At 39.6% G+C, this 144,179-nt stretch overlaps 1 protein-coding gene across 6 annotated transcripts; it reads left to right on the top strand.

Annotated features, from left to right (window-relative positions):
- Window positions 1-40,983: 40,983 nt before the first annotated feature.
- TRPC6 (transient receptor potential cation channel subfamily C member 6) lies at window positions 40,984-114,524 on the top strand. Of its 6 annotated transcripts, none has more exons than XM_026675605.2 (12): window positions 40,984-41,692; window positions 78,873-79,644; window positions 83,807-83,986; window positions 84,835-84,999; window positions 93,267-93,483; window positions 99,783-100,013; window positions 100,897-101,161; window positions 104,548-104,743; window positions 107,216-107,419; window positions 109,190-109,273; window positions 111,152-111,227; window positions 113,753-114,524. In XM_026675605.2, exons 1-12 carry the CDS (start codon window positions 41,550-41,552, stop codon window positions 113,902-113,904), a joined length of 2,685 nt encoding a protein of 894 aa, XP_026531390.1. In that variant the 5' UTR covers window positions 40,984-41,549; the 3' UTR covers window positions 113,905-114,524. The 6 variants fall into 6 exon arrangements, with proteins under 6 accessions (XP_026531390.1, XP_026531389.1, XP_087822307.1 ...); XM_026675604.2 differs by having other exon boundaries at window positions 41,085-41,692; window positions 78,870-79,644; XM_087966181.1 differs by having other exon boundaries at window positions 41,241-41,692; window positions 99,783-99,866.
- Window positions 114,525-144,179: the final 29,655 nt, after the last annotated feature.

Raw genomic sequence — 144,179 nt, 5'->3', positions numbered from 1 at the left:
CATCTGCGCTGCTTTATTATTAGTAATACAAAGTCAACTGAAGATATTATTTTCCAGATTAGATACAAAAGTTCCTTCTTTTTGTATGAAGCACTTTTCTTTGCAGCAACCAACTTTGGGCTAATAAATAGAACACGTTGATTGGAAATGTTCATTGGCCAGAATGCATAAATCAAGCTTATTTTTAAACAGGAAGTCATATAGATTAAGTTGATGGATAGATTGAGTTAATCCTCAATTTACAAACACAAATGGGGTTGGAATTTCTGTGGTAAATCAATGTGGTCATAACATGAATAATCAGGTTACTGAAATTGATTTTACAACAATTTTCACTGCGGTCATTTAGTGAATCATCTTTTTGTTAAGCAAATTTAGCTGGGAAAGTCACAAATCATGATTCTGTGACCATAAAACACTACAACCGTCATAAATGCAACCTATTTTGCCAAGCACCTGAATTGCAATCACATGACTTCAGGGGTGGCGTGACAGCCATAACTTCAAGGACAGGTCACCAGTCATTTTTTTCTGAAGCCATTGTGACTTCCAACCATCATTCGATGAATGGGCATAAGTTTATTTATTTATTTATTTATTTATTTATTTATTTGATTTGCCAATTGTTTACAAGATAATAAGTATAAGTGTATACATAGTTGTGAATACATGAAATGGGTACATATAAGAAAAATAAAAGAAGAATAAGAGAAACAATAGGACAGGGACGGTAGGCACGTTGGTGCGCTTATGCACGCCCCCTACAGACCTCTTAGGAAAGGGGTGAGGTCAATAGTAGACAGTCTATTGATTGTTGAGGACTATTAGTAGTTCAATAGTTAGAGTTGAGCTGGTAAGTAAGTAAACCTGTTGCAAAATGGTAGGACTTTGCCAAGAGAAATAAGAAAATTTAATTTGAATACTAAGGAGTTTTGGTTGAATAGATATATAAATGGAGGAAATCAAAAGCAGGAGACAGGACCATCAGGGATATTAGGATGAATAAAAGTAGGAGTGAGGCATCTAATGGTTACATGAGTTAATTCTACTTTATTTAAAGGTTAAAAGCAGTGTATGTGCTTCCATTCAGACTTCAGAGGATAATTAGAACAGCAGAAAAAAACATTACTACCAATCTGCCTTCCATTGAGGATTTGTATACTGCACGAGTCAAAAAGAGGGCTGTGAAAATATTTACAGACCCATCACATCCTGGACATAAACTGTTTCAACTCCTACCCTCAAAATGACGCTATAGAGCACTGCACACAAGAACAACTAGACACAAGGACAGTTTTTTCACCGAATGCCATCACTCTGCTAAACAAATAATTCCCTCAACACGGTCAAACTATTTACTAAGTCTGCATTACTATTACTATTAATCTTCTCATCTTTCCTATCACCCATCTCCTCCCACATAAGACTGTATGACTGTAATTTTGTTGCTTGTATCCTTACAATTTATATCGATTGTTTCTTTGTATGATTTGATTGCTTATTTGTACCCTATGATTATGAAACTCAAATATTTTGGCCACCTAATGAGAAGGAAGGACTCACTGGAGACGAGCCCAATACTGGGAAAGATTGAGGGCAATAGAAGAACAGGATGACAGAGAATGAGGTGGCTGGATGGAGTCACTGAAGCAGTCGGTGTGAGCTTAAATAGACTCCAGAAGATGGTAGAGGACAGGAAGGCCTGGAGAAACGTTATCCATGGGATCATGATGGGTCAGACACAACTTTGCAATGAACAACAACAACCTATGACTATCATTAAGTGTTGTACTTTATGTTTTTTGATAAATGTATCTTTTATTTTTATGTACATTGAGAGCATATGCACCAAGACAAATTCCTTGTGTTTCCAATCACGCTTGACCAATAAAGAATTCTATTCAATCTTGTTTGGCTTTTGGAGACTGCCTGGGTGAGTCCATTCACTTTTCCCAGCAAAGAGTGTTTAGAAGTGACTTGCCATCGCTTCCTTCCTAAAGCTGAGAGAGAGAACGACTAGCCCAAGGTGACTAGAGAGTGAGTGACTAACCCAAGGTGACTGAGAGAGAGTGACTAGTCCAAGGCAGGAGTAGAACTCACAATCTCCCAGTTTCTACCTGGTGCCTTAACTCCTATATTAAACTAGCTCTCATGTCTGAAGTATGATTGACATAAAAATGAACTAAATAATAAAACTATTGAATTAACAGCTGCATATAACAATAAAAAGTACCATAAATAATGGTGGAATAATTAAGCATCATTGGAAACAAAACTGAAAAGTTCAGTTTTGAATCTTCTGATTGCTATCAAAGAATGGGTTGGCCTGATCTCCAACTCCCTTTCCCCTTCCAGAAATTTAAACCCATTTCTTCCCAAAGAAATATAAGGAATTTCTTTGCTAATGTGCTAGTATATAGGAGCTGATATAGATTGGAGAAAGCAAGTCTTCAGGTACCAACCAATGAAGGGCTTTATAGGTTCAAGATGGCACTTTAAATTGTACATGGAACTGAACTGGTAATGAGGGAGGACTTGTAATAGTAGTTACAAGTATCGCATGTTTCTAGCATCTGTAGCTAGATATGTTCTGAACCAGTTCGGGAAGGCTGGAAATGGGCCTCTCTGGGCTCGTTTCCGGCTTCCAGAGAGCCTCTGGAGCCCTGGGAGGCTGTTTTCGCCTTCCTGGAGGTTCGAGGAAAGCCTCCGGAACCCGGGGAGGGCAAAAACACCCCCACCCACCCGCACCATGGTGCAGGAGGCCGACTAGCCCACACCCACCATGGCCATACCCACCCAGCAACTGGGCAGGGAACCCATTGCTAAAATTTTTGAAGCTCACCCCTGATTAAATTCCTTGCCTATAGGCAAACAACAATAAAGAAAATACGCTGAGTAACTCCTCATGTCATTCTTAGTTCCTTGTGCCTGATATCACAACTCTGTTGGTCTTCCAGAAGATGCATAAAACATGGTTTTCCCAACAAGCTATGACAGGATGGAGCCTGTTAGATGACTGTATAAGCCTGTTAGATGGCTGTATAAGCCCACCCCTGACAGTAACCATTAAATACATGCCAGTTGCCAAGCGTCCACATTTTGATCACATAACCATGGAGATTCAGCGGTTTTGTAACTTTGAACAGTGACTAAATGAATGGTTATAAGTCAAAGGACTACCTGTAGTCTATCCAGGTGATAATAAAGGCATAAGTAATTCTAGCCAGGTCCTCTTGCAGAAGATAAGGCCATATTTGATGCCCCTAGCAAAACTGGCATAGTTTTCACCTGTTTCACCCCTACATCTGAACAGGGATCACGAATCCAGAAGGACTCCCAAATCACGAACCTGCTTTTTCCAGATGATGTCTATTCATCCAAATTTGGTTTCCATAGAGAACCCCAGAATACCAGAAGCAGCACTGCTTGTAAAATTAACATTTATTGGAAAACCAGCTTACAGGGAAAAAAAAGTTTACATCCAAAAATCGTTATTCATAACTTTTGTACAATCAGTTTGAGAATAAGAACACATCCTGTATACATTTTTTGTTCTGTAGCTCTTTTGTTATAGAGTTTTTCTTTTTTAAAAAAAAAAAAGCAAAGGGAATAACCATGTTTTAGTGTAATTTCCTCAAAATTTGTTTCCCTCTATTATATCATTAGACTAGGAAACAACCCTTTGGAAATATAAGCTGAAGCACAGGTAGGGATGATTAAATAGAAAATACTGCTGTTAAATGGTTCCACAGGTGCTAAGGAATTGCTTAATTCACTGAATTCAATTAAATTCATTGCTCCATTATGTGCGCCAAAAATATGGTCTCTGACATTTGTAGTCCTTGTCTTCTTTTTGTTTCTTGATGAATTACATCTGTAAAATGACAGGATAGTCATTTTAAAAGATAAGTTCCAAACAGATCACAAGCTGAGCTTAAGATTTAATGTTCCGCTGTTACTCGAATCCTCATAAATTTGCCTTTTTTGTGCTTTAACACCAAAAGCACCCTTTTATTGAACAGATTTTCAAATGAGTTGCTTTGCTGCTCCTGTTACTCCTTTTGCTTTGAGAAGCAAAATGTGCCCTTCCAGCACTTCAATCAACAAATAGAAGGGGGAAAATATATCTTAACTCCATTAATCCAATACAAACACTGATTTATAAAATGGTGTGGCTAACAGTGCAAAAAAGAGAAAAGTAAATGGAATTTTAGGTAGCACCTAAAGTTTGTTCAAAAATGGATGGGGAAAGTAGCCAGATTCAGGTAACTCGTTTTTTGAGAGAAGGATCAGGTGAAGATATTTTGCTAACTCAAGATAGGACCAGAAGATGTGCCAAAAACAAAATAAAGTTATCAGTAAAATCTTCGCATTGCCCAAACCGAGAAACAAACTGTCTCACACATCATAGCACAGGAACATTTTGGCTCTCTCTGCATTCCAGGCTGTCAGTCTGCCAATGTGTGTATGGGAGCTCAGAAATACTGGGACACAGTTTAGTGAATATGGCTTAATAAAATGTGGGTATTTAGCAAAGTTGTGTAAAAATAAAAACAAAAGAATGCACAAAGTCAACAGGATGAAGTTGGAGCTAATTTCTCATTCTCCCAGCTCAAGGCAGGAAACAAGGACATGCCACTTCTGACAAACAGCCCCCCCCAAAAAAAACCTGCAGGGACTTGTCCAGGGAGTCACCAAGAGTCAAGATTGACTCAAAGGCACAAATATAAGGTAAAGGTAAAGGTTCCCCTAGCACAAACATGCTAGTCGTTTCCGGCTCTAGGGGGCAGTGCTCATCTCCGTTACAAAGCCGAAGAGCCAGAGCTGTCCGAAGATGTCTCTATGGTCATGTGGACGGAATGATTAAATGCCAAAGGTGCAGGGAACGCTGTTACCTTCCCACCAAAGTGGTCCCTATTTTTCTACTTGCATTTTTACATGCTTTCGAACTGCTAGGTTGGCAGAAGCTGGGACAAGTAATAGGAGCTTACTCCATTATGCGGTGCTAGGGATTCGAACTACCAAACTGCCGACCTTTCTGATTGACAAGCTCAGCATCTTAGCCACTGAGCCACTGCATTCTGCGGCACAAATATACTACATACTAAATAAAAAGTAAATCAGGATGAGGTCATTCAACAGCAAAACATAACTTGGGTCTGTAACAGAGACCTGACTGGAAGAGGGTAGGGATTAGATTGAGACTTCTGTAAATTTGCTACTTGCCCACTTTCTGATGGATTTCCTGATTGAGATCTGGTCTCGGATTGGTGTGCAATAGAGACCCATTGGGAGATTTCACTATCCATTTTAGATCTGGCTTGTCTAGAAGGACTCATGAGTTTGTAGCAGACATAAAAACTACAGTCCAATTCCAGTTGATCACAGAGTCAATGCAAGATGCAGGTCACATCTTGATTTGGCATTTATTCAGAGCAAGGAGATGTTCCATGGTTGAGGTCATCCTAAATTTACCTGCTGGCATTAGAAGCGTGGAAGTTAAGTTTGGATTGGGATGTCTGAAGTGATAATGCATTTAGGATGATATCCATTCTAAAAGGTTGAACGATTAATTAAAGTTCTTGTTGGATCTAGTTGGATTCCAATACAACTTGAAAATATTTAAGGTTAGAACTGCAAGTGATTTTTCTGATGCTCTGGCGGACCCCTACAATAGCTAGCACAGGGGTCTCCAAACTTGTCAACTTTAAGATTTGTGGACTTCAACCCCCATAATTCCTCAGCTAGTCATGCTGACTGGGCAATTCTGGGAGTTGAAGTCCACAAGTCTTAAAGTTGCCAAGTTTGGAGACTCCTGAGCTAGCACATCTTTCTAAGTGGCTTCTCAAACCTGCTTTAAAGATAGTCTAAGGGTGAATTAAATATGGTAGCTGAACGGGCAAAGTAGATGACTAGAATCCAGGTAGAAGAATCCTGATAAGGCACAGTATATAATCCATTTGAAGGCCAATGCTATCTCAGTAACTGCAGCAAAGAAAACATTTGTGATTGTTGATGGTTTAGGAGGGCTTTGTGGGGTTTTCTCCTTTTCTGCATTTATAGCATTAGTCAAGTCATAGTTGGCTGAGTTGTTTTCAGTTGTGAAGGGGCAGTTTTCTCTCATTTTTGCTACAGAGCCCCCAGAGGCTTGTTATCACACCTTGAATTAGGTTTTTTTGCAAGTGAAATCTTTCATATTCAAGTTGATCTGGGTGTCAACTTTGAAGAAGAGTCAATTATGGGTTGTATTTAATAACTCTTCTTATATAACTAGACTGGAAAAATTCAATTTGTGACACTCAAGAATATGAACAAGGTGCTTGGAGTAGTGTATTATATCAATTGTCTCCTAGATCCTTGATTAACTTGGACTATAACTTCTAGATGGGGGGCTATTAAAGATGCCTTGGATAACATCTGTCATTATATTTTTCCATATATATCTCCATCTCCATCTTTCTCTCTCCCCATCTATCTGCGGTATCTTTCACTCTCTCCCTCCTTCCCTCTCTCTCCCTCCCTCCTTCCCTCTCCCTCTCTCTCTCAATACATACATACACATATATGTATATATGCATGTATTTTTAAATAGGTCTTACTGTTTTTTGTCAAATAAATTTCCAACTGTGAAAAAAAATGTGAATTTTGAAATATGAATATGTGGGGGGCGGGGGGGGGGGGATGGTAATTTTTCTACATGAAATGATCCCATCTTACAGCCCTAATTCAGCCCTGCCTGAAATGCTTTAATGGCTGAAAATCCATTATGCCTCTGTTTAAATGCCTCTGTATGGACTCATGTTCTGAGTCTGCTACCATAGTGGCCAGTGTTGCAACTGCTAAATAACTGTGGTCTCTGTACTTGTGTTATTGACTTCTCAATGGTAGAAGAGGGCCACATCAATGCAAAGAATCAGTTACAGTTTTGGTGTAAAATATTTAGATTCAAGTCTACTTGAGATATTTAGATTAAATTCTATTTCAGACTAGAAGTTTACTGATGGATTAATCACAACCTTAGCTCTCATAGGATTTTTGTAATGGGTGAAACATTAAAGCAACCATTGCGTACAGTGTTCCTATTGAGTTTCTAGAGATGGAGCAAAACCTACCTACCTACCTACCTATGTACTTACCTACCTACCTACCTACCTAACTAACTGAGAGCCAGTTTGGTGTTGTAATTAAGTGATCAGGCTAGAAACCAGGAGGCCGTTGAGTTCTAATCCTGCCTTGGGCACAATGCCAGTTGTTTGACCTTGGGCTGTTACTTTCTCTCATTCTTGGGAAGGAGGCAATGGCAACCATCTTACCAAGAAAATGGCAAGAATTTATCCAAACAGTCTCTGACACTTGGACACTGTTGAAGTATTTCCCGTTAGCAGAATGAGTGCACTCAGGGAAACGTAGTGAGAGTGGTGTTGAATAACACACAACCAGCATACAGATACACTGAATAGTAAAATGTAGGTTTTACTTTCAGTAAATGGGTAAACAAAGTCCAACAAACAGTCCAAATCATACACGGTTAAAGCAGGTAGTATTCAATACAATCATCCAGGGATAATCCAAAAATGAAGTCCAGTAACATAAACAAAGTTCAGTAAACAGAGTTTGCTAACAGTTGCAAGACTCACAGCAATCCTAGCAGAATGACGATCAGACAAAAGGCAATAGGGCAATGCAAAGAGAAAACAAACCAGATTTCTGGCGCCATCTTATGACTGTTGGAGGAACCTCAGCCAATCACAATTACAGCATTCTCTTAAAGATACAACAGTATTAAATAACTTTCCTGGTTTATATATTGCCAACCCAACTGTTAGGTGACTATCATTCCTAATAGACACAACTGAATAGAAGAATGAATGAATGAATGAATGAATGAATGAATGAATGAATGAATGAATGAAATCAAATCAATATATGTGTGGCTGCTGTGCCATATTTCCTAATTAGTGAAGCCAAAGACCATCACATCTGGAGATAACAAGAGTACATTTGGGAAAACTGATTTGTACTGTACAAACCTGTCTAAGTTTGTGGTCAGCTCATCTAACCTGTGTTTCACTCTCTTCACACACACACACACACACACACTTTAATGAAAATCTTTTCAGTTATAAGTTCAGTGACCAGTGTATCACCCATAGGCAATAATAACTTATATTTTACAGTATTTGTTACAGATGAGAGCCATCTATTCCCCCCTTCCTGCTTTATTCACTTCTTTTCCTGACATAGTAAATAAAGGTCAAGAAATTAAATTACACATATGAGCAGTCAGGACAAAAAAAAAACCCATAAGCTAAGAAAGCAAAACACCAGATTGCCAGAGATTGCCAAATGCAATAAATACATGTTATACAAACATGAAGTGCAGTTGTGGGAAATTGTAATATGATTACATAACTTGATCACTTGTATAATAGCATCATTATGCAACTATGATGTTCATGTCATTGTGCTTTTTAAAGGATAGCATGGATAGTGATATAGAATGGGTTTATGGCACATGCTTCAAAACTTTATTAAAAAGAATCAATCTTGCCCTTTCATAGAATTTATTATTTGTTTACAGTCCAATTCTCAATTTATTAATTCCTAAACAAGTCTACCAGCAATCAGTAAGCTTTACCCCTTAATCAGTGGACTTAGAGCTACAATCTTCAGTTGTTCAAAAGAAACAATTTATCAAGAAAAATACACTACTGTAAAAAAAGATTTTTTTGAAAAAAATTATTTGATTTTCTGACTACTCCCAATTAAATAATACACAATGCAAAGGATTGAAATGAAGAGTAATTTGTCTTCTATTCCCAGCTTTGATTACATTAGATTTCCACTTAAAAGAAGCTTCAACCAAATTATGCGGAAGTCTATTGTTGTGTCTATTATGAGGTTTTAATGGTGTAATCATAAAAGTAGCGCAGGCAACAGTAAAATCATAGTTTTTCCTTCCTCTTGAATGGAATGGAACAATCTCATTACATTGTTTTCATGAACAGTGTCTGACATTGAATATTAAAGAGTGGATAGATGATCCAGGCTATACTTTAGGAACACATGTATATATATAAAAAGGAGGTGAAGGTTTTCCAATAATAGTCAATAGGGCTATTTTTCTGGGTTGATGACCTTCTCCCCAATGACTAATATTTCCTAGCAAATAGAGATGGAAGACAAAGGAAGATTAGGTGGCTTAACTGGCTCTAATAGCAACTCATCAGCTTTAATTAGGAAGAGGACCTAATTAGCCAAAGAGAGAAGTCAATTAGTGATTTTAGGCCTCTCTCCAGCTTTCTGTATCTGTTGTTCATCAGTACAGAAATCAGGAACTGCATCAACTTTCACAACAGGATTTCATTATGGAAATAAGATTTCTCATTTCTTCTTTCCTAGGAATCTCCACTTAAAGTTTTAGAGCAGGGGTGTCCAACCTTGGCCACTTTAAGACTTGCTGAGATTAGTCTCTTTTCCTGATTTCTTGTCCTATAATCCAATGTTTCCCCTACACACAACCATTTTGTTCTTATGAGCAATGAAAAGAAGGTGACCATTATATTGATATTATTTGAATTTCTATATATATTATTGAGAAAGTCCAGAAATATTTCACAAGAAGAGTTCTCCACTCCTCTACTCGTTGTAGAATACCTTATGCCACCAGACTTGAAATTCTAGAACTAGAAAACCTTGAATTACGCCGTCTTCGGTCTGATTTAAGCATGGTATATAAAATCATACATTGCAATGTCCTACCTGTCAATGAATACTTCAGCTTCAACCATAACAACACAAGAGCACACAATAGATACAAACTCAAAGTAAACCGCACCAAACTTGATTGCAGGAAATACGACTTCAGCAATAGAGTGGTCAATGTCTGGAATACTCTACCCGACTCTGTAGTTTCTTCCCCAAACCCCAAAAACTTTAACCTTAGACTGTCTACTATTGACCTCACCCCTTTCCTAAGAGGTCTGTAGGGGGCGTGCATAAGCGCACCAACGTGCCTACCATCCCTGTCCTATTGTTTCTCTTATTCTTCTTTTATTTTTCTTATATGTATCCATTTCATGTATTCACAACTATGTATACACTTATACTTATTATCTTGTAAACAATTGGCAAATCAAATAAATAAATAAAATAAATAAATATTATTCTTCCCACATGGCAATCTACACAAAGATTTGTATTCATACAATCCCCACAAAAAACACTCTGTAAACTGGAAGGGGAGAAATGTCTCGGTGAAAGATGCTGAGTTTGTCAGCTGGAAAGTGGACAGCCAGATTAAAGACCCAATAGATGTGTGAAGGGGTGAGTTCCCGTTACTTGCCCCAGCTCTTGCCCATCTAGCAGATCAAAAACATGCAAATGGAAGTAGATAAAACAGGTACCACTTGGGTGGGAAGGTAACAGCATTCCGTGGCAGTCATACTGGCCACATGACCACAGAAGTGTCTTTGGACAATGATGGCTCCCTCAAGCTAAGAAACAGAGAGAGCACCAACCCCTACAGTTGGACACAACTGGACAGGTGAAACTTTTACCTTTACCTTTAAACTAGAGTGGGCTCAGAGATCATGACAGTTCCAAAATTATTAATTGAGCTTCATGGCAAAGTCTTTTACCTGAGTCTTCTCCTGCTGCAGTCCAACATATTAACCATTACACCAAATTGAATTGTGACTCTACAGTAGATTTAATTCCCCCTAGCAAGATGCTTTGGGCAATTTGGATCAAAATATGGGTTTATCATTTGAGGGATAGTTAAGGGACAGCATGCCCCTTTGAAACCAACATGGGGATTCCAGGAGATGTTGGCCAAACATATTTGGAAGATACTAGATTGGGGAAAGCTGCTGTATACTGTGACATTCGTTATGTGCTAGAATCACTGTAAGTTAGCAATTGCATACTTTTGTGTATTCCAGTATCTTGGTATTTATTTCTCAGAAGCCAATTCTGATCTGTTTTTCATTCCTGTGCTGTAGATATTTCCACCCCACTTTACAGCTAACCTGAAAAAAAAATATGACAAGTACTTAACTCACTAGGTTTAGTGTGCTTATACAGAAATTCTCCTAATAAATGACAACGTAAGTCCCCAGGCTGAATATGAGTTATTTTATGGGTGACTGTAGAAGGTGGTTGGTGTGTTGTTCCTCCATCCACTTCCCATATCCTACAATAATTTTGCAGGCCTTGCTTTTGAAAAGATGAAATTTACACGCTCTTAAGCATATATAAGGTGAAGAGACTAATCAGTGCAAAACAAGAAGGTAAGTTTAGAATACTGGGATGATTATGATTATCATGATCAAAGAACATCACCAGAGGTAGGGGGTTTCCTTCCAAATATAGCCAGTCATGTATTGGTAGCTGTGTAATTGGAAGCAAATATTACTCAGTGTTCGTGTTGGCTACACGTTTTTTTTAAAAGGGGGCTTTAATGTTAGTGATGGTTAACCTTTTCGGCACCGAGTGCCAAAACTGGAGCGCATGAGTGTACTGGAGTGCTGGAACTTGGAAGAGAGCAGCTGGCCGGTGTGCATGTGTGAGGTGGCCAGCTGCTCTTCTGGGTTTGTTATGCACATGCACAGTGGCCAACTGGTCCAGACACATGCGATCCAGCCAGCTGCTCTGTTCCGGGTTCTGGCACATGCATGCGCGCCGGTCAGCTGGTCTTCGAAGACAGGCTAGCTGGCACGCATGCATGCACCAGAACCCAGAAGAGAGCAGCTGTCCAGTGTGCATGTGCATGACAGAACCTGGAAAAGCAGCTGGCAATGATGCACATGCCCACAGAGAGAGCTGTGCATGCCACCTCTGGCACACGTGCCATAGGTTTGCCATCGTGGATCTAAGTGAACTCTGTTTGAGTAGTTTATTGTGCAATACATTGTATGTTAATTGTTGTATTCTGGAGGATGGGCGTAATAACGGAGACGAGACATCGAATAGTGACTCCAACTCTTTATTAGTGACTTCAGAACAGAGCGAAATAAGCCTGGCAGCAGCTGCTCCTTTTATAGAGCTGGCTGCTGTCAAAGCGTCCAATGACAATGATTTAAGCTTGCCGCGCTTAGAGCGTCCAATCGCGGCAGCACATTAACTAGCCAATCGGATCAGCCCGGAACGACCAATCACAACCCGCTGTTTACGGACCAATCAAGTATGCAGGATTACGAGCCTGCTGTGGATGGACCAATCAGGTTTGCAGGCTTACAAGCCTGCTAGTTCGGAACACCCCTCCCCTCTAGGTTCCGTCTCAGGGGTGGGGTGGGCTTTTGTTTGTGGTGCTGTTTGGTGTAATATACTGGAGGAGGAGCATCCTGGTGACTTTGTCGTGGATGTTTCCTTGTTCCATTTTGTGTAAAGTTTTTTTGATGAACTGAACCATTCGTTCAGCCCTGCCATTGGCCGCCGGGTGAGCAGGTGATGTCAAGGCGTGGCGTATTCCCCGGTCTGCTAGGTATTGTTCAAAATTGCGGGCCATTGTCGGAAACCAAGACATCTGGTAACCCGTGCATTGCAAACAGTCTGTTCAATTTTTTGATGACTGCTTCTGTGGTGGTAGTCTTCATCTTGTTAACCTCGAGTCAGTTCGAGTAGGCGTCTACTGTTATCAGGAAAGTATGTCCTTTTGTAGGTCCCGCAAAATTGATGTGGATGCGGGACCATGGACCCCTGGGCGTTTCCCATTCCGTTGGTGGTGCTTTTGGTGGGGCCGAACGTGTTTCTTGGCACTTGCTACAGGTGGCAACCCAGGCTTCAATTTATCTGTCCATACCTGGCCACCAGGCGTAGCTCCTTGCCAGTGCTTTCATTCGTACGATGCCCGGGTGTCCATCATGTAGCAATTTTAGGACTTTCTTTTGTAGTTTTTCTGGAATGACTACTCGGTCTCCCCACAACACGCACCCTTTTTGGAAGAAAAGTTCTGTTTGTCTGTTCTTGAAGGGTTTAAAAGTGTCGTTGGGTTCGATTTCTGGCCATCCCCTCTCCACCCAGCTGAGGACCCGTGCCAAACAAGAGTCCTTTTTTGTTTCCAATGCGATATCTTGTGCAGTTAGTGGAGGTGAGGGAAGCATCTCGATTTGTAGTGTGGATAGTGTGGGAGCCGGGCCATCTAGGAACTCAGGTAGTGGAGAACGGCTTAAAGCGTCAGCATGGGGAATGGTTTTCCCTGGTCGATGTCTCAACTGGTAGTCGTAGGTGGCTAAGAACTCCGACCATCGTGTCATCCTTGGAGATAGAATGTGGGGAGTTGGTTTGTCCCCTGCCAAAATGCCAAGCAATGGCTTGTGATCTGTGATTATGGAAAAGGATCTTCCATACACATATTCGTGGAACCTTTTAATCGCAGATACAATAGCGAGGGCTTCTTTATCTAAGTGACTATAGTTTCTCTCAGTTTTAGACAAAGTTCTTGAAAAGAATGCAATAGGCGCCTCTGTACCGTTTGGTAGGACGTGGCTCAGGATGGCTCCTACCCCAAAAGGTGAGGTGTCACAAGTCACAGTCAATGGTAGTGTCTCGTTATATTGGATTAACACTGCATCTGATGTTAAAAGGTCTTTTACTTGTTGGAAAGCCTGCTCCTCTCGACGTCCCCAAAACCAGGAAGCCTTCTTGTCGAGGAGCCTATGCAGGGGTTCAGCAACAGTCGCCTTCTGGGGTAGGAAGATGTTATAAAAGTTAATGAGTCCCAGGAAGGCTTGGAGGTCTGTTTTGTTCTTTGGTCTTGGGGCATTTTTAATGGCAGCCAATTTCTTTTCAGTAGGGTGAATTCCCTGTTTGTCAAGAAGGTAACCAAGAAATTCAACCCTCTCAGTGCATAACTGGCACTTTTCCTTCTTAACCTTGAGGCCTGCGTCTTTGAACCTTTGTAGGACAGTTCTCAGGCGTTTTTCTAACTGACTTCTTGTAGGGGCGGCTATCAATACATCATCGAAGTAGGGCACAACCCCTTTTATGCCCTGCAGCAACCTTTCCATCAAGCTTTGAAAAATGCCAGGTGCTATGCTTACTCCGAATTGGAGTCTATTACATTTGAACGCACCCCTGTGCGTGACTATAGTTTTAATTAATACAATACAATAAGCATAATGAATTAATCCAGCCTAGAAAAGATTACCATTTATCTGGTCATTTAAAAGATTAAATGACCAGATAGCTGTCATTTGCATTCTTTTAGAGGTTCATTTTCTGCAAGGAATATAAATCCTTCCATTCCCCACCATCCAGTCAAAGCTGAAGAAGCTTCTTGGATGAGAAGTGAAACGTCTTAAAAAAAAAAAAGAACCCAGAAAGTCCAGTTGCCTCTTGAAAAAGCACTTTTGGGGCAGCAACCTTGTGAGATTTCAGTAATTTTTAACTAGAAAAACTGATTTTGGGGTTCCACAGATGTCGTTGGACAAGAAGTACCCCACTGCCAACATGAACATGAATGAATAAATAGGTGGACTTTACACATTTTAAATCTGAATATATGCTGTATAAGAATCAATCACAGTATTTTAGCCGGATTAGGTAGTCATGTGTACTGCTCTAAATAAGAGCACTGATATTAAGTAGTGTGATAACAGTACTTATAAAACTATAAATTAAATTCAACTGTCTGACTGTTGCAAAAGCGCTGGCAACAATCTGACCATATGGCTTATTTTACAGAAGACAGTCCTCTACCTGAAAGCATTTTTTAAAATTTAAGCACTGTTTAATTTCATGATATGGGAACTGTTCTATGAATGTAGGAAAGTTTGAACAGAGTATGCGAACTATCGTACAATATCCTTCACATGCTAGCAAAATGGTAATCCAACGTAGATGAGAGCCATACATGGAAAAAGAAATGCCAGATATTTAAGCTAGCTTTAGAAAAGGCCGAGAAAGATAAGACTTTATCGCTGATTCATGCTGCAAAAATCCAAAGAATACAAAAAAGAAGTCAGCAGGATTTCAATTGTGTCAATCATGTCAGGTTGTAGAACAAGCTTAGAGAAATGGCAATCCCACAATATCTCATTGTCTCAGGGAAAACCACAAATTAGAAAGCCACAATATGAACAGAACATGGAGAAATTGACTGTTTGCAACAATGCTAGTCTTTTTCTCTTGTTTTTTTTTTTTCCGGTAAGAAAACTACTTTATTTTGCATTTCTTCTTTCATTTTCATATATGTCTTTTCAATAAAGGTTTAGGGTTAGCTTAAAGCAGGGGTGTCAAACTCCCATCATCACGGCATTATCATATGATGTATCATGACTTTTTCCCCCTTTGCTAAACCAGGCATCATGTGATATATCTGGCCCACAGAACTGGTTGTTAAAATTTTTGAATCCCACCCCTGGATGGAAGGATGGAGAAGAAAGAGCCAATACGGATGGATTCCAGGGATGGATGCTACTAGTTTGGCTCAGTTCTATAGAACCAGTAGCTCTGAAGAGCAGCAGACACTGAACTGGTTCGCTGCAACAAACTTTTGTTCATCTGTTTGGCCTACCTGCCTGCCCTGGGCTCTTTGCTGTCCTTTATTTCCTGCTTTTTCAACCTCAGCTGCTTTGCGCGGCACAGCTGAGGTTGAAAAAGCAGGAAAGAAGAGGCTTTTCAAATGCTGTACACCTGCACGCAGTGCTTGTCAGCTGTCCGGGTAGCACAGCTGAGGTTTTTTGGAAATGCTGTGCACACACGTACAAATCGCACTCTCACCGGACTGGTAGTAACACCGGTTGAATCCCACCCCTGATGGATGGACTCAGTCAGTTAAGTGAAGATGTGCACCACACTGGAATATCTGAAGGACCATGTTAGGGATAGTTGATGATGATGATGAAGAAGAAAATCTATGTATGCTGTTGTTAAGAATCAACATCAGCTTGAGAGCATACAGTCAGACAGCTCATACTTGTCTTTTAGCAGCATAACAGAAAATAGATATGAATGACTTTTATATCCTAAAATTTTGTCATGGTCCAGTTCAGAGGTGGTATTCAGCAGGTTCTGGAGAACCGGTAGCAGAAATTTTGAGTTAAGAGAAACAGCAATACCACCTCTGACTGGCCCTGCCCCCATCTATTATCTGCCTCCCGAGTCCCAGCTGATTGGCTGCGTCTCCTTTTGTTGCCCTGCACAGGAGAATGGAGCTGGAAAGCAGGTTAGTGGGGTGGGGAGGGAATGGGGATTTTATAGTAACCTTCCCCCATGAGTGGGGAGGGAATGGGATTTTGCAGTATCCTTCCCCTGCCATGCCCACAGAACCGGTAGTAAAAAAAATTGAATCCCACCACTGGTCCAGTTCTAAATGTATAAATGAAAAAAAAAAAGACTTTTTTCATTATGTATTTTCCCTAGGATATGTATTATGGTACTTGTGTGTTTTTATGACCATTTAATCAAAAGACAAGGTCTACTTTTTTCCCCAAAATACAGCAAAAGGATTTTAGCAGCATTATCACATTTTGCAAAAAGCTTGTTGGAATTGATTTTTTTTCTTCCTTTTCTTTTTCTTTCTTGTTTATTTATTAGGGCAAGTTGTGTAAAGGTAGCTCAAGGCAAGCCAAAACACCACAGGTTTTTGGGTCGATGTAGAAAACAGTATATTAAGATACATATTATAAAACACAGGTAACAAAACAGCTGAATTCTAAGTGAAAATTGTGAAATTTGTCCTGCTCAGAGCCTGTAGCAACTGCATAAAATCTGATCTTCGTTTAACAGTTTATGTGATAAGATGGGCACTTCAGAGAGAAAGTAAGAAAAAAAAAATGCAAGTGGTACAATAAAAAAGTGGTAATAAAAAGGGTGGTTTTTTTTTTTTAAAAAAAAAAACATTAGAGAGTGAGATGCCAAGAACTCCAATGATTCCAGATTATATATCAGTGGCTCAAAAGAAGTCAGATGTTAGATATTTTGTTCATTATATAATGATTTAGAGAAATATCTAAGGACACCATTTTCCAATTTATAGAAATTGGCATATCATACGCACTAAGTGAAGCACGTTTATACATAATTCCAACTTTCACCCATTTCAATAATAGCCTAGTGTGATTTTTGAAAGGGAAATGGAAGCATATTTTTTTAGAGCAATTGGGAGTCACCTTCTGGAAGCACTCATGCAAAGTGGCTTGGAAGAAGGCGATACATGTATGAATGGAGTGAGGAGAATGTTTCTTTACAGAGGGAGTTGAAAAAAATTCTTTGAAAAAATTCTCAGGCTGTTGTTTGCTTAAGAGTAACATCAAAATCATCAGCACCATTATCACTATTACCTGGTATTACCATTATCTAATGTCTTGTCATGCAGAAGAATTCTGTAAATCACCTAAGCCTAGACTGGCAAATCTTTCATGGAAAGCTGAGTGACTTTTCTTCTTATGGTTCCATATTCTAAGATAATGTTTTTCAATGTTGGCGACTTAAAATGGATGAACTTAAAATGGATGGACTTCAACTCCAGAATTCCCCAGCCAGCATGGCTGGCTGAGGAATTCATGGAGTTGAAGTCCACCCATCTTAGATTTGCTAATGTTAAGAAACTTTGCACTAAGTTAAACTTTTCCAACCTGGTGCCTTTCCAAATGACTTACACCAGGGATGTCAAACTCATAGCCTGTGGGCCGTACGCATCATGTGCTGGCCACACCCATGCCTGATTTAGCAAAGGGGGGAAAAGTCACGATACGTCATGTGATGCTGCTGTGACGATGTGAGTTTGACACCCCTGAGTTACATTCCTGGAATTATTAGCAATGGCCCTGCTGAAGAGGGACTTCTGAGAATTAAACTCAAAGTCATGATCTGTGAGAATAACTTTGGGAAAGCAGAGGAAGGAACACGGGCCAGACAATTGTATGCTCAGTGCATAGAAGAAAGTCAATGTTGGAAGCATCTTAGAAGGGACCTCCCTTAGTTTTTTGGGAAATTAGACAGGGAACAAATAGCAATAGCAGACTTATATAGCAGTCTTATACTTAGACTTATATTCTGCTTCACAATGCTTTACAGCCCTATCTAAGTGGTTTACAGTGTTAGCATATTGCCCCCAACAATCTGGGTCCTCGTTTTACCCACCTCGGAAGGATGGAAGGTTGAGTCAACCTTGAGCCTGGGTGAGATTTGAACAGACAAATTACAGGCAGCCGGCCATTAGCAGAAATAGCCCTGCAGTACTACATTCTGACTGCTGCGCCACCATGGCTCAGAAATGCTTTCAGTTGTGCAACATTCTGTTACTGTAACTTTATAATAAGGCTAGTATTAGTACTTATGGTTTTTGGGATTTTCATGATCTGCCTTGAAGAGCTGACAGGAAGGAATTCAAGTTATGAAAAACTATTCTAAGGAATAATTTGTTAATTGGGCTGAAAACTAAAATGGGTGGGACTACTTATTCCCTCTTTTTTTACATCCTTGATCCCTATTTGAAAATTGCTTTCTCTCTCCCTCCCTTTTTGCTGAATTAATTGTCACACCTCATGTAACAGGTAAGCTCAAATACTTCAAGGAGGTCTCTTTAAAGCTAGTCAACATATAAGCTTAAACTGTGGAAAAGTAAATTTCCAGGCAGATTTAGAGCAAGTCAATTAAGGCTTAGAAGTGTCCCCTTCCCGAAGCCCCCCAATTCTCTGTTGGGTTGGTTCTTCTCAGACCCACTGGATTCTCCCTCTGTCTGGTTTCCACAGTCCCTCACATCAGTAGAGGTGGAACTGACCAATGGAGGTAAAGAAGTAGATAAAAGGAGACAAGAAGAGTAAGCTGATCCAAGCTTCCTGCTTGTCCCATCAGAAGGATGGCCAACAGAACATTTGGGAGGGGAGAAATGGATGACATCATTATCAGCTTTTCCCTAAAATTCTGAGTAGAGATCTGAGTTTTCTTGCTCTGCATCCAAAGCAGTGTTTTTCACCTTTTACAGGTGTAAGTAGGGCAGTCTGGATTGCCAGCTATACTTCAGTCTGTGTTCTACAAACATGCATTGCAATTTACTGTTATGAGGTCTGACAGATATACCACCCAACCAATCCCTCTCCCTGCAGTTGATGGCTATTTCAAATGGACATGCCTGCCATGAGATATTGGATATATTATTTTTTAAAAGGTACAGTAGTGGTATAGTAGTGGATTGCTGAAATGCTATCCATAGATTTTTATTATTAGTTTATTATTTTTTAAAAACTGGGTAGAAATCTACAAGAGTTCTGCCCAATATCCTATTCCAGTTCAGGTGGTAGGAGGAATTGTAAAACTTAGTTGCCGTGATGCGATTTTTATATCTATGAAAATCAGAATTGTGCAGAGGATTTGGTATTCCTTATGGCATTCTATGGAAGTAAAAATTGGACTTTAAAGAAGCAGGATAGTAGGAATATTGATGCAATCTTTGGCAATCTGCAAGGCCCCCATCCACCACAGTTGTCACAACCCCACCACCTCCCCAATATTACAATTTCTACCCAATTTGAGCCAATTTCCAGGCAGGCAATAAAGAAAATTGCTAGTACATACATGCTAACAAAACATTCCTAATGTAGTTAAAAGGCCTAAAAGGAAAAATAATCTTCATTCATTCATTCATTCATTCATTCACATATTCTCTCTCTCTCTCTCTCTCTCTCTCTCTCTCTCTCTCTCTCTCTCTCTCTCTCCCAGTAAATTAGAGGAAATTCTACTCTTGGTCATTGTGTGACCAAACCCCACCCATTGCTATCTTTGTTGATGCTTCATTTAAAATAAATTTGTATATCAGTGATTGTATGACCTCGTAGATGCCATATGCTAAATAAATAAATAATAATAAGCCATTTCCATCTTTACTTAATTGACTTTGGCTGTCCGCCTTCTCCAGAATATTAAATGTTGCTCACAGCCAACAAAAGTTTAATTACCTCTGTATAAGAACCTCTTTAGATGGCCTTGTGATAAAAGTATGACTCTTCCTTTTTCTCCTTGACTGCTTTCAAAGGGGACTTGATAATACATAAATAAATATAATGTACTGTAAGGTATTGAATATAACATTTAAACTTTTTTTAAAAAAAAGAATACTTTTGGCTTTCATAGAAATGGCAGTATTTCCCCCCCTTATGAAACTCTGTTTTATTCATATCTTTCATTGATAATTCCTCATGCATGAAATGAAAATTAATCTTCTTTCAGTCGATAGTTCACAAAGGTTTGAACTGATTCTCCCCTCCACCATTTTAAAACATCTGCCCTAAATATTGAATCTTGAGAGAACGAGGCAAGATTAAACATCTATCAGAACTTATCTTACTGATATTTACAAAGTACCAGTTGTATATCATTTTGCACTATAACATAATTTAGGGACATAGAAAAGGAGATATGGTACCCTATGCGGGGTAGTTCCTTCCAGATGAAATCCTTACATTTAACTATATGAAGTTAAAAGCCTTTGTTGATTCTCTCTTGGGCAGTGTTCAGTGTTATTAGGGCAGGCCTCTCACATAATATAATTTGGATTTGTTGTGATGTCTGATCCCAGCTGTAATTAAAGTATGGTGTTTTGTAGGATGTCTAATCATAGCCATAGATAAAATGTATCATGGTTTGGTCTTTGTACACTTCAATTATTTCCCCAATAATTTCCCCATTGTCTCCCTTGCCTTGTTAATACTAGGTTAATGGCAAATAAGAAGCATGTCTGAAAGACCTTCAGATTATCCCTCCAGGTTTCTGTGATCTGGAACAAAGACATGAGTGAGCTGGGAAAGAAAGTGGTCTCAAAGGCTTTATTTATTCCCTTTTCCCAAACTCAAGGAGTGATCAGTGTGTATTTCACATGAATTGGTTGAGTAGAACAAGTTGGGGATCTTAAAGGTGTACAATAGCAATAGCACTTAGACTTATATACCACTTTAGAGTGCTTTACAGCCCTCTCTAAGCAGTTTACAGAGTCAGCATATTGCCACCAACAATCTGGGTCTTCATTTTACCTATCCTGGAAGGATGAAAGGATGAATTAACCTTGAGCCTGGTGCGATTCGATCTGCCAAATTTCAGGCAGCTGGCAGAAGTAGCCTGCAGTACTCCACTCTAACCACTGTGCCACCATGGCATTTACTACCAAACAATATCCTTACCTGAAGTGTAAAGTTGGAGCTGCATTTAATATCGAGAGTTCCTAGGCTGTAAGTCTTGAGGTATTTCAACGGTCATTGATAAGGCCTGATTATCAGTAATGGCTCAGGAATTCACGGCTTTCATAATTTCCACAGGTCAGTTGTGGTTTCCCCATTCATCAGCAGGTCACACCCTGGACTAACACTGAGGATGGTGTTCCATTGATGGGGGAATCAGAGATCACTCTTTAGTTAAAGATGGATTGCTATCAAGCTAGTGTTGCCTCTCTCTCTCTCAGAAGAATCTGGGGTGTTTGGAGGTCCCTATTTCTAAAATTGCCTCTGGATTTATTGGAGCTTAGTTTGCCACAATACTCTAACCTTAATCCTTCAGGCAAAATCTTGGTGAAGGGTTGGAATGACCTGCTGTTTAGCATTTAAGCATTCTCTGACTGCCTCCTGAGATTGTAGAAGTCTCTAGATTTTGGGGGAGACGCAGACAATTCAGTGGACAGGCAGACAGAGTGCAGGTGATGGTAACTCACAAATGAATATGAATGAGCCTCTTAACTGTCAGTGACATATAAGTGGCAAAACAAACAAACAAAAATAAACTTAGAGTGCATTGAAATGACAGGAAGTCTATGGGGGAAGAAAAAGTCTTTTTTCTCCATAGTACAGAATATTACTTAATGCAGCTTTCTGGGTAGGTATTAAATGCTGATAAAGGTTGCAAATGTTGTAGCTTTCCTTGTAACTTTGCTGGTATACCGTGAGGTGTATTAATTAATTCTATTATATATTTCTGAACTGAATTGGTTCATAATCGTGGGGAGATTGAAGTAAAGATAAGAGGAAAGAGGCCAATGCTTCTGTTTGTCCAACTTTATTGGATCAATTTATGCTTAATTAACTTGAACACGTAGATTTTTTATTTTTTTATAATTTTTTTTGTCAATTGCTTACAAGATAATAGGTATAAGTAAAAACATAGTTATGAATACATGGATACATATAAGAAAAATAAAAAAATAAATAAACAATAGGACAGGGACGGTAGGCACGTTGGTGCGCTTATGCACGCCCCCTACAAATCTCTTAGGAAAGGGGTGAGGTCAATAGTAGACAGTCTAAGGTTAAAGTTTTTGGGATGCTTAGATGAGCCCAAGATGGACTCAGTCTTCCACCCTTTGGAAGTCAGTAAAATGAGGACCTAAATTGTTGGGGGCAATATGGTGATCTGTAAAACCATTTAGAGAGGGCTGTAAAAGCACTGTGAAGTGGTATATAAATCTAAGTGCTATTGCTATTTGTTAGAACCTGTTTTGGTTAGTACTGTGCAGAGAGAGATTTGCTGAAGAAGATATTAAATTTTATTAGTAATATCTCTCCTAAATGGAGAATGATGCAGTCTCCTTGAAGAACCATGCTACACGCCCCCATTGAAAAAAAAATATCTTTAGATTCCTGCCTCTCTGTTGAGAACTACAGACTAGTCTCTACTTCAAAGGACTGTGAGAACATAGTCTAATAATATCCTGCAGGTTCTCAGATTCAGAGGAAATTGGGTTGTTCTGAGTTGCCCTATACAAGAGCATGCTTTAAGATGCTTTAGTTCTTATTGTTTCTTTTAATCCCAAATCTTCATACCAAGCAATTACACACACACACACACACACACACACACATAGCATCATCTTTGCTGACCCTCTAAAAGATATGCTGCAGAAGAACTCAAAAAATATATTGAGGAATCTGAATAACAATTTTAATGACCAAACGAGCAATAGTAACTATTAATTTATAAAAAGCAGCAAATAGTTTTCTCAAACAGAAGGAATACCAAATCTACACGGTGGAAATAAAGAATGAGGAAAGAAAAGGAGCTTTTCTTTAACAATTTACAGTGGAAAAACCTAAATTAAAAGTACCTTAGAGAACTTAGTGCAATGCAGAATGATATTTGATTATGTCAGTGTAGAAATGAGAGAGAGAAATAAGATAGATGATATAGAGACAGATGATAGATGTGTGTGAGAGAGATTGAGATGATAGATATAGAGACAGGTATGTGTGTGTGTGTGAGAGAGAGAGAGAGAGAGAGAGAGGGGAGATAGATAAATATAGAGAGAGATAAGAGATTGAGAGATGATAGACCTAGAGATAGATGATATAGATGATAAATTTATATCTATCTATCTATCTATCTATCTATCTATCTATCTATCATATATCTATATCATTCAATTATATTTAAAGAGTAAACAGCAAAGTAAATTAAGAGAGGATATAGAAATCTGTTGCTCTCTGGTCATTTCAAAAAGCATTTTCCCTCTCCCCCAAAAAACTTCTGCTTCATCTATTCCATAATTTCTCTCTCTCTCTCTCTCTCTGTATGTGTGTGTGTGTATGTGTGTATATATATATATATATATATATATATATATATATATATATATATATATATATATATATATATATATATATATATATATATATATATATATATAATTCTGTCTCACCTGTAGCCACAGGTGAGAGTCCAAATGTCCCAAAAATAAACATGAACAGACAATATCAGGAACAACAGAGTTAACTTTCCTCTGTAGTCGTCGTTGGCAGCTTTCCCAGAAGCTGTCTACAAACTCAGATAACGAGCCACACGATAAATCAGAGCCGAAAGGCAAACAGAAGGCTTCTTCCAAACTGCGAACGTAATTAACGAAGTTTGACCCGAACAAGGATCGTTAGCTAACACGCCTCCTTATATTCCTTGAAGGGGCGTGTCAGTCTTTCTAATTAGTCTCTGATTTGACGTTTCCTTTCAATTTGTGCTTGACGTCTCAGCCTACGTCTAGTCCTTGCATCAACCCAACATTCGTCGGTTTGATCATCACTCAAAGACTCTGGCACGTTCTGTGGATCAGCTGCTGACACCTGAGGCATAATTGATGTGGAAGGTTCTGGAGAGGATGATGATTCCGACACTTCCTCATCCTCCTGGCTCACGTCTGCATCTCCCATTAAAGCAGGCTCAAATTCCAATGCCAAACCCTCCTCATCACTTGAACCTGTGTCTTCTGACACATCAGACTCAAAGCTCACAGCAGGCTCAAGCCTCCCAGTCACAACATATATATGTATATGTATATGTATATGTATATGTATATGTATATGTATATGTATATTTATATATTTATTTATTTATTTATTTATTTATTTGATTTGCCAATTGTTTACAAGATAATAAGTATAAGTGTATACATAGTTGTGAATACATGAAATGGGTACATATAAGAAAAATAAAAAAAAGAATAAGAGAAACAATAGGACAGGGACGGTAGGCACGTTGGTGCGCTTATGCACGCCCCCTACAGACCTCTTTAGGAAAGGGGTGAGGTCAATAGTAGACAGTCTAAGGTTAAAGTTTTTGGGGTTTGGGGAAGAAAACTACAGAGTCGGGTAGAGTATTCCAGACATTGACCACTCTATTGCTGAAGTTGTATTTCCTGCAATCAAGTTTGGTGCGGTTTACTTTGAGTTTGTATCTATTGTGTGCTCTTGTGTTGTTATGGTTGAAGCTGAAGTATTCATTGACAGGTAGGACATTGCAATGTATGATTTTATATACCATGCTTAAATCAGACCGAAGACGGCGTAATTCAAGGTTTTCTAGTTCTAGAATTTCAAGTCTGGTGGCATAAGGTATTCTACAACGAGTAGAGGAGTGGAGAACTCTTCTTGTGAAATATTTCTGGACTTTCTCAATTGTGGTAATATCAGATATGTAATGTGGGTTCCAGACTGATGAACTGTATTCGAGTATTGGTCTAGCAAATGTTTTGTATGCTCTGGTTAGTAGTGTGATATTACCAGAGAAAAAGCTACGTAGGATTAGGTTGACAACTCTTAATGCCTTTTTGGCTATGTAGTTGCAGTGGGCAGAAAACCCGAATAACCAAAGATCCATAGATATATACATATACATATACATATACATATACGTATACGTATACGTATACGTATAAGTATACGTATATGTATATGTATATATCTATGGATCTTTGGTTATTCGGGTTTTCTCCCGCGTAAAATTGGAGGTATCTAGGCAACGTTTCAATGAAGTCTCATTCATCATCTTCAGGCTTGTGTCTTCGGCTCTGTGCTTCTCAGAGTAATGTGAGCTTGCAGCTGCTTCTTCCTTTTAACTGCTAGTGGGGGTGTGACTTGATTGGGTGGGGGCTTGGCTGTGTTCTGATTGGGTGGGGGTGTGTTCTCATTGGTTGGGGGCTTGGCTGTTCTCTGATTGGCTGGGGGCATTCTGCACAAACAGAAAAATATCCACCATCCTAAGAAACCCTAAAGACAAAAACGAGTTAGAAAACCAAGGAGTATACAAAATCCCTTGCACAGCCTGCCCCACCACATACATTGGACAAACTAACAGAAGAATAAGTGCACGCGTTGAAGAACATAAGAACGCAATCAAAAAAGAAGAACCAACCTCTTCCCTGGTCCAACACCTCAAAGCCACAGGACATGAGATTGACTTTAAAAATACCAGAACTATCGCCAAAACCGAACACTTCAACAACACAATAATCCGAGAAGCCATAGAGATAGAAAACGCCCACACAGCATGAATAAAAGAGATGACACCTCCCGCCTACCAGCCATTTGAAAACCTGCCCTCATGAACAGACGAGTACCTAACATGAAGAATGACACCAGACCCACAAATTCTTAACGATCCATCTGGTTTAATGGGTGTTACAATTGGGGTTTCCCAACAGGCGTGGTCGGTTGGTTCTAAAACGCCCTGGGCTATTAATTTATCGAGTTGCTCGTCAATCTTTGGTTTAAGTGCAAAAGGCACCCAACGAGGCTTAAGGCGGATGTGGAGCTACTTCAGGATTGAGGTTAAACGATATTGGGGTCCCCTTGTACTTGCCTAGCTCGTCTGAGAAAACGTCCTGGGATTCTTGGACGATAGACTCTTCCCAGTCGTTGCTCTCAGCTCGGTGGGACGCCGGCTACCTCGATCCCGAGTGGGGCGAACCATTGTAGGCCCTAATAAGCTAGGCCGATCACGGCGACAGTCAGCGGTAGTGATGCAATATGATTCTTGAAGGAGACTTGGACTTGGCTGGAACCGACGACCGGGATTCTGTTGCCCTGGTAATCCTTGAGTATGATCCTTTGGGGACTGAGGTCCTGACGACAGATGGCCGAATTAGTTGTTTGAAGGTCTTCCAGGAAACCATTGAGAGAGACGAATTCCCGAGTCGACTTCCATCACGCAAGGTTGGTTCTCGATGGCGACCTTCACTCGGATCTTTCTTGCATCTAAGGATGTAGCGTGGCCGATGGTAATGGTTTGGTGTGCCTCTTCTCGTCTCGTTGAAGAGACAGGTGTTTTGTTTCTGTAGGAGTGGTTGTTCCATTGGTGGTTCTGGTGGTTTCGATTCGCAGGAGTGAATCCCGAAGACTGGCTGCAGTTATTCTCCCTGCGCTTTGGACTGGACCTCGCTTGCTTCTGCAGACCTTTGCAATGTGGCCTCTTTTTCCACAGGAACGGCAGCGTGCGTCAAGGAATTTGCAATTGGATCGTGGGTGGTTTGCCCCACAACCCGCGCATTGTCATGCGGGAATCGTTGGTTTTGTTGGACTCGTTTGGACCGGAGTCGGTTGACCTCTTCCTCATCACTTTCTGATGGGGATTCCAGGTCTTCATGGTGCGCCGTTGTTGAGTGCCTCTCGGGGCGAGGCGAGGTGTCATTCGCGAAGTTGACGGAGCGGTGCGTTGGTGTGGCGCATTCGAGCAGCCGACTTACTGGTTGCTTCTGCTGCGGTAGCGTCTGCGATAGCATCGGCAAGATCGATGTCCCCTTTGGCCATGATCTTGCTCTGCACCGTCTGGTCATCTAATCCCAGAACTATGCGGTCTCGCAAAGCTTCTTCGAGGTTAGAGAACCCACAGAGGCCTTCCAAGTTCCGGAGGTCAGCGATGTAGTCTGCAAGACTCTCGCTTTTCCGTTGGTCCCTCTGGTAAAATTCGTGCCTTCGGACAAGTGTTGGCACTGCGGGTGCATAGTGGGCCTGTAGGAGGGGAGCGAGGGCGTCCCAGTCCATTGATTTCACCTCAGCCGGTTTTGCAAGTGATTTCGCCATCTTAAATACGGCCGGCCCGCAATGGGTCAGGAATATTGCTCGTTTCTTGCCAGTTGTAGCATCCTTTAAGTTATTGGTCTCCAGAAACATCTGGAACCGATCCATATCTGAGTCCCAGTCTTCGTTTGCCGGGTCAAATGGAGCGGGTGGTATAGCACCGCTGGCCATGTTGCCGTCGTTGGTGTGTGTGTTCAGCCACGTGCTCTGTTTGGCGCTCTTTAGTGTTCAGTCAGCTCTATCGTCTCCGCATCCCATCCTCGTTGCCAGTGTTATATTCTGGGCATGGGTGCAAGGAACGGAGATGAGTCAGAGAATTAGTGAACTTCAACTCTTTATTAAGGATTAGGAACAGAGCGTAAAAAACCTTGGGCAGCAGCAGCTCTTTTATAGAGCTGGCTACTGACCCGTTAACCAATGACCTGTGTCCAAATGCTTAACTTTTGCCCAATGGGAGATGTTCAACTAATAGCCAATCAGGCTGCTCTGTACGGGCCAATCCCTGTTCGCTATCCATGGGCCAATCAAAGGTGCAGGATTACAAGCCTGCTTATCATGCGGTTGATAAGTTTTATTAATTAGTTTTTATTAGTTCATAACAGGTGAGGTCAATAGTAGACAGTCTAAGGTTAAAGTTTTTGGGATGCTTAGATGAGCCCAAGATGGACTCAGTCTTCCATCCTTTGGAAGTCAGTAAAATGAGGACCTAAATTGTTGGGGGCAATATGGTGATCTGTAAAACCATTTAGAGAGGCTGTAAAAGCACTGTGAAGTGGTATATAAATCTAAGTGCTATTGCTATTTGTTAGAACCTGTTTTGGTTAGTACTGTGCAGAGAGAGATTTGCTGAAGAAGATATTAAGTTTTATTAGTAATATCTCTCCTAAATGGAGAATGATGCAGTCTCCTTGAAGAACCATGCTACACCCCCAATTGAAAAAAAATATCTTTAGATTCCTGCCTCTCTGTTGAGAACTACAGACTAGTCTCTACTTCAAAGGACTGTGAGAACATAGTCTAATAATATCCTGCAGGTTCTCAGATTCAGAGGAAATTGGCCTGTTCTGAGTTGCCCTATACAAGAGCATGCTTTAAGATGCTTTAGTTCTTATTGTTTCTTTTAATCTTCATACCAAGCAATTACACACACACACACACACACACACACACACACACACACACAGCATCATCTTTGCGGACCCTCTAAAAGACATGCTGCAGAAGAACTCAAAAAATATATTGAGGAATCTGAATAACAATTTTAATGACCAAACGAGCAATAGTAACTATTAATTTATAAAAAGCAGGAAATTGTTTTCTCAAACAGAAGGAATACCAAATCTACAAGGTGGAAATAAAGAATGAGGAAAGAAAAGGAGCTTTTCTTTAACAATTTACAGTGGAAAAAACCTAAATTAAAAGTACCTTAGAGAACTTAGTGCAATGCAGAATGATATTTGATTATGTCAGTGTAGAAAGGATAGATGATATAGAGATAGATGATAGATGTGTGTGAGAGAGATTGAGATGATAGATATAGAGACAGGTATGTGTGTGAGAGAGAGGGAGAGAGAGAGAGAAAGAGAGAAAGAGAGAGGAGATAGATAAATATAGAGACAGATAAGAAATTGAGAGATTGAGAGAAATTGAGAGACCTAGAGATAGATGATATAGATGATAAATTTATATCTATCTATCTATCTATCTATCTATCTATCTATCTATCTATCAACTATCTATCTATCTATCATATATCTATATCATTGAATTATATTTAAAGAGTAAACAGCAAAGTAAACTAAGAGAGGATATAGAAATCTGTTGCTCTCTGGTCATTTCAAAAAGCATTTTCCCTCTCCCCCAAAATACATGAAGCGAACTGACCCCCACCATGAAGATGCAGCACGACCACGAACTCGAAGCCAAACAGCAAGATCACAGCTCACCAGCTCAAATCCCCCAGTAACTAAGACCAACCTGAGCACAACCAAGCCCCCACCTGAACAGAACACACCTCCAGCCAAGCAGAACATGGCCAACCCCCAACCAATCAGAACACAGCCAAACCCCCAACCAATGAGAACACACCCCCACCCAATCAGAACACAGCCAAGCCCCCACCCAATCAAGTCACACCCCCACTAGCAGTTAAAAGGAAGAAGCAGCTGCAAGCTCACATCACTCTGAGAAGCACAGAGCTGAAGACAGAAGCCTGAAGATGATGAATGAGACTTCATCGAAACGTTGCCTAGATACTTCCAATCTTGCGCGGGAGAAAACCCGAATAACCAAAGATCCACATACAAATACCATGAGAACCTCAGAAAATATATATATATATATATATATATATATATATATATATATATATATATATATATATATATATATATATATATATATATATATATGGTGTTCGGCTTGGTTCGGTATTTTCCCACGTCATTGTAGTTCTTTTAAAGTTGTAGCAACGTTTCAGCAGAATGTCATCTGCCATCATCAGGCTTCTGTATTGTGTCCGTCTGTGGGTCAGACTTTTACAGTGGTTTCAGATTTAAATTTGGGGCAGCCTATTGCTGTGCCAGAATGGTTTTTCTTCATCCTGATTGGTTGGGAGTCTTGGTCTGTGTTTATTGGTCTCGGAGTTTGCTGTGTTCTGCTTGATGGGTGTTTCTGATATCTTCTGTCTGTTTTTGGCTCTTTTTGTATCTTGATTGGCTGGCAGCATTGTGTTACTTTAATGGAGGTCTTTAGTGCAGCTTGGCTTCGGGTAAATGGACGGCTATCATTAGTTAGGAAGCTGGGTTTCATCTGGGTGCCTGGTTGGGGTGTGTTTGAGCTGGAGGTATCAGGGGGATCTGTTTGTGCCCAGGTGTTTGCCTGGCTTGTGGTGTGGAGATTTTTTTGTTTGTGAGTGCAGGCTTCCAAATGATTGACAGCCTGGTGGAATCATCTCTTCTGTTCATGCTTTCTGGTCTTTTTCAATCTCTATGGCTTCTCTGATGACTCTGTGGCTAGGGTTTTCCATAGTGGCCAGGGTTTTGGTGCCATTGAAGTTGATGCTATGACCTGTAGCTTCCATGTGTTGGACTAGTGAGGAAGTGTGTTCCAGCTTTTTGACTGCATTTTTGTGTTCATCCAGGCGGGTACTTATTCTTCTATTGGTCTGTCCAATGTATGTGGCCGGGCATGATGCACAGGGGACTTCGTATATGCCTTGGTTTTCCAGGTCAATTTTATCTTTGGGGTTGCTAAGGATGGCTGCTATTTTTCTGTCTGTTTTGAAGGCAGTCCTGATGTGATGTCTGTGTAGTACCTTACTAATTTTGTCTGTAGTACCTCTTATGTAGGGCAGGACAGCTGTTCCATAGGTCTGTTGTCCTGCCCTACATAAGAGGTACTACAGCTGTCCTGCCCTACATAAGAGGTACTACAGACAAAATTAGTAAGGTACTACACAGACATCAAGTGTTCTGATCCAGCTCCCCAGACATGACAAACCCTTTGACGTGAACTCAAAATATTCCTTTATTAGGAATTGGGGCGGCCCTGGCAAAAAGTTTCTCTCGCAGGCTAACAAGTCCGTCTGGCTGGAAGATGAATAACTGCCACACCTATTCATTTCTGCCCCCTGCCTTTGATCCCCAGAGCTAGGGTGGGGCCTTGCTAGCAGCAGTGGCTCTTCCTTCCCTAGGATCGGCCCATAGATTTCCACTGCTCTCCTCTCCTCTGCCTTCTGTGCATCCGGGTGTCAGGCACTGGACCCAGCTGTTCCTCCTCTTCCTCATCAGCCACCTCCAGACCTGGGGGCTGTTAACTCTCCATCTGAGGGCTGATGGATGTCTCAGGCTCTGCCTCTGTCTGTCTGTCTCTCTCTCTCTGCCAGCTCCATTCCCTCTTCCCCTAGGAGCTCCCAGGTTGCCCTGATGATGATTGTGACTCCCACACCTTCTCCTCAGTGGTAGTATTCAGCAGGTTCTGACCAGTTCTGGAGAACCGGTAGCAGAAATTTTGAGTAGTTCAGAGAACTGGCAAATTGTTAATAACGTTTAATGGATCTAGCCAAAATTAACTTTTAAAAATGTTTATGGTCAGAGTAATTCTTTTATTGTAGAAGTGTAAACTTACATTATATCTATGTTCTCTCTTAGGTACATCATTCTTCCAGTGGGGAGATGAGAGAGAGAGAGCAAAACCAAAAAATAAGAACTTTTTATACCTGGTGGGAGGGGAATGTGCAGTGATGCATCATGGAACTTGTATGCTTAACATGAGGGACGGCAATATCAACGTTTTCTTATGTAATAAAGCAGTTTGACATTTTACCTTAACACAAATACCCCCTCTGACTGGAGATTTTATAGTATCCTTCCCCTGCCACGGCCACCAAGCCATGCCCACAGAACCAGTAGTAAAAAAAATTGAATCCCACCACTGTTTCTCCTCCTCCTCTGATTTGCCCGCTGGAGGGGCCAGTGGCTGGCAGGCCACGACAACAAGCTTAAGATATATTTATAAAAAGGGTTATAAAATGTTAATCTTCAGTAGAAGGTCATGTTGACAAAAGGAACTTTTCTGAAGAAGATTCTGGAGGACTTGGAGAAACTATTTCCCACATTATTCTGTTGCTAATCTACTTAGTCATCTTCTCCATCTCTCTCTTCACAGATTCTGTTGTCACCAGCCTTGACTTTCATCTTCTTTACCACAACAACCCACTCTAAGCTAATTGTGCCAGTCAGGCAAAAAAGATTTTATATTACAATTAAATCACTTTTCTATGACTAAATTTTACCTCTAGGTTACAGCTTTTAATTCAGCCTTCACATTTAGCTTCCATGTTTGTATGTAGGTGCATGGAAAAAACCTACAGGACACTTGCTATATTTATGCATCTTATCTTGAATTTTCTTCCTTCTCCCATGAATCAAACTGAGTAGATTTTTCTCCTGGGGAGAATCTCAATATAATATGCTTCTGTAAGTCTTTTTTCTGTATGTATATACTGTATAAGCCATTGATTGAAGTTGTTTTTACTTTTTTTACTCAAGGTGAGGTTATAATGACATGGAATTGAACATTTTATATGTAATCTCTAGGCTGAAGTAGTTAAATAAAAATCTATTGAATTATCTTTGATGAATCAATTTGGTATGCATATTATAAACAGTGAATGAAATAAGGAATTTGTGATCCCCAATTTTTTTAAACAATAGAAAACTATCTTAATGTTTCTTATAAAAAACTTAAATAGTTCTTAAACTACAGCTTATTCAATGAAAAATAACACTTGTAACATTGGAACTCATTGCATTTATACAGAAAGGGAATGAATAAATTATTTTGTTATTGGAGATGAAGTGGGAAGAAATCTTCATTAAAACTCATGTGATGTCTTATGTTTGCACATATTAATTTGATTTTGAAACCAGTTTTAGTATTTTCAGATATCTATATTATTTTAAACTACTGTATATATCTATCACATGGAAACTGATGGCTGGAGAATGAAAATTGATTCTCTGTGAGCTTCATATTTTTACCAAACATCGAACATTGGAAAGATAAATTTATAGCTCAAAATACTAAATTAAAGGAAGATCTTATGTTACTAGTGATTTAAGAATGCTTGTAAAAATAGATTATATAACAGCAATAGCAATAGATTTATATACCACTTTATAATGCTTTACAGCCCTCTCTAAGCAGTTTACAGAGTCAGCATATTGCCCCCAACAATTTGGGTCCTCATTTTACCGACCTCAGAAGGATGGAAGGCTGAGTCAACCTTGAGCCTGGTGGGATTTGAACTGCCAAATTGCAGCTGGCTGCAGCAGAAGTAGCCTGCAGTACTGCACTCTAACCACTGTGCCAAGGACTATTGCAATATTTATTCATTTGTCATATTTAAGAACTGCCCATCTCCCTCACAGACAATGGTCATTCTCTATTAAAAATATTATGTAAAACTATATTTACATCTTTAACAATCTTTTTCTATCTTTATCTCTATATCCATATCTATATTTAACATATAGCATGTGTGTATGTGTTGTGACTTTGTGTCTACTTTTTCCTGTTCTTTTTTTTCTTCCATTTCTTTTTTTCTGTTTTGCTCAATTAATAAGAGAAAAATTACTAATTAAAAAAGCAGTTAACTGAGGATCTTATTTCTCAGCTATTGTCATGTAATGCTAGAACAATAGTAGTAATAGTGGTAGTAGTAGTGGTACTACTACTACTACTACTACTAATAATAATAATAATAATAATAATAGTAAAGTACATAAAGACTTTTTCTCCAAAGTCAAAGAAAACTTCACTTCAATTAGGTATTGTCCCTGTGCAAAGAGGGCATCTTGCATCTATAAGGCTTAATACTGAACATTTGATTTAGAACATTTGAACTTTTCAATTTAGTAAAGCTCTATTATACATTTGCCCATTATACAATTTACGCATAATTTGTACAGAGGATAATTAATGAAAATTCATGTTCATAGTCAAATTACAGTAAAACCTGTATCTAAATACCTCAATTTTCTTGCAATGTGTAGAAGATTTGATAGTGCCTTGAAAAGTCAACAAATACCATATTGGGGATATTTCCACATTTTCACTGTAAAAAACATCACAATGTTTTATTTAGGGGGGCTTGGAACAAGATTCCATTTTCATCAGCACAACTTAGGCTGAATGAGTTTGCCATTTTCACTACAGCCCTTCTAATACTATTGCAATTTTATTCTAAATGTTTGTATATTAATTGTAGTTTGCAACCTTCCAAATTATAATTTTTTGTCATTGCAAATAAAAGTAGTTATAAGGTAGAGAAAAATCAGTGTTTAAATTGCAATTAAGTATAAGATCCTTTCAGATTTAGTCCTATTTTTGAATACAGATTACACATGTACATACACTCCAACATATACCACGAGGAAATATTGAATATTATTCAGCAAAAACTAGTAAGTGGAATTTGTTGATAGATATGATCCTTCTGAACTTTCCATACTAACAGAGCCTCAGCTTTTACTTGGTAACTATTTTTGGTTCTCATGCCAGCAAAATGTTGTAATAGTTTATTAACAATCTTCCCATTTTCCTCAGAATACAGAATAATTTCTCATAATGACCAAATATTTATAAGTTATGATGATGAACACTGATTACATTCCAAAAGTCTAACATGCAAAAAAGCTTGTAAGCAATAATGTTCAAGTGTGTTTATACATATCTAAGTCTAATCATAACTGTAACCTATCATTTTAATAAACCAAGATCCTTCCAAGCCAATGTTATAAATAGTCTTTACCTTATTAGATCTTAATCCCAAGGTTCTGAGTAATGAACCCAACCAATCCAGCAACTCGACTTTTAGCTTTATTTGAGTATATCACATCAGCACAGTTGAAAAACAAAATCAGCTCTGGCTATTTCCCACGCTTTCAAAAATTAAATTAACTAAAGAATAGACACCTCCCTCCCTCCTTGTCACAAATCACATTGTCCAATTAACTTGGCATCTCCTTGGTAACCTCTTCCAGTCTGTGGCCAGCACCTGTTGGGATGATCTTAGTTCCCAGTAAGTTGTTGATGTTTGGTCTGACATTCCAAGCTCCAAAGTATGTCAAGCTGAGAAACTGAGAAAATGGCTGTGATAGGCCCAATCCGTTTAGAATAGGGGTGTCAAACTCAAGGCCTGGGGTCCAGATCCAGCCCCGTGGAGTGCATCTGATACCTGTACAATCAGCACAGCCCCCCCCACAAAGCTGTGTGCTTTCTCCACTTCTCTTCTCCCTATATACCAATGACTGAATCTCAAACGATCCATCTGTTAAAATACTGAAGTTTGCTGATGACACAACAGTGATTGGTCTTATTCTATGCCGAATCTGCATACAGACAGGAGGTTATACAACTTGCCTCGTGGTGTAACCGGAACAATCTGGAACTGAACACACTCAAAACCGTAGAAATGGTGGTAAACTTTAGAAGAAACCCTCCCATACTACCAGCTCTTACAATACTAAACAACACCGTATCAACAGTAGAGACCTTCAAATTTCTAGGTTCTGTTATATCACATCACCTAAAATGGACACCTAACATCAAAAACTTCATCAGAAAAGCACAACAAAGAATGTTCTTTCTGCGCCAACTCAGAAAGCTCAAACTGCCCAAGGAGCTGCTGATACAGTTCCACAGAGGAATTATTGAGTCTGTCATCTGCACCTCTATCTGCAACCCAACAGGACAGACACAGACTTCAGAGAGTAATTAGGATTGCAGGGGGAAAAAATTACTACCAACTTACCTTCCATTGAGGACCTGTATACTGCACAAGTCAAAAAGAGGGCTGTGAACATATTTACAGATCCTTCACATCCCGGACATAAACTGTTTCAATTCCTTCCCTCAAAACGATGCTATAGAGCACTGCACACCAGAACAACTAGACACAAGAACAGTTTTTTCCCAAAAGCCATCACTCTGCTGAACAAATAATTCCCACAGCACTGTTCAACTATTACAAAGTCTGCACTACTATTACTGTTAATCTTCTCATCTCTCCTTATCACCCATCCCCTCCCACTTGTGATTGTAGGACTGTAACTTTGTCGCTTGTATCCTTATGATTTATATTGACAGTTTCCTAGTATGATTTGATTGCTGATTGTACCCTATGACTATCACTAAGTGTTGTACGTTATGATTCTTGATTCTTAATGAATGTATCTTTTCTTTTATGGACACTGAGAGTATTTACACCAAGACAAATTCCTTGTGTGTCCAATCACACTTGGCCAATAAAGTATTCTATTCTGTTCTGTTCTGTTCTGTTCTGCTCTGCTCTGCTCTGCTCTACTCTACCCTACCCTACCCTACCCTACCCTACCCTACCCTACTCTACTCTACTCTGTTCTTAGATCTGGCCCATGGGCCACCCTGGAAACAGCAAAGGACTAGCCTGCAGTGCCTCTGCCAGCGAAAATGGAGTTCAGGAGGGCTCCATTTTTGCTGGCAGAGAGTAGCAGGAGGCCGTCGCAGCTGAAACTGAGCTTGGGAACCCGTTTCCACTGGCAGAGCGCTTGGGCCTCCACAGGTGCTCTTGACATGAGTGGCGTCAAGCTGGCCATGCCTACCCTGGCCCCCCAAGATCAGACACAACCCTGATGCAGCCATGAATGAAATTGAGTTTGACATCCCTGGTTTAGAAGTTGACACCTACATTATGAATCTCAAGGGAAAATTCAGCATTCCATTCAAGAAATCAGATTTCACTAAACATACTAGCTTCTACCTTTCCCTCTTTAAAGCTGTACTTCATTTCCATTTTCTCCCAGTGCAGCCATATTATGCCAATTATTTTTGCTGCCTTATGAACAGCAACATTTGAATACGAAGAAATTGAACCTGGAACTAGCTCTTTGCCAATGGCTCAAACCTGGAACTAACTCTTTGCCAATGGCTCAAATCTTGGTTAGGATCCAAGTACTGGATCTCAAAATAGTCCTACCTGGGTATCAAAACCTCCTTGCTCTCCACAACTTTTTTCCAATTGTACAAGGAGAGAGAGAAAAAATGAAAATGAGACAGTTAATTGAAGAGATAAGAAAGAGAATAAAAGTTTGATATTGACAAAATATAGTAATAATGGATACATATAATGGATATTGGTTGTTACAATAATGGATTGGTAGTTGACTGCAAACTGAGTATGCATTAGAAGGGTGATGTTGCAACAAGAAAGGCATATGCAGTTTTAGGTTGTATCCATAGTATAGTTCTTTTTTTAAGAAATATTTTTATTATACATTTTTCCTTAATATACATAACAGTTCCAATTATACAACATCATTGTGTACTGGTTATATCAAATCCCTTTAAAAAAAATCATGTTATACATCCCAGTTAAAACTATCATACAGTATTTTGTCTTTTGACTACATAGTGTTATGCATTAGGATTATAACTATTATTTACTTATTTCTACCATAATACGCTATTAAAATTCTCATTTTGTGCATTTCATACTATATTCGCCTACAATCCAATAATAATATTTCTTGCATTGTTTATTATTACATATTTCCAGAGGTGGTATTCAGCAGGTTCTGACCAGTTCTGGAGAACCGGTAGCAGAAATTTTGAGTAGTTCACAGAACTGGCAAATACCACCTCTGAATGGCCCCGCCTTCATCTATTCTCCATCTCCTGAGTCCCAGATGATCATCTGGGTCTTCTTTTGTTGCCCTGCACAGGAGAATGGAGCTGGAAAGCAGGTTAATGGGGTGTGGAGGGAATGGAGATTTTGCAGTATCCTTCCCCTGCCACGCCCACCAAGCCATGCCCACAGAACCGGTAGTGAAATTTGTTGAACCCCACCACTGCATATTTCCATATCTCTGTATTTATTTTTATTTTGCTAGTCTTCTTTCATTGTTCCAATATTCATCTCTGCATCCATAGTATAGTTCTGAGCACTACACTTTAAGAAGAATCCCAAGAAACTAGAATAGGTTTAGCAAAGTGTGACCTGGGAAGAAAAAAAAATCAAGTCCTATAAATGGAGAACATTCTAACAATAACAGCAGAGTGAACCCAATACTGAAAAAAAATAATTGGACTTGAAAGAAAATAACTGGATATGGTGAAATGGAGGTTAGAAAATCCTCTGTCTGGGATGCTATAACTTGGATTCTTGCATTGAACTTGGTGGCCTAGATCAGGGGTCTCCAACCTTGGCAACTTTAAGACTTGTGGACTTCAAATCCCAGAGTTCCTCAGCCAGCAAAGGGTTGAGGAACTCTGGGAGTTGAAGTCCACAAGTCTTAAAGTTGTCAAGGTTGGAGACCCCTGGCCTAGATGGTTTATCCTAACTCTACAAGTCTGGTTATTATCTTGTCATTTTTCTTGTAATTGTGATAATCGTTCTTCCAATTGCATGGCTATCATTTTCTGAACAACTGGTCTCACAATGTTTCAAGTGAACAGGTGTAGAAAGTTTGAGAAGTCTGCCTTAGAGAACACCCAGCTCAGTTTTGCTGTGTTGGCAAATAAGGAGATAATAGAAGTCAGCTGTGGCAATGGAACTACATTTTCATGGGGAAAAGCATGCAGTGGGGTACCTCAAGGTTTTGTTTTGGGCCAGAGCTCTTCAATAGCTTCATAAATGATCTAGATGAGAAGACAGAAGGAGAGCTCATCAAATTTGGGGGACTTTCTAATACTTTGGAGAATAAACTCAAGATTCAGACTCTAGCAGGATGTACAACAACTAGGGAGACATTTACAACTTTATTCTGAACTGTGGGGAAATTAAAAAGCAACATCACACAAATACACAATACAGATAGTCATTGACTTATGACCACAATTGAGCCCAACATTTTTTTGTTGCCAAGTGGGACATTTGTTAAGTGAGTTTTTACAACCTTTCTTGCTACAGTTTTTAAGTGAATCACTGCAGCTGTTAAGTTTGCAACACAGTTGTTAAGTGAACCTGGCTTCCTCATTGACTTTGCTTGGCAGAAGGTCACAAAAGATGATCACATGATCTGGGAGACTGCAACCTGTCAACTCATAAAATATTTCTATGGTCTTTTTAGAGTTGCCAACAGAAAGGGATGGGGGAGCAGTGCAGCAGCTTGCAAACCGAAACTGCATTCCATAAATGTTTTCAAAGATAGTAACTAGGTGACTGAAGTTTCTGCCACGCAAAATTCTAACTGGAGAGCATGATTGATGACTCTTGGCTATGAATGTATCCCATTGGAGAATATGAATTACGATATACCCAGGGGGTGGGAGGAAATCAGGGTCAAGGGTGACAATGAATTAAGTGCCTCAGAGTCGGCTACACTCAGGCAGTGCCAGACAGTTTAACTCCCAATAAATCCTTTTTAAGTTTTGGAAATTTGGCTCAAGACTCATGATTTAAATGGGGGTAACTGCCGGAATCCTGACACAACCGTCATTAATATGAGTCAGCTGCCAAGCACCTGAATTTTGATCACATGATCATGGGGATGCTACAATGGTTATAAGTGTGAAAAATGGTCATCAGTCACTTTTTTCAGTGTTATTGCAACTTTAGTCACTAAACAAACTTTGTAAGTCGAGGACTATCTATACATTACAGCACCTAGGGCTTCTATTAATTCTGCAAATACAATCAGTCACAATAATTCAAGGTAAAAATAACAATATTTTATTTGAAAATTTAAATCGTTTCTTTTTCTTGCATCAATATCACAGCATACAGTGCCTTGAAATGTAACTACATTTTATACCGGTATAGAAGTTCTAAATCTTTATTATAATACCCCAGTCAAAAGAATAGAAAATCCATTTAACATTTTAAGAAAAGATCTAACAAAATAATGGAATATGAGAATAAGGAATGTGTGAAAATCTTTCTAAAAATCATTGATTTGGAACAGATCTGAGATGGAGTCATTTTAAATTTTTTTGGTGTGAATTGCAGAAACCTTTAACCGAGAGCTGTACTGAAAAAGAAGCAGAAATCATTATTTTTCTAGCCTCATCTAACAGCATCGAGTGAAACAGTTGACAGCTGGTCTCTTACAATAATATTTTTCTTCCATCGTATGCACATTTAGGATGTCCTGACCTTCTACAAACTTTCCAGAAAAGCTGTTGCAAGCCTTTAAAAATAATAATGGAACCAAGTATGTTTGCAAGTAAAAGAATATCCGTGGATGAGAAGAATTGCCAGAATAGACAATCACCAGATGCTAATTGCAGAACACAAGCAACCCAATTCTAAAGAGTGTTGTATCCAGTCAAATACCAGTGGTGGGATTAAATTTTTTTTACTACTGGTTCTGTGGGTGTGGCTCGATGGCCGTGGTAGGGGAAGGATACTGTAAAATCTCCAGTCAGAGGTGGTAATTGCTGGTTCTCTGAACTACTCAAAATTTCCACTACCGGATCTCCAGAACTGGTCAGAACCTGCTGAATACCACCTCTGTCAAATACCATTTCTAATTTATCCATTTTCATGAGATGGTAATACATTTTCATTATCGAAGTTGTCCATTCTGTTCACAGTAACCAATCCCTGTTGCATCCCTGATTCTCCCTTTTCTTTTCAGACAGGCAACATTAAGATCTCCTTAACTGTTGAATGCCAACGAAGCAGATGTGCCAGATGTATTGATTGCATAACTAGGTACCCAGCCCTGAGAGAACATGCAGTCAGAGCAAACGAACGGAGAGAGGCAGACAAGGTGGTTTCTCTGATTTCTCCAGCCTTAAGATCGTGGCAGCGCCAAACTGCGCTGACTTTACGAGGCTGGTGATGGCAAGAGCTTCCATTCAATGAAAAACCGAGCCAAAAAAGCAGCACGGGACTTCGCCGACGAAGTTATACCTATTGAGGATCTTCGTCAAACAAGCGGTAGTAGGAAGACTTCGGAATCCCTTCATTCACGTGATCGCCCAAGATGATCCGAAGGGACAGATGAAAAACGTGGGAAGGGCCGGCGGTTATTATGCTGAGGCTGGTTTTTTTCCGGCGTTTTGCCATTGGATCTGTGGCCCTCCGCGCCCACGCGTTGCTTCTGGCCGGCGGCGGTCGCGTAAACTTTTTAAAGCCCCTCTTCCCCGCCTTTCCTTTCCTTTCCCTTTTTTTCTTCCGTTGCGGCTTTGCAAAAGCTGGTTGAGCCACTCCGGGCACGGATGGCTTTCAGAGAGAGGGTGGGGGGAAATAGGGCTGGTTGACATAGTAACTCCGTCCTTTTTATTTTTTTCACCCCCCCACCCCTCCTCTCTTTCCTTCGGTGGCTATCCGGAGGCTCGGAGCGGCGGACAAAGCCGCCTGCTTGGACTGAGGGGCTGTGGGGGGGCTGGAAGCGACCCCGGCGAGGGAGAGATCCGCGAGGTGCGCTGGGGGCTCGCCCTTTGGTCTGCCCCACCTCCGCCACGCAGAAACGACCTTCTCCAGCCCTTTTAAAATGTGGACGCTGCGCCACAGGTAGCCGGGGGAACAGAAGGCGAGCGCTTCTGCCATTTTTTTTTTTTTTTAAACCCAAACATTACTAATTTGCTTTTAAACAACGCCGGCCAGGCGCGCGCGCACGTGTATCTCCCCCCCCCTCAGGCGGCGCGCGCGCGCCTGTGTGTGTTGTGTGTTTTTGCAGGAGAGAGGGAGGGGGGGTTCCCCGAGAGTGCCCCTTTTGGGGGCCGGGAGCCTCCTGAAGAAGAGGGGCCTTTTTTGTTTTCGGGACCCCACCACGTCTCCCCAGAGGAAGCGCCATGAGTCACAACCAGCTCTACGCGCCGCGGGGGAACGGCTCGCCGGTCGGCGGAACCCCCAGGAACGACAGCCAGGACTATTTGCTGATGGATTCCGAAGCGTGTGAGGAGAACTGCCTGGCACCTTACGCTTACTACCCCGTGTGAGTGGGTTTCCCGCTTTAAAAAAAAAAAAGAGAGAGAGAGGCTCGCGGGGCAGACGGTGGGGGGGCGTCGGCTGAGCTGGGTCAGGTTAAAGGGACGGTTCAGGTTCAGGCTGTGTTGGCGCCACGTGCTTAACCTGGTTACTAAATTATCCCGTTTTCTACATTTGCCGAATACTTTTCCCATGGCTCCTTGAAACGGCCTGGATTCACACTGCACACTCAGCCCTGCCAACCGAGCACTAAACAAGCCTGTTGCACGAATGCAGCGGCTAGAGACCAAAGCTGCCTGTGGGAAACGCAGTTACAATCACATATGCGTGTTGGCAAGCCCACCCCACACTGGTAAAGCGTCACGGGAAAGAAAGTGGTTTAACCGAGGTGTACGTGTGTGGGGGGGTGGGTGGAGGGAGCGCTGAGTGGGGTGCAGTATAGGACCAGACTTGCTTTTCTTCCGCTCCTCAAAATGGGTCTGACAGCTGCACGGTGTGAAGAAGTGGCCGGTGAGGCTCATTTCCGAGAGGCACCTGTTGCCTTTCCACCCCCTTTTCTTTCTTTCTTTTTAAAACGACTTTGTCAGCAGTTGGGGAAATTGTAGAAAACTTCCAGGCGAGGAGGAGCGTTTGCTGCAAAGAAACACGAGGAATGCAAAAGGATGGGTTTACCATGGCTAACTGAATGCATGGCAAGAAAATGTGTGGGTGATAGAAAGGAGTTTGTGTATGTGTGTTTGTGAATGTATATGTGTGCTTTTCGAGCCTTTCTAAAGAGACTTGAAGGGCCCTGGTGGGATGCAGAATGCTCACTGGGCACCCCTTTAGTTTTCTTCTCCCTCCATCCTATCTCTGTATTTTCCCCTCTTGTTATTGTTGTCCATTAAAGTCAATGGTGCAGGAAATAGGAGCATATGGGAAAACCCGGAGACATACCGAAATAACTCTTGTAATTATGTTTGGACTGGTTAGTTTTACTGCCTACCGAGGCATAAGAGTCTGAGGCATATTATGGACCGTCCTTCGATGACAATCCCTCAGCAGCAGGCCCTGCATAATGAGGCAGAAAAGTGGTCCTCTCCATAAAAATGTTTATTTGTGATAAGGATTGGTGGTGAGGGTGGCCTTTGTTAGGTTGTGGTGAAGAAGGGGCCCTTTGCACAACTCTCTAGGAGTGTGGAGAGAGTGGGCTCATCGTAGAATAAAAATTGCCAATCTGTCGTATTCATCACATAATGCCTACCTCCCCATGGCAAGGAGGAAATTAGAGCTGGACTTGGGGGCAAATAGAAGACCAGCGTGAAGTCCTGCAATTGCTGATGCCATCTGATATAGCATTTTTCTCCTTAAGGCCCACTGTGCTTATTCTCAGCTAAGACATATCATCAACTAAATGCCACTGCAAATAAGAACATTAAATCTTGGCTCCAAAAGTATTGTAGCAAAAGACCAAATGATTTTGAAAGTAAATACAGGGGTTGATTAGCCCACTTCTATTGTTGTATTGATGGCAAAGCCATCCCACAATGCTGGAAGTTTGTTTCATTATTATACTAATGTGGTTGATGTACCCGTTTCTGCCCCGCTTGCCATACCTGCAGTTTGAGTGAATCTGTTGTAAGATGCTTTATCTGGGATAAACAGTATTTGTTTGTGTGTTAGTGGAACAACAAGATGTGAAGTAGAAAAGTAGATAATTTCTGTGCCTTAACTGTTGATCATATTAAAGGTGAATGACCCGTGGGACAAAACCAGTGTTTATGGGCCTGCTGACAAAACAGCAGCAGGTTGTTGAAAGAGAATGAGTGCAATGAAGGGGACAAATACAAGACAAGAGATAGTATTTGACAGGGAATGACAGCCAAGGAAGCTGCAAGTTTGATCTGCATAATATAGTACAAAATCTCTGAACTTTTCCATCCTAAAAACAGTGGCATGGGTATTATATATGCAGTAGTTTACTTCTTAATGCACATAGTTAAAGTAGAAAGGAATCTGTCTGTCTGTCTGTCTGTCTATCTATCTATCTATCTATCTATCTATCTATCTATCTATCTATCTATATCTATATCTATATCTATATCTATATCTATATCTATATCTATCTATCTATCTATCTATCTATCTATCTATCTATCTATCTATCTATCTATCTATCTATCTATCTATCATCTATCTATCTATCTATCTATCTTATCTATTCATAAGGACAGTTTTCCCCCCATGCCATCACTCTACTAGACAGTTAATTCCCACAACACTGTTTAGTAAAGCTGTATTATGGTTATTCTTCTCATCTTTCCTGTTACCTATCTCCTTTTCTACTTATGACTATAACAGTTGTTTGTATCTTTATGATTTATATTGTTTTATTTAGTTTCCTAGTATGACTTATGTTGATTGCTTATTTAGTATCCGATGACTGTCATTAAGTGTTGTTTCTTATGATTTGTGATGAATGTATTTTTAGACTATGATAATAATTTATCACTTATAGCTTTTACGGTACGTACACTGAGAGCTTGTGCACCGAAGATAGATTCCTTGTGTGTCCAATCAACTTGGTCAATAAAGAATTCTATTCTATTCTATTCTATTCTATTCTATTCTATTCTATTCTATTCTATTCTATTCTATTCTATTCTATTCCATTCCATTCCATTCCATTCCATTCCATTCCATTCCATTCCATTCCATTCCAGAGTATACTCTACTCTACTCGACTCTACTCTACTCTAAATTTGGACACCACTGATCACCCTGTCCAACCTGGAAGATTTGGGGCAAGACCTGGAGGTGTGCTTTAGGATATGGCACAGGACTTTCTTTCTGCTAACTTAATGCTGAAAAACCATTCTAGTTATGCTACTAGAAGCATGCCTCCTTTTTGACTGAAGACATCATGTGACAGAGAATTTGGATCAGCATTGTTCTGATCCAAACTGATTCAAATCAAATGCCCTTTTCATATCTTACAATGTCTTTCATCCAATACAACATCACAACATTTGCTGATCAGGATACAGAGATTCCTTTTTTTAGGTCAATACTAATGGCACTATTCACTTAGTCTTTCATTACTCTATTTAGAGGTCCTCATTTCGTGTCCACAATTAGGACTGGCAACTCAGTCATTAAGCAAAGCAGTTGCTTAGTGAAACCATGATTGCTTATAATCTTACTTCAGCTTCCCTTCCCTTTATAGATTTGCAGAGGTTGTAAATGTAAGGATTGGTTTTAAAGTTATTTTTTTTCATCACCTTTGTAACTGCGAATGGTGGCTAAACAGGGCAGCCACTAAACAAGGACTACACGTACTTGCTACATTTCTGTTTCCCAAATTATCCAAGATGAGGAAAAGGAAAATGGGGATGTGGAAGAAGAAGAAAGGATACTTCTTGATAACATAAGGATTGTCTAAGTCCAGAAGCTAAACAGGTTTGATGCTGGTTGGTAGAGAATACGAGGGCTACAATGTGGAGTTTAAAAAAAAACGCCACCACCCCAGAAGGTAATAGCAAACCATTTCTATATTACTGCCAAGAACATTGCGAAGGGCATATTTATGAAATCACTACAAGTCAAGTTTGATTTGAAGTAATTACTTTTTCAGATGGGAAGTGAACATATTTCTGCATTCAAAATGATTCTCTGTAGATATATTGAAATTCAGAAGTTTTGACAAGTACCTCTTTGATATACTCCTTTCCTTTGTGGAAGGAACTACCTTGTCTACCTCTCAGAAAAACAAACTCCAACACCAAAACTCCGAGACAGGCATTTTCTCAAGGCCCCATTTTATTAGAATTGTCATACTGGCACATCTGGGAAAACCTAAATCTGAGAGTTCTGGGTTTTCCCTCCGTAACTAAAATTCAAAGACTCATCCCCTGCACCCATCAGTCCATCATATTGCCCAATTACCATCTTTCTCAACAGGAGACAATCCTCTAATCATTCCTCAACCAGGTGCAGGATGACATGACCTTGACTGAAAAGAAGAATGCTATTATGTCTAACTACATACCCCCTATGAAATCCCCCCTCCCAATTTCCTAGGCTCAGGAATGTGGCAGTGTGGAAGCTGCTGGTTCTAATATGGCTTCCAAAGCTGACACTACCATTATAAAGATGGCAGATATTGTAACAAAGTGATAATCCTTAATCTATATACTACTGGACTAAAATTCTTGTCAGGTTCCTTAACTGGGTGTAATGGTGCAGCACAGGGCAATATTTTTTGAACCAAAGTATCTCAAATGGGCTTCCTTGCACAATGTATCTAAAATCCGGGACATGACTCCTGACAGAATGAAATTTGGGAAACCTGTAGCTGCTTCAGTGCTATCGGCTGCTGTTGCACTGCTGGGCTGCTCTTGTGGTTTACATGATCTTTATTTTGCAATGTTCTGTGACAATTTCTCAGCCAGTCTCGCAATCCCTCATTCTCCACTCAGCAGCAGCCCGAAGGGAAAGAGAAGGGAGATTTCTGATGCCCCCTACCAGATTTCCACAAGTAAACTTAACGCTGTTGCTTCCACTGCTTTTTTGCCTGCCCTTGGTCATTCTGTTTTTCTGTTTAAGGAAATATATCTCAAACTATGATCCAATGGGGCACGGGTTACTAGTACATCTTTAAAATTACTGAAAACCCAGGTTCGGTCAGAAGTATTATAACTTATAAAACTACTTATAATAATAGTTCACAATGAAGAACACTGAGTCAGAAGAAGAAGAAAAAGATTAACATAAACATTCAACAAAAATGTAGACTGGGAAAGTAGGAGGAAAATCTGGAAAATATATTTCTGGGAAGGGATAACGAATGTGCATTGGAGGTAGCACCCTGTTGCTTGACTCCTTCTAATTATGGTTTGTGGGATGAGAAAGATGACATTTATAGCGTTAGTGAATCCATATTTTGTTATATTAATCACATATCTGGTTTACTGCATATATTCAGTGTAAAAATAGTTATATACATATTTGAACATTAAAAAAAACAGCTAATAACGCTCAGTTGTTGTGAATTAACATTGCTTTCTTCAATGTTTCAATCAGAAATATAGGAAAGGAAGACATCCATACAGAAACAGGTTAAGATCTGTTTGCTCTTGTTAAGTAAAGGAAAGATTGTTGGTAAAATTAGAATCTGGGAATTTTAGGATTAAAAGGGATCATCCTAGTGAAAAAATACAAATTAAAGCATTCCTGTGAGACAGGTATCTCATTATTATTCATTACTTATAAAGTATTCGTGACAGGTATTCATTACTTATAAAGGAGAATATTCTCCTTTATATTGAACACTAGCTCTTTATATTGAACACTGTACTTTGCTACAAACTATGTAATCGAGCTTAGTTTTTGGGAAGGAAAATAAGGGAAAAAAATTGTGCCTCGCCTACCAGCATCCATTGGTATTCATTTGGCTAGCGTCCTGTCAGTGTGTGAGAGGTTTAGGACTACTTGGAAACTGAAACAGTATTTGCTGTGTGAGCAAGAAGGAGACAGCAAGGAGCCTGGGCGTGGCTTAGCTCAACTGTTCTGTACTAAAGCTGCTCTGAAACTGAAACGCCTCTCCTCCGCTTGTGTTTTGCCTTTGGAAGAGATTTCTTTTCAGGTGGGGCTGGGGAGTAGAACTCCTTAGCATCAGAGCATGTTAATAATAACATATGAAATGTTAATGCTCTGATGGTCATTTCAAAAAATCCTTTCTTAGTGAGCACCTAGAAGCCAAGAGGAACATACGTGCCAAATTTCAAGTTTGTAGGCTTTACGGTTCTGGAGATTTTGTGATGATGCGTGAGTGGTATTTCACTTTTATATACTGTATATAGATTATACTGACAGGGCAAGCCACTAGAATATAAATTTACAACAAACCACACTCCTTACTACACTGATGATGTTACTTAGTTTGGGTAATGAAACATCTGCAAGAAAACAAGCAAGCTCAGAGAGCATCAAGAACTCCTTATTCATTACTTGATTACATTTAGTATGGAACACCCATCACTACCTACCCTGTTTCTCCAACAATATGGCCTCCCCCAATAGGAAGTCCCAGCATGTTTTATAGGCATGAAATGAAATTAAGCGCCTCCCCCCAAATTAAGGCCTATATTAAAACATGCAAAATGGGGGGGAATGGTGGGGGGGCTTGCCGTTAGGAAGTACTTTTGTTGCACACCCGGATATGGTGCTGCCTGCGTTGACCCCAATATGAAGTGCCCCACCAACGCCGAGGTCAACATCCAAGCCATCGCTGCCCGCCTGCCCGAAGATAGAAGGGGGGGGGGAATTAAGTCACTCCCTAAAAGACGGCCTAGCCATTTTTTCGGGGCTCAAAAAAAAAATAAGACCCGGCCTTATTATATGAGAAACACGGTAGGTCATTGGTTGTTTTGTTTGGGCTGGAATCTGGCTTCTTGTCCTATATTCTAGAATCATAGAGAACAAGTCTGAACCTTCTGAATAGCTAGGTGTATACTATACACACTATAATATATTTAAAGAATATTGTCATATTCCCGTCTTCTTGTTCTATACTCTACTCACAGGCTAAATGTACCCAACTCCATCAATATTTGTTTATACTTTTAGTCCCCTAATTATCCTCAGTGCCCTTCTCCAAATCCAGTTTATCTGATTCCTTTTTAGAGTGTAGTGCCCCAGACTGAATATAATTCTTTAACAGGAGTCTGACCAAGAGAGGATAAAGGGCAATAATTATTCCTTGGGAATTGCAAACTATGCAGCCCAAAAATGCATATGTCTTTTTTAAAATAGCCACATCACATGTTGAACCAAACTGAGATTGCAGTCATATTTCTGTAAGAGTTAAATCTGCAATATGCTGATGCATAAATGTACGCAATGCAATTGTAATGATTTCATCTTGGCTGTTCTTAACACAATCTCCAATTCAAGTGTAAAGATTTAACAGAAATAAAATACAGATGGTTTTAATTGTCTTACCATGGTAAAGTAAAACATAGTTTTGGCATTTTCACTTACTGTATATACTCGAGTATAAGCCTAGTTTTTCAGCCCATTTTTTGTGCTGAAAAAATCCCCCTCGGCTTATACGAGTCAGATTCCCCTCTGAAAAAAAAAATGGTGTGGAGTCGCGGCCTCCGGCGGCAGCGACTCCCAACAGCCCCAGCCGGGAAGGGAAAGGCAAAAGCGCTTTGCCTTTCCTTCCCGAGGCGGCGGGACTGGGGCGCCGGCGGTAGTGACTCCTGACTCAGGGGCCTCCGAGGGAGGGGAAGAGAGTGACTCCTGCCTCCGCTGTCATCATCATCATCTTCTTTTGGGTTAGTGAATCAATTAAACCTTTCATGATAGTGAGATCGTTTCCCAAATTAATTATTTTTATTTTTGAAATTTACCAGTAGCTGCTGCATTTCCCACCCTCGGTTTATACTCGAGTCAATAAGTTTTCCCAGTTTTTGTGTAAAATTAGGTGCCTCGGCTTATATTCGGGTCGACTTATACTCGAGTATATACGGTAATAAACTTTTACTCAGTGTCTAGCTTCCACTGTCTGCAAAACAAGGTGAGAAATGTTGACGCTTAGTTTGGGATGTAGGTCACCATCATCTCAGTACTTTTCATGTTGTTGTAATGACGAGGCAGTCGAGTTGTTTGATCATGAACAACTGAATCATGATGATCTTTATTGGAGTCTAGTCTTGCATTTATACACATTTTTAATTATCCTCCATCATTGGTTAACTTTGGTTACTGCTTAACTTTCGTTACTGTTTAGCACAGTAATTAATTATCTCTAGTTAAAGTCTAACATATGTTTACTTCCTCTCTCTAATCCTCCTTTAGATTAGTGACTTTGTTTACCTGAGTTGTATTTGCTTGGAAACATTCTTTATGTTGCCACCCGAGATTGGAACATTCCTGCAATTACAACTCTACATCATGTAAAAACAAAATCTTGACACAATATCTCACTTTCCTCTCTATTTCACTGCTGAACTAGGTCTCTTCTGGGTTCTGAAGTATTCCTCAATAAATACATTTTCTTCTACTGGAACAGTACACTTAGATTTAATCTTTTACCAGTTCTGTTTGGGACTATTTTAAATGGGATTCCTAGCTTGAATTATTTTTAAACTAGGTAACCCAGAACAACAATTCTTCAAAAAATATGAATTTTAGGAATAAAAATTGATTTAAAAAGATTTTAGGATTTAGATAAATTTCATGAAAGGATATAAAACTTTTTTTTAAGCTGAGAGTGCTCCTGGTTATGCTTAAGAACTAGTTTACAAAGTTGGTAGAACTAGTCAAGAAAAGGTGATACCAATTCAAAAGCTAATATTTAAATATATTAAATTGGTCAAATAAATTAATATAATAGTCTCATATAGTTATTAATTCTTCCCTACAATCACATAAAAAACTAAATGCCAATTTGGAAGTTCACATGTGGATTTAAGCTTTGATTGTACACACTTTTGATTTCTATGGACTTTCAATAAAACCAGAATAAACATCCATGGCTTGCAATTTATCTTAATTTAATCACAACATCTTACATACAATAATCTTACCTAGAGATCAAGAAATAATTATATTAGAAAGCATGACAAGAATCTAGAATATTCAGAGATGGCTGTAGGAAACATGTTTTCTATTTCACTAATAGTCTAACTTTGTATTTTAACTTCTTAACGTGAGTCATTTTGTTATTCACCTCCTCTGAGTTATACAAGTTGAACTTGCCAGAATATATTAATATAACCTGGCACAGTTTTGGAGTGCTGGTATGAAGAGGAAGCTGATGAAGATGAAGTTTTAAGGTTATAAGAATAGATACCCAGAATAACAGCATTGGAAAAGGCCATTGAATCTAATCCCCTGTTTAGTAGAGGATTCCAGATCTATCATCACATAAACATAGGTATGTCTGGCTTCCATCTATACACATCTCAGGATAACACAGCCCTTCTCACCTTCCAAAGAAATAACAAACAGTTGTTTAATTCAGTTAAATATGCAAATGTTGACATGTTATATGCAAGGCTCTCAGTTTGAGACCATCTGAAGAATAATTACCAATACCTACGGCTTTAAGAACATTGAAGAAATGATAATTTTACTGGTTCAGTTCATTTGAAAATTCATTAGGTGGACCTTGGAAAAGGTGGGAATAAATCTAGAGAGGTTGGAATCAGATAGGAGACAGGATGAATGTCACTATGGTTGACTACCAACTTTCTCAGTTTGGGCTCAGTCTTGATGCATTGGATTGCAATCTAACCACATGTCAGATGTTAGCTGGAAGTGATGAGAATTGTAACAGCTATCATAGTATACTGGGAGAAGAAATGGAGAAGGTTCTTTTGAAATTGCTTTCTGCTTTTAGAATATTCTATGTAGAAAGCTTACTTGGTGATTGAAAAGCTTTGGAAATCCTAGGAAACCTTTTCTATTTTTGCATGTGTTTATGTTAGATGACCTAGATGACTAGATGGATTTAGTTTATGCTTTATTTTGTTTGTATGAGTATAAATAGATGATAGATGAATAGATAGATAGATAGATAGATAGATAGATAGATAGATGATAGATAGATAGATAGATAGAAATTAATAAAGTGTCCTCTGACTTAAACTTGAGTCTTACAGATTTGTTCGTTTGTTTTGCAATAATATGGAAGTTGTTTGCCATTGACTCTTCTGTTTTTTCCAATTTTCCAGCATAATTTGTAATTTTGGGATTCTTTATACCAGAACAAACCGGGTTCAACTCTTCCCTGCATGTTGGGGTCAGCCACATGTGGCAGGGTAGTCACACTTCATGTCAAACGTTGTTTCATATTTGCTCAAAAGCTCATTTGATATCTTTGCATAGAAAAACCAGTGGAAGGATTGTAGCACAGTTATATAGCAGGCACTTCGGATATTTAGAATTTAGTGCATCGTACTAAATTACTTAAACATGGTTTGAGGCATAATCTGCTGTTGGTGGGGTTCACACGACGTAACAATAAGTCCAAACAAAAACATGATTTTTATATGAAGTGTCAAATTAATCTTTTTTGACTTTTCTATCTTTTCTCTGGTAACAATAATAAAACAATTGTGAAAGTCAATCAGTGTGAAAAAGGCAGTAATATGAACATGTAAAAATCACTGCTGCTCCACTGCTAATCATCATCATCATCGACAATAGCACATATTTTCTTTGATGGATAAGACCTTTTTAGATGTAAATTCAGGTTCCTTGGTCCAAAGCCAACATTATAGTCCTAAATCACACAGATAAAGCATCTGGACTATAAAAATAAGCCAATATGCTAGCATGTCTTTTTGGTTATGTGCTCTAAATCCACTGATTTCTGTCTGACCATGATGAAAGAATGCAGAGAAAACATTTTCCTTGACCAATGTAACACACCCTGTATTATACCCTACATGTTTTTGAAGAACTTCCAGAAGCTTCAGAATACAATGACATGGACAGTTATGGGCATACCTGCAGGATTGGAGTGCTCTTGGTTTATTCTCTGTTGCTTCATCTGCCTTCTACAATGAGGTTCCCTCTGAGAACTGGGAGGTTCCATCCTTCTGGTGTTAGAATAGGACAACTGGATGCAGCCAACTTGCCTTGGCCAGCTAACCATGGCCAACTTGCTATGGCCAATTTGCCACAGCCAGCTCAGCCCAGGACAATTCAACAATTCAATTTCATTATTTAAAATAAAATTTAAATTTTATTTTAATTTTTGTCATTCACATTTCTCTTTGTTCCTCCTTTTGCATCCTTTAATGATTCTATTGGATTATTTCTTCAATATTAGTGTAAACCTTGTCCCGTGGCTAGTTGTCCTGCAGTGAGTTGGCCGTGGCAAGTTGGCCATCCTAAGTGGTTGGACACTTGGCTCTTTGTTCACATATTGGGTTAGGATATGTATAATCTCCAATCAGGAACTCCAAAGTAAAATCTGGGATATTTTTGACAAAGAAATAAGCAAGGCATTAGGACCCTACAAAGTTCTGTACTAGAAATTTAGAAGAAAATGATAATGCTAAGGACAGAAACAGGATAGCAAAAGTGTGTGAAAGAGTGGGGAAGTTTGAAATGGAGGAGGACATACAATTAGTGCAGGTAAAATTATGAAATGGAGAAAAACTAAAAAAGTGAGACAAAGTGGGATGGAAAGAAAATAGATATGCTAGAGGTGAAAAAAACTTACATAGAATCAGCGCAATGCACTAAATAAATCTAAGGAGGAGGAGGAGGAGGGATGATTCTAGCATTAAGCTAGAACAGAATATTTGAACACAATATTCCAGTACTCTGTAGACCTGCAAGTAGGAATGTGAGAAAACAGAACACAATATTTCCCCCCCTCAATAGATTTCCTGGTTGATAGATATCTAAACTGACTATCAATCTTATTGAGAAACTGGTTACTGGTTGTTTACCATGTTTATTATGAGATGTTTCTTTAATAGCTGAAAATCATGGTTTAGCTTTAGTAAGGAGTGGCTTAAATATCTTCTTAAACAAATATCTGTACCCACTGGGGAAATTGGTAAATAAGTTATTATAGTAAATGATTGATTTTTAAATACCTTGAATGCATTGTTCTACTAGTTATGTTACTTACTGAGATGATGATGTTGAATTTAATAACAGACCTACATACTCCTTTTCTGTACATTTAATGGAACAAATGCCTTGAAATGAAATAATTATCATAATTTTCCAGGTAACCATTATCTATAATGTTAGTTTGTTTGTGTGTTATTTACAAAGAAAAATATACACGGTTCTTTTTTGTATCTTTACTAATGACCATTATAGTAACAGTAATCAGTGTTTCAAATACTTACAAATTAAATTACGACTGTATAAATCACTCATCAATTCTCCCCAGCATTTATGAAACTGTTATGAAGGTTTCTCAATCTTGTAATCCCATCTGTGGCATGCCTGAAACAAGCAAAGGCCCATCCATGGGATGCAGGCAGCATGTGAAACCACGCCTCCTCCAGTCCACAGAAAAACCTCTCCACTGATCCAGTCCATGGTGTCCGAAAGGTTCTAAAGCAGGGGTGTCCAACCTTGGCAACTTTAAGACTTGTGGACTTCAACTCCCAGAATTCCTCAGCCAGCTTTGCTGGGAATTCTGGGAGTTGAAGTCCACAAGTCTTAAAGTTGCCAAGGTTGGACACCCCTGTTCTAAAGTGCTATACAGTTTCATTGTCATAACAAGTTCTTTTAAATTATTATATTTACAATTTAAAATTACCTTGCTGTACTTTTTGGGATTTGTTGGAAACACGTGTCTAATCCACCATAGCTATTTTATACAACAAACGGGGCTAACCCTTTGCACTGCTTATTCCTTTTGCTTTAGTATTAAACGATGGGCCACACAGTTTATGGATCGTAATTTTAATATAGTTGGACCATGTATAACCGACAGACTGGATTTTATCATAGATTTTACCTGTTATTTATTATTTTATACTATAATTTTTAATTGTATATTTTCTGAGTGTTTTTATTTGTTCTTGTCTCTGATCTATGACTGTAACGAATTGAATTGAATTGAATCCAATAGATATATCCAGGGAAAAATGGTGTAGCAGTCTTTCCATTTCTCCAAGATTCTTAACTACCATGAATTATTGTGTTCTGTCATTAGTAATACTATTATGGTTACACAGGGCTAATAGAAGTGGATATCATTTAGTATAGAGATCATTAATAAGAAATGAAGGCATTTGAATATATTAAGTTATTCATTTTACTCTTTTGTAAAGAGTCATTTCATTCCTCAACATGGGGATTAAGTTGAAATCTTCATATATAATCCCAAGAGAAGGGACTGTTCGTAACTATACACTAAAACAAATCTCAGTTATAAATTCCAGCATAAGAAAATCAGTAGTAAGTGAAAAGTGCTGCTATGCTTGACTTTTGCAATTAACATGGCTAATTTGTACTTCTCCTCTCTAAATAATACACTTATAACTCTGAAGCCTTAATGGATAAATGGTTTCCAACAGAATTTGAGAAATGTGTTTGTAGCAAAGTATGACCACATTTTTCCACTGCTGATTTTTATTTCTTCATAAATGTTTAAATAATGAATCAACTTTGGACAGAAAAAGCAATTTGTTTATTTAGAAAATATATTCAATAATCTTTTCTGATGGTACAGAGTGAATGGCTTATATCTTCTGCCCAATTATTATTATTATTATTATTATTATTATTATTATTATTATTATTATTATTATTATTATTATTATTATACACTTCAATCCCAGGCTATAATAATGCACAATTCCTATTCATTTCAAAGTGGCTTGGGCAACAGATGTAAGATCTGCAAAGTTATATCTGTTTTATTATCATGAAGCAATCAATCAAAATCAGTCGCTTCTTCCCTCTAAAGACGTAATTTAGCAAAGAATTTTGGAAGCATAGGTGATGTTTTAGAAGGAAACATTTAGAAGTACCAAATTTTTACAGTTTTACTAAGCTCATTCTTCTCTTTTACTTTCCAGAATCACAAATTTCCATGCCTCTTCACCAATCCAAAGAAATTTAATATATTGTTCAATTTCATTATAAGCTTGTATTATTTACCTAGAAAATAATGTCTTCCTTATTTTCCATCACCCAATAATCTAGGGTTTTTCAGGAAATATACATTTGAATAGTGTCTGAATAATTTACAATAAGAATTATGCAAAGCATAAACAGGTATTCTATATTACAGTCTTCACATTTTTTTGTAATTGTCTAGGATGGCCCAGACCAAAAATCTGCTCATAGGAGACAAGATAGGAGTCTTCCTTTTCTATTTAGTTGAGCATGAGGCATTTAGAATTATACCATAGTTACCATGGTTTTAATCATTATGCAGATCAGAAAATTTTGGCAGGTGAAGTTTCTCAAGCTGTGCTGGGTGAAATTTGACACAACTATTAAAGGCGTTAATATGAGTTTTATTGTTATGTTGCAACTATATTTTTCCTCTTATCATACAAATACCGTGTTTCTCATATAATAAGGCTGGGTCTTATTTTTTTGAGCCCCAAAAAGGCTAGGTCATCTTTTCGGGTGACTTAATTCCCCCCTTGCATCTTCGGGTGGGCGGCGACAGCTTGGATGTTGACCTCGGCGTTGGTGGGGCACTTCGTATCGGGGTCAACGCAGGCAGCACCATATCTGGGTGTGCAACAAAAGTACTTCCTAACAGCAAGCCCCCCCACCATTCCCCCCCATTTCGCATGTTTTAATATAGGCCTTAATTTGGGGGGAGGGGCTTAATTTCATTTCATGACTATACAACATGCTGGGACTTCCTATTGGGGGAGGCCATATTGTTGGAGAAACAGGGTAGTTTTTATAAACTATATTACCCAGTAATCAATTTACATTTTCTCTTTCTGAAATGGGCTACACTGTGCTTTCACTATCAATTTCCACTAAAAAGACAGACAACTGTTAGTGCTAAGCACTGTTCCTTTGCTACATTTTTTAAAGTATTGGCTCTAATGTCATTGTGTTATTCTGGAGTGGACTGTTAAATAAAGTCTTAAATATTTTTCCTAGTATGTAGTTCTTGGGTCTTGTGTATCAGTTTCAATAAAACACTTCTTAATTTTTCTTTTCTTTTGGAAAGCATGATGAATGACTTTAGGTAAAATGTATTTGTAGCATAATCCATTTCTGGAGCCTTTAATTGAACAGTTTCCTAGAGACCATTTCAGGAAACATTTGAAGCATTGTGGAAACTAATAGGGTTAGTTCTGTGAAAAAATACAAAACAAATTGTGTCTAGAGAAAAATTCCAAAGGTACAATAATAACAACAAAAAGAGAATTGAGTATTTTTGCTAATTGCAGGGCATGCTAATTTGCAATGATCTGAGCAAATGTAAGACCTGAATGGAAAAACTCCTAAAATTGCTTTGGGTGCAAATATGGTAGAAAATATGTACAGCCATTTTATAGTACTTCCATATCAACATTATAGACTTCTGAAAAGATAACTACTGTCCTCTAATTATTAGAAGAGATGCTATTAGTATGTCTTGGTATGTATTTCTCAATCTTATCACTGTATTGCAAATCTAATATGCAATGAGAACACATTTACAGAGTAGAAATGTAAAAACAAACTTATTGTAATCTTTTATTGTGAAACTAATATTTATCCTATTAAATTAGTTTTTATGGTACTTGTAGAAACTTTTGCTTGGGTAGTTTTGAAAATTAGGCCCATATTTTAATACAACATGTGCATTAGATCCATATTACTTAACCTAATAATGTTCATTTTTGCTCCACATTTGTAAACTTCTGGGTTTTTTAAAATGCATTAACTACATTTGCCTGGCGACAGGAAAACAAGACAAAGTAGTTAATGAACTCCATTTGTTTCCCATCATGGACAAAAGTAAATGTAATAGAATTGTAGAAGAAGATACTTGGTACACTGAGTTGGATTGCTGTTCAGTGCATGGATTCAAAATAAAGTTTGCCTAATATTTGCCTATCTAAATATCGATCCCAAGTCGTCATCTTCTCCTTCTTCTCCTTCTTCCCCTTCTTCTCCTGCTCCTGTTTCTTCTGCTCCTGCTGCTGCTGTTCTTCTGCTGTTTCTGCTTCTTCCCCCTCCTCCCCTCCCCCCTCCTCCTAGAGTATTCCTGTAGGTGCAGGGTCCTCTTTTTGGATCATTGAATGCCACTTTGCACAGTCAGCAGACTCAAGGCTTGCATATCTTTGTTGTTGGTGTCTTGCCATTTCTATTTTGGATGCCCGCGAGGTCAGTGGCCATTGATTTTTAGTTGGTAGGTAGTCTTGGCCACAGTGGAAAGTGCTGGTCTCTGGATATATCCATACCAGCAGAGTCGACCTTCTCTCATCTTCTCTATAATTGGTGCCACGCCACTGCTTTGACCCCAATGCCCTGAATTCTCAGACACCATGATTATTAGTCACATCAATAGTAATTAAAATCACGCAGGCTAGAAATTCTAAAATTCACTAAAACAAACAACATGTTGGGGAAGGGTGATGAATTACTTCAGAAACCTTTCTATTAATTTCTTTTATAAATTAATTAATTTATAAGGGTAAAAAGTCATATTGTTGTGGATGGTCTGATTTTTCTTTAATGCAAACAACATGAAACAAATAGAAAAGGGAACATGATACAGTATATTGAGTGAATTTGGAAAAATAGGCAAATGTTGGGAAGTGTCAGTATCTACAAAAATCAAAATAATGCAGGCAATGTTTCCGTGTGATATTTTATAGAAATGAAAGTTGAGCTTTGAAGGAGAATGATGGAAAAAGTATTGACATTTTGGAAATTCAATGTTGAAGAAGACTCCTAAGCATACCAAAGGTAGCCAAGCAAGCATACAATTGGACCATGCAATTAATCAGTGCAGAGTTGAGGCAGAAATGATGTGGCTGAAATGATCCTACTTTGTACATTATACAGACATTCAATTCCACTAAGAAGTCCATAATTTCAGGAAGGTGGGAGGAAAGAGAAGGGAATAACTAGTAGAAAGGTGGGCAGAGTCAGTTAAGTGGCAATAGGTGCACCATTGGAAGAGTAAATTTTGGACAGACCGTCTGGGAGAAAATCTACCTGTGTTCTGGTGATGATGACATAATCAATGAATCTTGAGTTCATGATGACTTAGTATCTTTTGGGCATTACTAGTGTCCTTTGTGTCTTTGTGAAAGTGGTGTCACAAGTGAAAACAGTTCAACAAAGTCATTATGGAAATCATCTCTTCCCAGAGGAAAATATTTTATTTAAGTTTGTTGCATGAAGAGAAGTAGATTTCTGAAATTATGGGTAGCAGTTCTCCCATGTTGGTCATACTTCAAGTCATGTTTCCAGTCCTGGATATTCTTTATTAATAATCCAGGCAATCTGGAGGAGTTTCTGACAAGAACAAGGAAGATGATTAGAAGACTAGAGAAAATTAAATTCTGTGAAGAAAAGTAACAAGAACCGAGAACGTTTAGTTCTGAGAAGCGAAAACTGGATGGTGGATTTGATAATCTGACAAAATTGTTCCAACAAGCATGTCATAGAATAATGGATTTATGCTACAGAAGGCAGAGTCTCTTTCTCTCTCTTTCTCTCAGCATTAGGGAAAATTTCCTCACAGTATTCAACAGTATATTTGTTTGGCCAAACAGTTAAAGACTAGACATCCATGTATTTGGGGTGCTATAATATGGTTTACTGCACCGAGCAAAGGATGTACTCAGTGGCCCAAAGCTTTAATTTTAACTCCAGATCTAATCAGAGCAGAGTTAAAAAGTCCAGCAGGGAATCACACATTGATAGAACCAAATGGGCAATATATAACCACATCATGTTTCTTTACGCTTATTTAAATTATAAGTTTTTAAATAGGAATTCGTTGATAGGGATTTTAATAGGAATTCGTCTTCCTCCTCCAGCTGCAAATCTCCTGCAGGATGGCAGACAAGCTGGTTTACATGATGCCGGCAATACTATTAACAGTTTGGGAGCCAGGTGACTCACAACACTGGGTAGTCACCATGCTTAATGTCCCTTGGATGGTAAACCTGGCAGTAGGGGACATAAAATTTGGCAGCTGTCCTGGGTCAATCACGGCCAAATGGGTTAGCTCCCAGATGCTCACTGAGCTGCCAGAGAAAGACAGGAAGAGAGAGAACTACAAAGTGTTATGTGTGCATAAAGGAAAAGCATAAAGTTACCCCACATTGCGTTTATTACACAAACCTACATACCTGCCCAAATCTTTACTGTGGCATGGTTCACCTATAGCAGTGATGGCTAACCTTTTTGGCAATGAGTGCCCAAAGCATGCATGTGCAACCCCAAAATGCAACACGCAAGCGTCCCCCATGCATGCCTCCTGCCCCCAGGCGTGTGCCTCATGTACATGCATGTGCACCTCCCACGCATGTGTGTACATCCCCATGTACCCCATGCTTGTGCCCCACCCCCACACATGCACCCCGAACCCCCATGCATGCGCGGCAGAGACCCGAAGACCAGCTGGCTGGCGGGAGGTGTGTGTGCATGAGCGGTGAAGCTGAGCTGGGGCAATGGCTCATGCATAGAGAGAGGGCTCTGCATGCCACCTCTGGCACATGTGCCATAGGTTCACCATCAACAGACCTATAGTATTAAACTCTAATTTGATTTGTTTACAATTGTCTTAATCTGATTAAGGGTACCTTATTATGGCTTTGTGCAAGCACCTACCCTTTTAGATGATCGGTCATATATGAGAATTTTGAAAGTAATCTCTGATCACTTCCACAAATAAAATGTTAAGCTTGGGAGCTTGTAAGTGCCAAGAAAAATGTTAATGATGAAATAGCACTTTGGGTGTTTGGATTAATCTCCCTTATCCACTAATTGTATGTGTCTCTCTCTCTCAGTATGTGTGCGTATATAATGTTAGGAATCTGTCCACCAATTAGTTGGGTTAGCAATATATAAACCAACAATGTATGTTTGTAGCTTTAAGACAAAATCACTGTATTGATTTATACTATATTCCGATTGGTTGATTATATTGCAAATTACCATAAGAGGGAGCGAGAGATCATAGCTTGCTCTCTCTGACATTCTGTCTCTCTGACATTCTGTTGCTATCTCAGGTTCTCTGTTGTATTTATGCTGTGCTTATACTTCGATATCTTTGTTTACTGTAAATGACAAAGGCAACCGGTAAGAAGATTTTGTAATTGGATATTCTTTGGACTGTTAAACCTGGACCATTTATTGGACTGTGCTATTTCTTAAAGTAAACTTTAACTCAATTTAGTGTATCTGTGTGTGGCTGAATAATTATTCATAACTACTCTCATAAATGTTTCCATGTGCATATATCCTTGTTACTCAAGGGTTATTCTGTACATATCATAACATATAACATGTATTGCATGCTTAAGAGAACCAGCTTAGTGTAATGGTTAAGGCATCAGGTTAAAAACCAGGAAAGTTCTAGTCCTGCCTTAGACACAAAGCCAACTGGATGACCTCTCTGTCAACCTTAGGGAAGTAACTCCAGCAAAAACACTTCTGAAAATACTGCCAAGAAAACTGCAGGGATCAGTCATAGAGTTGCCAGGAGTCAATGGTAATGCTAAAGTATTCTGATACCAATAAAATAAAGGAGAGATTTCTTGCATATTTAAGAAATACAGACATTTAATATTAAACTAAAGCTATCACAGTATACACATGTTTTTTAAAAGAGAGGAAGTGGTATTGGGAGTTCTTCTTCCCAAGCCAACTTTTGTATATTTTTCTTGTTTGACTCATGCAAAACACAAAGCTACTCACCTGTTTTAACTCTACATTTGAGTCTGTTTGTCCTGATAAATCTTTTATTCCTGGCATACTTTTTACAACTTTTTGAGTAGTTGTAAAATAGTCCAGAGATGCAGTGTGGTCCATTTAATCCCATATCCTTTCATGTCTGATACAATCCAACTTTCTTTCTGGAGAGAAAATTTCCTTCTATGGCTATTACTTTCTTCATTGGGTGTTAGCCAGCTTTCTCTGGTAACTCTGCTAGATCTTATTTTCCACACACATATACAACATATTTTCTGCTCCTTTAAATGTACGCATCATTCTAATACATATCTGTGATTCCATAAAATCAAAACAGATACAAATTTATATTAGGAAGAAGAAGAAAAAAATCAGAATTCTTGTGGTTTTGGTGCCTGTGCTTTGCTAAGAAGCATGGGAGAATGCATGAAATGGAATTGAATGGCCTACAGCCAGGAATTTGGCCAGTTACTTCAAAGGCTTTAGTTTTGCTTGCTCTCAAACTTTTTAAGTTACTGCCCATTTCATCATCATCTTGTTTTCTTCTTTCCAAGAGTTTTCATCTTTCCTGCAGCAAACTATACATAACATTCAAAAAGATGAATGACAATACTTTTAAACAAAGGGAAACAAAATTTATAAAGGGATAAAACAGGTTTGAAATATAGTACATGAAGATCTGGCACTAGGAAATAGTGAGGAATTCTGTCATCCCATAGTGTGTTATTAGCTCTCAACAAGATTAGGAGTCTGCCAAGAGCAACCCTTTAAGTTGTCTTCTGATAGTTAGATGTTATGAATTGTATTAAAAGAGAATCTGGAGGCACTTAGAAATAATTAGACGCTTGCTATTTCTCCAGAACTCCATATAACGACAGAGAAAACTTCCTTCTTTCCTTAGCCTTTGCCTAAGTATCTTGGCCAAGTCCTGTCAGGTGAGACTCCATTCAAAATCCAAGAAAGAAAACCATAGACTCCATTGTTATAGAGAAAAGGACTTTTACTGAAACAATTGAAGTGGTAGCATCAGAAGAATACAAGATCTGAGGCAATAGGCACAACAATCACACATACAAAATTATGCCAATGTTCCCACCAATCTGAGATGCATATAATATCATGGGGCATCTTCAGGTGGTGTTTCAGACATCTGGCACACCAGGACGGTTGACCTTGGCTTGAATAGATAAGAGGCTACATCTACGCAGTAAGCAAGTAAGCGTAGTCAAGAAAACACCCCAACTTTTACATTTCACCATTTCACCAAACTTTCCGCACTCTTCCCCCCCCCCAAACAAAAAGCCCAATCTTCCCTCTCCCCTTTCTATGGCAGCCGGAAAGACAAGCAGAAGAAGGATTCTTGGAGGCTTACAAGTTTGCAATCCTGCTCTTTTCCTATGTGCTTACTGGCAGGATACTGAGCTGAATGTCCTGCTTATAACCAGAAGATGGTTCTCCTTCCATTTTCCTGGTAACCACAAACCATTGTTTGACATTACAGGCAAAATGGCAGTATTATGGTTTGTTAATAAGAGAACAAATGCAAAAAGTCTGAACTTGCACATTCTCTTTTTCACTCGAGCTATGAAAAGAAGAACTATGGGTGACATGATAGCAGTTTTCCAATATCTCAGGGGCTGCCACAAAGAAGAAGGAGTCACCTTATTCTCCAGAGCACCTGATGGCAGGACAAGAAGCAATGGGTGGAAACTAATCAAGGAGAGAAGCAACTTATAATTAAGGAGAAATTTCCCATCAGCTAGAATAATTAATCAGTGGAACAACTTGCCTCCAGAGGTTGTGAATGCTCCAACACTGGAAGTTTTTAAGAAGAGATTGGATAACCATTTGTCTGAAATGGTATAGGGTTTCCTGCCTAAGCAGGGGGTTGGACTAGAAGACCTCCAAGATCCCTTCTAACTAATAGTTTATTCTATTCTATTCCATTCCATTCCATTCCACCTGATAATTTCTAAACTTGGTTTGATATTGCATCAATCTCAGAGGAAATCAATAATATTAACTTTTCAGCAGAAATTAGTGAATTTATTGTACTGTTGAATGAATATGTGAGGAACACCAGAAAAATGTTTCCCGCTTCCTCCGTCCCAAATCAGTTTACATATGTTTAAGAACTTTTTTGTTATAAACGTAAAGTATAATACAGATTAAAGAAAAAAAGAGAACAGAAAGAAAGAATAAAACTTGCAAAGGAAAAAGAAGAAATGAACAAATGAAAAGAAAGCAAGAATATGATACAGATGTGTGTGTGTGGTGTTTGACTTCCAAACTTCATCACAAGTGTAAACAAATTTATGACTTTTCACCCCCTCTAAGGTTACAAAAATTGATCTTGTTCTGATCTAGGCTTCCCAAAAGCATGAAACCGACTTCTTGTCCCAATAAAACCCCTTTTATTTAGTTTACAGTGAATTCCTCTTCAGCAAAGTCCCAGCCAACAGACTTTCAAAAGATTTCATAACTACAGACCTTTATTAGGCTTGGAGAGCTGCCAGGCTGATATCTTCCAAACGCCACTCTGTAGCAGACAATACTTTGCAAGAATGCAGGAACAAATCTTCACCCTAATGAATTGAACTAATTGTCTCCTGCAAAACCCCAGTCTCCTTTCACTCCTCCCCTATGGGAGGGGCCATTCACTGTCCACCCGTGGCTTTACTCCCAAGTTGACCCTTCTTCCTTAGCTGTTCCCTTCTCCTGGCAGCTCTATGCATGTGCACACTGGGAACAGGCTCCAGCTGTTCTTCTGCCTCACTGATGTCCGACTCTGAAGGCAGCTGATAACTGTCAGACAGCCCTGGCCCCATCTCTGCCTCCAACACAGAGCACTTGTCAGAGCCTTCCCCAGACTCCAGGACTGGCCCATGTTCCTCCCCAAAATCCTCACTGTCTGTATCTGCTACCAGCTCCACTGTCCGCTGGAGGGTCTCAACAGATCTCCTCATCCCATATCTTATCTAAACAAATCCAAAAAATATCATTTTTTTCAGTTCCAGTGTCAGCAGAAACCCATAAAAAGTTGCCAGAGTAACAACATATCTTGTAATATAACTTGCATATAATGTATCTCCTGGGCTTTTCCACATCAAAGAAATGAAAGCATTACAGTAATTTGCAGTGATATAGTGCAAGTAATTACCCAACCTTCCTCTGTGTGTGCGATCAGCTAAAACCTTTACTAAAAGTACTAGTCAATTGCTGAAACGTTACTGATGATGGGATATATAGAATTATTTATATAAATAATATAGAAATAATATTATAATATGTGCCTTTCACATTATCTTTTGTGCCATATCTATCAACATTTTTTTCCTTGGACTTATTAAGGTTTGAAAGGAAAGTCACTAAAATCAAGGCTTTTACCGGAGATTTTCTCCAGATTCAGGTCTGCCATAGCTACACTATGTAAATAATTTCATGCCTTTAATGTTTTCTCAGCTTTAAGTGAAAAAACATAAATGCCCGTTTGTTTCAATGGATGACAACCACCAGGGAGCTTGTTAAGAGATGCTTTTAACACGTAGAGTGTATGGCTGCTAATGCTCCACATACAGAACCATTTCTGCTTGTTCGGCTGCTTTTGACTTCCTTTTCCGTTAAGGAAACTTTATAGTCACATACTTCTGAGGTCCAAGTTGAAATAAATGGCAGTTTTTGACCCACTATGTCAAACAGGAATCTCAATTTCAGTTAGCCTAAAATGAAATGCATTCACCACTCTACATGGGGATAATCTGCATTCTGATGTGGTTTGGGGGAAGGGAAAGGAGAGAAAAAAAAACATTCCAATTTACTGTAATTGAAGTACTGCACGTTTTTAAACTTAGCACCCATTTTGTGCCAGTTTTAAAAGAAACTTCAAATGTTTAGGCTCTGATTTTAGATGATTTATTGATTTAAAAGATTTAATGAGCCACAGTGGCACAGTGGTTAGAGTGCAGTACTTCAGGCTACTTCTGCTGACTGCCAGCTGCCTGCCAGATTCGCTTACCCACCACGTGATTCACTTAACAATTGTGCAAAAAAGATAATAAATTGTGTGTGATTCACTTAGCAACTTCCTTGTTTAGCAATGGAAATTCTGGCCCCAATTATGGTCGTATGTTGGGCACTATCAGTGGTGGTATTCAGTTTTTTTTTACTACCAGTTCTGTGGGCGTGGCTTGGTGGGCATGATGTGGCTTGGTGGGCGTGGCAGGGGAAGGATACTGTAAAATCCCCATTCCCTCCCCACCCCACTAACCTGATTTCCAGCTCCGTTCTCCTATGCAAGGCAACAACAAAAAAAGATCCAGCCTATCAGCTGGGACTCGGGAGGCAGAGAATAGATGGGGTGGGGCCAATCAGAGGTGGTATTTGCCAGTTCTCCGAAACACTCAAAATTTCCACTACTGGTTCTCCAGAACCTGTCAGAACTGGCTGAATACCACCTCTGGGCACTATGCATATAGATTAAGAGAAAATAGGTACCAACCAAATAGGAAGTAACCATGAGTAATTTTCTAATAATTACCAATGTATAAATGTTAAGAAAAATACTGTAACTGATTTACCTATATTAGAAATGTTAGAAAGAGCCCCGAGAAATGACTTGTTTCCTTAAAATAATGTGTTAAAGGTTTCAGAAATGTTTAGCACAGAACAATTGAAGAAGTTTAATTGTTTTCAGACTAATATTAGTAAATAAAAATAGCAAAAGTGTTGACTCATAAATATAAACTGGTGCTTCATGAATTCTAAGTAAATGGTGCAAGATGAAAAAGTTATTTAAGGCATAAAAAACCTACAGCTGTATCCCATAGATGGTAACAAACCAAAGATAGTGTTAATATCAAAACCACAAGCCAAAGCAAGTGAACCAAAAAATGGCTTATATGATTAACTTGGTGGAATCATTTGGACAGCACACCAGTATATTAATGCTTGGTATGTTTAGCATGTGTATGGACTTAGCACCATCTCACCTTATGATGAATAAGATTTTGAATTCTTAAATTGTATTAAATATTGAATATGTACAGTTAAATATTTGAAGCAGTAATGAGGAGGTGATAAGCCACCTGGGAAAGCCAAGGGAAATCATCAAAACCATTAAAAAGTGAAACTTGGAATATTTCAGACATGTGATGCAACACCCGGAAAAATATGACATCCTTCACTTAATCCTCCAAAGAAAGATAAGGTCCAGGAAGAAGAAGAATATTGTGGCTTCAAAATCTAAGGGACTGCTTTGGACAAAACTCAGCAGCACTTTTTCATGCGGCTGTTGATAAAAATAGGATCACCAAAATGGTCGCCAACATCCGATGATGAATATGGCACAACAAGAAGTTAAATATTGTATTAGTCTGCCTTGTGTGTCTTTTGCTAAATAATGTTCTAAAATGAAAATGAAAATGGGTTTCAAGGATTCCTATACCAAAATTCTGTTAGAACAGAATCAATAATGCTGTCCATACAGAATTGCAGCCTTGCATTGCTTAAAAAAAAGCATTGTGTGTTACAGAAGATTAGCAGGCAGCCAGTTAGCCCTGTGGTACTGAACATAATGAAATGCAGCTAGATGGGTCTTTCTTCTAACATTATCCCAGTATTGGTTACCATTCTCAAAGGATTGCCTTAGCTCTTAGCATCTTGCAGTTATCGTGTTGCTATTCCCACTGGCAGCAGCATATGTTGATACACTTATTACCATCGAGAGTGCATAGTTCACAATTTGCTTAATTGGACTGCCCTCTTTCAAAGAGGGAGGATAAATACTCCGTTCTTCTTGCGATGGTCCTTAAAGAGCTACCGACTGATGCTGAAGCAATGTTTCAGAACATCTCTGCTTAAGAGGCCAACTCTAGTGACTGCTATTGGTGCTCTGCCTTCAGTTTCTAAACCTTGGATTATCTCTCCATGGCTTCCTACAGCAAATAACTAAACTCCATCCATTCTGAGATTAAAGGTATGCTTTACTGTCCCAGCATTTCTGCTGAGATGTATCTCCCATGTACTACCAAGATGATTCTTTAGGAAATTATCTGGATAGGCGGGTCTATAGGATGATGGTGTGAAGTGCATGCCTTTTGTTCAGAAGTTGTTCAGCACCCCTGGTTTAAAGATAGTCAAGAAAAGCTAAGCAAAGCCATAGAGAGGAGCTGCCAGTCCAAGCAGATAATATTAGGTGAGTTGAAGAAATGGTTCAGTGGATTAATAGCTTTGTGTTTGATTTTAATAAACCAACCTACTTGGCTCAATCCCGAAAGCAAGAGAGAAACATCACTAATGGAGAGCTTTAAAATTTTAGGGATTAATTTGAAAAAAATGGGGTGGTGTGACCAAATAGGGTGTTAATTACATGTGATTAATTGGTGTGCACTTTTAAAAAATAGATTGTAAGAAAGTTATCCTGGAAGACTGAGCAAGTAGCAAGACCAAATTCTATCTCCACATTCCTTTTCTGATGTTTCGTTATATCAGTGGATGTTATGAATCTCTGTGAGGTCTTGTTTGTGTGCTTTGGATTGTCAAGTTGACATGTATGATAACATATGCCTTTATTTTTGTTCAATACAACCAACAGAGATCATTTTAGTCTTTTAGGGAAGGTATATTTTAGAAACTGGCATAAAGCAAAATAACCACTCTAGAAACCAATTAAAGAATTCTGCTCCTGCATTTCTTTGTTTCATTAAAATAATGCCAAATACTAATATGGAAGTCTCAGCAATGAAAAGCTCTGTAGCGCAGTGGACTTTATGTATCTGTGCCTACTCTGAGTTCCGTGTTGCGATCTGATTTATAGTAGATGGTACAATATTTATTGTAAACACCAGTTTGGTGCTAAAGAAAAATTAATAGTTTTTTTCTGTTCTAGGAGTGAAATCTTGGTGCAGCCGAAATCAGTGGCAAGTTGCTTGAGACACCGTTATTATTTCTTGGCATACTGTATATTGTTTGGGAAATAATTAACACTACAATCCTATGCATGTCTACCCAGAAGTAAGTCCTTCTTGTGGGTCCAATTTATTGGTTGTATACATAAATATGTAGAATGATGCATCCAGATGAAGTTAGTAAGTTGGTAAAAAACAAATACTCCAATAAATAATTTTCATTTAAATTCCTGGAGTTTTTAAAAACAAATTGCTGATAATACTGTCTGTAAAATAGGGAAAATTAGTATTTCTGTTTCCCCTGAACTTTAGATTGGTAAAAGTATTCTTAATATAATTTCTCATATTTATTTATCATAGTTCCTGAACTTGCAATACTGGAATTTAGTTAAAGAAAGAATATGGAATATACAGCCCACATGCAAAGATCCAGTTTTCCCTTTTGCCCATCTTTGCACCCAACCAAGGATAAGGGTTTGAATAGTATGTAGCATTGTTTTCCTTTAGTTTTAATGATATAGTCTTCCAAGTCTGATTATGTTCTACATTGTCCCCCTTCTTATGCTCCTCTGAATTAGGGAGGTGTCATTCTGGGCTCATTCCTAATATTATCTGGATATTCTGGACTTAAAAATGTTTTTAACTCTATTGCTTAGGCATCATCTTCCTGTCAAGGTTATCTTCTTTATTCTACAAGGAATTATTGATACAGGTGGCAAATACAGATTGTCTTTTTTTTAATTAAATCTTGGGAGGTCTTGCAATTGTATAATTTCATTCAATTCACAAGTTTATAGGATTCGTATCTCAAGGCTTGCTAAATTTTAGACAGGAATGCCAAAATATCATGAGATTTAGTAATTTCCTAAGATTTTGGCTATTTTATTCATTTATTACATTTTTTAAAAAATTACATTTGTTTTCACATAATATTTATGTCCATTTGAAAAGGAGCACATGTACACCACTGCCTATTGTTTATGGATGGTTTGCCAACTTTCTGTGCCAATGCTTTATTTCTTCATTTATTAGATTTTATCCTGCCTCTTATTATTTTTATAAATAACTTAGGGCAACAAATGTACATAATACTCTTTCTTCCTTCTATTTTTCCCCACAACAACAATTCTATGAAGTGAGAAAAAGAGATTGGCCCAAAGCCATCCAGCCAACTTTCATGACTAAGGTGGGACTAGAACTCACAGTCTCCTGGTTTGTAGCTTCATACTTAAACTGGCTTTCCACATAAACTTTTTGTGATCTAAATAAAGGAAAAAGCTGGGAATTACTGCCTTAGGAGATCCCCATGTGTGTGTCCTCCCCCCAATATATATGCTGCTACAGCTAGAAAGTTGCTGATCTTTAGTCTATTAAAGACTTATTAATTTTCAAAGTTCATTTCCTAAAGTTATAATGTTAACTTCTGGATCTGAGTATTGTTCAAAAACATTGCAATTTTTGTATTTGAAATCCCCAGGATTTTTGTTTAGTTGAGTAAAACCAATTCTTCTACACACTTTGATATAAATTTAATTGGCAACTCCATTTGAAAGAGTTTACAAATAAGCATTTCTGACCATTTAGAACTGATCTCTAATGCACTTATAATTGTGGGAGAAATGGGACTTTTCAGCAAAATGCCTTATTTACAAAATAAATGGGTTTGAATAAGTCTATTAAATTGTAATGGAAAGTCCATTAGTATGACTTATATTGTTTATTCCAAGAAAACAGTGGCATTGTGACATAATGCCAGGGGTGGGAGTCAAATTTAACAACCGGTTCTGTGGGCACGGCCTAATTTGTGGGTGTGGCTTGGTTGTCATGTGGCTTGCTGACTGGGCATGGCTTGGTGGTCATGTGACTGCTGGGTGTGGCTTGTAAGTAAATATTATAAATATTTATGTAAATATTGATTTTTTTTAATAAAAAAGCAATTTTTACCCAAAATCAGGCAAAGCAGGCAGGCAGATTGAGTTGCTTACAGAATCAGATTCACTCAGAGATCTACCATTCTGCAATCTGAGTCTGTCGCATAAAATTTGCTAACAAGCAAAGTCACAAAATTAATGCACAAAATTAATGTATGTAAATATTGAATTTTTTTATAAAAAACAAAGAGCAACTTTTACCCAAAATCAGGCAAACCAGGCAGGCAGATTGAGTTGCTCACAGAATCACAGATCTACCATTCTTCAATTTGCTACCTGAGTCTTTACTGAAACACAGAAGCTTCAGTCCTAAGGGAGGTTCAGCTCTGCTTTTAGATTAGCTAGAAAGCAAGCAATCCAACAATTTCTTGCTTTCTAGCTAATCTAAATCTCCCGGCACAGCAGAGGAGAAAAAAAAGGAAAAATAGCAACTTACCAAAGCAGGCGAGTTTGATGGCGGGCGGAGAGGGGTGGGGCCAGCCATTGGCACGATTTGCCAGTTCTCCAAACTGCACAGAATTGTAACAACCGGTTCTATAGACCAGTGATCCCCAACCTTTTTTATGCCGCGGCCCGGTACCGGCATCAGCTGGGCGCCGCGCCCGGTGGCATCAACTGGGCGCCGCCATCTTTTTTGACGAAAAGTGCTTCCGGTGACCTCACGGGAAGCACTTTTTCATCAAAAAGATGGCGGCGCTTAGCGCTCGGTGAGCTTTTTCGGTAGAAATGGCTTTCTACCGGAAAGCTCACGAGCTGAGCGCCATCTTTTGATGAAAAGTGCTTCCGTGAGCTTTCTACCCGAAAAGCTCACTGGAAGCACTTTTTATCAAAAAGATGGCGGCGCCAGCAACCAGCGGCCCGGTAAGACTTGTTCCGCGGACCGGTACCGTCCGCTGGACCGGCGGTTGGGGACCCCTGCTATAGACCACGTAGAATCCCACTCCTGCATAATGCTCAGAAACCACAATTGGATTAATGCAGTTGCTGAGAACAACTCTTAAACATGGATTTGCTACATTTTTCTTAGTGTTGGTCCTGCTTGCAGGACCCTCTTCTTATGCACTGTAGTTGCCTGTTTACACAGCAAAGTCATAAGGGTTTATTTTACAGCCAATTATATGCAGAACCTGACACTGATTGGGGCTGAATGGCTCAAGGTCACCTAGATCAGGGGTCTCCAACCTTGGCAACCTTAAGCCTGGTGGACTTCAACTCCCTGGGGAATTTTGGGAGTTGAAGTCCACCAGGCTTAAAGTTGCCAAGGTTGGAGATCTCTGACCTAGCTGTTTTCTGTGCCTAAGGGAGGACTACAGGTAGTTCTCTATTAATGACAAGTTGCCTAACAACCATTGGAAATTACAACAGGCTTGAAAAGTTTCTTACAATCCCTCTTAAAGTAATGACTGCCACACGACTTCCAACAGTTATGTAATCATATTTCAAGCGCTTGTCAGCCAGCTTGGTTTACAACTGGTTGCAGTATTGCTCAGTCAAATGATCATGTTTTGTGATTTTTTTTGCCATTTCCTAGCAAAAATAACAGCAAAAAGCACCTCCTGGATAATCTGGATTCGGATTTACAACCACCTGATTCACTTAACAAACCATGGTGACTTGCTTAACAATCATTGTAAAATGGTCATAAAATTGAGTCTGGTCACATGATGACTGGATTTATGACCTTAGTGACTTACAAACAAAATTCCAGGCTTAGTTGTGGTAATAAATCAAGGACTATCGGTACAACAAGGGTCTCCCATCCAGCACGTCAACCACTACATCAGAATGGCTCTCTTGTCCTTTTCCTGTAGCTTCAGTCCAAAACATGTCGTCCTTATCAAAGATGCCTTTTTTTTAATCTGTGGGACAAAATATGTGAAACTCTTGGGATCATACTTAGTTTTACATTCTGTATATAAACTACCATTCCACAAGATTCTGATCTTATATTTTGTTGCCCAAGTTGCTTTTCTATCTCTGATTTCTCAGATCTACTGCCATTTGGATTCCTGCTGTTCTGCATCTTCTGTCCACTCTTGAAAGATACTTTATTCTGTCCCCTAATAATACCAGTGTATTCAAAGTCATTGTCACCTGGAATTGATGGTCATTAAGAATTATTATGGTTGGTCACACAGTCAGCCAGGTGCTTAGACTGGCATTTGGTATTTTTATCCAGCTATCAAGTGCTTCCCAAGGACCTGGGATAGGCAGATATGGATGTTTGATGCTCTTAGAGGTGTTATTACAGGATGTAACCTGTTCCTAGCAAAGTTGCCCTTTGCAATTGACTGATGGTCATTTTGTCAATGTCAATGGTGTTAAATGATGCTCCAGCTGTTTTGGGATTGCACTAAAAATATTACCATTAGTACTGCCTTTGCTTTCTCTTGTCACACAATCATTTCTTTTGCTGGGCTTTGTTCTTTGTGATGATGGTGGTGGTGGTGATTTATCACTTTAAAGCAACCACCAATCAATACCATCACTTTATTACCAAACTCCTAAATGCATTTGCACTGATTTCTTTTTGGCAGAAAAGTGTTTCCTAAAGACAAATGAAATAGGAAGAGCTGTTTGCATTTGTGTATGTAGTGGGATTCTTTGATAATCTGTAACACTGTATTTTTCCTCTTGCTAAACTTAGAACCCACAATCAATATCAGGACTTGAATAATTGTAAGCTAGGTATCTCCTCAGATAAATTTGCAGTGAAAAGAATTGGTTGGTTTTCCATTCCACCATTGCAAATATTTTGATATTTTCTGCTTTGAAATTTTAAAAAGTTTTTTTTTTTAAAGAAAACGAGCAGGAAAACAAAGTTTTTGGCAGGTCATAAGTAAAGAGCACATTTTGCCTCTATTTTCCCCAAAGAGAATGATAGACATTCATATATCTGGGGGGAAGGAAATGGCATTTACTCAAAACCAGAGACTATGGTAAGGAAGGGTTATTTCTACAGAGAAAAAAACTCATTGTCTGAAATGAGCAACATGATTGTTTTTAGCCATTAGTATTCTGGATTACAATATGTAATATAATGATTTATATGAGATAAAAAAAACCACATCATTGTATGGCCCAGACCTCAATTACTTCCATAAGATATGTTGATGGCTACTAGCTTAGATTTTGAAAATGACTAGACAAATACAGGAGACAAAGACTAAGGATTAACTGTGGACAATTCTGCTTTGAAGATTTTCTGGTTATCTTCATATTTTATAGAATTACCTTCTCCAATCTGGTGCCTTCCAAATGTATTCTGCCATAGTTGCCACCTAGAGAGGTTTAAAAAAATGCAGCCACCCATTTTATAAAGTGAAATTCAACATAACTGGAACATGCTATAATAGAACTGACAGGAGTAACTGTAAACCTAGAATTCAATTTGGATGCACCTGTTTTTTATCCTGTTGATGCTGCTGCTGCTAAAGTTTTAGAGCACTGGAAATAGCTGAATAGACTATTGGGGTTAGGTGTGTCTGCTTGTGTACATTGCTTACAATTGGCACTGGCAACTCCATTGCTAAGCACTGGTGTTTCTAAGCAATGTGATGTCATTTCCCATTTGGTGATTAAGTGAATCACCGTGGTTGTTAGACTACAATTTGCAAATTTTTACTTTCATGTTCTCCATTAACTCTGCTTATAATTTTGAATGCCGTAAGTAAAGACTATCTGTATTAAAATGCATGCACCATTTCTAGAAAACAAATTACATAGCAATTACAAACTTTTGCAGAGTTTCATGTACTCCCAAACAATGACAGTGAAGCTTTTAGAAAAAAAATGCAGAATACTTAAAATAGATTAAAATGGGACTACTGTATATAGGGGAATGTCTAGTTGAATCTTCTCTGGGATCACAATTCATTAAAGCCTCTTTAAATAAGAAGCATTAGTATACTTAGCCCTTTGTGATCACTACATAGCAATCCCTTTATAATTTAACAAAGTATAGGTATGTAATTGCAAATGGGAATTACATTTTGAAATTTTATTGGTCAGAATTTATTTACACAGCTCATGTCTTTTAACATGTTTTAAAAACACATTCATTGTAAGAAAATCTTAACTGCTAATGTGCTTTTTGCTATTAAAAGAACATGCAGTTTATATTTCCAATAGATCTCCGACACACCAGTCTTTCTCCAGTATGATTATAGACATACGGTGTGTTTTGAATTTTAGATCAAAAGGTTAATATATTTTATTATCTGCAAGTGTATAGAAGTGGGAAGCTTTAAAAAAAGGACTGCGGATAGTGCATTTTATCTGACATTTCAAACAGAGATAAATGATTTCATTTAATACTACCTTGTATATTTAGCTATGTGGTGTTAGAAGTGCACTGGTTCACCAAGAGTGAAAAATAAAGAAAAATAAGCTCAGTGAGAATCGTTAAACATACTCAGTGCAGAGCCAACTCTGCCTGGATGGGGGAAAATGAGTATTCTGCTGAAGCCCACACATCTTCATATTGCTAAGTTTGAGAAACACTGGTATATACAGCACAATCTCCTGAATCATAGAGTACATGCCTCAAATAGTTGCTAGAGGGTAATGGTATCAGAAGACTGTCCATACTTGTGAGCTTCTTGAATGCCTCTAACCAATCCAGTGGGGCTGGGCTGGGCTGAGCTGTGGGGTCCCAGTCCTTTGGGAGCTCGAGGGCTGGGCGCTAGAGCTCTGGACAGTCTGCGCCGCCATCTGGGGGTCCTCCATGTGGCCTGAGAGGGACTGCAAGGCTCCTCTGGAAGAGAAGGGTTTGGCACTCTCCATGGTCTCATCTTCCTCTGCTGGAGACAATGGATCCCCCCCAAGCCCAACCAGGGCTGCCACAGGTGCCCCCACCCACGAGTGATGTCGAGCTGGCCACGCCCACCTTGCCCGCCCTCCCTGGCCACATTCCCCTGGCCAAGCCCTCCTGGCCTCCTGAGGTCAAACACAACCCCAGTGTGGCCTGCAATGAAATTGAGTTTGAGACCCCTGCTCTAAACTGTTCTCTCTCTCTCTGACATAGAATACTGGATTAGAGTGGTGGTATTTTACCAGTTCAGCCCGGTTCTGCCGAGCCGGTAGCAGCGACGAGCAGTGGAGACCGAACCGATTCTCTCCGCCACTCTGCTGTTGGGCCCACCTGCCCACCAGGGCTCCCCTACTCACCTTTATTCCCTGCTTTTGAAACTCAGCTGCTTTGTGCGGCATAGCGGAGTGCTGCGCGGCAGCTGCTGAAGCAACCAGGAGAGTGCAGGCTTGCAGGAGGTGCATTGCACAAACGCCTCTGCGCCTGTGCAAAGTGTGTGTTTGGTGCACACGCACACGCAAAGTGTGTGCGCATGTGCAAAGCGCACCGAACCGGTGGTAAAACTTTTTGAATCCCACCACTGGATTAGATGTCCCAAAGGTGCTTTCTGCTTTTTCTTTTAAAAAGACGTTTCGCTTCTCATCCAACAAGCTTCTTGGATGAGAAGCAAAACGTCTTCAAAGAAAACCCAAGAAAGTCCAGTTGCCTCATGAAAAAAAGCACCTTTGGAACAACCGTGATCTGGATCAGGGGTCTCCAACCTTGGCAACTTTAAGACTTGTGGAGGAATTCTGGGAGTTGAAGTCCACAAGTCTTAAAGTTGCCAAGGTTGGAGACCCCTGATCTGGATGACTGACTGAGAATCTCCATAGACAGCTGTATTAGATGGGTTTGAATTTCCTTCTATTGTTAATTGGTCAAATGTATCTATCCTAGTATTATTAGTGTTAGTATTATTAGTATAATCCTAGTATTCATGTCAGTTTTATTTCAGTCAGATGCTGATTACTCTCCTATTTTTGAAAAAGTTGTAATAAATACCCATCAAGTTAGAGTTATTTTCTCTAGCAAGACATACATTTTAATAGAATTGAATAAGCTTGCCAATTGCTCTATTTCCATATGGTTGCAAAGTTTCGGTGATAACCCTTCCACGACTGTCCTCCGGGTATTTGCATTCCATGTGAGTCACGTGCTTCATTTGTTAAAATTTCACAAATTTGTCTGCTTTAGAGGAATTATCTTCATTTTCTTTGTAAGTCTGGATAGGGAGTGAATTTTGTTCTGTGTTGGGATGCAATGACTTTTTGGCAGGAAAATGTCTGCAATTCTAACTTTCCAAGTTTTATTTCAAAGCAAGGTATTTCAGCTTAAGAATTTGACTCTAAAAAAGTTCTTCAGATTTTTTTTTAATTTGAAAAGATTGTCTTGCAAGTATACTTCGCAGTGCATATATTATAATATTTAAATGTTCTGGGAAGGGTAGTGAACAAAGTGAATTGAAATTGAAGTTTCTGTAGATAACATAAGCAAATTTTCATCAGCTGTAATCATTACTATAATGATTACTAGGCAGTTTTTAAAATATAAAGCTTAAGCCAACATTTATGAACTTTAATTTATGAGCAAAATGTCCAGATCTGACAGCCTTTTAAAAACTAAACTATTCTTTCTGAATTTTCCAATTTTCATTTAAGTCTCTGGTGCCAATCTGAGATGATATTGGAGCTTCTAATATATTATTACAGGTATATTTTTACAGTTCCAAGAAAATGCGGTGTTTTGAAAGCCACTGATTAAATAGAGATCAGGTTTTAAAAGAATTATCCGATTGACCCTCCATACATTCTTTGTATGCCTGGAAAAAATAATTTTCAAAGAAAGAACATGTAATTGCAATCAGATGAAGAGGTAATTACAATGACATTGATTTAAGTGGAAATTAAATGCAAATGAGTACATAGGATGAATCAGTAGCAAAGATTGCTTTCAGCAGTTTTCATTCTCTCTTTAAGGTATTATTTTAGTTCTACTGAATGTAAAAAAACACTCAAATGCAGGCAACTTCCTATAGGTGCTTATTTAGTACATATTACTTAGATAGATGCTCTTATCACAGCTTAAACAGGCAGAATTAATTTTGGTCCCATCATTGCAAAACTGCTCTCAACAATTAAAACGTGATAAAGCTAGGCATTTAAATATGCATTTTGAGAAAATTTTGAGAAAAAAATACGTAAAAATTTAAACATATAAATTGCATAAATACACAGCTTGAAATAGACTAGTGTAAAAAAGTATATGATATCAAGTGTGAAACAGTGCGAAGACTAGAAATAAATTCAATCATTTCTACTGGTTATTAGAGGAAACAATTTCAATACACAAAATTTAAACCTTTTAATGCTATTTGCACCGTTTTCCAGCCTTTGTGGGGTCCTTGGTGCTCTCTGAACTTAATCGGTTTCAATGTAGATTATTTCATTATCCAACTAGTTAATATCATCCTTCCAGCAGAACAAAGGCCAAACCATGGTTATCATGAACAGATCATAATATATACAAAAAGCCGAAGAATTACTGGAAGACAAAACCTAGCACTAATGATGTTACCTGGTTGAGTATTGAAACATCTACAAGAAATCAGCCAAACTCAGAGACCACCAACCCTCAGTTCAACCCTGAGTTACAAATACTCTTTCCTGAGCTTGTTTATCTATACCAGGAGTCCCCAAACTTGGCAACTTTAAGACTTATGGACTTCTGGGAGTTGAAGTCCACAAGTTTTAAAGTTGCCAAGTTTGAAGACCTCTGATCTATACTATATGGAGGCCACATGTAGTATAATGGGAACTATATGCCAAAAACTGGTTAAAAGATAAAACTGGATAGAAGATGAAACTGGGTAAGATAAAGAACTGGGCATTGGGAAAACCAACATTAAATTGAATTTACTTTTAATGTAACATCAAATAGGGTTAAATATAATTAATTTAATATTAATTTGACTAATATCACTCCCATGTATATAAACAATTATATTTCCTAACACATTAAACATTGCAACATAGTAAAATATTTTGAGCGTTCTGCAATCCACATCCAAGCAGACAGTGCAAGGATTACAGGATATGCATCCTGTTCAAATATTAATTTTATTTTGTTAGTCTATAGGGAAGTTGCAAGAGACCTGGCTGAAGATCTAGTTTAACATTCCATAGAGTCTGAAGTAACATTCCACAAATGATTCTAAAAAAGTTGTGGAATTTCGAGGTGATTTGAGGGGAAGATTGAAGAGTCACTCATGGGAAGGAAGCAGCTGAAAGGAGATCAATGTATATCTAGTAGTTGTCTGTGTGTGATGACCGAGGCATGACACAAAGACAACCCAGTCAGATAATAAGTAGGAGTCTCTTTATTAGCTCCAACTTTCCCCCCAATGTCCCAGTTACCTTCCGGTTTGGAGAAAAACTCCCAGGAACTTGCAATAGCCTTTGGCTGCAGATATTCTAGTCCAAAATGTTGTAAACAGAAAACTTTAAATTATAAATCCAACCAAGCAAGATAAGGCAAGGAGTTCCAGAAGTGAAGTAATAGGGCAGTAAATCAAACCAGTTTGGAGGATTCCAGGAACGCAGATAACAGCAGCCAACATTTAAATAAACTCAGTGTTTGTTCCCGGAAAACGCAGCTTGCAACTGCCTCTCCTTTAAACTCCCTCCCCAGATGTGCCTTTTGAAGGGAATCGGGGACCTCTCCTCCCTTATAAGCCATGCAGCCCACGTTGCTGTCTTCTCCGTTCTTCCTTGCGTGCCCTAGGATGAAGAGGGGGTGGGCCTTGGTCCTTCTCTGAACTCCCTCACCCTTGTTCTACCTCTCCCCTGCTCTGCCCAGCCTGACTTTACACTTCCCCAGTTTCCTCCACAGCCAATGGAGCCACTCTCCTGCTCCCTGTCAGCTGTTCGTCTTCCTCCTTGGAGTCAGACTCCGACAGGGACATGACAGTGTGGGGAAAATGTAGTGTGACCAGATTCCTGTCTATAGGCGTGTAGCAATAAGCATACCAGTCTGTTTCAGCTCCTTATGTCTCTCTCCTTGTTCTTCCTTGCACCCGACAAATGTATCCTTAAAAAAGGAAGATGGCCAAAGCATTAATCCTCTCTTTCTTTTTAGTAGAGGTGCTGAGAACCGGTATGGCTTTCGCCAACAGACTGTAGTTAGAGAGAAAGGCAGGAGATCTGCTATTCGAGGCCCGGCATATATGTTTAATGAACATTCCACCAGCCTTTCTATCGAGGAAGAGCGTTTTCTGGAAGCAGCAGAATATGGTAATATCCCTGTAGTCCGTAAAATGCTGGAGGAATGCACGTCGCTCAACGTGAACTGTGTGGATTACATGGGCCAGAACGCGTTACAACTGGCTGTGGGAAATGAACATCTGGAAATCACGGAGCTGTTACTTAAGAAGGAAAACTTGTCACGTGTTGGAGATGCACTACTCTTAGCCATTAGCAAAGGCTACATCCGAATCGTTGAAGCCATTTTGAACCATCCTGAATTTGCGGAAGGGAAGAGGCTGGCCACAAGCCCTAGTCAATCGGAGTTGCAACATGATGACTTTTACGCCTACGATGAGGACGGAACTCGCTTCTCCCACGACGTGACCCCCATTATCCTTGCCGCCCACTGCCATGAGTATGAAATTGTGCACATCCTGCTGAGGAAAGGAGCCCGGATTGAGAGGCCTCATGATTATTTCTGCAAATGCAGCGAATGCAACAAGAAGCAAAAGAATGACACTTTCAGCCATTCTAGATCCAGGATCAATGCTTACAAAGGCCTAGCAAGTCCAGCTTATCTGTCTTTATCAAGTGAGGACCCAGTTATGACTGCCTTAGAACTCAGCAATGAGTTGGCTGTGCTTGCTAACATCGAAAAAGAATTCAGGGTAAGATGTTAATCAATGAATAGGCATGAATTGTCATTACATAACCTCTTTTGGATCAGAGCAAATATCTTAAACTCTTTTCCATTCCCATAAAAAACACATAAACCATAAAAAAGGTTTTAAGAAAGTTTTGAAGTAGACTTTGAAGGTTTGACTCCTGTATTTTGCATTCTAAGCTAGATGTAAAAAGTAATTGAGTCACAAATATCAAGTCAGTTTGCAAAGTTAAAACTAATATAAGAACCAATTACTAATTATTAGTATTTTCCTGGGGATATGATAGCTCAGCAATAGCAATAGCACTTAGACTTATATACTGCTTTACAGTGCTTTACAGCCCTCTCTAAGCAGTTTTACAGAGTCAGCATCTTGCCCCCTACAGTCTGGGTCATTTTATCGACCTTGGAAGGATGGAAGGCTGAGTCAACCTTGAGCTGGTGAGAATTGAACTGCCAAATTGCAGTCAGCCAACAGTCAGCAGAAGTAGCCTGCAGTACTGCATTCTAACCACTGCGCCACCAACTGCGGCTCTAAAATGGTTAAAAACAGTAAACTTGTCAGCTAGAAAGCTGACAGCCCAGGTTTGACCCCAAAGTGCCGCATGATGGGGCAAGCTCCCATTACTTGCTCCAGGTCTTGCCCACCTAGCAGGTCAAAAGCATGCAAATGCAAGTAGATAAATAGGTACCATTTTGGTGGGAAGGTAGCAGAGTTCCATTGCCTTGGTGTATAGTCATGCTGGCCTTATGACCATGGAAATGATTTCAGACAATACTGGGTTTCTTGACTAAGAAACAGAAATGAACAATGCCCCTAAAGTCAGACATGACTGGGAAGGGGAAACCTTTATCTTTTAAATATTTTTACAAATTTGGAAGAGAAATTTTCCACCCAAAATAATAAAATGCATTAGATTACAGTAGGATAAAATGTGCTAATGGTTGTTTAAATAATTTATATTTAAACTTTGCAGACCACCCTGACACTAGAGTTAAATAAACTTATAATTAAGTAATGGATAATGGCCTCAAATGACAAAAAAGTACAGTTGATTTTTTTAGACATACAAGTAATAAAACATTGGCATTATTGCAGCTGTCTCTGTGGCTAGTAATAATTTTAAAACTTTATGTTAAAAGAATGAAAGGAATCAGAAGTCTTGAATTCTGTTTATTGATTTTATCATAGAATTTGAACTTCATCTTCTAATTCTTAGAGAAACTTGCATGCAAGTGAGGATTTTTGGAATAGTGAAATTTTTTTAGTCTGTTTAGGATGATCTCTCGTTATTGTTATCCCATAAATTAAAATGTATTGAATTAAAACCCATCTGCCTTTTGTATGAAACAGCTGAACCACAATTTAAGGAAAAACAACTGTACTTTATTCACAAAACAGAAGATCAAAAGAAAAGCATGTTTAAAGTAGCTTACAGTAGTTTACAGGTTTTTTCCCCTGCAATCTAAAACTTGATAATATCACTGCAATAAAATCTAGATCAGATCGAAAAAGGCTGTTAATCAGTGTAATCTTTTCTACTCTCTGGACAGGGGAGAGAAAGCCAGAACTGCAAAACCCATATTGCTATGTTGGATTTCCTATTATATATCACTCATATCTTATTTTCTTAATAGGTTTGTAATTGGCCATAAAATCCAGGGCTTCTGCTCCTTGATTGTTCATTACCTGACCATTCAGTTATGTATTAGTCGCATTATTATAATTTATTAGATTCCAGCTTCCTTACACAAGTAGTAGCATCACCACTTTTTTTTTTTTGCAGAAGCCTTGAATTCCTTCTTCCTGGTTTTCAGAAAACCAGTAGAGTTGGTTATTTCATCAGGGTTGCTATGACTATCCCTGTGGATGATGAATTTGCCTTATAATTAGACAATCGATTCCTGGTTTTTATAGTAAATGGTTTTATTTTTAACATTTGATTACTCATCCCCTGATTTGATTCAAAGACATGAAGAGTTATGCAGCACTTAGTACAACAGATCCACCTATAAGTCCTGCAAATATTTATCTACTTACTAAACACATTCACCTAATCCTCTTTTTGATGTAGTCAGAATTGCTGAAAATGGGACCTATATTTTATTATCTTGACCACTGCCCTACATTATTTCAAGTTGTGCAGTATAGCAAATATATTTTGAACGCCTAACGTAAATCAGTTTATCTATCTATCTATCTATCTATCTATCTATCTATCATCTATCTATCTATCTATCTATCTATCTATCTATCTATCTATCTATCTATCTATCTATCTATCTATCTAATTTTGCCAGAGGCGAGTTGAGATGGCTTACAGACATTCAATTAAAATATATTCTTAAAACATTAAAACAATAAATAAGGATCATCACATTAAAATTAATTGAAAAATTATTAAGGATCTTCAGTACTTTCTTTTTATACCATTTCTATAATGATCTACTAATTGTGTAAGATTAGGGGAAAGTGAGGATAAGATGTTTGAAGATTTATTTCAGAAGAAATATCTTACTCTATATGCTGAGAGATATAACAAAAAGCACTAGAAGAAATTCTGCCCTAAATAACTTGCTATAAATTGAAGCTAAGAGGTAACTCTCATAGTTTTCAAAGTTCTGCTTTTAACCCAGCATCAAATATACTTTCCTGAAATCTTAGCAGTTCTTGTCTCTTTGGTCTTACTCACTAGCTGAGGCTTAATAATAATTTTGCCTGACAATCATCTGTTATTTCTGAATGCTAAATTTTTGTCTATAGCTTAAAAACATTTGTTAATTTTTTATTATTATTCTTGGCACATTTATTTATTTGTTAAAATGTTTATAGCCATCCATCTACCGGAGTACTTCTAAGTGGCAATAGAAAACAGAAATTAGATTTTAGAAAACCATTAAAAAAAATTAAACTCTGCATTGAGGTTCCCCTAAATCTCATTACGAACATGTCAACACAGCCACACCAATGCCCAAATTCCATTCACATCCTGACCCCAGTACCTGGAGGAAAAGCCAAGTCTTCACAGCCTTCTAGAACACGAGTGTCACTCAATCGCGTCACGTGACTTATTGTGATGTATTGCAACATTTTTTTGCCTTGGGTCTCCAGTTTGACAGGCCTGTTCTAGAACAATACTAGGACCAAGTCTGTCTGTACCTTGGGAGAGACTGTTCCACAGACAGGAAACGTGACAGAGAACGCGTGCTTCCTAGCACTCACGAAGTAACATTATTTCACTATTGGGACCTGGAACATGCCACTCTGCCCAAAGTAATGCAATGAATAGAAACAGTTGGGAGGAGACAGTCTCACAAGTAACCTAATGCCTTGTAATGAAGGGCATATATAAAAGGACTGTCCAAGCACTAGAAAATCAGAAGATCCAGGCAGTTCAAATGGGTATAAAGATTTATTGCAAGCTTAAGTTCTCTACAGGAATTTAAATTACTAATCATCATCATCATCATCTTTTAATTACCCCATAACTCCTTGCGGGATGGAGTCTGGGCATCTGAATGGAGCTGAGTGATTACTGGCTGGATGCCCTTCCTGTCACCAATGCAAAGTTATATTCAGCTGATATAGTCTCATCGTGCCCAGAGAGAGAAATATCTGCCTCTAACGAGGATCGAACTGACAGCCTCTTGATTGTGAGGTGAGAGCTCCACCTCTAGGCCACCGCATCACTCAGGAATCTAAATTACTAATGGTCAAAGTAAATTGGTAGTAGATAAGAGTCAAAGGAATTCAAGATGGTCTGGACTTATACCTCTTGTAAGCATGAAGGCATTCGAGACTGATGACATGTCCACTGGTCAAATATGTCATCAGTCTCGAGTCCCTTCACTCATCCCGGTAATCTCCTACAACGGCTGACATATAGTTCCTAAGAATTGCATTTTTATATTTAACATTGCATGCCGAACACACCACTCCCTTATCTCATAGTCATATCTAATTTCTTGAAAGCTAATGTTCCATTATTCACTAATCTACACCCATTGAGGAGCAGAAAATTCCACAGCTAGACCCAAAGTAGAATACATTCTGTAGTACAGCTTTCCTGCTTCCAACAGCCCGCTAAGAGAGTTCCTCCGTACTTTTGTGTTACTGGGAATGGGAGAGACTGTTTATTTACTCATCAATTTCTTTTCCTTCAAAGAATGATTACAAAAAATTGTCAATGCAATGCAAGGATTTTGTGGTCGGACTTCTTGATTTGTGCAGAAACACAGAAGAAGTGGAAGCTATCCTCAACGGAGATGTTGAACTGAACCATGGAGACCATGGACGTCCAAGCCTGAGCCGCTTAAAACGGGCTATAAAATATGAAGTCAAAAAAGTGAGTTCTGAGATTAATTGAGAGGTTTTCAGTTAAGCCCTTCACAATTGTTAAATACCGTTAGCATGGAACACCAAAAATAGTCTTAAATAGTGTGACATCCTTGTCTCAAAGTAGCATCCTGGAACATTTAAATTTTTGATATTCATATATCTTGGAGAATGATTGGTGCTGATCAGTCTACTTCCTAACCTGATGGCATTTTTTGTAGGCTTTCCTTGCTTTCAAGGAATTACCCACAATTCTTTGATCACATGTTATCAACAAGTGCCACTTTTTGACAGCCATTAAAAACCAAATGCTGCCAAATCTTGGTGGACAATACAAAAAAAGATATATAATTTTCTAGTATGTTTAATTCCAAAAAATTAAAATAATTAGTTGAGTCCATCATTACTTTTAAATATAAACATACTAAAATATATTCTCAGTTCCAGAAATGTAATAGAACTATACCACAAATAAATCATAACTGTGGATTCCCTTCTTTTGCAAATCCACAGCTGACTATAGGATCTATGACTGTGAAATTTTTATTATGGTCTCTCATTTGTCTTTCTCCTCCTTTAAACCAATATTGATAATTGCATTCAGTTTTCATTGATAAGAGCAAATCTAGAGCAAACTCACATTACTTGTTAAGTAATCAAAATTCTCTACTTTAGAAAAAGACATAAGGCACATAAAGAGGTTTTCCCCCCACTTTAAGTTTCATGCTTCCTTTGCTCCTGTGGTGTGAAGATTATTTTTCTGTTTTAATCTTGTTTTAGCATCCTACTTTTGAGGTGAGTGGCAGATTATGGCAGATTATGGCTAATGCTTCTTTGTGTTCTTTTTTCTTTTCACAGTTTGTTGCACATCCAAACTGCCAGCAGCAGCTTCTTTCAATCTGGTATGAGAATCTGTCGGGTTTACGACAACAGACCATGGCAGTGAAGTTTTTAGTGGTTCTTGCTGTAGCTGTTGGATTGCCCTTCCTTTCAATGGCTTATTGGATTGCTCCATGTAGTAAGGTACAAGTTGGTGTTCTGATGGACCTGATTTTTTAATAACTTTGGGGCTTGGTTCACATGTGAGAAAGAATAGATGATAGAATGGAATGTGTGAATGACCTTGGGGATGAAGGCAAGGGATGCTGCCTAGGAAACCATCAGAAAAGAGAGGCAGGAACAGCTAGTGTCTCAACAGCCAGAGAAATTTTTTTTAGTAAGCATTTGTCTTAATGAATTAAACAATTAAAATTAGCAATGAGAAGTTTGTATCTTAAGACTTGCCAGATTCTGTTAATATAGTCTTACAATAAAGTAGAATTAGCTCATCTAGTTGATTTTCCTGTCTGATTTACCTGAGATTGTTGACTGATATAAACACAGAGGTAGTTTTTTTGGACCACTATCAGTTGCAGTAAAATGAATCATATACACGCCAAAACTGGGAGACTGTAAGTTCTAGCAAAATGTTTTCAAGGGAAAAACAAACAAACATGAAAGTCCAGTTGCCTTTTAGAAAAATACTTTTGGGTCCTGCTTTGAGCTTGCATTCTTCCATTGTGATGGGAAGATTGCAGCAAGCCACTTCCAAAATTAAAATATTTCAAATCTGAAACATTTTACCCAAACCTACTTTAAACATGGTTTAAATAGGGTTTCCTGCCTGAGCAGGGGGTTGGACTAGAAGACCTCCAAGGTCCCTTCCAACTCTGTTATTCTATTCCAAACCATGAGCACATTAACTCTACTTGAGCACATTAAATACATGTCAACAAAAGGACTTAACTTATAGGCACTCATTTTGATTGGAATGAAGTGTTGAAGGACAATCACTCTTAGATTGCTTAATATGAAACAGATACTTTATATATAAATGCAGGCAAAATTTGCTCATGCAGTATATCACAATTGTGCTTAAACTAAAGATACAGAAGAGCCGGTGGTCAACATGATTAAATTTTGATTGGTCTTTATGATAAAATACAGATTATTAGGCACAAGGTTTCACCCCAAGATTTTCCATGTGCAATTCCTGTGCCTTGCTACTAGACTGCTTGTGGTTATATAAACATCCATGTGTAAGTTCCAAATGAATAAAAATGAATGACATTTCCTATGCTGATAAAGTTTGTTAGGAGAGAGGGAGAAGAGAGAGTTATTTCTCATACTAATAATGATGATTATCAAATGAGTGAACAGATGTAGACTATAAAAAAAGCAAGCTTCCAGGCATTGGCATAAAAACTGCCCCCTGTGGTTTTCTTGGCAAGATCTCAGAAGTGGTCTGAAAGAATGTGCCTGGCTCCTGATTTCCAGTCTGGTGCCTTAACACACTTTCTATCCGTCCGCCTGTGTTTGTGTGTTTCCTATTAAAACAACCCCTTATTTTAACATAACTATTGTGGTTACTGAAGCATAGTATCTTGGATGGACAGAGCCATTCACAGATTTCTTTACTTAGATGATTGAAACTAATATTTGAACCTGTAATACATTTCTGCCATCAATTATCCCTTCTATTAACTATAATTCCTCTCTTAAGTATTGATCAGAAGACATATACACGTATTTGAACTACTTGAATGAGTAGGTTTTCAGCATTTTCCTAATTAATAAAAGTCCTAGGAGAATTTAGGAGATATATATATATATATATATATATATATATATATATATATATATATATATATATATATATATATATATATATATATATGCATATATGCATATATGCATATATGCATATATGCATATATGCATATACACAAACAAGAGCAAGATAGATGATAGATAGATAGATAGATAGATAGATAGATAGATAGATAGAGATAGATATAGAGATGGATAGATATAGAGATAGATAGATATAGAGATAGAAGAGAAAGAAAGAAAGAAAGAGAAAGAAAAAGAAAAAGAAAGAAAGAAAGAAAGAAAGAAAAAGAAAGAAAGAAAGAAAGAAAGAAAGAAAGAAAGAAAGAAAGAAAGAAAGAAAGAAAGAAAAAGTGTTCTTGGTTGTGTCTGTCTTTGGCCATGGGATTTCAGCTCAATCATGGATGGGATTATCACAATTGAATTTCTCATTGTAAGCTTTTCTTTATAAGCACTGTTTGAGAATAGAGATTTACTACAGTGGGTCAAAAATATGAGTCCATGGGTCAATTTCCTTTCTAAATTTGCCTAAAAATGCATATTCATAATTTTTCCTTTATGAAGCGTATAAATGAAGGGTGAGTTACGTTGGGAAAATGTTGCAGAATGGAAAGAGTTAATTTCTAACTATAACTGCATGGGACAGCGTGATTTGCTCTCCCTGATTTCATGTTGTCATCTGTTTTATTTCCTTGCACCCACCCATGAAGGATATATAGGGGCAACATTTTCACCATCTACTTCATGTCATGATGACTTATGTTGTATTGGTCTTGACGGACACACCAGGCAGACACAGGAGCTGAAGAATCGGGTGGGGGTGGAAGCGTAGTCTCGCCGGCCTTCACGGCCTTGAGGCGAAGTCTGGACCTCTGCTAGAGGCTGTAGGCTTTGCGCTCTTGTAGCGCCCACGGGGTGGGGGTTTTTCGCCAGCCTTCACGGCCTTGAGGCGACGCGTCTGTTCCTCGACTGGGGAGGCTTTTCAGACTTCTGCGCTTTGGTAGCGCCAACGGGGTTTCGCCAGCCTTCACGGGCCTTGAGGCGACGTCTGTTCCTCGGCTGGGGAGGCTTTTCAGACTTCTGCGCTTTTGGTAGCGCCAACAGGGGTGCCTTTCACGGAGTCTATAGTGCCTGTCAGGCAGTGACTTTCTCCTCAGCTCAGGGAGACTTTCTCCTCAGCTCAGGAGACTTTCTTTCCCTCAGCTCAGGAGACTTTCTTTTCCTCAGCTCAGGAGACTTCTTTTCCTCAGCTGAGGGAGACTTTTTAAATTTGGCGCGCGCAGAGACTGTCTGCGGCTCCAGACATTCTGTGGCTTCAGCTCTTTCTTCAGTGACTTAGCTTCTTGCCTGGGTGTCTCTTCTGACATCCCACCCTCGTCGCCAGTGTTGTATTGGTCTTGACGGACACACCAGGCAGACACAGGAGCTGAAGAATAACGTTTCTTTATTTGAAGCAGTAACAGATTAACGTGGCTGCCCAGCTGGGCTGGCAGCCGGCTGGCTGGAGCCGGGCCCCAACTGCCCCAGCTGATGCCGTTTGACAGCTCCTTATATAGTCTGCTGTCAAACGGCACCAACCAATGGGAACAGTAAGATGGTCCCGCTCAAAATGCGGACCAGGTTGAAGACTTAGTTAGTCAGGGACACAACAACTTACATCTCTGAAAAAAACATGATACAGTAAATGTAATTAAGGTACTGCAACTCTCTCTTGTGTGAGAATCAAAGATATCGCTTATTGATCTATTAGATGGATGACAGCAGGCCTCAGAAGAAAGAGACACGAACCAAAGTTTTCAGATAGGATGGTTTCAAAATATACCAGAACTATTTGTAATCCTGCTGAGCTGTTGCTAACTGTGAAAACATATTTTTGCAAAGTATGCACTTGGATGGATAAGTTTAAAACAGGAAGAATGAAACTGTTGGAAATGAGGAACTGAAAGTAAAGTACACAGAAAGTGATGGTTAGTGAAGTTGTGAAGTGTGTATGTGGTTAGAAGAAAAGTATAAAGGATAGGGTTAGAGATCAGCTGGGGGCCCTTTGATTTATGGCAGTCCTTGAAGGACCTGCTATATGTCATTGGACCCCATTGCAATGGCTTATTAATGTAAGTGTATTACTGCTATTATATCTTTTATATCTATTCATTTCTTATGTTCCAAATTGTTAGAAACAATAAACCTCTGATCTTAAAATAAGAATTTTTGTTTGTGTTGCTGTCTGTTTCCTATTGGTATTTTTTATGACACTTGGTTGTTTTAAAACGTGATGCATCTGGGTGTGTGTTAGATTATAATTCCCATAATCCCAGTTAAACAACATCTCCCTACCCAACTGCATGGCTATGGTGGTTAGTAGAAGATGAATATTGTAATCTAACATATCCAAAAAATACCATGTAATGATATTTACTACAGGTGATGCAAATTAATCCTTCTCTAGCTATTCTGCCATTACCTTGTTTTACTTCCATAATTTTTCCATATCGAAGCTTCATTCCCCTGCTTCACTTTTTCCTTCAAATTTATACAGATTTAAATAGAGATACACAATCGATTTAAAAGAAAGCCTTTTTATAAAGTGCGTTTTAATCATCAAAGTCTTAAACTGTCTTTTTTGGAAGCTTTAAAAAAAACTTTGTCTAGGTCATTAATAAGAGTGATTAGGAATGATGGCCATCTGGCCATGGAAGACAGCTGCTTATTTTTCAGAAGGAAGAAAAAACTTATTTTAGGCAGCCCTCTGAGCAAACATAAAACTTATGAAATGCAGTGAGTCTCGCTTTGGAATAAATGCACAGTGTTGCGCTTAGTGTGACCAGTTGGCTTGGGAAAGTTATACATTAGTCCCACACCACTGCTTGCATCCATCCATGAAGGACATACATGGGCAACATATTCACCGTGTACTTAAGAAATGTGATGATGGCATACATTTAACAATACAAGAAAACAATACATAACAATACAAGAGCAAACAATAGATACAAACTCAAGGTTAATCGCACCAAACTTGATTGCAGGAAATACGACTTCAGCATCAGAGTGGTCAATGTTTGGAATACTCTACCTGACTCTGTGGTTTCTTCCCCAAACCCCAAAAACTTTAACCTTAGACTTGTTACTATTGACCTCACCCCTTTCCTATGAGGTTTGTAGGGGGCGTGCATAAGCGCACTGACGTGCCTACCATCCCTGTCCTATTGTTTCTTTTATTATATGTATCCATGTATTCATAACTATGTTTTTACTTATACCTATTATCTTGTAAGCAATTGACAAACAAAATAAAATAAAAATAAAACATTTCTGAAAGAATGTGCTTCATGGGGTTGGTAGAAGATGGAAATTGTAATCTACCACAGGGGTCACCAACCTTTTGGACCTCAGGGACCACTAAATCCATAATTTTAAAACCTGCAGACCACTAATATGATCTGCCTAATGACCAGCTGTGTGGGTGTGGCTAGGTGGGCATGTGACTGGGTGGGCATAGCCAACTCGATGTCACTCATGTCAAGGGGCGCCTTGCCGGTCTCTACTCACCCCTCCCCTCCCAGCCACTCCTTGCCTCCCTGCCTGGGCTCCTTAGGGCAGTTGTTGGAGCTAAGCAGCCGCCACGAGAAAGAGTTGGCAAAACAGCTGGCTCACTTCAAACTGGATCTGACCGAGAAGGAGGCTGAGCAGAAGTACCTCACTATGAGGACTATGAGCATTGGCTGTCCAAGCAGAGGGAAGATCTGCAGAAGTGCAAGGCCAGGTACTAGCGCCCGCAGGCTCAGTGGGCCAGTTCCAGGCCATGATGCAGTCCCACTGGAACAAGACCATCAGCCTTTACCCAAAGTCCCGCACCAGGAGGCTGAAGCAGACCTCAAGTCAGAATTTCTGCCCCCCCCCCTCCGACCCACAGAAAAAGACCCCAAAGGGGGAGACTCTCTGCAGCAACACAAATGTTCATTGCACATATCAAGCCCAGGGGCCATAGTTTGATGACCCCTGATTTAGTGCAGTATAAAAAATGCAAATAATTTTTCTGCAGACAACCGAAATTTTCTCAGGGACCACCTGTTGGTGATGCCTACTGTAGGTAGTCCCAGACTTACAGTGGTTTGTTTAGTTCAAAATTACAGCAGCTGTCATGCCCTTGTTAGAGTTAGACTCTGAGGGAGAGGAGAAACAGCCGACAGGGAGTGGAGGTGTGGCTCCGGAGGTTGTAGAGGAGGCTGGGGAAAGGCAGAGGCTGGCTGGGCAGTCAGAGGAAGACCCAGGCCCATCCCCTCTTCATCCTAGGATACGCAGGGCAGAATGGAGAAGGCAACAACTTGACTTATGAGACAGGAAGCGGCCATGATCCCCCTCATTGGTTGCAGCTGGGGAGAATAGGATATAAGAGAGACGATTACAACACAGCGTTGCCAGAAGCAAAGTGTGTGTTATTTTGGGCTGAAGTTATCTTGGTTGGCGTCCTTCCAACAGACTGTGCCTTGTTATCTCCTTGAAGTTGGTAATTACTTATCCTGGTCCGTTGTGGAAATTCCCTCATTGTAGTTCGTTTTAGTTTTTTATTTCACCTCTATCTGCTTATTAAGTTCGGACTGTATTGCTTTCTTTTGAAGACTATTTTTGAATAAGTGTTATCTCCAACGGAGAATTATTGAACAGTGGGGCCAAGTTGGAGGCATTAAAGGACATTTATTTATGTTTTGGATTTTGTTACGTTTGTGTTACACTCCAGGTCATCACAGCAGTATTGAAACAAGTGACTTATGGCCATTTTTCATACTTGTGACCATTGCAACATTCCCCATGGTCATGTGATCAAAATTCAAATGGTTGGCCACTGACTCATCCTTAGGACAGTTGCAGTGTTCTGGGGTCATGTGATCCCTTTTTGCGACCTTCTCATGAAGAGAAGTTAATGGGGGAACCAGATTCACTCAACTATTATGCTACTAACTTAACAACTGCAGCGATTCACTGCACAGCTGTGGCAAGAAAGGTCATAAAGTGGACCCAAACTCACTTAACAAATGTCTCACTTAGCAACAGAAATGTTGGGCTCCATTGTGGTCGTAAGTTGAGGACTACCTGTATGCTAAAATATAGTCACTGGCTATTACATGTATATTAGCTCATTATTTTACAATTGAGCGAGTCCAGAATTATTTTACCAGAGGAGTACTACATTCCTATGTTTGCAACAGAATACCCTACAGCAGGGGTCCCCAACCACTGGTCCGCGGACCGGTACCGGTCCGCGGAACAAGTCTTACCGGGCCGCTGGTTGCTGGGCGCCACCATCTTTTTGGTAAAAGTGCTTCCGTGAGCTTTTCCAGGTAGAAAGCTCACCGGAAGCACTTTTTCATCAAAAAGATGGCGGCAGCGCTTCGGTGAGCTTTTCTGGGTAGAAAGCCATTTCTACCCGAAAAAGCTCACCGGAAGCGCTGGCGCCGCCACTTTTTTGTCAAAAAAAGATGGCGGCGCCCAGTTGATGCCGGTACAGGGCCGCGGCGCCCAGCTGATGCCGGTACCGGGCCGCGGCATCAAAAAGGTTGGGGATCACTGCCCTACAGCACCAGACTTGAGAATCTAGGCTTAGACAACCTTGAACTACGCTGGCTAAGATTGGACTTAAGCATTGTAGATGAAATCATATGTTCAGGGGTGGGTTTCTACCAGTTCGCACCTATTTGCTAGAACCGGTTGTTAACATTCTAAGCAGTTCAGAGAAACGGTTGTTTGAAGAAATTACTGGCCTAATCCTGTAAGGAAGGCAGGAAGGAAACATTCTGGTGTTGCTTACAGAAACTGCCCGTCAGTTAACCCTTATTACATTCTTGGCAGGACTAGACTTCCTGTCTCTGGAACTTCTCTGGAGTTTTTTTCCCCTCCTTTGTTGGTACTTTGCTTGTGTGGAGTGACCATTCAAAGTTACAATGGCACTGAAAAAAGTGACTTATGACCATTTTTCACGCTTACGACTGTTGCAGCATCCCCACAGTCATGAGAGGCCAGGCAAGGAGATGCGTGCCTCAATGTGAGTGATATTGAGTTGGCCACGCCCAGCCAATGACATGACCATCAAGCCGTGCCCACCAACTAAGCCACACCCATAGAACCGGTTGTTAAAAAATTTGAATCCCACTCCTGCATATGTTGCAACATCTTAACAGTTAATAAATATTTCAACAACAACAACAACACAAGAGCACACAACAGATATAAACTAAATGCAAACCACTCCAAACTCGATTGCAGGAAGTACAATTTCAGCAACATAGTGGTCAATGTCTGGAACTCACTACCTGATTCTGTTGTCACCTGCTCAAACCCCCACTCCTTTACCCTCAAACTAACCTCCATTGACCTCACCCCATTCCTAAGAGGTCTGTAAGGGGCATGTATAAGCGCACAATTGTGCCTACCGTCCCTGTCCTGTTTTCCCCAATTATTAGTTCCTATTTCTTGTATTTAAACTTATGTTTATCCTTCTTTCTGTTATATTGTAAGCTTTCGACAAATAAATAAATAAATAAAATTTTGCTTGTTGCATTCGTTTGTTCCTGTTTTTTTCCATTAACTACCAGTTTCCTCTAAATGTAATCTAAAAGAATTTTCTTTTTTGGCTTGTTTTGCAGTTGGGTAGAATCATGCGTGGGCCCTTTATGAAATTTATGGCACATGCAGCCTCTTTCACCATTTTCCTTGGGCTCCTGGTCATGAATGCAGCAGACAGATTTGATGGCATCAAACTCAAGCCCAATGAAACCGTGACAGATAGTGCGAAACAGCTGTTTCGAATGAAGACATCTTGCTTCTCCTGGATGGAAATGCTGATCATCTCATGGATAATAGGTAAAAATATTCCTCGAAGTTCTGTTTTGCATCCATAGAAGAGGCTCCAGATGTTTAAAGATGCTTTACAGGTAGTCCTCGGTTAACCATGGTAATTGGGACCAGAATTTCCATTCATCATCATCATCTTTTAACGGCCCCATAATCCCTTGTGGGATGGAGTCAGTCTGAGCAACTGAACGGAGCTAGCAGAGTGTCTACTGGCTGGATGCCGTTCCTGTCGCCAGTGTGGAGTTTTGTTCAGCAGATATATTCTCATTGTGCCCTCATTGTGCCTCTACCTAGGATCGAACTCACAGCCTCCTGATTGTGAGTCAAGAGCTGCACCTCTAGGCCACCGCATCACTCGTGGGACCAGAATTTCCATTGCTAAGTGAAATTTACAATTGCAATGGAAATGGCAGTTCTAGCAGTCCCCAGTTACCATAGTTAAGCAAGCATGGGTTGTTAAATGAGGACCTCATGTGATAATGACTTCCTTCCAGCTTCCCCATTGATTTTACTTATGGGAAGCCAGCAGGGAAGGTCACAAATCATAATCAGCTTGGATGGAAGGTTGATTCAGCCTTCCATCCTTCCAAGGTTGGTAAAACGAGGACCCAGATTGTTGGGGGACAATAGGCTGACTCTATAAACCGCTTAGAGGGGGCTGTGAAGCACTGTGAAGCGATATATATGTCTAAGTGCTTTTGCTATTGATGATTAGAAATTCAGGCCAGACGACAAGTACCCTGGTCATCTTGTGACCATTTGAGACGCTGTGCTAGACGGAACTTTGAGGACCAGTCATAACTAACATTCATTCAGCACAATCCCAAGTTTTAATGGTTGCTACAATATCATAACATCGAAATACCAACTAAAGGAATTTACAATTACGTATTAAAATGCCAAACCAGGAAAAAGACCAAGCATAGAATGCATTATTTATTCATACCATTTTTGGAGTCAGATTCATTAGAGCTCATCCAATTACATTGATCTCAGTGTCCATATGTTATACATTCATTCCAGATAATACATTTCATGGTTGCATTAAAAAATAGCTTGCAGCTGACATGTTATTAATTCCATTGCAATTTACATTTCACAGTGCTAGGAAAAAGAATTCAAGTTTTAATGTACTTCCTGACCATCTGCTTATTGTATTTTAACTGTATGCTGTGAAAAACAAGGTCAAACGTTAGCGTGAAAGCCCTACAGAACTATTAGTCTGTAGAATTAACAATATACATCAATTGAAAACAACTTTATTTCATTTCTGAGCTGGAGTATCTATGTAAACATAGATGTTTTGTAGCAATGTTTTAAAAAAGAATTTGTAGGTTGACATAACATTAATAAGCATATGAAATATTGTTTGTGAATTCTAGAAAAAAGTTGTATGTAGCACGAGAGAGAGTCAACTTGATAAAACCTGGTATTCCAGTTAACCAAGTACGATTCTTGAAAAAGGAATATAATATTAAATATTAACAAATATTAAATGTAATGAAAGTAAATAAATTAAGAACTGAGGGGTAAATGAATGAGTGGGATTCCATGAATTTGTTTCTTTTACTTCATAATTAATATTTTTTCATATATAAAAAAGAGGAACATGCACACTTTCATCCTAAAGTGCTCAAATGTGGCATAAGCCAAGTTATTCATTAAAAAACTCTGTTTTATCAGTTCTCTGTATCAGCGGTCACCAACCTTTTGGACCTCAGGGACTACTAAATCCATAAATCCAGACCACTAATATGATCTGCCTAACAATCAGCTGTGTGGGTGTGGCTAGGTGGGCATGTGACTGGGTGGGCATAGCCAACTCGATGTCACTCATGTCAAGGGGCGCCTCGGTGGTCTCTACTTGCCCCTCCCCTCCCAGCCACTCCTCTCCTCCCCACCCGGGCCTACTTAGGACCCCAATAGGAAGCAGTTGTTGGAGCTAAGCAGCCGCCACGAGAAAGAGTTGGCAAAACAGCTGGCTCACTTCAAACTGGATCTGACCGAGAAGGAGGCTGAGCAGAAGTACCTCACTATGAGGACCATGAGCATTGGCTGTCCAAGCAGAGGGAAGATCTGCAGGAGTGCAAGGCCAGGTACTGGCGCCCGCAGGCTCAGTGGGCTGAGATGGTCAGCTAGTTCCAGGCCATGATGCAGTATCATTGGAACAAGGCCCTCCAGCTCTTCTCCATCAGCCTTCACCCAAAGCCCCGCACCAGGAGGCTGAAGCAGACCTCAAGTCAGAATTTCTGCCACCCTTCGACCCGCAGAAAAAGACCCCAAAGGGGGAGACTCTCTGCAGCAACACAAATGTTCATTGCACGTTTCAGGCCCGGGGGTGGTGGTGGTGTAGTTTGAGGACCCCTGATTTAGTGCAGTATAAAAAATGCAAATAATTTTTCTGCGGACCACTGAAATTTTCTCATGGACCACCAGTGTTCTACGGACCACCAGTTGGTGACCGCTGCTCTGTATGACTACAAAAAATGAGGTAGTTGCTTTAAGCAGTTGACTTGAATAACTCATACAACAGCCTGAGAAATGTAGGGTTGCTTGAAGGAACAGCAGAAAAGTGCTTGCTTGAGGTTTAAGGGCTTCTTCTGAATCATTTTCAAAGCATACATTGACCCATGAAATGTCAAGTCTGTTATACAGTAATATATGCTCATTGAAAATGCCAGCTTGAAACAGCATCCCAGTGCAGAAAAAGCTGAGACATGGCTTGTTCTTCACTTGTTTTTTCTTTTCTTTTGACAATCCCTTTCTTTGCTGCAAATCACAATGGTTCCACAAGGAACGCAGTTCAAAGCAATTCTACTTTAGATTAAATATTCAGGTCAAATAAATCTCAGCTCTGCTGAAAAGAGAAAGTTTGTGACTTTTGTAATAAAATAGAACTGACATTCAGGTCTTGATCTGTTCAGTCTGTTCTTTGTCTCACCCACTTCCCTTTCCCCCCCTTTTCCTACATTACAACTCAACTAATTTGGCTGTTCTCAATAGACCCCAAGGAAAAAAATGTTTATGGGTTCTGCATAAACAGCTGCACCTCCTTGCTTTCTGCTAGAGCAGTTTTGTTTAGCTTTTTTTTTTTTTTGGAGGGATACATCACATCATTAGGAAGTATTAGGAAGCCACACCATAAGGGCATAGAACAAAAATAGATTATAATAGGTAAATAATTTGTGAAGGAACACCTAGCTGTTTTGAATGAATCCCAGAGGCCTAAGGAACTGGCGGACCTGATCTTTGACTGTTCTGTCAAATACAGTGGAAGTATTGGAAGACTGGCGAAGAATGAATATTTTTTCTTATCTTCAAAATAGGCAAAATGGACTCAGGAAACTACAGGCTGGTCAGTTGCATACCTCTACATGACAAAATCCTAGAAAAAGATAATCAAACAAAACCAACACTTAGAATGAAATAAGGATATTGCTAGAAGCCAATATAGGCTTGTTATACTGAATTTACTGCTTTTTGGGATGGGGGTGGGGGAGTATATATATATATATATAATTTTTTTTTGCTGGAAGAGACCACTAATACTTCAGAAGACAGATACAAGACTTAAAAGAATCTTGATAGAATTAACTATTGGGCGCTTTACATCAAAATTCAGACCAGTTATGAAAAAAAATGTGGTGTTCAGGACTTATATAGGAAAAACGTGATGCACAGGTGACAAAGTAGGTGACATTTGTCTCAGGAATGGTTCTCGTGAGAAGTTTATAGGTCACCTGGTTTATAGGTGAGCCATGAGCCAGAATTATGCTGCAGTTGTCGAATTAATGTAGTCTTGGGTTGTCCCTTGGTGCTTTTCTAAAAGGTGACTGGACTTCCTTGGTTTTTTCCCTTACAAGCGTTTAGCTTGTTATCCGAAAGCTTCTTCAGCTCATTGAAGTTCAGTTCATTGAGCTAAAAACCCCCCCACCAAAGCTTCTTAAGAATGAAGAAGCAAAATGTTTCATGGAAGACAAAAAACAAGAACGTCCAGTTGCCTTTTTGAAAGTGCCTTTGGGACAATCGTGACCTGGATGTTTGAGAATCTCAGTAGCAGTCTCGAGTTGCATCAACAGAGGTAGAATAGTGACGTAAGGGGATGTACAGGTGAAACTCGAAAAATTAGAATATCGTGCAAAAGTTCATTTATTTCAGTAATGCAACTTAAAAGGTGAAACTAATCTATGAGATAGACTCATTACATGCAAAGCAAGATAGTTCAAGCTGTGACGTGTCATAATTGAGATGATTATGGCTTACAGCTCATGAAAACCCCAAATCCACAATCTTAGAAAATTAGAATATTGTGAAAAGGTTCAATATTCGAGGCTCAAAGTGTCCCACTCTAATCAGCTAATTAAGCCATAACACCTGCAAAGGGTTCCTGAGCCCTTTGGTGTCTCAGTCTGGTTCAGTAGGAATCACAATCATGGGAAAGACTGCTGACCTGACAGTTGTGCAGAAAACCATCATTGACACCCTCCATAAGGAGGGAAAGCCTCAAAAGGTAATTGCAAAAGAAGTTGGATGTTCCCAAAGTGCTGTATCAAAGCACTTTACTAGAAAGTTATGTGGAAGGGAAAAGTGTGAAAGAAAAAGGTGCACAAGCAGCAGGGATGACCGCAGCCTGGAGAGGATTGTCAGGAAAAGGCCATTCAAAAGTGTTGGGGACTTTCACAAGGAGTGAACTGAGGCTGGAGTCAGTGCATCAAGAGCCACCACACACAGATGGATCCTGGACATGGGCTTCAAATGTCATATTCCTCTTGTCAAGCCGCTCCTGAACAACAAACAATGTCAGAAGCATCTTACCTGGGCTAAAGAAAAACAGAACTGGTCTGTTGCTCAGTGGTCCAAAGTCTTCTTTTCTGATGAAAGCAACTTTTGCATCTCATTTGGAAACCAAGGACCCAGAGTCTGGAGGAAGAGTCTGCAAGATGCTTGAAGTCCAGTGTGAAGTTTCCACAGTCTGTGTTGATTTGAGGAGCCATGTCATCTGCTGATGTTGGTCCACTGTGCTTCATTAAATCCAGGGTCAAGGCAGCCATCTACCAGGAGATTTTGAAGCACTTCATGCTTCCTTCCACAGACAAGCTTTATGGGGATGCTGACTTCATGCTGACTTAGCACCTGCCCACTCTGCCAAAAGCACCAAAACCTGATTCAATGACCGTGGGATTACTGTGCTTGGTTAGCCAGAAAACTCTCCTGACCTGAATAGAGGCATAGAGAATTTATGGGGCATTGCCAAGAAAAAGATGAGAGACATGAGACTGAACAATGCAGAAGAGCTGAAGGCCGCTATTGAAGCATTCTCGTCTTCCATAACACCTCAGCAGTGCCACAGGCTGATAGCTTCCATGCCACACCACATTGAGGCAGTAATTGCTGCAAAAGGGGCCCAAACAAAGTACTGAGTACATATGCATGCTTATACTTTTCCGAGGTCCAAAAGTTGTTCTATGTACAATCCTTGTTTTATTGATTGCATGTAATATTCTAATTTTCTGAGATTGTGGATTTGGGGTTTTTATGAGCTGTAAACCATAATAATCACAATTATGACAAATCATGGCTTAAACTATTTTGCTTTGCATGTAATGAGTCTATGTCATATATTAGTTTCACCTTTTAAGTTGCATTACTGAAATAAATGAACTTTTGCATGATATTCTAATTTTTTGAGTTTCACCTATATAGTTGCATAGTTCTGCTCTATACTGGCCAGACCACCCATGTCCAGTTCTGATCACTACAATTCAAGCAAGATCTGGAACTTAAGGAACTGGAAATAATGCAGAGAAAATCTAATTAACACGGTGATGATTCTATGAAAAGTGATGAAGAACTTAGATATGTTTGACCTAAAGAAGAGAAGATGAAATCCTTGAAGATCTGTCACAGATTGTAGGTATTTATTCTCCATAGCTCCCAAAGATTAATTCTGCATGGAGACTTTACAGAGGGAGAACCAGACCTGAAATAAGAAGAAAATTGTTTGACTGTGAGAACCATAGATACTCCTCACTTAATGACCATTTGATGACCAACAGCACTGAACATATGGTATTTAGGCTCAGTCCTCAAAGTTATGGCCATTGCAGGGTCCCCATGCTTATGTGATCAAAATTTGGGTGCTTGGCAACCAGTCTGCATTTACAAATATAGTTCATGCTTCAACAACCTCTCTCCTGTCTACCCCCATCTCTGTTCTTTTAACCATTGTACACCATGTTCAGAGTCTTTCGGAGGTAAGAAGAGTTATGAAGTCTAAAGCTAATGTCCTGATTTCTTTTTTCTTTTAGGCATGATATGGGCAGAATGTAAAGAAATTTGGTCCCAAGGTCCCAAGGAATACCTGTTTGAGTTGTGGAATATGCTAGATTTTGGTATGTTGGCTATTTTTGCAGCCTCATTCATTGCAAGATTCATGGCCTTCTGGCATGCTTCTAGAGCCCAGAATATTGTTGACGCTGATACGGAGATAGACTTGTCAGCTGCAACATTGGATCCACACATAAAGTACTACACTTTGGGTGAGCAGCTCAGATTTATATTGTAGAGCTAAACTAATGTTTTAATTCCTTTCTAATGTGAATTTATATTATTCAGTCCTGAAGTATACCGTATATACTTTATGTAGACCCATCGAGAAATAAGCCAAGTTTCAATTTTTTAACCAAACTTGGCTTATCTTGGAAATGAAACAGAGTAATACCACATGCATGCGTTCTTTTCCTTCTAAAGTAAAAGAAGTTTACCGAATGGTCATGAAAGTAAATTAAATGCTATGAAGTAAACATCAGCAAGACATTATAAACAAGCCATTTCCTGAAAATATACAGCAGTTTTAAAAACATTTTTTCAAAATATGACACCTTTTGGATCTGATGAAACAGCGACTCTCAAAATTCTAGCTTTCTTGTCTTCACTGGCTGGGAGTTGCCAAAAAGTTGCAATCCCAATTTATAGTAAAAAGCAGCAGGATATAAAAGGTTGGTTCAATTCTTCTTATGAGATGCCATAATTTATTCACCAATTTTATCAGTCATAATCTGCTGGAAAAGTGACGTGTTCATTGCAAACCTGAATGTAAACAGTACTGAAGCCAAAGAGAAACACTTCTGAAGATTGTTGCATGAACTCAGTTCCAGAACAAAGGAAGAGTCTCTCATTTCCTCAGTTGTTTTATTTCATACAAGGTTAAATGACTCCTAGGCTACAGGTAGTAATGCAATGGTCCTAAGTGTTAAAATTGTCATACGTTTCAGTGCTGTTATAACTTTGAACCATCACTAAATGAACTGTTGCAAGTTGAGGACTACCTCTATTGTGGTTGACCAAATGTTCTGAGCAGGCAAGTAGGAGTACCAAAGCTCAACATATTAAACTAAAACTCTTCTATTTCTTTCTTTTTAGCAAGAATAGACTGGGATCCATCTGACCCTCAAATCATATCTGAAGGCTTGTATGCAATTGCTGTGGTTTTAAGTTTCTCACGCATCGCCTATATTTTGCCAGCCAACGAAAGCTTTGGACCCTTGCAGATATCACTTGGTAGAACTGTGAAAGACATATTCAAGTTCATGGTCATATTTATCATGGTTTTTGTGGCCTTCATGATAGGAATGTTTAATCTCTACTCCTATTACTTGGGAGCGAAGCAGAACGAAGCATTTACCACGTAAGTTAATCCTTGTGGAATCTGTGAATGATTGTATTGGAAGGCACTCAGTTGGATTAAGTCTTTTTGACTTTGTAACATGCTTGGTATGAGCAGAATATATTTGATTCCCTTGTCATAGTTAGCTATGGTTGCTGGCCCTGAAACATTCGTTTGCTGTACCGTATTTTATGCTGCTAATATCGATGCCTTCAGATCTGTGAATTCAGATTAGGTAAATGTTTTCATGAATGGATTGAGGAAGGATTACTGCTTTTAATCAGTGTGATTTTTTTTTTCATTCTGCTATATCAGGGGTTTGCAACCTTAAACATTCAAAGAACCATTTGGACCCGTTTCCCACAGAAAAGAAAACCCGGGAGCCAATAATTTAACAACCGGTGTGACTGGGTGGGTGTGGCCAATTGGATGTCACTCACTCCCACCCAGTCACCTGCTCTGGAATATGGAGTGAGTGCCATCCCCCTTCTCAGGCCAGGCGAGGAGTGACAGGGAGGGGAGGGGCCAGCCAATGGTAGGATCAGCTGACAGGAAGCCACAGCAAAGGACTGAAAGAGCTTCATGTGGCTCCAGAGCTGCAGGTTCCAGACCTCTGTACTGTATCTTGTTGGATTGCCAGAAAATGGATTGATAAGATTATTAGCGAAAGCGGAACTATGGTGCCTGTATATTTTCCTAAGAAGAAATATTATGCAGAAGAAAGTTTATGAAATACATTTCATATATTTTACTCTGTGTACATTCAAAATTCAATATTTTGATGCAGATGTGTGAGCATGCATTTAATTATTTTATTGTTTATTTATTTGTATCCTGCTTTATTATTTTTACAAACAACCTAAGGCAGTGAACATATCCAGCACATCTTCCTCCAAGGACTGTCTGTATACAGAGAATCTTACAATCCTAAATCCAGCATAGTGCATTATGGAATAAACTGGAAAAGGGCTGTATCAAAATTCATACTGTAAATCGTTGCAATTTGGGATTTTGGCCAATTCTACACCTGTTCCTTCAACATATTTTGGATTTGTTTACACTCTTTCCCTGATGTATTGTTTTCCTTTCTCTATTGACTTCAGCAACAGAGTGGTCAATTTTTGGAATACTCTATCTGACTCTGTGGTTTCTTCCCCAAACCTCAAAAACTTTAACCTTAGACTGTCTACTATTGACCTCACCCCCTTCCTAAGAGGCCTGTAGGGGGCGTGCATCATAAGTGCACCAATCGTGCCTACCGTCCCTGTCCTACTGTTTATTTTTCTTATAAGTATCTATCTCATGTATTCAAAACTATATTTATTCTTATACCTGTATCTTGTAAGCGATTGACAAATCAAATAAATACTAAATACTAAAAATACTAAATACTATTCAGCATTTTATGCTGACTAACAATTTTTAGTTCTAATTGATCTATTTTGTTTCTCTTTCTGCCACATTTTGGTGTTATTGAAGCATTAGGCATTCAATAAGTATTAGGCATCCCCAATCCAGTACTGATTTTTTTTGTGTGTGTTGCGTATATTATTGTTACGGTTTCATCAGGACCAACACTCAAAAAAAATTGAGATTGCTATTATTATGTAAAAGGATATTAAGAAAATATCCACATCAAACCATGCTCATTTCTATCAATGTGCTAAGAAAATGTAAACGTGTAGAAAAAAAGAAGGCAATATTTAAAAGATGAAAAAAAAGTGGTATACTACACAACTAGAAACATTTCTACTTTTGACTTGCTAAAGTAACTGCGTTTTTCCATTATTTTTGTAGCAACATCTGATCATGTCTCACTTAAAATTTTAAAACTATTGATGTTTATGTTATTATAATTTTTTATTGTTGTAATCCACCCAGTATCATTGAGGCCTAGAAGTTTAATATATTATCAAATGAAACAAACAAAATGTTATAAGTTATGATATTTATGTAGTTACTTATCAAGCCCATCTAAATTATATTAAAATAACCAAAATATTTTTACAATCCCCAAGGCAGGTCACAACTTTTGAGCACCCCTAATATTTGGAAATTGAAAGTTGAAAAATTTGACACGCCCAATTCATTGTGTTTCTGTGTATTCACAAAGAAGTGTCAAAATATGTAGATGATAGGCATGATGTCACACCACGTTTGGATATTAGTACGGCATTGACATAGGTAGAAACAGGTGGTTGTAAATTGTGACAATGCACCTTCATCTTTCAATTTTTTAGATACAAGTAGTGATCATTTGAATTAACAATGGGACTGAAAAAAGTTACGTTTGACTGTTTTTCACGCTAATGACCACTGCAGCATCCCTCTGGTCATGTAATCAAAATTCAGACGCTTGGCAACTGGTTCATATTATGATGGTTGCAGTGTCCAGGGGTCATGTGATCACCTTTTGCGACCTTCTAACAAGCAAGGTTAATGGGAAAGCCAGATTCACTTAACAACTGCAGTGATTTACTTAACAACTGTAGCAAGAAAAGTTGTAAAACTCAATAAATGTCTTGCTTAGCAAATGAAAAATGGTTTATTTGTGGTTGTAAATTGAGGACTACCATACAAATATACAACACATATCCTGCAAATATGACATGCCCATGACATATTATATTTTCAAGTTGTTGTTGTTAGTCGTGAAGTCGTGTCCGACCCATCGCAACTCCTTGGACAACGTTCCTCCAGGCCTTCCTATCCTCTACCATCCCCTGTAGTCCATTTCAGTTCGTGCCTACTGCTTCAGTGACTCCATCCAGCCACCTCTTTCTCTGACGTCCACTTCTTCTTTTGCCCTCAATCGTTCCCAACATTAGGCTCTTCTCCAGTGAGTCCTTCCTTTTCATTAGGTGGCCAATGTATTTGAGTTTCATCTTCAGGATTTGGCCTTCTAAAGAGCAGTCAGGGTTGATCTCCTTTAGGACTGACTTGTTTGATCCCCAAGGGACTCGCAGGAGTCTTCTCCAGTACCATAGTTCAAAGTCCTCAATTCTTTGGCGCTCAGCCTTCCTTATGGTCCAATTTTCACAGCCATACATTGCAACTGGGAAAACCATAGCCTTGACTATATGGACTTTTGTTGACAGGGTGATTCTCTGCTTTTTAGTATGCAGTCTAGATTTGCCATAGCTTTCCTCCCCAAGAGCAAGCATCTTTTAATTTCTTGGCTGTAGTACCCATCTGCGGTGATCTTGGAGCCCAGGAAAATAAAATATGTCACTACTTCCATTTCTTCCTCATCTATTTGCCAAAAATTGAGAGGGCCGGATGCCATGATCTTAGTTTTCTTATTTTCAAGTACTATTCATTAAGGATAGGCAGGTTGCAGTTCAGTTTTTCAAGATCTTTTGCAAGATTTATTCATGCTTCTGTTTATTCTTTTTTTTTTTTTTCAGAGTGGAAGAAAGCTTCAAGACTTTGTTCTGGGCAATATTTGGACTTTCTGAAGTAAAATCTGTGGTCATAAATTATAACCACAAATTTATTGAAAATATTGGCTATGTCCTTTACGGTGTTTATAATGTCACCATGGTTATTGTTTTGTTGAACATGCTTATCGCAATGATTAATAGTTCCTTCCAGGAAATTGAGGTAATATTCTGATTAAACTGATGCGGGCTTTCCTCAGAGACATTAAAATATTGTATATTCTTAATTAGGAACTACAACCATGCTAATAAACAAACACAGGAAACATTGTAGCATAGAAGCAGTCTTTGAGCTAATAGAGCTTGTCTTTAAAATTATTACTGTTCATTAAAATTATATTTACAGCTCTGCTGATGGTTAAATATGAGTAATAAAACTCTATATTTGCAACAGTCTTCTATTTTGGCCAAGGCCTGTTCTGGAAGATTGTCATGTGGGCTATGACCTTCCTGAATGCTTTTGGGTGTTGTTTTCTGGGGACAGAATTATATTCTGGCCAAATCCAGCAAGACTATTCTGATACTTTTATACCTAGTTTTCAACACTGTAATTTAAGAAGGATGTTGACAGACTGGAACATGTCCAGAAGAAGAGAAAAGAGGCAATACACAGTCTGCATGCTAAGGCCTGTGAAGAAAAGCTTGGGGAAGCTTTGGGGAAGAGGCTATTAAAAATGATGTAATACTCACTTTCTGAAGCTATAGATAGATAGTTCCCTGCCATTTTAATAGATAAGACATACAAGAGCAGGATTAGCAAGGGCTTTTGATTAAATGCCAGAAAGAATCGTCTGACAAAATAAACCAATAGACTAGGGCAGGGGTCGCCAAACTTTTGGACCTCAGGGACCACCAAACTCATAATTTTAGATCCCAGGGACCACTAACTGGTTCTGTGGGCGTGCCCTAATTTGTGGGTATGGCTCAGTGATCATGTGACTGGCTGGGCATGGCTGGTATGTAAATATTATAAATATTTATATAAATATTGATTTTTTATATAAAAAAGAGCAACTTTTACCCAAAATCAGGCAAAGCAGGCAGGCACATTGCGTTGCCCACAGAATCATTCAGAAATTTATCTATCTGCCATTGGCTAGCTCAGTCTGTCACATAAAATTTGCTTGCAAGCAAACTCATAAAATTAACTCACAACACACCATGCATGTAAATATTGAATTTTTTATTTAAAACAAGAGCAACTTTACCCAAAATCAGGCAAAGAAGGCAGGCAGATTGAGTTGCTCACAGAATCACAGATTCATTCAGAGATCTATCTATCTGCCATTGGCTAGCTTAGTCTGTCACATAAAATTTGCTTGCAAGCAAACTCATAAAATTTGCTAGCAAGCAAACTCACAAAATTAACTCACAACACACCATGCATGTAAATATTGAATTTTTTATTTAAAAAAAGAGCAACTTTTACCCAAAATCAGGTAAAGCAGGCAGATTGAGTTGCTCACAGAATCATTCAGTGATCTATCTATCTGCTCTTGGCTAGCCCAGTCTCTCAAATTTGCTTGCCGTGAGTCTGCACTGAATTTGCTTGCAAGCAAACCTTCAGTCCTAAGGGAGGTTCGGCTGTGCTTAAAAGCAGAGCTGAAGATCTAAAGACAAGCTAGAAAGCAAGAAATCCAACCATTTTCTGCTTCCTAGCTAATCTAAATCTCCTGGCACAGCAGAATAGATGATGGTCGGAAAAAGGAAAAATAACAATTTAGCAGGCAAGTTTACCGGGTAAGGAGTGAGTGGGCGGGGAGCATTCCTGCGGGCCATGTGGGTGGCACAGACTTGTGTTTCTGCGCAGCCTGGATTAATTGCTTTGGAGGAGTGCTCTGGGGGTGAGATTTCTCTGCGGCCCACCAAAATTTTCTCACAGCCCACCAGTGGTCCGTGGCCTACCGGTTGGCGACCACTGGACTAGGGAAAAAAGAGAAGTATTTTCAGCAAACTAGTTTTTATTTCCTAGCATCAAGCAAAGAAGTTTTGTGTGAATCGCTCAATCAGTGTGCTGATTTTTTAACATCTTGCTGTTCAGAAATTTGCATTCAGGCTGCTACTTTTATTTTGTTTTAGTGTTGTGCTTTTTAATAATTGTGATTAATTATGTATTTAATGTATTTGCATTTCATGTGTTTATTAACAATATTTATAGTCAGCTTCAAAGCCTAACATAGACCACACTGACAAAATGTTGATTTTGAAGAATGGCATCTATCTATTTCTTTTTACAACCCTGTAATCCCCTGCATCGAGGTGGTGTCAGGGTGACTGAATGGAGCTAAGCGTTTACTAGCCAGATGCCCTTCCTGACACCTACATGCAGTTCACAGCAGATATTTTCTCTTTGAGCCCTGAAAGAGAAATACCTGCCTCTGCCTTGAATTAAACTCTCAACCTCCTGAATGTGAGGCGAGCGTCTTAACCTCTAGTTCACACATATATTAAAAAGTGTATGAGAGTGTTTGTGTGTGAGTGTGTGCATGAGAGAGAGAGAGAGAGAGAGAGAGAGAGAGAGAGAGAGCATTGTAAGTGCTTAGACAAATCTGCAGCTCTTTAAACAAGTGTATATTCTCATCTGTGTCCCACTGTACAAGGTAACCATTGACAGACTATTTTCTCTGCCTTCCAGGATGATGCCGATGTAGAATGGAAGTTTGCCAGAGCGAAACTCTGGTTTTCTTATTTTGAGGAAGGCAGAACACTTCCTGTCCCTTTCAATCTGGTGCCCAGCCCCAAATCTCTGCTGTACTTTTCCCTCAGAATAAAGACGTGGATTTTTAAACTACTGTTTTGCCATACGAAAGGTTTCCAGGAGGATGCTGAAATGAATCAGGTAACCAGCTGCCACATACTAGAATTACATATTTTTCATAGTTTGAGTCGGAGGAGGAAATAGGTGCTATTCCCAGACCATTCAATACAATGGCTCCCTCAGGATGTGAGCTTTCAGCAAGTAAAATCAGCGGCTATTATGCTGCTACCCTACTGTTTCAGGAAATGAGGCAGCTTTTAGACTATTAGACAATTGAAAAGTGTACAGACTTTGTGTATCCTGCCACCATGTGTTCACAGACTGTAATGCAATGTAATTTCACTTGGGCCTTTTAAAATTTAAGAGCCAGTCTTGAAATACTATTACACTGAAACAATTTAATGCAACTACTTAATGAAATCTGCCTTCTGCTTTTTATGTCTTACTTTCAGAGGGACTGAGAATTATTTCTGACTTCCTTTTAGTAGTAGTTATGAGCATTATTGTAGAAGGTCCCAGCTATTGCTGGTGGTCCTGATCTTTCCATTACCTTGAATTAGAAACCTCTCCATGGATTAAGTTCCCTTATTATCCCTTCTTAACGGAAGTATGAGAAATCAGGAGAATTGTAGATTGCTGAAGAGATTATTTTATGTGAAAAATAGGAATTGGTGTGTTTATTGTTGACTTTAGAACTAAAAATGCTCCAGACTTCTTTTCTGAAACAAATTTAGAAAGGAAATTTTATTTAATGAGAGAGAAATAAAAAAAATAGAGGATATTTTTTCTGCATAACACTAAAAATAACTGTTCCTCTAGATAATTTGTTTAGAGAGAGTGTTAATGAGAGATGTTCCAGAACATAAAGGATAGCTATTCCTATGAGATTTTGCTTCCTGAAAACTGGAAAACTTTGGAAAAGAACCAAATTTCTAAAAGAACAAATACCATACTTCTTGCACGAGGATGAAAAACACATGTTTTAGATGGAATTTAGTAATTATGTGGTAATGGAGGGGAAAATGAAGGCCATGATAGTTGAAATCCTTGGTCTATTTATCACAACCTACATGTATCAGGATGTATGTATGCAAGTAGAATTAAGCCAATTAAGGGAATTTGTACATGGAGATCCAAAAAGACAAATCAAGTTTATTAAGGAATACCCTAGGAACCAACTTGCATGTTAAGCTTTGTATCCTTAAAGTGAGGAAAATAAAGAGAAACCAAGTTATTTTTTCTTAAGAATATCAATCTTCTGCTTATGGGAATGCAAAGAAAAAAGAGGAGTGAAGAAGGAAATGCTTATTCTTTCCCTCTTCTAGAACTCCTATGAATTAATAAATAAAATGATCAGCATTCTGGAGCTCATGTCTAATAGTTATTATGTTCAGTATGACAGCTTGCTCTCCCTTTATCATGTTTATAGCTAAAGCTTCAGTCATTTGGGGAAATAAAAAAGTACTCCAGCAAATATGAAATGTGAGTTTTGAAAATACTTTGATCCATGTGGACATGATCCTCAATTTAGTGAAGCAGACAGTCTGGATCCTTAAAAACTACCATCAGGTTCCTAGATAAAAATAATAATACAGAAGACTGAATACAAAAGGCCACGAAATAAGAGAAAGTAAATTGGAATGATATATTTATACAGAACCCAGTTGTTAGTTGGTGACAATTAATAGGGATAAAATAGTGCCACTAAATAAAAATATTCACCTGTTCTTCCCTGGCTTATATTTGGGCTTCCCTGCTTATCTTCTTTGAAATATCCAGCAGGTAGAAAAAAAAGGAAGAAAAATAAGTTGGAATTATCTAAGAAAGCCTCTCATTATTTCTTATTTTCAGATGGAGCATAATAAGCTACCAAATATAACAAGCACAGATGACATTGACTTAAACAGCTCAAATAATTCACAGAGAAAGTACCAGGTAAGTATCAAGTTTGCATCTTATGCTTAACTAGATCAGTTAAAAATATAGTTGTGGCATCTGCACAAGAACTTAGCCAAGTTTAACCTGGGTTATATTTTTGTGTGAATTAATTTGTCAAGTACAGCTACCAGATCTAGACTGTAGAATTTAGGATAGCCTTTATACAAAAGCAAAGCACTAGATATTTTTTTAACTATATATCTGTATTTTTACAGCCCAGGTCTCATAACTCAACCTGTTTGGTTGGTTATGGTTTGTTGAATTCTGCAGATCTGAAAGAAATAGGTTAATTCAGTAAGTTATAAATCTAGTGTGATTCTGACCAATTGGAACCATCCAGGAAATTCAATAGACAAAATTCTGCAGAATTTTAGTACAAGGTGTAAGACATATTCAGTCTTATATGAAGAAGTCAAAAAATAACTTGTGAGAAGGCTCAACTATGAAAAATGTCATACAGGAATCCTTCCCTCAGGAATTGCCATGATTCAATAGAAAAAAATAACAGAGTTGGAAGGGACCCTTGGAGGTCTTCTAGTCCAACCCCCTGCTTAGGCAAGAAGCCCTGCACCATTTCAGACAAATAGTTATACAATCTCTTCTGAAAAACTTCCAGTGTTGGAGCATTCACAACTTCTGGAACAGACATGATATTCTTCCGATTAAAATCGGAATTCCGATTTTTTGGGAATCGCCCCCCTTCCCCCCTTCTTCTCCTCCTTCCCCTCCCTCGGAGGCCCCAAGTGAGGAGTTGCTACCGGCGCGGCTCTGCATGGCTCCAGTCCCGAGTTGCCTCAGGAAGGGAAAGGCAAAAAGGAAGAGCCGCGGCAGCGCTTTGCAACGGCAGCAGCGGCTCCTGGTTTTGCCTTTCCCTTCCCGAGGCAACGTGGTGTGAGCGGGGAGGCCGGGCGGGCGGGAGGCGGGCAGGGTGCGGGCGGTGCGAAAGGGAGCTGGGCAGCGATTTCTTGGCGCGGTGGGGGGTCTCTTTTGGCCGGCCCGATTTTTTTTTCAGAGGGGAATATCATGCCTGTTCTGGAAGCAAGTTGTTCCACTGATTAATTGTGCTAACTATTGAATCACAATAGTTGAATCACAATAGCGTATGAATTAATATAAAGTCTCTACCAGGCCATTGAGTCCAATTCCCTGTTCTCTTCAAAAATCTAAATTAAACCATCTGAGACAGATGGCTCTCTAATTCTTCATTTCAACGCATCCGATGAAAAGATCTTACCAGCTTTTTGAACAACTGGTTCTACCGGCTGTTCTCATTGTTCAAGTTTTTTCCTAACTTTCAAGGTGGAATCTCTCTCTATATCATTGATTTCTATTATTCCATGCCTTTTTCTTTGGGGGTAATAGCAAACTTATCTTGTCCTTCCGAGTAAATCTCTTAATGGATTTTTCCAAAAATGGATCTCCTGCATCACATTTATTTTGGGTCAGGGGAAAAATATAGGGAAATTATGATGAAGCAGTAAATCCTACTACTTTCAGTGGGGCTTCTGAGTTAATTTATTTTATTTTATTTATTTATTTATTTGATTTGCCAATTGTTTACAAGATAATAAGTATAAATGTATACATAGTTGTGAATACATGAAATGGGTACATATAAGAAAAATAAAGAATAAGAGAAACAATAGGACAGGGACGGTAGGCACGTTGGTGCGCTTATGCACGCCCCCTACAGGCCTCTTAGGAAAGGGGTGAGGTCAATAGTAGACAGTCTAAGGCAATACTTGTGTAAGCCTCAGTTTGGTCATAGCAAGTCTCTGCATAATTCCTGGAGAGCAAGCCGAGCGTTAGTCAGCTTGTAGGATTGGGATCCTTTCATCAAGGCTAAAAACATTTTTTTATGCTTCTCTTTTCCAGAAGATCATGAAACGTCTTGTTAAACGATATATACTGAAAGCTCAAGTAGACAGAGAGAGTGATGAAGTCAATGAAGGTGAGATTGTAGAATGGCTATCATTCTAATCTATTTATATAAAAGCGAAATACCACTCATGCAACATCACGAAATCTCCAGAACTGTAAAGCCTACAAACTTGAAATTTGGCGCGTATGTTCCTCTTGGATTCTAGGTGCTCACTAAGAAAGGATTTTTCGAAATGACTATCAGAGCATTAGTGTTTCGTATGTTATTATTAACACACTGTGATGCTGAGGAGTTCTATTCCCCCTCCCCACCTGCAAAACACAAGCAGAGGAGAGGAGTTTCAATTTTACAGCAGCAAGCAACTTTAGTACAGAACAGTTGAGCTAAGCCATGCCCAGGTTCCTTGCTGTCTCCTTCTTGCTCACACAGCAAGTACTGCTTCAGTTTCCAAACAACTCTCAACTTTTTCACTGACAGGACCCTAGCCAGGTGAATACCGATGGATGCTGGTAGGCAGAGGCACAATCTTTTTCTCCTTATTTTCCTCCCCCAAAACTAAGCCCAATCACATAGTTTCATCACAGAGCACAGGTATCCAGCTAGCATTAGATTTAAAAAAATCTCATTTGTTTGTATCACCAGGGCTTTAGTTGTTGTGTGCTTTACAGCACAGAGAATGCTGTAAAGCACTGGTATATAATAGCAATAGGACTTAGGCCTATATACTGCTTCACAGTGCTTTACAGCCCTCTCTAAGTGGTTTATAGAGTCACCATATTGCCCCTCAATAATCTGTGTCCTCATTTTACCCACCTCAGAAGGTTGGAAGAGGCTGAGTCAACCTTGAGCCTGGTGAGAATCAAACTGCCAAATTGTAGGCAGCTGGCAGTCAGCAGACGTAGCCTGCAGTACTGCATTCTAATCACTGTGCCACTGTGGCTGTTCCTATATGTTGTGAAGGCAGTGATCTCATTACCAAGGAGCAGTGAACGTTGGTTAGTTTATTTTTCCTCCTGGCTGTGTATTTGAGCCTGCAGTGAATCCAGAAACTTGACCTCTGCAATTTGTAACAGGATACAGAGTCTCAATCTGCATGTCATAATATGAGCCCTGGTAGATATGGATAGAACAGTATTTCCGTCCTTGACTGAGAATCTAAAGAAAGGATCTCTGATGTTAAAAAAAAAAATGTTGGAAGTTTCCAGCAGGCTTGATTTTTTAAAAGGAATTACATGTCGAGCAGCCAGTCTGTCCTAAGGCTTAAACTTGTGCTTTGATGTCAGAGGCAAGGCAAGACAAGATAAGATAAGATAAGGCCAGTTAGCATCTTCTCTGAAATGGGTTTCTCAGTTTAATCCTTTCCTGAAAGTTGAGGCTAAGACTTGAGGGGCAGAATGAGGTATACCACTTTTTGCGCTCCTAGGATGAAAAGAAGGACACGACACAAACCAACAAATAAAGACTCACCCTTTTTCTTGCGCAACATAGGTAGTCCTCAACTTATTACCACAATTGAGAACAGAATACCCATTGCTAAGCAAAACGGTTATTGAGTGAGTCATGACCAATTTTATCATTGTTAAGCAAATCACTGTGTTTGTTAAGTGAATCACATGGTTGTTAAGAAAATCCAATTTAGGATTTGACTTTGTTAGAGAAGCCAGCTGGGAATGTCACAAATGGCAATAATATGACCCTGGTATGCTGTAAAACCATTGTATATACATCCTGGTTCCCAAGTACCCAAATTTTGATCATGTGACCAGGAGAATGTTGCAAGGGTCATAAGCGTGAAGGCTAGTCGTAAGTCGTTTTTTCCAATGCCATTGTAACTTTGAATGATTGTTAAATGAATGGTTGTAAGTCAAGGACAAACAATCATTTGTAAGTATGACAAACCAAAGCAGTGGGCTAAAACTTCCCACTGTAAAAACATCATCATCATCATCATCATCATCATCATCATCATCATCATCATCATCTATCTCATATCATTCTTGGAAACAAAGATGGTATTTGAAACCCCACCATGAATTTAAAAATAGCTCCTGTCAGGGATCCATATACTGTAGATGTGAAAGACAAGGATGCCTATGGAGATTCTCAGTCATCCAGATCATGGTTGTCCCAAAGGTGCTTCTTCAAGAGGCAACTGGACTTTCTGGTTTTTCTTTGAAGGCGTTTCGCTTCTTGGATAAGAAGCTTCTTGGATAAGAAGCGGAAAGTCTTCAAAGAAAAAACGAAGTCCAGTTGCCTCTTGAAAAGCACCTTTGGGAAGGACAAAGATTCTAATATCAATATAGCTGATGTTTATCCAATACTATTCAAAATAGTGGCAGAATTAGCTCTGCTTTGAGAGCCAGTGTTAAACCTTATTTCTCTTCTTGAGAAAGATTCAATATTTCTAGGTGGGGGAAAATCCACCTCTTTTGAAAAACAGATTTGTTAATAATAATAATAATAATAATAATAATAATAATAATAACGCCAAGGTTTCGTTACCTTCATTATTGGTGTTTTATTTATTAGCTTCCCTCTGGAAACAGATCCTTCGTTCCTATGTTCCTAAACCTTTGATCTTTTCTCTTTTACAGGTGAGCTGAAAGAAATTAAACAGGACATCTCAAGCCTTCGATATGAGCTCCTTGAAGAAAAATCACAGAACACAGAAGACCTAGCAGAACTTATCAGAAAACTTGGAGAGAAATTGTGTATTGAACCAAAGCAGGAACAAAGCTGCAGATAACATGAACTTCTTTCTCAAAAGGAAAAGAAGCAGAAATCCTCCAATTGGAGGATTTGGCAGACCCAATGAAAGCCATATCAATGTTTACCTCCCCTTTGTTCTCCTTTCAAACTTAATTGACACTTTTACAGCAGACATCAAAAGCAGACACATCTTGAATGGATCTTTTTATTACTTGCAACAGGGGAAAAAACAGCATTTGACTGAGTTGTTCAATCCCATGCACCAAAGGAGAAAGAGAAGAAAAAAAGAACTTTTCAAAAAATAGTCTTAAAATTAAAAAAGAAGAAGACATAAAACAGTTTCGTAAACTATATGACTTTAACTGCTGGATTCATCAAGTTCTTTTTCACATATACAAAATTTTCAAACACGCATACCTTATATCTTACGTGTATCTGTAATCATAGTCCATTAAAATAAAGCGAGGTTGCAATAAATTAGCTAGGAACAGAGTTCCGGTCTTAAAAAGAAAAGAACTGCACCTCCTATAACTAAACAGATAAAAATGCAATTAAATTGTCAATTAACCAAAGAGATGAATTTCATTGTCAACATAAAGGCTTTGGGTGGATGAAAGAATAGTTCAAAAGAATAAATCTGGAAATTGTGTAACTCTAGTTACTCAAATTGTTGTGTAACTGTACTACAACACCACAGATTTTGGCAAACTACAGTGACTCCTCAACTTATAACCATAATTGAGTCTGAAATTACAGTCATAAATCGAGATAGTCATTAAGTGAGTCATCACATGATTATCCCTGATTTTATGACCTTTTTTACAGTTAAGTGAATTTGATGGTCGTAAAGCAAATGCTGCAGTTGTTTTGCTTGTTAACTGAATACTGTGGCCCGGAGGAAATCTTTTGTTCGCAGTGGTTGCTTTGTGGTGGGAACTAGAAGCAAACACCAGTTTCTGGCCAAAAATGTCATAAGTCTCAGGCACATAACTGCAGGATAGTGCAAAACCACCATAAATGCGGTCAGGTTGCCAAGCATCCAAAATGCAAAAATGTGACTGCAAGGAGGACGTTTGAATACAAGTCACGAGTACCTTTTAGGGCAGCATCCCCCAACCTTGGGGGCACCAGGGACCAGTTCCGTGGAGAGAGGTTTTACCACAGACCGGAGGGGACATGGTTTTGCTTGCTGCCTGTATCCTGTGGATGGGGCTTCACTTGTTTGCTTGGCCCGGTTTCTGGCATGCCGTGGACCAGTGCTAATCCACGGACCGGGGTTTGGGGACCCCATTTTAGAATAGAATAGAATTCTTTATTGGCCAAGTGTGATTGGACACACAAGGAATTTGTCTTTGGTGCCTTAAGCTCTCAGTGTACATAAAAGTCAAGAATCATAAGGTACAACACTTAATGAAGCAATCAAATCATACTAGTAAACAGTTCATATAAATCGTAAGCATACAAGCGACGAAGTTACAGTCATACATTCACAAGTGGGAGGGGATGGGTGATAAGGAGTGATAAGAAGATTAATAGTAATAATAATGCAGACTTTGTAAGTAGTTGGACAGTGTTGAGGGAATTATTTGTTTAGCAGAGTGATGGCTTTCGGGAAAAAACTGTCTGATATAACTGCAAATGGCTGCTAAGCAACCAGTCCGTTGAGGACTACCTGTATTGTAATATAATTTTGGTAAGGAATTTAAAATAATTGTGTTTTAGCTGTCATAGCCTAACAAAAATGTCTTAGGAGACCTAGTTCTCCTCTTAGGAAATTATCATATGCAGCATTTTTTGAAGAGTGGACTAAACTGCTAGTTCTCAATGTTTTCTTCACCACGGACCCCTCTTTAAGTATCTTTTGCAGTCATGTACCAGGGCCACAGACCTCCCCAATACTCAAGATTTAAATCATAACATTTCTCCCAGCCTTTGCAGACCTTCTTTGATGACATCACAGCCCCCTAGAAGGGGGGGACCAGAGGTTGAGAATCACGGCTAAACCATATCATGTAGAGTTACAATAATCATCTCTCACACACAAAAATTATATTACCAAGTTAGAAAAAGCTGAATAAGATGGAATCCTCAACAGTATATGTATAAATTATGGTAGGATTATACTTATACATTGATTATAAAGTGTACGGAGCTGTTTACATGATGTGATAATTCGGATTTATTTATTATCAGGAAACACATTTCTCTTGGGCTTCAGTGTACAATTAAATGAAAGTGAAGAAATGACTTTAGGTATGAAACTTAAGGCTTATTCTGTCATATAAATGCAGTGTAGAACAGAGGTGGTATTCAGCAGGTTCTGACCAGTTCTGGAGAACCAGTAGTGGAAATTTTGAGTTGTTCAGAGAACTGGCAAATACCACTTTTGACTGGCCCTGACTGACTCCGCCCCATCTATTCTCTGCCTCCCAAATCCCGACTGGGTCTTCTTTTGTTGCGCTGCACAGGAGAACAGAGATGGAAAGCAGGTTAGTGGAGTGGGTAGGGAATGGGGATTTTGGGAGTAATCTTCCCCCAGGAATGGGGAGGGAATGGAGATTTTTCTGTATCCTTCTGCCACGCCCACCAAGCCATACCCGCCAAGCCATGCCCACAGAACCGGTAGTAAAATTTTTTGAATCCCACCACTGATGTAAAGCCATAAACAGCTAAGGTTCAAAAGGAGAATGGTTGGGAAATACATAGTTGATTCTGAAAATCGGTGTTTCTCAACCATGGCCATTTGAAGATAGATGGACTTCAACTCCCAGAATTCCCCAGCCAGCTATGCTGGGTTCACACATTTTCAAATGGCCAAGGTTAAGAAACACTGCTAAACCCTTAAAATTACTGTTTTTCTAGTGAAGGAGAAGTTTATATGTGAGCATTTATATATCTGTCTCATTCTCCACTGGCTTTTACATAGCTAGTCTTACATCATTACTATCTTGTGCTGTGAAGTGGAAGGTATAGGTTCAGTCTAAATCTTTCAGCTGGATTTATTTCTATGCAATATTGGAAATAGTGGAAAATATAAATGTATCGTCATCCGTGGCTACACCACAATACTTACTTTAGTATGCAATCCCTCTGCAGCGGGGTTGGACTTCCAAGGTCCCTTCCAACTCAATTATTCTGTTACTTGCTGTTAAGAACATACAAATACCCTGTTTTTTAAAAAACAACAACTTTTCATTAGCATGTTTGTAGGCAATTCCCCAAATACAGGCAGTCTTCAATTTATGACAATAGCAATGGCACTTAGACTTATGTACCACTTCACAGTGCTTTAGCCCTCTCTAAGCAGTTTACAGAGTGAGCCTTTTGCCCCCAGCAATCTGGGTCCTCATTTTACCCACGTCGGAAGGATGGAAGGATAAGTCAACCTTGAGCCTGGTGAGATTCGAACTGCCAAATTGCAGTCAGCTGGCAGTCAGCCGAAGTAGACTGCAATACTGCATTCTAACCACTGTGCCACCATTGCATATTCATCATTTGACCAGACTGATTATATGATCTTCTTCATGCAAATCATGCATTTATTAAAAGAATCTATCTTTCCCATTATCTGCTTATCACAACTTGGCTGGGAAGGTTGCAAATGGCAATCACAACCGAGTTTGCAATTGTCATAAACACACAATCGTTGCCAAGCACCTGAATTGTGAACATATGACCAGGGGACACTGCTAGGGTTGTAAGTGTGCGAAGTGATCGTAATTCACTTTTTTCAGAACTGTTGTATCTTTGAATTCTCGTTAAAGGAATGGTCATAAGTCAAAGGCTACCTCGTGCTCTGTTTCTCACATCTTTTGGTGTAAAAGTTTGAATGGAATATGGAAAAAAAAATAGAACCTGTTCACTCCTCAGTGAAATCTGTTTCTGTTCTGACTCAGAGCTGCCAATGACGACAAGGCTTTGTAGCTGACCTTGCTCCCATTTCCCCTGAACTAGCCCCAAACCCCCTCTCTCTTACTCTCTCCCCCTCTCTCTCCCTCTCTCTCTCCTCCCCTCTCTCTCTCTCTCCCTCCCTCCCTCCCTCCCCACACATACTTGCAAAGAAAGTCCTGGAAGGTGTGCTCATTTTCTTCCAGCAGCACACACACACTCACACACTCACACACACACTCAGAAGGCACTGCAGATTCCAAGAAGAATTCTGATAATTTCCAGGCAGGATTCGGAAGTACAGGCTATCAGTGGCTGATCAGCAGGGAGATGAATAGTTGCCACACCTAGGGTCAGAGCTAGGGTGGGGCTTCGCTAGCAGCGGTGATTCTTCCATCCCAAGGACCGGCTCATAGATTCCTGCTGCTCTCCTCTCCTCTGCCTTCTGCGCATCTGTGCATCAGGCACTGGACCCAGCTGGTCTTCCTCTTCCTCATCAGCCACCTCCAGACCTGGGGTTGACTCTCCATCTGAGGCCTGACAGATGGCCCAGGCTCCAGCACTGTCTCTCTCTCTGTCAGCTCCATTTCCTCTTCCCCCTCGGAGCTCTCAGGTTGCCTTGATGCTGGCCCTGACTTCCACGCCTCTTCCTTCTCCTCTGATTCGGCTGTTGGAGGGGCTGGTGGCCGAGAGGCCACAATTGTTTCCATGCATTGTGCCTGGGTGCCTCCTTTGAAATGTGTGCAGATTTCTTTTGCCCTCCCAGCTCCTGCTAGGGATCTTTTATAAACAGACACCGTTTGCTTTCAATCATTGAAGTTCTTCAAAAGATAAATTACAATGCCTAGAAAAATGCCCCATACCATTTATTTATCATTATACAAGACAATAAACCAGCAAGAAAAGGGTTAAATATCCCCATTCCCTCCGCTGTTCCGACCCAAACCTTGTTCCAAGGAAACAAACATGAAACAGAGGTAACAGCAAACCTTTTAATGATTCTTTACGAATTCCGTTCCTTCACGGTTAATAGGCTGTTTCTAACTCATTGTCTCTGATAAGAACAAGCAAAGAACTCCGGTTTCTCAGCTGGCTTTTATCTCTTAAGGGAGGGGCTGTTACCTTACAGTCTTACTCCCGAGTCGCTTGTGCTGCTGCAGCTGCTCTTTCCTTTGAGCAGGCCCTGAGCACACGCGCACTGGGCACAGGCTCCTCGGGGAACTCTTCATCACTGCTGCCAGCCCCCATAAGCTCCGAAGGCAGCATTCCACTCCCTGATGGTCCTGGCCCCATCCCTGCATCACACGCAGGCCCCTCATCTGAGTCCTCGCTCTCCGAGACCTCAGCCATCCACACCTGCTGCATCCGCAACATCCACTAATTCTAATTTGTGGTATTAAAACTAAACAGAGGAAGTACGTGCACCAGAAATAAACGCTACTCCCTTAAATTTCTGTTGGAATGAGGTTGCAACGATACACAAAACGGCTTAAGACACAGGTAGGAAAACCTGGTGAGAGAAAACTGATCAAAAATCCCTCTGTTCTAAGCCCTTGGCATTGGCTTTGATCTCCAGCATCTTCACCAGCTGTTTTCTATCTCTCTGAGTCATCCCTTTTGACTCTCATTCAGAGTAAGCAAGGGGTAGATTATTTAGCTATATATTTTAAGCTCTGACCTTTTGCAAAGAGATTTTCTTACAGCGTTCTGAATGCGTTTAGCCCTGTGATGTATCTTAATGATGGGGCAAAGCTGGTGGGAGTGAAGACCTTGGCAGTGAACTGATGCTGTTTTAAATAGCCCAATGTTGAATTGAAGTGCTGTGTTATCTCTTTGTTGACCCGTTTGATCATTTATATTTCAGGAACATAGGACCAACAATATCTCTGCAGTACATGTCCTGCGTGGTATGTTTCCCCTGTCAAGAAGAACCCAAGGACCTTGACTAAGAGGTTGAGTTGAACAATGCAAGTAGATTTTGCCACAAGTATTTATAGAAAGGAATAGTGAATAAGACATTCTCCTGCTAACACTGGATCAGCAGACAGTTACTGTTAAGATAAAGCTGTATAGCCACCCCAAAACTATATAAAAAAGAGAGATATAGAGTTGTACAGCACATATAGATATTCCTACCTACCTACTACCTACCTACCTACATATATAGGTAGTCCTTGACTTACGACCACAATTGAGCCTAAAATTTCTGTTGCTAAGAGAGACAGTTGTCATAAATATGAGTCAGTTGCCAAATGCCAGAATTTTGACCACGGGGATGCTGCCACAGTATGAAAAAATAGTCATAAGTCACTTTTTTAGGGGCCGTTTGAGTGGTCACTAAATGAACTGTTGCAAGTTGAGGACTACCTGTACTGTAGCCAAAGATCAATAGAGATTCTTGGGTTTCAGGACTGAACTGGAGGGATCCTGCAGCAAAAAGAAAGAAAATAGAAAAAAGAATGAAATTTAGGTGGTAGTCATACCTGGGTCTGAGGAATTGATTGGCGGAGTGCAACCAAGTCTTTGTTGACTCTTATTCGCCATAGAGATAGATGTTCACCATGGGGATCAGTCCCTGACTAGATCCTTCAGTTCTTCTACCATGCATTCATTGCAACAATGAGTCCATTCACCTTGCTGCTGGTTGCCCTCTTACTCTCTTTCCTTCCACCTTTCCCAACATCATAAACTTTATAAACTTTAAAGTTTATTCAATTAACCATGGCTAGGAATGTGGTGGCTCTACACACGTCAAACAGAGAATATCCATCAGGCAAGCTAATACTATTTCCAGTGTGTCTCTGGCACTCTTCATTAAATAAATAGGAGAAGAAGAGGTCATTAAAAGCTTAAAGACTGGTAAAAACATTTTTTTACTAAACTGATTCTGGAAGGACCTGTGATTGTATGATGGAGGAAGGAAGGAAGGAATTTAAATTTAGTTTATGCTAGTTATTATAAATACTTTTAGCTCTGGGTCCTATTGATAGGATTTACTTCAACTCAGAGGTGGTATTCAGCAGGTTCTGACCAGTTCTGGAGAACCGGTAGTAGAAATTTTGAGTAGTTCGGAGAACCGGAAAACACCACCTCTGACTGGCCCCGCCCCCATCTATTCTCTGCCTCCTGAGTCCCAGCTGATTGGCTGGGTCTTCTTTGGTTGCCCTGCACAGGAAAACGGAGCTGGAAAGCAGGTTAGTGGGGTGGGGAGGGAATGGGATTTTGCAGTAACCTTCCCCCAGGAGTGGAGTGGGAATGGAGATTTTACAGTATCCTTTTACAGTTATCGCTGAGTTCCAAAGTTCTGACAGTCGCAACATTCCCTCCCCATGGTCATATGATTGCATGGGCAACACAGCTGTATTTATAGCCTTTGGCAACATGACTTCATCACATGACCATGTTTTAGAATGGTTTTCCTGAACCATTTCAGCAAAACCGTGCCATAGAGAACAACGGGTTCATTTAATGACCATGCAATTGAACAACAGCAGCATTCACTTTACGACTGCTGCATTTGCTAAATGACCGCTGCTTTACAGAAGTCATAAAATTGGGTTGATCGCATGACAAATTGTTTTACAGCTGTCACGATACATGGCTGTAATGGGCAGGGCTCCAGGACTATCTGAAGAAACATTTTCAATATTCTTGTTTGAATAGAAAGAAATTAACCAGAACCACCACAAGGAGGCACTGTGTCCATTCCGCTATTTTAAAGGGAGCGCAAAAGCTCTGTTCTAATACCATGTGAGATCTTGTAATTCCAGTACAGCTCTTGTTTGCATAACTAAATAACTTTGCACAGGCTGTGACTCCTAGTTTGCAATAGAAGCAGCTATTTAGAAATCAAATAAGAGCATAAGAAACTAAGCAATTCCCATCTAATGTTAGCCATGAATGGCCAACCTATGCCTAGGTAAAATCAGTATTTTATCTTTTGATACAATTTTCCCAGATGTAAAAACGGTAATTGAAAATTTTCTTAAGCATATTTTATACCTTTTACAAATGCAAAATGGGATGTGACTTTGTGCATTTTTGCCCGTGTCAAACAACCAGGCAGGACTTTATCTCAAAGGTGCTTTGTCAAGAGGCAACTAGACTTCGTTTCTTCTTCTTCTTCTTCTTCTTCTTCTTCTTCTTCTTCTTCTTCTTCTTCTTCTTCTTCTTCTTCTTCTTCTTCTTCTTCTTCTTCTTCTTCTTCTTCTTCTTCTTTCTTCTTCTTCTTCTTCTTCTTCTTCTTCTTCTTCTTCTTCTTCTTCTTCTTCTTCTTCTTCTTCTTCTTCTTCTTCTTCTTCTTCTTCTTCTTCTTCTTCTTCTTCTTCTTCTTCTATGAAGACGTTTTGCTTCTCATCCAAAAAGCTTCTTCGGCTCTGACTGGATGGTGGGGAATGGAAGTTTCTTGGACTAGAAGAAAAACATTTTCAAAGAAAAAACAAAACAAATCCAGAAAGTCCACCTGCCTTTTGAAAAAGCACCTTTGGGACAACCATGACCTCGATGACCGAGAATCTCCATAGACATGCAGGAATTTACATCTATTAAGTACAGTATCTGGGCAAATTTTGGCTGCTTTTTTTGGACAGTTTTTCAATATTGTAATCAATGACTTGGATCAAGAACTTAAAGGGACACATTGTAATGGAATATGTGGATGGCCTTGGGGGATGAGGGAAAAACTATGCTGTCTAGGGAACAATCAAGCAAGAGAGGGAAGAGCCTGCAGGCGTTTAACAGTCAGAGAAAGAAACTTAGGAAGGACCTGCCCTAACTAACCTGTTAGAAGAATGTTCTGGGTTCGGATCTAAGCCATGTCCTCCATAGAACACAAAGGTGATAAAGAATCACAGCTATTGAAGGTAACCTACCAACCAAGTGCAGTTTTATGGGTGGTTTATATCTCTCCTTCAAAGAACAGAACCTAGGAATTATTAGAAATTAGCTGGATGACCCAAAGGGCGCACCCAATGGTTAGGCATTTTTGCTGACTTCCTGAGATTCCTCCATTTATGTACCAAATTTGCGCAATTGCAGGTTGTGCGCCAGTCACGTTTTTTCCTTGGACCAGGAGTCCCTACTCACAGTTATTCATGCCCTAGTCACTTCCCGTCTTGAGTATTGCAAGGTGCTCTACATGGGGCTGCCCTTGAAGAGCATCCGGAAACTCCAGTTGGTGCAAAATGCAGTGGCCTGCATGATTTTGTGGAGACCCCAGTGTGCACATATATCGCCTCTCCTGCGGGAGTTGCATTGGTTGCCAACTTGCTTCCGGGTGCAATTCAAGGTGCTGGTTGTCACCTTTAAAGTCCTTCATGGCTTGGGACCAGGTTATCTGAGGGACCGTCTCTTGCCAGTCACATCCACCCGACCCATTAGAGCAAGGAGGCAGGGAAGGTTGCGGGTCCCACCCCTGAGGGAGATACACCTGTTGAGACCCGGAAGAAGGGCCTTCTCCGTGGTGGCTCCCTCTCTCTGGAACATCATTCCCCCAGAGATTAGAATGGTCCCCACTCTGACACTCTTCCAGAAGGCACTGAAGACCTGATTCTGACAGCGGGCCTGGGGAACCCAGAGCAGGATGCAGCCCATTAAATGGCTCGTGTGGGGGAATGGGAGCTGAGGGGGGTGATTTTGTTATATTGTACTATATTAATTTATTTGATTCTTTTTGTTGGTTTTTATTGTTTTAAATGTGGTTTTATATTCTGTAAGCCGCCTTGAGTCGCTATAGGCGAATAGGTGCCAATATAAATGCAATCAATCAATCAATCATCTGGCTTAACCCTGCAGCTAGAAGTGGGTCCCTCAGAGGAAGGGGTATTTTGTTTATTAATAGGTGGGATCTCTGGTATCCTGACAGGAACATTTTTACCTGAATGGGCTGAATGGCACCTTTGGCCAATCTCAATCTCTGTCTCTCTGTGTATAAAGGATTTCCTTATCCTGAGAGGATTTGCTGATATTGGCCAATTTCCTAATAGGAAATGTGCTTAGTTCAGTCTAGTGTCAATATGGGTAAAAAAAAAGTTTAAGTGGTTGTTTGTTTTGTGACTTTACTGAGGTTGAGCCATAGACAAGGCTGATGCGTGATCTGGCTAACAAAGTGAGGTGGAGCTTTTGTATTCTAACTCAGGGGTCCCCAACCACCGGTCCATGGATCATTTTGTACCGGGCCGCAAAGAATGAAAGTAGGGCCTACTTTGCTTGGGTGCCGCCATCTTGTTTCGATGGCGCTTGAGAAAGTGCTTCCGGGTGAGCTTGTCAGTCGTCGGTTGGAAAGCGGCGTTTGGGTGCTAAAGGAATCCTCGTGCCTTAGTTTCGTCGAAGGGGCGGGGCAGCTTCCAACGAAGAGCCGTCCCGATGGTGGTGGAGTCTCGCGTTACTCAGGAGGAGATTAAGAAAAAGCCCGAAAACCCATCGACCGCGAGAAGGTACAAAGGAGGAGTTGAAGGTGGTGGAGAGAAGCGGGGGACGGCTGGCTGGCTGGCCGGTCGCTCGGCTCGCCTTGCCTTGGTCGTGCATGCTGATGCTGGTACCGGTCCGTGGATCATTTTGTACTGGGCCGCAAAGAATGAATAATCGTGAAACTGGTCCCTGGTACAAAAAAGGTTGGGGACCACTGATCAAACAGTTAAAAGTGAGGTTCCTTGGTGCTCTCTGAAGTTGCTGGCTTTCTTTCAGATGTTTCATGACCAAACTAGGTAACATCAACTGGGTAACAACATCATGTTGCCTAGTTTGTCAATTAAACATCTGCAAGAAAGCTACCAGGCTCAGAGAATGCCAAGGACCCCACAGTTCGACCCTGAGCTACAAGTATTTTCTTCTATTGGTAGAGTTAAAAGTGGTAATGGGAAGTTTATACCTTTAGACTGGCAAAAATTTTGCCAACGTAGCCTCACAATAAAGTAGATTTAATTCATTTAGTTGTGTTTCCTGTCTGGTTAACCTGGGAGGGCTGACAGACATATAAGTTTTGCAGATGATTCAACGCTGGTAGAGAAGATTTAAAATGTTCTAAACAGGCTTGAGCAGTTGGATGGAATGAATAGGATGGGAATTAACAGGAAGAAAAGTAAATTTAGCATTTGGACAGGAAAAAAAATATGGCATAAATATAGGACGATCTTTCCCTCGACAGAACCTGTTTCCCTCATTTCCTAAAGTCATTGCCACATACCATTATTGGAGTGGTGCAGTGGCCTAGAGGTGGCGCTCTTGACTCACAATCAGGAGGCTGTGAGTTCAATCCTAGGTAGAGCCAGATATTTCTCTCTCTGGGCACCATGAGAATATATCTGCTGAATATAACTCCGCATTGGTGACAGGAAGGGCATCTGGTCAGTAAACACTCTGCTAGCTCCATTCAGTTGCCCAAACTCCACCCCGCGAGGGATTATGGGGTTGTTAAACCATGATGATGATGATTGCCATATACCATTATGAGTACACGAGAAAGGGAGATGGGTGTTCTTGCCAGCCACAAACTGAATATGAGCCAGAAGCTGTGATACAGCTGCTAAAAAGATAAGTGCTATCTTGGAATGAATGAATGGGACCGTGGGTCCAAATCACAGAAAGTAACAGCTTCATTCTACCCTGTCTTTCTCAGAAGCAAGATGAAGTCCTGGGCCCACTTTTGAGAACCACAGTTTAAAGAGGAACGTGACAAACTAGAGTAAATTCAGAGGAGAGCAATTAAAATGCGGAAGAGTCTTGAAAACAAAGCCTGTGAAGAATTATTTAAAAATCTGGATATACAGATCTAAGACAGATATAAGAGCAGAGTTCAAATAACAGAGAGTTGTCACACAGAAAGAGGAATGGATTTATTCTCTAATGCTCCAGAGGGCGGGAATAAAACCATACTCAACAGAGGATTTTTTTCCTAATTGAATATACAAAGTGTATTTAAACTATGAAATGAGCAAAGCAGCTAAAAAGAATGCTTAACAAAAATGCTGACCTGCTGAATGCTTAGGCAAGAATGGTTTACGCACAGTATTGGAAAAATCAAAATATACCACCGAAAGGAAAGATCATAAGGAAAATAATGGTGTGTGCAGAAGCTGATAGACTAACTTTAGAAATGAAAAATAAGGGGGATTCAGAATATTACGAAACTTGGAACAAATTTTATATGTGGCTGCAAAAAGGAAGGGAAGGTCGGAACAAAAATCAAAATATACCACCGAAAGGAAAGATCATAAGGAAAATAATGGTGTGTGGAAGATTGGAAGCAAAATGTAAATATTCTTCAATTAATAGAAATGTTAATGGGTCTGACTACATTTTTGATATGTATGGCAAAGTAATGCCAAAATGGCTGCAATCGGTATAAAAACTACCCTTGTAAAAATAAGAGTCCTTAAATGACAAATGTCTTCTAACAGAGGTTTATTTCCTAAGCAAATATTCACAGACAGAATAACCAATCTACTGCTTTATATTGCCCCTGATCTGGGTTTCTTCCCCATGTTTTATACACAAGTATAATTCATACAAAGTTAAACACATTTAAACATAATTTATTTCATTGGGCAATTTTATTACAACACACAGCTTCTATTTCCCTTAACGTAATCACATTTTCCCTAACAGGATACAGTGAAAGATTTCACAAACAAATAGGAGTATGCTTCAAATCTATATGAAAAACTGCCTAGAGACATATTTGAAAACATAGGTAATATCATCTGATTGACCTAACTCGAGCCAAAGATGAAGCAGCTGGTATTTTTAGAGTGGGTGTTTTTACACAGCTCAATTTTGAAAGAGCGATAAAATCATAATGTGCCATAAAATGTGTGTCCTTTGATATATTGTTCAACTGACATATAGGAACAGGTAAAATCCATATTTAACTGCAGAGAATGAAGATGAACATCACTTATATCTTTATCTTCTGCACCACATAATATTTTCTTTCCTATAATTGGTTTTATACTTCAATCTCCAATGAAACTAAAAATGTCTATACAACATTCTAAATTGATACTATTAGATTTTTAGTGGAAAATCATATCACATCCCTCTTGGCAATGAGCAGAGGTAGCCTGCATTCTGAATAGAGGTGGTATTCGGCAGACTCTGACCAGTTCTGGAGAACCGGTAGTAGAAATTTTGAGTAGTTCAGAGAATCGGCAAATACCACCTCTGACTGGCCCTGCCCCCATGTCTTCTCTGCCTCCTGAGTCCCAGCTGATCTTCTGGGTCTTCTTTTGTTGCCCTGCACAGGAGAACAGAGCTGGAAAGCAGGTTAGTGGGATGGGGAGGGAATGGGATTTTGCAGTAACTTTCCCCCTGGAGTGGGGTGGGAATGGAGATTTTACAGTATCCTTCCCCTGCCACGTCCACCAAGCCATGCCCTCAGAACCAGCAGTAAAAAAATTTTGAATCCCACCACTGCACCAGGAGTAGTGATGATTCTAAAGGGAGCATCACAACATCACAAATCTGAGGATGGATTTAGACATTCTCCATTTTCCCGAGGGTAATTGTTTTTTCTTCTCCTTCATTTAGTTTTGTTTGAGGACTTCCATTATAATTGTGTGTCCCATGGTAGAAACTGTTTCACAGCTTGGATATACATTCTCTAAGAGATAGCTCCATAGAACACAGAAGACATGAGTTGAGGGCATCTGTGGACTCCTGGGGTCCTAACACTGTCAGATCCCTAAAGTAATACTGCCATTCAACTGGAGGGAGAGGGGAAACTTTGAATATAATTATTTTATACCACTGACAGTGGCTATTTTATAGGTTTATCCTGGCGCCTAAGCACCCTGAGATTTTCTCACCTTTTGGGGAATGTACAAGGGGGACGCGGTGGCTCAGTGGCTAGGAAGCTGAGCTTGTCAATCAGAAAGGTCAGCAGTTCAGCAGTTCGAATCCCTAGCACCACATAAAGGAGTGAGCTCCCATTACTTGTCCCAGCTTCTGCCAACCTAACAGTTAGAAAGCATGTAAAAATGCAAGTAGAAAAATAGGGACCACTTTGGCGGGAAGGTAACAGTGTTCCATGCACTTTCCCCATTTAGTCACGCCGGCCACATGACCACAGAGATGTCTTCGGACAGCGCTGGCTCTTTGGCTTTGTAACAGAGATGAGCACTGCCCCCTAGAGCCAGAAGCGACTAGCCCATATGTGCAAGGGGAACCTTTACCTTTACAAGGGGGAGGGCATGTGGATTGTTTTACTCTTCAAGCCAGTGGAAGATGACCCTGGGAATGCATGCTTATCTGGTTCTCAGGACAGCCATTACAATAACATCTCCACACCCGTGGATTGGCTGAATCCACATTGGACTGGAGGAAGAGGTTTCTAATCTCTTATTTCTAACTGTATTCTAACAAATACAGCTCATCAGTCTGGAACCCACATTACGTATCTGATATTAACACAGTAGAGAAAGTCCAGAAATATTTCACAAGAAGAGTTCTCCACTCCTCTACTGGTTGCAGAATACCTTATGCCACCAGACTTGAAATTCTAGACCTAGAAAATCTAGAACTATGCCACCTTCGGTCCGATCTAAATATAGTACATAAAATCATACATTGCAATATCCTACCTGTCAATGAATACTTCAGCTTCAACCATAACAACACAAGAGCACACAATAGATACAAACTCAAGGTTAACCACACCAAACTTGATTGCAGGAAATACGACTTCAGCAACAGAGTGGTCAATGTTTGGAATACTCTACCTGACTCTGTGGTTTCTTCCCCAAACCCCAAAAACTTCAACCTTAGACTTGTTACTATTGACCTCACCCCTTTCCTAAGAGGTCTGCATAAGCGCACCAATGTGCCTACCATCCCTGTCCTATTGTTTTTTTTAAAATTCTTCTTATATGTATCCATTTCATGTATTCATAGCTATGTTTATACTTATACCTATTATCTTGTAAGCAATTGACAAATCAAATAAATAAATACAAATAAAACTGTATTGCCTGAGGAGATTTAGAGTCTGCTTTGCCTTTGTTTTCCTATCACTTCAGCTCAATAAAAGGTTCCTTTTGAAATACTAAGTTTCAAGAGTTTCTTGTTGCTTGAGTGAGAAGTAGAAGCAAGACCTTAACAAACACCTTGATCTAATCTTTCATTGATGGAAAAACTGAGCAGATGTGTCAGCCTTCCCAGACAGATGAGACCGGAATCATGACCAGATGAACTAATTCTACTCTACTCCAAGGTTATCTGAACAGAATTTTGTAGGTCTAATAGTATAAATCACCCAGTGTCTGTTTTAGGTTCTTTTCGGAGTTTCTTTCTCTGCCTGTTATACAGCTGTGGGCTACACCTTCTCTTCTCTGATTTTTCCTCCCACCCTCTGAGGCCATTGCCACATACCATTAAAAGATGTTCCAACGTATTGCCACTGAGTGTTTGAATCAGTTGCAAAAACGAAATGTTGCAGGGCTAGGCAAAGAATCTAGGTAAAAACCATTCTGCTGCCTCTAGAACTCCTAGATGTCTCATGAAGAACATTTGGGAAGAAATTAGATACAAGTAGTCCTTCACCTAAAAACGTTAGTTTAGCGGTTTCCCCCATTAACTTTGCTTGTTGGAATCCAGCTGGGAAGATTACATAACCAGAGGTGGGATTCAATTTTTTTTTTACTACCGGTTCTATGGGCGTGGCTTGGTGGGCGTGGCAGGAGAAGGATACTGTAAAATCTCCAGTCAGAGGTGGTATTTGCCAGTTCTCCTAACTACTCAAAATTTCCGCCACCGGTTCTTCAAAACTAGTCAGAACCTGCTGAATACCACCTCTGCACATAACCCTGAGACAGTGCATCTGTCACAAGTACATGTCAGTAGTCAAATATCTGAATTTTGATCAGGTGACCAATCAGCTGTGGGAATGCTGCGGCAGCCATGTTAAAAATGGCCATAAGTCACTTTTTTTAGTGCCATTGTAACTTCAAACAGTCAGTTACAAATTGTTGTAAATCGAGGACTACCTGTATACAGATACTTTTTTTCTACTAGAGTGAAGAATGTTAATTATATTGTGAGGTTCATCATGTTAACTGGGGTTTATGACGTGTAATATGTGCCCTCTCCTATTAGGCTTCTTTTGTTCCCATTTTGAAGAAAAACAAAACAAAACAAAACAAGATAATCTATAGCTGTTGTGTTCCATTTCTTTTCTTAAATGAAATATATTTAAACATGTTTTATGTAATCATACTAGGAAACAATCAATATAAATCATAAGGATACAAGTGACAATCATATAGTCACAAATGGGAAGGGATGGGTGATAAGGAGTGATGAGAAGATTAATAGTAATAGTAGCGCAGACTTTGTAAATAGTTGCACAGTGTTGAGGGAATTATTTACTGTTATTAAGTGTTATACCTTATGATTCTTGACCAATGTATCTTTTCTTTTATGTATACTGAGAGCATTTGCACCAAGACAATTCCTTGTGTGTCCAATCACACTTGGCCAATAAAAGAATTCTAATTCTTCTAATTCTAATATTTTCTAGTTTTTAGTAATAGGTTTTTAATTTGTGAGAATATACTGTATACCCAAAACAATATATGGGGACAATGTGTTTTAATCTACAATATGTAATTGTGTCTCTTGCCTGCTGTCTGTTCTGCTTCTGCTGGGTGATAACCATCAAAGAATGAATATGTTGGTTATTTAGGGATCACCAGGAGATTGACTGCATAGCAAATACAATTTCGAAACAAGATTGGAAGCTTGAAGTGAAATGAGTTGATATCATTTAGAAATTCACCACTTTCCAGTTCAGCAATTTTTGACAATGGAAATTGATCTTGCAAATTTCTTGATCTTATCTTCAATTGTTTTCTTTTTGATGATAGTATCTTTCTGGCTTGGAAGCATATAACAGAAGGATTGCTAGGTAACGTTTGTCTACTTGCTGATGAAACAAAGATGTGTGATAGAGTTGACATTCCTGGGGATATTTCTAACATGGAAAATGATTTGGCCTTGCTGGAAAATTGGTCAAAAACCTGGAGACTGCAATTCAATGTTAGTGCTAGACAACAAAAGAAACGGTGTGCTCATAACAGATGATTGTAAAAGTGAGCAAACAGTGTGGCCAGGCAGCTGTGAAGGCAAACAAAATTCTGGGGTGCATCACCAGAGGGATCATCAGCAGGAAAAAGAAGGTCCTAATCATGCAATACAGGTATCATGCCCCTGTCGGAGTCTGAATCCAAGGAGGAAGAAGAACAGCTGACAGGGAGTGGGAGTGTGGTTCCATTGGCTGTGGAGGAAACTGGGGAAGGGCAAAGTCTGGCTGGGCAAAGCAGGGGAGAGATAGAACAAGGGAGAGGGAGTTCAGAGGAAGATTCAGGCCCACCCCCTCTTCATCCTAGGGCACGCAGGGAAGAATGGAAAAGAGAGCAATGTGGGTTGTGTGGCTTACAGGGGAGGAAAGGGCCCTGATTCCCTTCATTAGCCAAAGCTGGGAAGACAGTTTAAAAGAGATGCATGCTGAGTGTGGCATTTACTGGGAACAAACATGAGTTGATCTTGTGTGTACTTTGGTTATCTGCATTCCTGGTATCCTCCCAACCGTGTTGAGTTATTGCTGTGCCTTCATGTCTGGGATTCGTTCTCTTGCCCTGCCAGACTAATTATCTCATTTTGCCTTGTTTGGACCTAGAGTTACAGTTTTTGTTGACCACGTTTTGGACTTGATTCTCTGCAGCCAAAGGCTGTTCCTGGGAGAGTTTTTCTCCAGCCAGAAGGTAACCAGGACATTGGGGGCAAAGTTGGAGCTAATAAAAGGACTCCTACTGATTATCTGACTGTGTTGCCTTTGTGCCACGTCCCGGGTCACCACAATAGGGCTTCTTTAGTCAGACCCCATTGGAATACAGGTAATTCCTGGATTATGAACATTCCCTTAGCGTAACGTTCAAAGTTATGCAATAAGCGCCTCCTAGTGTTTACGAACAAGTCCCAAAATTACGAATGTTGCAGCACCACGGCAGTTGTTCACCCTTGCGAATGACCGCAGAGTCTCTACAACATTCGCCCTGCCTAGTCACTTCCTTGGCCAGGTCTTCACAGGCACTTCACCTGTGGACACTCACTGTTCTGACCCAGCCTTAGCAAAGCCAAGAAACAGACTCCCTTGTCCCTTGTACCGCTCTTTATTTAGTTACTGTGAATTCATGGCATTCACATACAGAAAAGTCCCAGCAATAATCCTTCCAAGGGATAAGTGCAAGAACAGATCTTATCAGTCCTTGGATAGTTGCCAGGCCAAGAGCTTCCAGTCGCAAAGCTGTAAATTAATTCCTGGCAAGGAATCTCTGAGGCACGATAAGCAAATCTTCTGAAAGAAATATGAATTATTGTCTCGTACAACCACCACTCCCCTTTTGCTTCTATTTATTCCCCAGGGATTCAGCATCCATGTGTGCCTTTCCAGAGTTGGCCCCTGTTCCTCAGTTGTTCTCTTCTCCTGACAGCTCTGGGCAAATGCACATCTGGAACAGGCCCCAGCTGTTCTTCTTCCCCACTTATCTCCGACTCCAAAGGCAGCTGGGAAATGTTGGACGGCCCTGACTCTATCTCTGCTTCCAATGCAGAACATCCATCGGAGCCTTCCCCAGACTCCAGGACTGGCCCAAGTTCCTCCCCAACCTCCTCATCATCCGAGTCTGCCGCCAGCTCTGCTGGCAGCTGATGGGCCACAACACTCACTTACCTTGTGAAGGAGATCCAAATGGGGCACACCACTGGTGGTATTCAGCAGGTTCTGACCAATTCTGGAGAACCGGTAGCAGAAATTTTGAGTAGTTCAGAGAACCGGCAAATATCACCTCTGACTGGAGATTTTACAGTATCCTTCCCCTGCTACGCCCACCAAGCCACACCCACAGAACCAGTAGTAAAAAAAAATTGAATCCCACTACTGGTGCACACAGCCCTCTGCACCTCCTTTCCCTCTGCTGAAATGTTTAAGGAATGCTTCGGCGAGGAAAAAGGAGGTGCGGAGAGCTGCACACGCACCTCCATGCCTCCTTTTTTGCTGCCAAAACTGCTTGAGGAAGGCTTCGGCAATGACAAAGGAAGGAGCAGGTGCCAAAGTAGCCAAAAAATGCCACACACGTAGAAAAGGGCACTCCAAAGAGTGATAAAAAGGGCACAAAAGATCAGCGGATGTCCTCTTCCCTCATTGGAGGATTTGTACAACATGGGATGTAGAAGGAAGACGCAAAAGATCTTGAGAGACCCTTCACATCCAGGCCACTCGTTGTTTGAGGGCCTACCATCAGGAAGACGATATAGAGTGCTGAAAGCCAAGACAAGTAGATTTAAACATAGCTTTTACCCAAGTGCTGTGATCAGGTTAAATGCAGAGTTATGAATCTGGTGGTCTTAACATATATATATATCCTGGTTGTATAGTTTTTAACTGTTAATTGTTTCAATTTGTTTTACATTGTTATTTGTATATGTCTTTTGGTGTTCTTCAGTTGTATGTTGTGAAAGAGCACCTTATTTCGTTGTTCTCAGGTTCTGAGTACAATGACAATAAATTTATCTTATCTTATCTTATCTTAAACAATCCTCAAGAGATGCAGTATACCTGAATTTTCATTTTATGCGATGAAATGTGAATAGTGGTTTTTTTTTTTTTTTTTCATTTTAAAGCATAGGAAAGAGAATCTGTTCTTTACTTATTCGGCTGTATCCATTAGACTTTTAAGGCTGATCATTTCTCCCCCCCCCCTCCAATTTGGATTGGAGCCAGCGTGTCGAAATACTTGGTTGGGGCAGCGGTTTGTGTCATGTCCTTTCAAGTCACGATAACCCATCAAAGTAAAATAAATACATACATCTTGTGCAAACCATTGCAGTTTATTTGCTGGGTTGTTTATTAGGTACATAGAGGATTTAGAAATCAAGCACTATTCCTTTAGATAATCAGAACAGAGTAACGGAGTTGGAAAGGACCTTGGTGGACAGATGACGGATGAGTAGATAAAAGCACTGGGAATGAAAGAATCGTGAAACGTTCTCGGAATTCATTTAGACCAACACCCTTGTATACAGTGGTGTGCTGGAGCTGGTGAAGAGCCAGTTGTTGCATTTTCAGGAATTTTGCCAGCCGGTTGAGAGCAAAGCTGAACCACAAGGCTAGCGGGCTGATCACCTGTTTGCCAGCTCACTGCACAGCATGGCAGAGGCAGTTATATGTTTGTTAGCACACCATTGCTTGTATAGTATCTTTACAGGTAGTCCTCGACTTACAACAGTTCACTTAGTGACTGCTGAAATTACAGTGGCACTGAAAAAATTGACTCCTTTTCACACTAATGACCATTGCAGTATCCTAAGGGTCATGTGATCAACATTCAGACACTTGGCAACTCATATTTATGACGGTTGCAGTGTCCCGGGGTCACATGGTCATCTTTTGCGACCTTCTGACAAGCAAAGTTCATGGGGAAGTCAGATTCATTTAACAGCCATATGGCTAACTTAACTACAGGAGTGATTCACTTAGCAACACTGGTAAGAAAAGTTAAAAAAAAATTCACTTAAGAAATGTCTTGCTTAGCAAATGAAAATTTTGGACTCCATTGCAAGTATAAATCGAGGACTGTGTGTAGTGACTTACAGAGGTTTTGCTGAAAAAAGAGAAAAATGAACTTGTGATTTATGGCTTGGAAGGTTAGAAAGAGTAGCTTATGGAAAGACAGAAATTATGATACAACCTTAGAGAGAAAGGGCAAAGTAAAATTATATAGGTAAAGGTAAAGGTTCCCCTCGCACATACGTACTAGTTGTTTCTGGCTCTAGGGGGCGGTGCTCATCTCCATTTCAAAGCCGAAGAGCCAGCACAGTCCAAAGATGTTACCATGGTCATGTGGTCGGCATGACTAAACACCGAAGGCACACGGAACACTGTTACCTTCCCAGCAAAGTGGTCCCTATTTTTCTACTTGCATTTTTACATGCTTTCGAACTGCTAGGTTGGCAGAAGCTGGAACATGTAACGGGAGCTCACTCCGTTATGCGGTGCTAGGGATTCGAACCGCCAAACTGCCAACCTTTCTGATCGACAAGCTCAGTGTCTTAGCCACTGAGCCATAGTGTCCCTAAAACTATATAACTGCTATCAAAGAGATCAGAAGCCATTTTTTATCATCTTTCTTTTCATTTAGTTTCTTTTTCCTTTCTATTTTCTTTTTTCTCTATTTACTATTCCTTATTATTTTTATTTTCTCTTATGGCTTTTACTTTATTTATAGGCCACCCATCTCTCTCTGCAGAGTGAGATTATAGTTAAGATCATAAATATAAAGAAATACAATAATAACACTGACAATGTTTTTAGGATCACCACTGCTAACTCCTTCAGTATCTTATGATGTAATTCGTTTGGTACCGCAGATATGAATTTCTTTCCATTAAGTAAGTTCCCTCCTTAACTATTCTAAATGGAACTTCCTCCCTTCTTCATAATGGCATAATCAGGATCACCTTAAACTCTATTTCTCTTCTGAGAGACGTTGAATCAGCAGTGGGATCCTACCTGTTCCACTACTGATTTGATGATCATGCCCACCTGCGCACCTAATGCATGAGCACCTAATGTGCATGAACCTAACATGTGCGTGCAGCTTTCCCCACACTAACTGAGGCCTGCAGCACCTGCTACCAGTTTGGACCGGTTCAACTGAACCGGTAGTAAAAAAAAAAAAACCTCCCACATCAGCTGGGAGGATAAAGAAGAAAAAAGTTCAGGGGAGGGTGGGAGGGCCGAAACAGTGCTAGGTGCGCAGGTGGGCATGATCATCAAACTGGTAGTGGAACAGGTAGGATCCCACTGCTGATTCTCTCAGCTGATGTGGGAGCCTTTTTTTTTTTTTTTTTTTACTACCGGTTCATTTGAACCGGTCCAAACTGGTAGCATACCACCACTGCATTGAATGAAGGAGTTGAGAAGTTCTATCTTTTCACATCACCCATCAGCGCTTCTCTATTTTGTCCTGGCAATTCTTTAGCTTTCCTTTTATTTCCTTTTGCATATGTAAAGAATCCTTTTCTGTTATTTTTGATACCTCTCGCAAGTTTCAAGTTATTCTAAGCTTTAGCCTTTCTGATTCTGGTGTCTGGAGAAGGCCTTGTGATCCTTCCATTTCTTATATTTCTCTTTTTCTCTTTAGCATTTTGGAGAGCTCTGTTCCTCTATAAATATTGAGGAGGACGTCCATGAATAAGGATATTCTCTAAACTGAAAACCAAAAAACAATACGTGGATTGGGAAACAAAATGAAGAGATTCAGGCTGAACATCAGGATGCATTCAACGAGGGTCAGAGATGTTAAGCCATGGAAAAGTGTCCTTAGATGATGGATTCCTGCCTTGAGAATATTTCAAATGAGGCTGGATGACCAGTTGTAGAGGATGGTTTAATGAATTCCTGCAATGAATAGGAGCTGGACTATGTGATTCCAACTCATATTTCTTTTGATTCTACAAGTGCTGCAGTTAATTAATAAAGGTGATTTTTTGGGGGGGGTTGTCTATGAATAGAACATTTCTCCTATCTGATAATGAAACATTCTAAATATTATTCTAAATATTTAAAAAATGTGCATTGGCTGAACAGCAATGAAGGGCACTTTAGAATTCCCATTCCTCAAAAGAAGACAGAAACAGCAGCCACTGCTCTAAGATAATAATTTCTTTTGTTTAAAAATTAGAATGTATGTTTCTGTTTTTATTTAAGTGGCTGGCCTTGAGTTGTTATGGCCAGAAAGGCAAGATGCTTTCTGTAAAATAAAATAAAAATTATGACCTTGGGAGGTTTTTGCAACGAATTAATCTTCAGAGGCTGGGGCAGCAAAATTCCAAAAAGCAGGTGCGTTATACCATTTGTTTGCAAAGCAACTGTTACAGCTACCAATCCATTTCGATAGAAGTGAGAATATAGAGCAGAATATCGATTGAAGTGCTTGAAATGTTTTTTTTTAATGTATTATTTTTATAATATAAACATAAAAATATTTAAATTTTTATCATTTTTATTTTGTTGAATTTATTTTCCACCCATCTCTTTATGAGGCTACTCCAAGCAGCTTAGAATTAGAATTAGAATAACAGAGTTGGAAGGGACCTTGGAGGTCTTCTGGTCCAACCCCTTGCTTAGGCAGAAAACCCTACAGCACTTCAGACAAATGGTTATCCAATCCCTTCTTAAAAACAGTGTTGGAGCATTTACAACTTCTGGACGCAAGTTGCTACGCCATCAAATGCCATCAAACATCAGATTCATGTTCCAAGTCCTTGGGAAATATTTGATAGGTAGGTAAAAATGCCAGATCTAGACTACTGTGGTTGGTTGACTATATGACCAACCATAATAATAAATTAAATGTATATGCCACCCAGCTCCCAGCAGCTCTGCGCAGTTTACAATTGTTAAAAACCAGAGGTGGTATTCAGCAGGTTCTGACCAATTCTGGAGAACCGGTAGCAGAAATTTTGAGTAGTTCGGAGAACCGGCAAATACCCACCTCTGACTGGCCCCGCTCCCATCTATTCTCTGCCTCCTGAGTCCCAGCTGATTGGCTGGGTCTTCTTTTGTTGCCCTGCACAGGAGAAGGGAACTGGAAAGCAGGTTAGTGGGGTGGGGAGGGGAGGGAATGGGGATTTTGCAGTAACCTTCCCCTGCCACGTCCACCAAGCCACGCCCTCAGAACTGGTAGTAAAAAATTTTTTGAATCCCACTACTGTTAAAAACATTCCAAAATAAAGAGCAATTTAGAAACCAGCCAAAACAGCACAAAACATAAGAACAATTATGGCAAAGTAAACAAATCCAGAGGGTAACCAAAAGAAGAAAGGTGTGTCCTTCATCCTCACCAAAGGCCTGCGGTGAAGATCCAGGTCTTTGGGTCCTTTGATGAATCAGTAGAGTGAGAGCCACTCGATTTCAAGGGAACCTCATTCGAGAGGGCAAGCATTTGCAGAGTATTGATAGAAGGCATTGCTTCACTGAAGGAACCCAGAGCTCTTTTAAGAATAAGACAAGTCTTCCCTTGCAGAATTAATTGCCACAGATGGTATCCAGATGATACCGTGTTTGCAAGAAAAGATTCGGGTAGCGGTGAACATTAGATTTAATACCTTGGACTTAGCTTCACGCTCGTCCAATTTGGGAAGCTTCTGAACTGAATGCTGATGAAACATTTTCTTTCCTGGCCATTCCCCCCACCCACCCCCCAAAAAACTAATGTCTAAATAAGCTGATGATAAAAACCACCGGATCATAGCTATAAAGATAAAAAATACTTCATTGGACTAGGTTTGTCCAATCTAGTAAAATCCTGCATCTGTTGGGATCACGTACAAGAAACTATAAAATGTTTTATTCAGTAAAGTCAGAGCCATTTTTCTGGCACCCTTTTTTCCTCCCTGTTGAACACTTGAATTAGGGGGAAAAAAAACAAAGAATAGGAGCCACAAAGTTGATTCTGAAGTCAAACCGTCTATAGATTTTTATGATATTAAAGAGCAAACTCTAGATCAGTGGTGGCTAACCTTTTTGGGCTTCTGTGCCAAAAATTGTGCACACACTTGCATGCTCGTGCTCACGTGCCAGCACCCAGAAGGCAATGCATGCCTCCCACGTCCCTTACGCATGCGTGCACAAACCCCACCCACCCCTCCGCCCCTTACCTGCACTGCACCTCACAGTGATTTTTGGCTGGTTTGAGGCCTTTTTCAGCCTCCCAGAGGTTTTAGGAAGGCTTCTGCAGGCTTTTCAGGCCAAAAACTAGGCCCATTTTATCACTTCTGGTATTTCCAGAAAAATTAGGAAGTAATGAAACGGGTCTAGTTTTTGGCCTGAAAAGCCTGCAGAAGCCTTCCTAAAGCCCCTGAGAGGCCGAAAAAGGCCTCAAACCAGCCGAAAATCAGCTGTGAGCCATGCGCATGTGCAGTGAGATAAGTTTGCTTGCAGCTCCTGTGCCAGCACAAATGGCTCTGCGTGCCACCTGTGGCATGCATGCCATAGGTTCGCCATCATGGCTCTAGATGATGCAATGCTTTCTGGAATATTTGCTGGGAGTATTGCAACCTTAAACTTCCGATTCCATATTTCCAGTTGCAGCAGTAATTATACACACCGTTTCTCTCAATGCATAATCTTTTACTGGTCAGTTGTAAAGTATCTGAACAAAAATATGATTTTTCTCACATATTATTATGCCCAATGATTCATTCTCAGACCTGGGGCAATGTCCCATTTTCCCTATACATTTTTGAGAGCTTTGCTTTATTTTGAAAATTCCTTTTTTATTCATGTATTTGGCAAACCTCTTTGCTTCAGAAGTATGAATTGTCCAACTTCAGAAAAAATGATGAAAATGTACTGCTGACTTCTAAGGAAAGGTCCTGGAACATGGAAAAGAAGATTTGTTGGTTAAGACTTGTATACGTATTTGGAAATATATCACATTCATAAGATAATAAATCATCAAGATGAAAATCTCTGATAAAATATTTCCTTCAACCCTATTATGAAATATAGTTACTGCTGCAGGAACAGAAAATAGTCCAGCATAGTTATCTATTATATCTTTGGCTTCTCCAACAGACATAAAACAAACTGTGATTCTAAAAGGAGAGAATATATGTAGCTCAGGGTTGAACTGTGGAGACATTGGTGCTCTCTGAGCTTGGTTGTTTTCCAGAATAAACTTAAAAAAAAAAAAACCCAAGTAGATAAAACTGTTAAAAAACATTCTACTAGCTTGAGCCAAAAATTCACCAAGTCCAACATTCTAGAAAGTTTATAAGTTTGACCAGAAAGGTTTTGGCCACTTGTATCACTGTTCTCCAATAGCTTGTGGTATATGTTTATTCAGGGGTGGGATTCAAAATTTTTAACAACCGGTTCTGTGGGTGTGGCTTAGGTGGTGGGTGTGGCTTGGTAGTCATGTGACTGGGTGGACATGGCTTGGTGGGTGTGGCCAACTCAATATCACTCACATCGAGTCACGCATCTCCTCGCCTGGCCTCTCATGACTGTGGGGATGCTGCAACAGTTGTAAGTGTGAAAAATGGTCATAAGTCACTTTTTCAGTGCCATTGTAACTTTGAATGGTCACTCCACAGAAGCAAAGTACCAGCAAAGGAGAGGAAAAATAACTCCAGAGACGTTCCTGAGACAGAAGTCTAGTCCTGCCAAGAATGTAATAAGGGTTAATGTAGAGGCAGTTTCTGTAAGCAACACCAGAATATTTCCTTCCTGCCTTCCTTGCAGGATTAGGCCAGTAATTTCTTCTAACAACTGGTTCTCCAAACTGCTTAGAATGTTAACAACAGGTTCTAGCAAATAGGTGCAAACTGGTAGAATCCCACCCCTGTGTTTATTGTAATACAAGAAGTTTGGGGAAAAAACTATAGGACATAGAATTATAGAGCTGGAAAAGACCTCAGATCTTCTAGTCCAATCCCCTGCTTAAAGCAGGAAATCTTATACCAGGGATCTTCAGACTTGACAGCTTCAAGACTTGTGGACTACAACTCCCAGAATTCCTCCTCCAGTCATGTTAGCTCAGGAATTCTGGGAGTTGAAGTCCACAAGTCTTAAACTTGCCAAGTTTGAAGACCCTTGCCTTATACTATCCTGGTCAAATGGCTGTCTAGTCTATTTTTGAAAACCTTCAGTGATGGAGCACCCACAACTCTTGGAGGCAAGGTATTCTATTGTTCTCACATATCAGAAATTTCTCCCTATTTCTAGGTTGGATCTTTCTTTAACACACTTATGTCAATTAATTCTTGTCCTGCCCTCAGGTGCTTTGGAGAATAAAGTAATCTCCTCTTCTTTGTGACAGCCGCTCAGGTACTGGGAAGACAGTTAACATGCCCTCTCTAAGCCCTCTTCAATAGTTTAGACAAGAGGTGTCAAACTCAATTTCATTGAGGGCCGCATCAGGGACCTCAGCAGGGGAGGCATGGCCAGGGTGGGTGTGGCCAGCTCTATGTCACTCATGTCAGGGGTGGCACGAGCGCTCTGCCAGCCGAAATGGGCTCCCGAGGTCTGTTTCTGGCTGTAACGGCCTCTTGCAACCCTCTGCCAGCGAAAACAGAGCTTGGCAAGGCTGCACATGGTCTTCCCAAGCTCTGTTTTTGCTGGCAGGCACCACGGACCCGTCTTTCACTTTTTCCAGGGCAGTCCCGTGGGCCAGATGTAAACACCCCACAGGCCAGATCTGGCCTGTGGGCCTTGAGTTTGACACTCCTTATCTAGACCAGAGGGGGTATTCAGCAGGTTCTGACCAGTTCTGGAGAACCAGTCGAGGAAATTTTGAGTAGTTCAGAAAATTGGCAAATACTACCTCTGACTGGAGATTTTACAGTATCCTTCCCCTGCCACGCCCACCATGCCACCCCCACAGGAGTAAAAAAGTTTGAATCCCACCACTGATCTAGACATATCTAGTTCCCTCAACCATTCATCATATGATTCAACCTCCAGGCCCTTTTTATCATCTTTGTTGCTCTTCTCGGCACAATTTCTAGGGTCTCAGCATCTTATTGTATTGTCTCCTGATAGCCTGATTCTTCATGTTTTTTCCCATTCTCTCTTTAAAATATCTAAATGAGTAACCATTGACATATCAGATGGCAGAAGGTCCCTCAATTTGCCTTATGCAAAGTATTTTCTTCAATCAGTCTTCAATTCCTCTGCAGTTAGCTGATTCCAAGTTTCAATATTGTGAGATAGGAAAAAAGTTTTTCCATATTATATTACACATGAGGCTTTAGACATCTACTTTTTTTCTCCCTGTTTTCAAAATTTAAAAAAAAAATCTTAAACACCAGTTTTTCCTCTAGCTTTTATCTATAGCCTCCTAGTTATTTGACAACTCTTAGATTATCTTTTTGAGGGGAAATCAACCACCCACATAAAAATCATTCCAAATATTGTCGCACCATAAATTTATATAAAGATATTTTCTATAACGTCAGGGTTTTTTTTAGTTCCATTCCTGTTGGCAACGAGCTTCCAGTCTGTCACTAAGTAATAAAATTAAAATGGCAATAAAGCAGAATATTGACAAAAACAAAGGTTCGCAAATTACGGAACCAATAAAATATAGATGAGCCATGCTGTACAAATAAACAAAAGCTAGTACATTCTACTTTGCATCGTCTACCATTAGCGCACATGATATTTTAACATTTCATGTGTTGCAGGTTCTGCCTTTGCAATCACCCATGACCCATGACCCAGATGAGGAGAAGGAAATGAAAAAAAGATAAGATTGAAAACAAGTAGAAAAGACAGAAAGGAAATTGGGGAACAAGAAAAGGACTATGAATAGGAGAAGATAATCCCATCTGGAGTACTGTGTCCAGTTTTGGAGACCTCACTTCAAAAAAGATATTGATAAAATTGAGTGAATCCAGAGACGGTAACAAAAATAGTGCAAGGTCTGAGGGACAAAGGATATCAGAAGACATTGGTGGAACTGAAAATGTACAACCTGGAGGACAGAAGGAAAAGGGAATCTGACATGATCTAAAACAGGGGTCTCCCACCTTGGCAACTTTAAGACTTGTGGACTTCAACTCCCAGAGTTTTAAAGTTGCTAAGGTTGGAAACCCCTGATCTAAAATCTTTAAAACCTTTAAGGGTGTGAATAAGGTTCTAGAAGACAACATTTTCAATGTTAAGCAAAAATCCAGAACATGGGGGCATAGCCTCAAACTGACAGGAGGGAAGTGGAAAATAAATGTTAGAAAGTATTAATATCAAGGTTTCAAGAAATTTGTCCCATTCAAGAAGAACTCAGAGGCAAGCATTTTCCTCAAAGAACATCTTCTTGGAACATATCAAATTGGCATTTTCTTGGTGAAAAACAGGCTCTAGATTCCAGCCAATTAAAGTAAAACTTTGTCACTTCCCCCCAGAGTCATCCATCACATGGTCCAATCAGCACATAGTCCAGTTGCTAGGTGACCTCAGTCTCCAACTTTCAAACACCTGCACCAACGTCCTTGATTCTCAAGGGGGGGAAATGTTATTTTGGCTACAACACCCCAGCTATCTCTACACCCCACTCCCTAGCTCCTTTTGCTTGAGCCTGTGTCAGCCCTGAAGCTGTGAGAAGAAGAAACTCTCTAAAGAAAAACTACAAAAGAAAAATGGCCACACTTCGGCCAACCTCAGGGTAGACAATTAAATACTCATAGAAAGAGTAATAAAAGGTTGGAACCAACTTCCAGTGGAGGTCAATCATCAGTAACTGAGCTTAAACATGCTCAGGATAAACACCTGTCCAGCATCTGACAAAAATAAAATATATATGAATAAAATGAATGAATGAATACATAAATATAAATAAATAAAAGGCAGGCTCAATGGAACACTAGGTCTTTTTCTGCTGTAAGTTTTCTATGTTTCTATAATATGTAATGAAACAGACCCAACAAAACTCCAAAAACGACCTGTTAGTATGGTCACTTGGATTCCCCTACTTTCCAGGGTGGGTGTCTCTGATTCATAGCGGGCAAACATTTCTGTGGAGGGCAATGACCACAAAGGTTTTCCCACCATCTTCCCCAGGGCATCCTTCATGGGATAAGTCATCATCATGGCATTTTAGTCAGCCCTGGATTAACCATTAAGCAAAATAAGCACCAAGCGAAGGGAGCCCTGCAGAATTTCCTACTCAGCTATCATGCCCTTAATTAGTTCGCTGCCATGTTTGATTTCAGGTGAATTTTTGGTAATCGTTTCTATTTGCCATGTATCTTCATTGTTAAAAAAGATGTTTTGCATAGTGATTGACTAAGGTTTGAAAAATTGGTTTGAAGGTTTCGTCGGAGATCCCATTTGTTACCATCTCATAGTGTGAGAGTTTCTCTCACTTCTGTTGTGGGGTACCACTATTGTGCTGTACTTAAGACACCAGTTAGGCATAATCTAGTCCTATCTGTACTCAATTATGAGGACAGACAGCTGAGATGTGTATGACACAGCTGTTGACTATGCTGTTTACCATTTCTTCAAGAATCAGGCGGCCCAAATTCTAGTCAGAAGATCATTTGCATCATCAGGGAACATTCTTTCATGAATCTGGATTTTCATTTGATTGCTATTGCACAAGAAAATTATTGCTCACAGGTGTCAACCTCACCATCCTCAGGGGGGAAGTGTGTTTTTGGAGGGATTGCTTTCCCTAATGTTTAAGCAAAGATTAATGTTCACCACGAACATAAATGAACCCTTTATTGAATTCATAAAATTTGTCTGTGTGTCTCTGGAAAGTCTGGGAGTTGTGCCTCCTGGCAGCATTGCCTCTAATGTAATTTTTCTGGCTATGGAACATTTTAATCTCCAGATCTGTCGCTGTATTAAGTGTCTAATGTTAA

Source organism: Notechis scutatus, chromosome 5 (genome assembly GCF_049901735.1).
Source record: "Notechis scutatus isolate UNSWTSFEM ecotype Mainland chromosome 5, rNotScu1.2, whole genome shotgun sequence".
NCBI lineage: Eukaryota > Metazoa > Chordata > Lepidosauria > Squamata > Elapidae > Notechis > Notechis scutatus.
The sequence above is the reverse complement of the archived record's forward strand: the minus strand, read 5'-3'. Positions and strand labels throughout refer to the sequence as shown.

Coding starts and splice junctions, on each gene's coding strand:
- TRPC6 (XM_026675604.2), top strand. CDS start 41,550: ATGAGTCACAACCAGCTCTACGCGCCGCGGGGGAACGGCTCGCCGGTC. Junction 79,645..83,806: donor ACATCGAAAAAGAATTCAGG/GTAAGATGTTAA, acceptor TTTCCTTCAAAG/AATGATTACAAAAAATTGTC. Junction 109,274..111,151: donor ATTCACAGAGAAAGTACCAG/GTAAGTATCAAG, acceptor TCTCTTTTCCAG/AAGATCATGAAACGTCTTGT.